Source organism: Primulina eburnea, unplaced genomic scaffold (assembly GCF_022965805.1).
Source record: "Primulina eburnea isolate SZY01 unplaced genomic scaffold, ASM2296580v1 ctg202, whole genome shotgun sequence".
Classification (NCBI taxonomy): domain Eukaryota; kingdom Viridiplantae; phylum Streptophyta; class Magnoliopsida; order Lamiales; family Gesneriaceae; genus Primulina; species Primulina eburnea.
This window is the reverse complement of record NW_027331038.1, coordinates 9,642-153,820: the sequence shown is the minus strand read 5'-3', so window position 1 is coordinate 153,820 and position 144,179 is coordinate 9,642.

Here is a 144,179-nt window from a genome sequence, read left to right as displayed (position 1 = left end):
CCAAGAATAAACAAAACCGAGGACGTGAGCGATAAGAACGCCCAGTACAAAAGTATGAGTATACAGACCTATATGAAATGCACATGCTATGATCATGATACCGGGGTAGTCAAGAAACAGGAATCACAAAAGGATCTCAACAATGCTCAGTCTAGAGGCGCCAAGTGGATAGTGCCGCGCGGTCCAACCTCTGGGTCACTGCATCCACTACAAGACAGACGTGGACCTAAAATGTCCCGGACCACCGAAGCCCTCCCGACCCGTCGGCCACTGTGTACTCTCGGTGTCCATGCGTCCACAAGACAGGGCTGAGCGGCCCCAAGATATAGCTTATCTCGAAAGAGATACAGCTCAACAGTAAAGGCTATCTCGAAGAAGAATACGGCTCAACATGAAATGCAACGTGCAGTAATAAACGTGACATAATAGCATGCATCATATGACATATATCAATGCACCACATAATCATGCAACACATATATGAATGTATACTCAACCAGGATATCTCGGATAGTACTTTCGTACCTCTATCACAGTAATCCTAATCCACTGGAACCACCAGACAACAGGTCTAATCCAAGCCTATTCATCAAGTGAAAACCATCACTAAACTTATCTACCAGACTTAACTAGATAATCCTGAGATAAATACTGATAAAATTCCAAACCTTCGTCCGTCGCTAGCCCGCTGATGCCGCTAGCTCCCAACTAGAGCACAGCTCTGCTACAAGACCAGCAGCTCCCCGCTAGTGCCCAAATCTCGGAACACGACTAGAACCTGTCAGAAACGACTGAAATGCTATGGAATTCTCTGAATTGGCGAGTCAAAATGAGGAAATCCGACCACTATTTATAGGCCATGTTCGGATCCTCCGAACACCACTTCGGAACGTCCGAACGCTACGTGTCCATTGGCTCTTGACAGCTCATGATCGGATCCTCCGATCATACACTTCGGACCGTCCGAACATGCACGTGTCCAGCTGCTCTTGACACCTCATGATCGGATCCACCGAACCTACACTTCGGAACGTCCGAACTCCCACGTGTCGATCAACTCTTGACACCTAATGATCGGATCCACCGAACTCACTTCGGACCTTCCGAACTCTTCGGTGCTTCCGAACCATCTTCGGACCTTCCGATCATGATTAATCACCATTAATCCGTTAATTACCCAATTCGGCATTCGGGCTACTACATTCTCCCCCCCTTAAAAGATTTCGTCCTCGAAATCAGGCTTAGAGAATGAACAAAACGAAATAACAACATCATTACCCTCAAAATCTAAGGGACAACCCATCACTAGACGCTTGGCTAAAACCGAATGACCCATCGGAGTAGAAACAGAAAGAATGACATCTAGAGAAACATGCGGTAACTTATGACGCTTAACAAATCGTCCTGGTCACCCCAACGACCTACACTTCCCTGACTACTCTCATCACCAAAGTGGTCAGCCATTGCTACAACATAGAATAGGGAAACTAGTAAATTGGTCAACGGAATTCCCAAAACAGAAATCTATATCCCAAAATCGTATGCATGCTCTGATACCATAAATGTAGTGACCCGTTCCAGAATCACCTACTAATCAAAAACTAAGCATGCAATTAACCTAATTAACAATAATCAGAGATAACAGCGGAAAAGTCAACAACTATAATGGTTATACAACCCAATCGAAGTCTAGAATAACTCAAAATAAAAATATTCGGTACAACCATATCGAATCAAAACAATACCGCTAAACTAAACCAACCAGATACTCAACGTCCTCCTCCTGCTCCTCCTGAGCTGTCCAACCTGAGGCCTGCCCCGAGGGAATGGGGTGTCCAAGAATAAACAAAACCGAGGACGTGAGCGATAAGAACGCCCAGTACAAAAGTATGAGTATACAGACCTATATGAAATGCACATGCTATGATCATGATACCGGGGTAGTCAAGAAACAGGAATCACAAAAGGATCTCAACAATGCTCAGTCTAGAGGCGCCAAGTGGATAGTGCCGCGCGGTCCAACCTCTGGGTCACTGCATCCACTACAAGACAGACGTGGACCTAAAATGTCCCGGACCACCGAAGCCCTCCCGACCCGTCGGCCACTGTGTACTCTCGGTGTCCATGCGTCCACAAGACAGGGCTGAGCGGCCCCAAGATATAGCTTATCTCGAAAGAGATACAGCTCAACAGTAAAGGCTATCTCGAAGAAGAATACGGCTCAACATGAAATGCAACGTGCAGTAATAAACGTGACATAATAGCATGCATCATATGACATATATCAATGCACCACATAATCATGCAACACATATATGAATGTATACTCAACCAGGATATCTCGGATAGTACTTTCGTACCTCTATCACAGTAATCCTAATCCACTGGAACCACCAGACAACAGGTCTAATCCAAGCCTATTCATCAAGTGAAAACCATCACTAAACTTATCTACCAGACTTAACTAGATAATCCTGAGATAAATACTGATAAAATTCCAAACCTTCGTCCGTCGCTAGCCCGCTGATGCCGCTAGCTCCCAACTAGAGCACAGCTCTGCTACAAGACCAGCAGCTCCCCGCTAGTGCCCAAATCTCGGAACACGACTAGAACCTGTCAGAAACGACTGAAATGCTATGGAATTCTCTGAATTGGCGAGTCAAAATGAGGAAATCCGACCACTATTTATAGGCCATGTTCGGATCCTCCGAACACCACTTCGGAACGTCCGAACGCTACGTGTCCATTGGCTCTTGACAGCTCATGATCGGATCCTCCGATCATACACTTCGGACCGTCCGAACATGCACGTGTCCAGCTGCTCTTGACACCTCATGATCGGATCCACCGAACCTACACTTCGGAACGTCCGAACTCCCACGTGTCGATCAACTCTTGACACCTAATGATCGGATCCACCGAACTCACTTCGGACCTTCCGAACTCTTCGGTGCTTCCGAACCATCTTCGGACCTTCCGATCATGATTAATCACCATTAATCCGTTAATTACCCAATTAATGTAGTAGCCCGAATTCCAAATTGGGTAATTAACGGAGTAATGGTGATTAAGAAGGTTTAATGTGTAATTTTGACCGAGTCATGATCGGACGGACCGAAGATGGTTCGGAAGCACCGAAGAGTTCGTAAGGTCCGAAGTGAGTTCGGTGGATCCGATCATTAGGTGTCAAGAGTTGATCGACACGTGGGAGTTCGGAAGGTCCGAAGTGGGTTCGGTGGATCCGATCATTAGGTGTCAAGAGCAGCTGGACACGTGCATGTTCGGACGGTCCGAAGTGTATGATCGGAGGATCCGATCATGAGCTGTCAAGAGCCAATGGACACGTAGCGTTCGGACGTTCCGAAGTGGTGTTCGGAGGATCCGAACATGGCCTATAAATAGTGGTCGGATTTCCTCATTTTGACTCGCCAATTCAGAGAATTCCATAGCATTTCAGTCGTTTCTGACAGGTTCTAGTCTTGTTCCGAGATTTGGGCACTAGCGGGGAGCTGCTGGTCTTGTAGCAGAGCTGTGCTCTAGTTGGGAGCTAGCGGCATCAGCGGGCTAGCGACGGACGAAGGCTTGGATTAGACCTGTTGTCTGGTGGTTCCAGTGGATTAGGATTACTGTGATAGAGGTACGAAAGTACTATCCGAGATATCCTGGTTGAGTATACATTCTTATATGTGTTGCATGATTATGTGGTGCATTGATATATGTCATATGATGCATGCTATTATGTCACGGTTATTACTGCACGTTGCATTTCATGTTGAGCCGTATTCTTCTTCGAGATAGCCTTTACTGTTGAGCTGTATCTCTTTCGAGATAAGCTATATCTTGGGGCCGCTCAGCCCTGTCTTGTGGACGCATGGACACCGAGAGTACACAGTGGCCGACGGGTCGGGAGGGCTTCGGTGGTCCGGGACATTTTAGGTCCACGTCTGTCTTGTAGTGGATGCAGTGACCCAGAGGTTGGACCGCGCGGCACTATCCACTTGGCGCCTCTAGACTGAGCATTTTGAGATCCTTTGTGATTCCTGTTTCTTGACTACCCCGGTATCATGATCATAGCATGTGCATTTCATATAGGTCTGTATACTCATACTTTTGTACTGGGCGTTCTTATCGCTCACGTCCTCGGTTTTGTTTATTCTTGGACACCCCATTCCCTCGGGGCAGGCCTCAGGTTGGACAGCTCAGGAGGAGCAGGAGGAGGACGTTGAGTATCTGGTTGGTTTAGTTTATCGGTATTGTTTTGATTCGATATGGTTGTATTGGATATTTTATTTTGAGTTATTCTAGACTTAGATTGGGTTGTATAATCGGTATTGTTGTTGACTTTTCCGCTGTTATCTCTGATTATTGTTAATTAGGTTAATTGCATGCTTAGTTTTTGATTAGTAGGTGATTCTGGAACGGGTCACTACATTTATGGTATCAGAGCATGCATACGATTTTGGGATATAGATTTCTGTTTTGGGAATTCCGTTGACCAATTTACTAGTTTCCCTATTCTATGTTGTAGCAATGGCTGACCACTTTGGTGATGAGAGTAGTCAGGGAAGTGTAGGTCGTTGGGGTGACCAGGACGATCGTAGGCGTCATCGTGAACATCGTCATCGTCGGGATGGTCCTAGGCGTTTTGATATGCATCGTTTCATTCAGATGGGGCCTAAGCCTCTAGTTGGTGGAGAGACTCCTGATGATGCTGAGGATTGGATAGAGCGCATGGAGAGTTGTTTCCGTGCATTCCAGTGCACCGAGGAGCAGAAGATAGAGACTCTTAGTTTTCTCCTCGAGGGCCGTGCTCGCAAGTGGTGGCGATCAACTTCTGCGCCGATAGTTCAGTCGCAGGGTAGAGCGACTTGGGTCGATTTCCGTGCAGCGTTCATGCAGCTGTACTTTCCTCCAGCCCTTCGCCAGGCCAAGACGATTGAGCTCCTGAATCTGAAGCAGGGTAGTATGTCTGTTGATGAGTATCAGCAGAAATTCTTCGAGTTGTTACCCTTTGCGCCTCATATCAGTGGCAGTTCTGAAGCCAAGTACGATCATTTCCTTCAGGGCCTTAACCAGGAGATCTTTGATCGAGTCACTGTCTGTGATAATCCTACTTCTTACGATGGGTTGGTGAACCGGTGTCGTCAAGCAGAGATCAGTCTCCAGCGTGGTAGGGCTATTTTTTCTTCTAGACCTTCGCATACTTTGAGCCCTCGACCTCAGTCTTTCAAGAAATCTGGTTCTTCTTCTTCTGGATCTGGATCAAGGTCTAGCGGTGATGTTCGCTTTGGTGAGAAGAAGGATGCTTGTGTGCATTGTGGGAAGAACCATCCATCGGAGCAATGCCGAGTAGCCGCAGGAGCTTGTTTTCAGTGCGGAGAGATGGGTCATATCAAGAAGAATTGTCCTCAACTGCGAGGTGGAGCAGGATCTGGTTCTGGATCCCAGACGACTGTTCAGCAGAGGAGACAGGGTCAGGCAGTGGGTAGTTCGAATCTTCGACCTCGTGCCCAAGGTCAGGTTTTTGCGCTGAACCAGGATCAGCCTGGGATGTAATTGTTATACAGTTGTAATGAAGAATATTTGCAGTGTATTACAATGGTGTTTTATTCTCTTGCCTAGATTTCGAGGACGAAATCGTTTTTAAGGGGGGGAGAATGTAGTAGCCCGAATTCCAAATTGGGTAATTAACGGAGTAATGGTGATTAAGAAGGTTTAATGTGTAATTTTGACCGAGTCATGATCGGACGGACCGAAGATGGTTCGGAAGCACCGAAGAGTTCGTAAGGTCCGAAGTGAGTTCGGTGGATCCGATCATTAGGTGTCAAGAGTTGATCGACACGTGGGAGTTCGGAAGGTCCGAAGTGGGTTCGGTGGATCCGATCATTAGGTGTCAAGAGCAGCTGGACACGTGCATGTTCGGACGGTCCGAAGTGTATGATCGGAGGATCCGATCATGAGCTGTCAAGAGCCAATGGACACGTAGCGTTCGGACGTTCCGAAGTGGTGTTCGGAGGATCCGAACATGGCCTATAAATAGTGGTCGGATTTCCTCATTTTGACTCGCCAATTCAGAGAATTCCATAGCATTTCAGTCGTTTCTGACAGGTTCTAGTCTTGTTCCGAGATTTGGGCACTAGCGGGGAGCTGCTGGTCTTGTAGCAGAGCTGTGCTCTAGTTGGGAGCTAGCGGCATCAGCGGGCTAGCGACGGACGAAGGCTTGGATTAGACCTGTTGTCTGGTGGTTCCAGTGGATTAGGATTACTGTGATAGAGGTACGAAAGTACTATCCGAGATATCCTGGTTGAGTATACATTCTTATATGTGTTGCATGATTATGTGGTGCATTGATATATGTCATATGATGCATGCTATTATGTCACGGTTATTACTGCACGTTGCATTTCATGTTGAGCCGTATTCTTCTTCGAGATAGCCTTTACTGTTGAGCTGTATCTCTTTCGAGATAAGCTATATCTTGGGGCCGCTCAGCCCTGTCTTGTGGACGCATGGACACCGAGAGTACACAGTGGCCGACGGGTCGGGAGGGCTTCGGTGGTCCGGGACATTTTAGGTCCACGTCTGTCTTGTAGTGGATGCAGTGACCCAGAGGTTGGACCGCGCGGCACTATCCACTTGGCGCCTCTAGACTGAGCATTTTGAGATCCTTTGTGATTCCTGTTTCTTGACTACCCCGGTATCATGATCATAGCATGTGCATTTCATATAGGTCTGTATACTCATACTTTTGTACTGGGCGTTCTTATCGCTCACGTCCTCGGTTTTGTTTATTCTTGGACACCCCATTCCCTCGGGGCAGGCCTCAGGTTGGACAGCTCAGGAGGAGCAGGAGGAGGACGTTGAGTATCTGGTTGGTTTAGTTTATCGGTATTGTTTTGATTCGATATGGTTGTATTGGATATTTTATTTTGAGTTATTCTAGACTTAGATTGGGTTGTATAATCGGTATTGTTGTTGACTTTTCCGCTGTTATCTCTGATTATTGTTAATTAGGTTAATTGCATGCTTAGTTTTTGATTAGTAGGTGATTCTGGAACGGGTCACTACATTTCCTCCGATCATGAGCTGTCAAGAGCCGATGGACACGTAAGAGTTCGGACGTTCCGAAGAGGGTTCGGACCGTCCGAACATGCACGTGTCCAGCTGCTCTTGACACCTCATGATCGGATCCACCGAACCCACTTCGGACCTTCCGAACTCCCACGTGTCGATCAACTCTTGACACCTAATGATCGGATCCACCGAACTCACTTCGGACCTTACGAACTCTTCGGTGCTTCCGAACCATCTTCGGTCCGTCCGATCATGACTCGGTCAAAATTACACATTAAACCTTCTTAATCACCATTACTCCGTTAATTACCCAATTTGGAATTCGGGCTACTACATTCTCCCCCCCTTAAAAACGATTTCGTCCTCGAAATCTAGGCAAGAGAATGAACAAAACGAAAATAACAACATCGTTACCCTCAAAATCTAAAGGACAACCCATCACTAGACGCTTGGCTAAAACCGAATGACCCATCGGAGTAGAAATAGAAAGAATGACGTCTAGAGAAACATGCGGTAACTTATGACGCTTAACAAATCGTCCTGGTCACCCCAACGACCTACACTTCCCTGACTACTCTCATCACCAAAGTGGTCAGCCATTGCTACAACAATAGAATAGGGAAACTAGTAAACGGAAATCCCAAAACAGAAATCTATATCCCAAAATCGTACGCATACTCTGATACCATAAATGTAGTGACCCGTTCCAGAATCACCTACTAATCAAGAACTAAGCATGCAATTAACCTAATAAACAATAATCAGAGATAACAGCGGAAAAAGTCAACAACTATACCGATAAACTAAACCAACCAGCTACTCAACGTCCTCCTCCTGCTCCTCCTGAGCTGTCCAACCTGAGGCCTGCCCCGTGGGAATGGGGTGTCCAAGAATAAACAAAACCGAGGACGTGAGCGATAAGAACGCCCAGTACAAAAGTATGAGTATACAGACCTATATGAAATGCACATGCTATGATCATGATACCGGGGTAGTCAAGAAACAGGAGTCACAAAAGGATCTCAACAATGCTCAGTCTAGAGGCGCCAAGTGGATAGTGCCGCGCGGTACACCTCTGGGTCACTGCATCCACTACAAGACAGACGTGGACCTAAAATGTCCCGGACCACCGAAGCCCTCCCGACCCGTCGGCCACTGTGTACTCTCGGTGTCCATGCGTCCACAAGACAGGGCTGAGCGGCCCCAAGATATAGCTTATCTCGAAAGAGATACAGCTCAACAGTAAAGGCTATCTCGAAGAAGATACGGCTCAACATGAAATGCAACGTGCAGTAATAAACGTGACATAATAGCATGCATTATATGACATATATCAATGCATCACATAATCATGCAACACATATAAGAATGTATACTCAACCAGGATATCTCGGATAGTACTTTCGTACCTCTATCACAGTAATCCTAATCCACTGGAACCACCAGACAACAGGTCTAATCCAAGCCTTCGTCCGTCGCTAGCCCGCTGATGCCGCTAGCTCCCAACTAGAGCACAGCTCTGCTACAAGACCAGCAGCTCCCCGCTAGTGCCCAAATCTCGGAACAAGACTAGAACCTGTCAGAAACGACTGAAATGCTATGGAATTCTCTGAATTGGCGAGTCAAAATGAGGAAATCCGACCACTATTTATAGGCCATGTTCGGATCGTCCGAACCCTCTTCGGAACGTCCGAACTCTTACGTGTCCATCGGCTCTTGACAGCTCATGATCGGATCCTCCGATCATACACTTCGGACCGTCCGAACATGCACGTGTCCAGCTGCTCTTGACACCTCATGATCGGATCCACCGAACCCACTTCGGACCTTCCGAACTCCCACGTGTCGATCAACTCTTGACACCTAATGATCGGATCCACCGAACTCACTTCGGACCTTACGAACTCTTCGGTGCTTCCGAACCATCTTCGGTCCGTCCGATCATGACTCGGTCAAAATTACACATTAAACCTTCTTAATCACCATTACTCCGTTAATTACCCAATTTGGAAATGTAGTGACCCGTTCCAGAATCACCTACTAATCAAAAACTAAGCATGCAATTAACCTAATTAACAATAATCAGAGATAACAGCGGAAAAGTCAACAACAATACCGATTATACAACCCAATCTAAGTCTAGAATAACTCAAAATAAAATATCCAATACAACCATATCGAATCAAAACAATACCGATAAACTAAACCAACCAGATACTCAACGTCCTCCTCCTGCTCCTCCTGAGCTGTCCAACCTGAGGCCTGCCCCGAGGGAATGGGGTGTCCAAGAATAAACAAAACCGAGGACGTGAGCGATAAGAACGCCCAGTACAAAAGTATGAGTATACAGACCTATATGAAATGCACATGCTATGATCATGATACCGGGGTAGTCAAGAAACAGGAATCACAAAGGATCTCAAAATGCTCAGTCTAGAGGCGCCAAGTGGATAGTGCCGCGCGGTCCAACCTCTGGGTCACTGCATCCACTACAAGACAGACGTGGACCTAAAATGTCCCGGACCACCGAAGCCCTCCCGACCCGTCGGCCACTGTGTACTCTCGGTGTCCATGCGTCCACAAGACAGGGCTGAGCGGCCCCAAGATATAGCTTATCTCGAAAGAGATACAGCTCAACAGTAAAGGCTATCTCGAAGAAGAATACGGCTCAACATGAAATGCAACGTGCAGTAATAACCGTGACATAATAGCATGCATCATATGACATATATCAATGCACCACATAATCATGCAACACATATAAGAATGTATACTCAACCAGGATATCTCGGATAGTACTTTCGTACCTCTATCACAGTAATCCTAATCCACTGGAACCACCAGACAACAGGTCTAATCCAAGCCTTCGTCCGTCGCTAGCCCGCTGATGCCGCTAGCTCCCAACTAGAGCACAGCTCTGCTACAAGACCAGCAGCTCCCCGCTAGTGCCCAAATCTCGGAACAAGACTAGAACCTGTCAGAAACGACTGAAATGCTATGGAATTCTCTGAATTGGCGAGTCAAAATGAGGAAATCCGACCACTATTTATAGGCCATGTTCGGATCCTCCGAACACCACTTCGGAACGTCCGAACGCTACGTGTCCATTGGCTCTTGACAGCTCATGATCGGATCCTCCGATCATACACTTCGGACCGTCCGAACATGCACGTGTCCAGCTGCTCTTGACACCTAATGATCGGATCCACCGAACCCACTTCGGACCTTCCGAACTCCCACGTGTCGATCAACTCTTGACACCTAATGATCGGATCCACCGAACTCACTTCGGACCTTACGAACTCTTCGGTGCTTCCGAACCATCTTCGGTCCGTCCGATCATGACTCGGTCAAAATTACACATTAAACCTTCTTAATCACCATTACTCCGTTAATTACCCAATTTGGAATTCGGGCTACTACATTCTCCCCCCCTTAAAAACGATTTCGTCCTCGAAATCTAGGCAAGAGAATAAAACACCATTGTAATACACTGCAAATATTCTTCATTACAACTGTATAACAATTACATCCCAGGCTGATCCTGGTTCAGCGCAAAAACCTGACCTTGGGCACGAGGTCGAAGATTCGAACTACCCACTGCCTGACCCTGTCTCCTCTGCTGAACAGTCGTCTGGGATCCAGAACCAGATCCTGCTCCACCTCGCAGTTGAGGACAATTCTTCTTGATATGACCCATCTCTCCGCACTGAAAACAAGCTCCTGCGGCTACTCGGCATTGCTCCGATGGATGGTTCTTCCCACAATGCACACAAGCATCCTTCTTCTCACCAAAGCGAACATCACCGCTAGACCTTGATCCAGATCCAGAAGAAGAAGAACCAGATTTCTTGAAAGACTGAGGTCGAGGGCTCAAAGTATGCGAAGGTCTAGAAGAAAAAATAGCCCTACCACGCTGGAGACTGATCTCTGCTTGACGACACTGGTTCACCAACCCATCGTAAGAAGTAGGATTATCACAGACAGTGACTCGATCAAAGATCTCCTGGTTAAGGCCCTGAAGGAAATGATCGTACTTGGCTTCAGAACTGCCACTGATATGAGGCGCAAAGGGTAACAACTCGAAGAATTTCTGCTGATACTCATCAACAGACATACTACCCTGCTTCAGATTCAGGAGCTCAATCGTCTTGGCCTGGCGAAGGGCTGGAGGAAAGTACAGCTGCATGAACGCTGCACGGAAATCGACCCAAGTCGCTCTACCCTGCGACTGAACTATCGGCGCAGAAGTTGATCGCCACCACTTGCGAGCACGGCCCTCGAGGAGAAAACTAAGAGTCTCTATCTTCTGCTCCTCGGTGCACTGGAATGCACGGAAACAACTCTCCATGCGCTCTATCCAATCCTCAGCATCATCAGGAGTCTCTCCACCAACTAGAGGCTTAGGCCCCATCTGAATGAAACGATGCATATCAAAACGCCTAGGACCATCCCGACGATGACGATGTTCACGATGACGCCTACGATCGTCCTGGTCACCCCAACGACCTACACTTCCCTGACTACTCTCATCACCAAAGTGGTCAGCCATTGCTACAACATAGAATAGGGAAACTAGTAAATTGGTCAACGGAATTCCCAAAACAGAAATCTATATCCCAAAATCGTATGCATGCTCTGATACCATAAATGTAGTGACCCGTTCCAGAATCACCTACTAATCAAAAACTAAGCATGCAATTAACCTAATTAACAATAATCAGAGATAACAGCGGAAAAGTCAACAACAATACCGATTATACAACCCAATCTAAGTCTAGAATAACTCAAAATAAAATATCCAATACAACCATATCGAATCAAAACAATACCGATAAACTAAACCAACCAGATACTCAACGTCCTCCTCCTGCTCCTCCTGAGCTGTCCAACCTGAGGCCTGCCCCGAGGGAATGGGGTGTCCAAGAATAAACAAAACCGAGGACGTGAGCGATAAGAACGCCCAGTACAAAAGTATGAGTATACAGACCTATATGAAATGCACATGCTATGATCATGATACCGGGGTAGTCAAGAAACAGGAATCACAAAGGATCTCAAAATGCTCAGTCTAGAGGCGCCAAGTGGATAGTGCCGCGCGGTCCAACCTCTGGGTCACTGCATCCACTACAAGACAGACGTGGACCTAAAATGTCCCGGACCACCGAAGCCCTCCCGACCCGTCGGCCACTGTGTACTCTCGGTGTCCATGCGTCCACAAGACAGGGCTGAGCGGCCCCAAGATATAGCTTATCTCGAAAGAGATACAGCTCAACAGTAAAGGCTATCTCGAAGAAGAATACGGCTCAACATGAAATGCAACGTGCAGTAATAACCGTGACATAATAGCATGCATCATATGACATATATCAATGCACCACATAATCATGCAACACATATAAGAATGTATACTCAACCAGGATATCTCGGATAGTACTTTCGTACCTCTATCACAGTAATCCTAATCCACTGGAACCACCAGACAACAGGTCTAATCCAAGCCTTCGTCCGTCGCTAGCCCGCTGATGCCGCTAGCTCCCAACTAGAGCACAGCTCTGCTACAAGACCAGCAGCTCCCCGCTAGTGCCCAAATCTCGGAACAAGACTAGAACCTGTCAGAAACGACTGAAATGCTATGGAATTCTCTGAATTGGCGAGTCAAAATGAGGAAATCCGACCACTATTTATAGGCCATGTTCGGATCCTCCGAACACCACTTCGGAACGTCCGAACGCTACGTGTCCATTGGCTCTTGACAGCTCATGATCGGATCCTCCGATCATACACTTCGGACCGTCCGAACATGCACGTGTCCAGCTGCTCTTGACACCTAATGATCGGATCCACCGAACCCACTTCGGACCTTCCGAACTCCCACGTGTCGATCAACTCTTGACACCTAATGATCGGATCCACCGAACTCACTTCGGACCTTACGAACTCTTCGGTGCTTCCGAACCATCTTCGGTCCGTCCGATCATGACTCGGTCAAAATTACACATTAAACCTTCTTAATCACCATTACTCCGTTAATTACCCAATTTGGAATTCGGGCTACTACATTAATGTAGTAGCCCGAATGCCGAATTGGGTAATTAACGGATTAATGGTGATTAATCATGATCGGAAGGTCCGAAGATGGTTCGGAAGCACCGAAGAGTTCGGAAGGTCCGAAGTGAGTTCGGTGGATCCGATCATTAGGTGTCAAGAGTTGATCGACACGTGGGAGTTCGGACGTTCCGAAGTGTAGGTTCGGTGGATCCGATCATGAGGTGTCAAGAGCAGCTGGACACGTGCATGTTCGGACGGTCCGAAGTGTATGATCGGAGGATCCGATCATGAGCTGTCAAGAGCCAATGGACACGTAGCGTTCGGACGTTCCGAAGTGGTGTTCGGAGGATCCGAACATGGCCTATAAATAGTGGTCGGATTTCCTCATTTTGACTCGCCAATTCAGAGAATTCCATAGCATTTCAGTCGTTTCTGACAGGTTCTAGTCGTGTTCCGAGATTTGGGCACTAGCGGGGAGCTGCTGGTCTTGTAGCAGAGCTGTGCTCTAGTTGGGAGCTAGCGGCATCAGCGGGCTAGCGACGGACGAAGGTTTGGAATTTTATCAGTATTTATCTCAGGATTATCTAGTTAAGTCTGGTAGATAAGTTTAGTGATGGTTTTCACTTGATGAATAGGCTTGGATTAGACCTGTTGTCTGGTGGTTCCAGTGGATTAGGATTACTGTGATAGAGGTACGAAAGTACTATCCGAGATATCCTGGTTGAGTATACATTCATATATGTGTTGCATGATTATGTGGTGCATTGATATATGTCATATGATGCATGCTATTATGTCACGTTTATTACTGCACGTTGCATTTCATGTTGAGCCGTATTCTTCTTCGAGATAGCCTTTACTGTTGAGCTGTATCTCTTTCGAGATAAGCTATATCTTGGGGCCGCTCAGCCCTGTCTTGTGGACGCATGGACACCGAGAGTACACAGTGGCCGACGGGTCGGGAGGGCTTCGGTGGTCCGGGACATTTTAGGTCCACGTCTGTCTTGTAGTGGATGCAGTGACCCAGAGGTTGGACCGCGCGGCACTATCCACTTGGCGCCTCTAGACTGAGCATTGTTGAGATCCTTTTGTGATTCCTGTTTCTTGACTACCCCGGTATCATGATCATAGCATGTGCATTTCATATAGGTCTGTATACTCATACTTTTGTACTGGGCGTTCTTATCGCTCACGTCCTCGGTTTTGTTTATTCTTGGACACCCCATTCCCTCGGGGCAGGCCTCAGGTTGGACAGCTCAGGAGGAGCAGGAGGAGGACGTTGAGTATCTGGTTGGTTTAGTTTAGCGGTATTGTTTTGATTCGATATGGTTGTACCGAATATTTTTATTTTGAGTTATTCTAGACTTCGATTGGGTTGTATAACCATTATAGTTGTTGACTTTTCCGCTGTTATCTCTGATTATTGTTAATTAGGTTAATTGCATGCTTAGTTTTTGATTAGTAGGTGATTCTGGAACGGGTCACTACATTTATGGTATCAGAGCATGCATACGATTTTGGGATATAGATTTCTGTTTTGGGAATTCCGTTGACCAATTTACTAGTTTCCCTATTCTATGTTGTAGCAATGGCTGACCACTTTGGTGATGAGAGTAGTCAGGGAAGTGTAGGTCGTTGGGGTGACCAGGACGATTTGTTAAGCGTCATAAGTTACCGCATGTTTCTCTAGATGTCATTCTTTCTGTTTCTACTCCGATGGGTCATTCGGTTTTAGCCAAGCGTCTAGTGATGGGTTGTCCCTTAGATTTTGAGGGTAATGATGTTGTTATTTCGTTTTGTTCATTCTCTAAGCCTGATTTCGAGGACGAAATCTTTTAAGGGGGGGAGAATGTAGTAGCCCGAATGCCGAATTGGGTAATTAACGGATTAATGGTGATTAATCATGATCGGAAGGTCCGAAGATGGTTCGGAAGCACCGAAGAGTTCGGAAGGTCCGAAGTGAGTTCGGTGGATCCGATCATTAGGTGTCAAGAGTTGATCGACACGTGGGAGTTCGGACGTTCCGAAGTGTAGGTTCGGTGGATCTGATCATGAGGTGTCAAGAGCAGCTGGACACGTGCATGTTCGGACGGTCCGAAGTGTATGATCGGAGGATCCGATCATGAGCTGTCAAGAGCCAATGGACACGTAGCGTTCGGACGTTCCGAAGTGGTGTTCGGAGGATCCGAACATGGCCTATAAATAGTGGTCGGATTTCCTCATTTTGACTCGCCAATTCAGAGAATTCCATAGCATTTCAGTCGTTTCTGACAGGTTCTAGTCGTGTTCCGAGATTTGGGCACTAGCGGGGAGCTGCTGGTCTTGTAGCAGAGCTGTGCTCTAGTTGGGAGCTAGCGGCATCAGCGGGCTAGCGACGGACGAAGGTTTGGAATTTTATCAGTATTTATCTCAGGATTATCTAGTTAAGTCTGGTAGATAAGTTTAGTGATGGTTTTCACTTGATGAATAGGCTTGGATTAGACCTGTTGTCTGGTGGTTCCAGTGGATTAGGATTACTGTGATAGAGGTACGAAAGTACTATCCGAGATATCCTGGTTGAGTATACATTCATATATGTGTTGCATGATTATGTGGTGCATTGATATATGTCATATGATGCATGCTATTATGTCACGTTTATTACTGCACGTTGCATTTCATGTTGAGCCGTATTCTTCTTCGAGATAGCCTTTACTGTTGAGCTGTATCTCTTTCGAGATAAGCTATATCTTGGGGCCGCTCAGCCCTGTCTTGTGGACGCATGGACACCGAGAGTACACAGTGGCCGACGGGTCGGGAGGGCTTCGGTGGTCCGGGACATTTTAGGTCCACGTCTGTCTTGTAGTGGATGCAGTGACCCAGAGGTTGGACCGCGCGGCACTATCCACTTGGCGCCTCTAGACTGAGCATTGTTGAGATCCTTTTGTGATTCCTGTTTCTTGACTACCCCGGTATCATGATCATAGCATGTGCATTTCATATAGGTCTGTATACTCATACTTTTGTACTGGGCGTTCTTATCGCTCACGTCCTCGGTTTTGTTTATTCTTGGACACCCCATTCCCTCGGGGCAGGCCTCAGGTTGGACAGCTCAGGAGGAGCAGGAGGAGGACGTTGAGTATCTGGTTGGTTTAGTTTAGCGGTATTGTTTTGATTCGATATGGTTGTACCGAATATTTTTATTTTGAGTTATTCTAGACTTCGATTGGGTTGTATAACCATTATAGTTGTTGACTTTTCCGCTGTTATCTCTGATTATTGTTAATTAGGTTAATTGCATGCTTAGTTTTTGATTAGTAGGTGATTCTGGAATTACTGCACGTTGCATTTCATGTTGAGCCGTATTCTTCTTCGAGATAGCCTTTACTGTTGAGCTGTATCTCTTTCGAGATAAGCTATATCTTGGGGCCGCTCAGCCCTGTCTTGTGGACGCATGGACACCGAGAGTACACAGTGGCCGACGGGTCGGGAGGGCTTCGGTGGTCCGGGACATTTTAGGTCCACGTCTGTCTTGTAGTGGATGCAGTGACCCAGAGGTTGGACCGCGCGGCACTATCCACTTGGCGCCTCTAGACTGAGCATTTTGAGATCCTTTGTGATTCCTGTTTCTTGACTACCCCGGTATCATGATCATAGCATGTGCATTTCATATAGGTCTGTATACTCATACTTTTGTACTGGGCGTTCTTATCGCTCACGTCCTCGGTTTTGTTTATTCTTGGACACCCCATTCCCTCGGGGCAGGCCTCAGGTTGGACAGCTCAGGAGGAGCAGGAGGAGGACGTTGAGTATCTGGTTGGTTTAGTTTATCGGTATTGTTTTGATTCGATATGGTTGTATTGGATATTTTATTTTGAGTTATTCTAGACTTAGATTGGGTTGTATAATCGGTATTGTTGTTGACTTTTCTGCTGTTATCTCTGATTATTGTTAATTAGGTTAATTGCATGCTTAGTTTTTGATTAGTAGGTGATTCTGGAACGGGTCACTACATTTATGGTATCAGAGCATGCATACGATTTTGGGATATAGATTTCTGTTTTGGGAATTCCGTTGACCAATTTACTAGTTTCCCTATTCTATGTTGTAGCAATGGCTGACCACTTTGGTGATGAGAGTAGTCAGGGAAGTGTAGGTCGTTGGGGTGACCAGGACGATCGTAGGCGTCATCGTGAACATCGTCATCGTCGGGATGGTCCTAGGCGTTTTGATATGCATCGTTTCATTCAGATGGGGCCTAAGCCTCTAGTTGGTGGAGAGACTCCTGATGATGCTGAGGATTGGATAGAGCGCATGGAGAGTTGTTTCCGTGCATTCCAGTGCACCGAGGAGCAGAAGATAGAGACTCTTAGTTTTCTCCTCGAGGGCCGTGCTCGCAAGTGGTGGCGATCAACTTCTGCGCCGATAGTTCAGTCGCAGGGTAGAGCGACTTGGGTCGATTTCCGTGCAGCGTTCATGCAGCTGTACTTTCCTCCAGCCCTTCGCCAGGCCAAGACGATTGAGCTCCTGAATCTGAAGCAGGGTAGTATGTCTGTTGATGAGTATCAGCAGAAATTCTTCGAGTTGTTACCCTTTGCGCCTCATATCAGTGGCAGTTCTGAAGCCAAGTACGATCATTTCCTTCAGGGCCTTAACCAGGAGATCTTTGATCGAGTCACTGTCTGTGATAATCCTACTTCTTACGATGGGTTGGTGAACCGGTGTCGTCAAGCAGAGATCAGTCTCCAGCGTGGTAGGGCTATTTTTTCTTCTAGACCTTCGCATACTTTGAGCCCTCGACCTCAGTCTTTCAAGAAATCTGGTTCTTCTTCTTCTGGATCTGGATCAAGGTCTAGCGGTGATGTTCGCTTTGGTGAGAAGAAGGATGCTTGTGTGCATTGTGGGAAGAACCATCCATCGGAGCAATGCCGAGTAGCCGCAGGAGCTTGTTTTCAGTGCGGAGAGATGGGTCATATCAAGAAGAATTGTCCTCAACTGCGAGGTGGAGCAGGATCTGGTTCTGGATCCCAGACGACTGTTCAGCAGAGGAGACAGGGTCAGGCAGTGGGTAGTTCGAATCTTCGACCTCGTGCCCAAGGTCAGGTTTTTGCGCTGAACCAGGATCAGCCTGGGATGTAATTGTTATACAGTTGTAATGAAGAATATTTGCAGTGTATTACAATGGTGTTTTATTCTCTTGCCTAGATTTCGAGGACGAAATCGTTTTTAAGGGGGGGAGAATGTAGTAGCCCGAATTCCAAATTGGGTAATTAACGGAGTAATGGTGATTAAGAAGGTTTAATGTGTAATTTTGACCGAGTCATGATCGGACGGACCGAAGATGGTTCGGAAGCACCGAAGAGTTCGTAAGGTCCGAAGTGAGTTCGGTGGATCCGATCATTAGGTGTCAAGAGTTGATCGACACGTGGGAGTTCGGAAGGTCCGAAGTGGGTTCGGTGGATCCGATCATTAGGTGTCAAGAGCAGCTGGACACGTGCATGTTCGGACGGTCCGAAGTGTATGATCGGAGGATCCGATCATGAGCTGTCAAGAGCCAATGGACACGTAGCGTTCGGACGTTCCGAAGTGGTGTTCGGAGGATCCGAACATGGCCTATAAATAGTGGTCGGATTTCCTCATTTTGACTCGCCAATTCAGAGAATTCCATAGCATTTCAGTCGTTTCTGACAGGTTCTAGTCTTGTTCCGAGATTTGGGCACTAGCGGGGAGCTGCTGGTCTTGTAGCAGAGCTGTGCTCTAGTTGGGAGCTAGCGGCATCAGCGGGCTAGCGACGGACGAAGGCTTGGATTAGACCTGTTGTCTGGTGGTTCCAGTGGATTAGGATTACTGTGATAGAGGTACGAAAGTACTATCCGAGATATCCTGGTTGAGTATACATTCTTATATGTGTTGCATGATTATGTGGTGCATTGATATATGTCATATGATGCATGCTATTATGTCACGGTTATTACTGCACGTTGCATTTCATGTTGAGCCGTATTCTTCTTCGAGATAGCCTTTACTGTTGAGCTGTATCTCTTTCGAGATAAGCTATATCTTGGGGCCGCTCAGCCCTGTCTTGTGGACGCATGGACACCGAGAGTACACAGTGGCCGACGGGTCGGGAGGGCTTCGGTGGTCCGGGACATTTTAGGTCCACGTCTGTCTTGTAGTGGATGCAGTGACCCAGAGGTTGGACCGCGCGGCACTATCCACTTGGCGCCTCTAGACTGAGCATTTTGAGATCCTTTGTGATTCCTGTTTCTTGACTACCCCGGTATCATGATCATAGCATGTGCATTTCATATAGGTCTGTATACTCATACTTTTGTACTGGGCGTTCTTATCGCTCACGTCCTCGGTTTTGTTTATTCTTGGACACCCCATTCCCTCGGGGCAGGCCTCAGGTTGGACAGCTCAGGAGGAGCAGGAGGAGGACGTTGAGTATCTGGTTGGTTTAGTTTATCGGTATTGTTTTGATTCGATATGGTTGTATTGGATATTTTATTTTGAGTTATTCTAGACTTAGATTGGGTTGTATAATCGGTATTGTTGTTGACTTTTCCGCTGTTATCTCTGATTATTGTTAATTAGGTTAATTGCATGCTTAGTTTTTGATTAGTAATGTAGTAGCCCGAATTCCAAATTGGGTAATTAACGGAGTAATGGTGATTAAGAAGGTTTAATGTGTAATTTTGACCGAGTCATGATCGGACGGACCGAAGATGGTTCGGAAGCACCGAAGAGTTCGTAAGGTCCGAAGTGAGTTCGGTGGATCCGATCATTAGGTGTCAAGAGTTGATCGACACGTGGGAGTTCGGAAGGTCCGAAGTGGGTTCGGTGGATCCGATCATTAGGTGTCAAGAGCAGCTGGACACGTGCATGTTCGGACGGTCCGAAGTGTATGATCGGAGGATCCGATCATGAGCTGTCAAGAGCCAATGGACACGTAGCGTTCGGACGTTCCGAAGTGGTGTTCGGAGGATCCGAACATGGCCTATAAATAGTGGTCGGATTTCCTCATTTTGACTCGCCAATTCAGAGAATTCCATAGCATTTCAGTCGTTTCTGACAGGTTCTAGTCTTGTTCCGAGATTTGGGCACTAGCGGGGAGCTGCTGGTCTTGTAGCAGAGCTGTGCTCTAGTTGGGAGCTAGCGGCATCAGCGGGCTAGCGACGGACGAAGGCTTGGATTAGACCTGTTGTCTGGTGGTTCCAGTGGATTAGGATTACTGTGATAGAGGTACGAAAGTACTATCCGAGATATCCTGGTTGAGTATACATTCTTATATGTGTTGCATGATTATGTGGTGCATTGATATATGTCATATGATGCATGCTATTATGTCACGGTTATTACTGTGACCCGTTCCAGAATCACCTACTAATCAAAAACTAAGCATGCAATTAACCTAATCAATTATAATCAGAGATAACAGCGGAAATATGGCCAACAACAATAGTTATACAACCCAATCGAAATCTAGAATAACTCAAAATAAAATATCCAATACAACCATATCGAATCAAAACAATACCGATAAACTAAACCAACCAGCTACTCAACGTCCTCCTCCTGCTCCTCCTGAGCTGTCCAACCTGAGGCCTGCCCCGTGGGAAATGGGGTGTCCAAGAATAAACAAAACCGAGGACGTGAGCGATAAGAACGCCCAGTACAAAAGTATGAGTATACAAACCTATATGAAATGCACATGCTATGATATGATACCAGGGTAGTCAAGAAACAGGAATCACAAAGGATCTCAAAATGCTCAGTCTAGAGGCGCCAAGTGGATAGTGCCGCGCGGTCCAACCTCTGGGTCACTGCATCCACTACAAGACAGACGTGGACCTAAAATGTCCCGGACCACCGAAGCCCTCCCGACCCGTCGGCCACTGTGTACTCTCGGTGTCCATGCGTCCACAAGACAGGGCTGAGCGGCCCCAAGATATAGCTTATCTCGAAAGAGATACAGCTCAACAGTAAAGGCTATCTCGAAGGAGATACGGCTCAACATGATATGCAATATGCATCATAACTCGTGACATAATAGCATGCATCATATGACATATAACAATGCAGCAAATACTCATGCAACACATATAAGAATGTATACTCAACCAGGATATCTCGGATAGTACTTTCGTACCTCTATCACAGCAAGCCTAGCCTTACGCAACACCGCTAATCAAGTCTAGCACAAGCCTACGCATCAAAAGCATACTCAATCAATACTACCATGCTCGACTAGCAAAACCAGTACTCCCTAGTACTACCAAAGGTTTAGGGTTTACCTTCGTCCGTCGACAGCCCTTTGATGTCGATTGCCTTGAAACTCAGGCGCCGCTACGCTACTACTCCTGGCAGCTCTTGGCTATCGCTCGACCAACAACTAACCCTAGAAACCTTCCAAATCCTCTCAACTATGAGGCAAAACTCAAGAAATTGGCAAGTCAAAATGAGGAAATCCGAGCACTATTTATAGGCCATGTTCGGATCCTCCGAACAACACTTCGGAACATAAATGTAGTGACCCGTTCCAGAATCACCTACTAATCAAGAACTAAGCATGCAATTAACCTAATAAACAATAATCAGAGATAACAGCGGAAAAAGTCAACAACTATACCGATAAACTAAACCAACCAGCTACTCAACGTCCTCCTCCTGCTCCTCCTGAGCTGTCCAACCTGAGGCCTGCCCCGTGGGAATGGGGTGTCCAAGAATAAACAAAACCGAGGACGTGAGCGATAAGAACGCCCAGTACAAAAGTATGAGTATACAAACCTATATGAAATGCACATGCTATGATATGATACCAGGGTAGTCAAGAAACAGGAATCACAAAGGATCTCAAAATGCTCAGTCTAGAGGCGCCAAGTGGATAGTGCCGCGCGGTCCAACCTCTGGGTCACTGCATCCACTACAAGACAGACGTGGACCTAAAATGTCCCGGACCACCGAAGCCCTCCCGACCCGTCGGCCACTGTGTACTCTCGGTGTCCATGCGTCCACAAGACAGGGCTGAGCGGCCCCAAGATATAGCTTATCTCGAAAGAGATACAGCTCAACAGTAAAGGCTATCTCGAAGGAGATACGGCTCAACATGATATGCAATATGCATCATAACTCGTGACATAATAGCATGCATCATATGACATATAACAATGCAGCAAATACTCATGCAACACATATAAGAATGTATACTCAACCAGGATATCTCGGATAGTACTTTCGTACCTCTATCACAGCAAGCCTAGCCTTACGCAACACCGCTAATCAAGTCTAGCACAAGCCTACGCATCAAAAGCATACTCAATCAATACTACCATGCTAGACTAGCAAAACTAGCACTCCCTAGTACTACCAAAGGTTTAGGGTTTACCTTCGTCCGTCGCTAGCCCGCTGATGCCGCTAGCTCCCAACTAGAGTACAGCTCTGCTACAAGACCAGCAGCTCCCCGCTAGTGCCCAAATCTCGGAACACGACTAGAACCTGTCAGAAACGACTGAAATGCTATGGAACTCTCTGAATTGGCGAGTCCAAATGAGGAAATCCGACCACTATTTATAGGCCATGTTCGGATCGTCCGAACCCTCTTCGGAACGTCCGAACTCTTACGTGTCCATCGGCTCTTGACAGCTCATGATCGGATCCTCCGATCATACACTTCGGACCGTCCGAACATGCACGTGTCTAGCTGCTCTTGACACCTCATGATCGGATCCACCGAACCCACTTCGGACCTTCCGAACTCCCACGTGTCGATCAACTCTTGACACCTAATGATCGGATCCATAAATGTAGTGACCCGTTCCAGAATCACCTACTAATCAAGAACTAAGCATGCAATCAACCTAATTAACAATAATCAGAGATAACAGCGGAAAAGTCAACAACAATACCGATTATACAACCCAATCTAAGTCTAGAATAACTCAAAATAAAATATCCAATACAACCATATCGAATCAAAACAATACCGATAAACTAAACCAACCAGATACTCAACGTCCTCCTCCTGCTCCTCCTGAGCTGTCCAACCTGAGGCCTGCCCCGAGGGAATGGGGTGTCCAAGAATAAACAAAACCGAGGACGTGAGCGATTAGAACGCCCAGTACAAAAGTATGAGTATACAGACCTATATGAAATGCACATGCTATGATCATGATACCGGGGTAGTCAAGAAACAGGAATCACAAAGGATCTCAAAATGCTCAGTCTAGAGGCGCCAAGTGGATAGTGCCGCGCGGTCCAACCTCTGGGTCACTGCATCCACTACAAGACAGACGTGGACCTAAAATGTCCCGGACCACCGAAGCCCTCCCGACCCGTCGGCCACTGTGTACTCTCGGTGTCCATGCGTCCACAAGACAGGGCTGAGCGGCCCCAAGATATAGCTTATCTCGAAAGAGATACAGCTCAACAGTAAAGGCTATCTCGAAGAAGAATACGGCTCAACATGAAATGCAACGTGCAGTAATAACCGTGACATAATAGCATGCATCATATGACATATATCAATGCACCACATAATCATGCAACACATATAAGAATGTATACTCAACCAGGATATCTCGGATAGTACTTTCGTACCTCTAACACAGCAATCCTAATCCACTGGAACCACTAGACAACAGGTCTAATCCAAGCCTATTCATCAAGTGAAAATCATCACTAAACTTATCTACCAGACTTAACTAGATAATCCTGAGATAAATACTGATAAAATTCCAAACCTTCGTCCGTCGCTAGCCCGCTGATGCCGCTAGCTCCCAACTAGAGCACAGCTCTGCTACAAGACCAGCAGCTCCCCGCTAGTGCCCAAATCTCGGAACAAGACTAGAACCTGTCAGAAACGACTGAAATGCTATGGAATTCTCTGAATTGGCGAGTCAAAATGAGGAAATCCGACCACTATTTATAGGCCATGTTCGGATCCTCCGAACACCACTTCGGAACGTCCGAACGCTACGTGTCCATTGGCTCTTGACAGCTCATGATCGGATCCTCCGATCATACACTTCGGACCGTCCGAACATGCACGTGTCCAGCTGCTCTTGACACCTCATGATCGGATCCACCGAACCTACACTTCGGAACGTCCGAACTCCCACGTGTCGATCAACTCTTGACACCTAATGATCGGATCCACCGAACTCACTTCGGACCTTACGAACTCTTCGGTGCTTCCGAACCATCTTCGGTCCGTCCGATCATGACCATAGCCAAAATTACACCTTAAACCTTCTTAATCACCATTATTCCGTTAATTACCCAATTTGGAATTCGGGCTACTACATGCTCTTGACACCTCATGATCGGATCCACCGAACCCACTTCGGACCTTCCGAACTCCCACGTGTCGATCAACTCTTGACACCTAATGATCGGATCCACCGAACCCACTTCGGACCTTACGAACTCTTCGGTGCTTCCGAACCATCTTCGGTCCGTCCGATCATGACTCGGTCAAAATTACACATTAAACCTTCTTAATCACCAATAATCCGTTAATTACCCAATTTGGGATTCGGGCTACTACATTCTCCCCCCCTTAAAACGATTTCGTCCTCGAAATCTAGGCAAGAGAATGAACAAAACGAAAATAACAACATCGTTACCCTCAAAATCTAAAGGACAACCCATCACTAGACGCTTGGCTAAAACCGAATGACCCATCGGAGTAGAAATAGAAAGAATGACGTCTAGAGAAACATGCGGTAACTTATGACGCTTAACAAATCGTCCTGGTCACCCCAACGACCTACACTTCCCTGACTACTCTCATCACCAAAGTGGTCAGCCATTGCTACAACAATAGAATAGGGAAACTAGTAAACGGAAATCCCAAAACAGAAATCTATATCCCAAAATCGTACGCATGCTCTGATACCATAAATGTAGTGACCCGTTCCAGAATCACCTACTAATCAAGAACTAAGCATGCAATTAACCTAATAAACAATAATCAGAGATAACAGCGGAAAAAGTCAACAACTATACCGATAAACTAAACCAACCAGCTACTCAACGTCCTCCTCCTGCTCCTCCTGAGCTGTCCAACCTGAGGCCTGCCCCGTGGGAATGGGGTGTCCAAGAATAAACAAAACCGAGGACGTGAGCGATAAGAACGCCCAGTACAAAAGTATGAGTATACAGACCTATATGAAATGCACATGCTATGATCATGATACCGGGGTAGTCAAGAAACAGGAGTCACAAAAGGATCTCAACAATGCTCAGTCTAGAGGCGCCAAGTGGATAGTGCCGCGCGGTACACCTCTGGGTCACTGCATCCACTACAAGACAGACGTGGACCTAAAATGTCCCGGACCACCGAAGCCCTCCCGACCCGTCGGCCACTGTGTACTCTCGGTGTCCATGCGTCCACAAGACAGGGCTGAGCGGCCCCAAGATATAGCTTATCTCGAAAGAGATACAGCTCAACAGTAAAGGCTATCTCGAAGAAGATACGGCTCAACATGAAATGCAACGTGCAGTAATAAACGTGACATAATAGCATGCATTATATGACATATATCAATGCATCACATAATCATGCAACACATATAAGAATGTATACTCAACCAGGATATCTCGGATAGTACTTTCGTACCTCTATCACAGCAAGCCTAGCCTTACGCAACACCGCTAATCAGGTCTAGAACAAGCCTACGCATCAAAAGCATACTCAATCAATACTACCATGCTAGACTAGCAAAACTAGCACTCCCTAGTACTACCAAAGGTTTAGGGTTTACCTTCGTCCGTCGCTAGCCCGCTGATGCCGCTAGCTCCCAACTAGAGTACAGCTCTGCTACAAGACCAGCAGCTCCCCGCTAGTGCCCAAATCTCGGAACACGACTAGAACCTGTCAGAAACGACTGAAATGCTATGGAACTCTCTGAATTGGCGAGTCCAAATGAGGAAATCCGACCACTATTTATAGGCCATGTTCGGATCGTCCGAACCCTCTTCGGAACGTCCGAACTCTTACGTGTCCATCGGCTCTTGACAGCTCATGATCGGATCCTCCGATCATACACTTCGGACCGTCCGAACATGCACGTGTCCAGCTGCTCTTGACACCTAGAATGTAGTAGCCCGAATTCCAAATTGGGTAATTAACGGAGTAATGGTGATTAAGAAGGTTTAATGTGTAATTTTGACCGAGTCATGATCGGACGGACCGAAGATGGTTCGGAAGCACCGAAGAGTTCGTAAGGTCCGAAGTGAGTTCGGTGGATCCGATCATTAGGTGTCAAGAGTTGATCGACACGTGGGAGTTCGGAAGGTCCGAAGTGGGTTCGGTGGATCCGATCATTAGGTGTCAAGAGCAGCTGGACACGTGCATGTTCGGACGGTCCGAAGTGTATGATCGGAGGATCCGATCATGAGCTGTCAAGAGCCAATGGACACGTAGCGTTCGGACGTTCCGAAGTGGTGTTCGGAGGATCCGAACATGGCCTATAAATAGTGGTCGGATTTCCTCATTTTGACTCGCCAATTCAGAGAATTCCATAGCATTTCAGTCGTTTCTGACAGGTTCTAGTCTTGTTCCGAGATTTGGGCACTAGCGGGGAGCTGCTGGTCTTGTAGCAGAGCTGTGCTCTAGTTGGGAGCTAGCGGCATCAGCGGGCTAGCGACGGACGAAGGCTTGGATTAGACCTGTTGTCTGGTGGTTCCAGTGGATTAGGATTACTGTGATAGAGGTACGAAAGTACTATCCGAGATATCCTGGTTGAGTATACATTCTTATATGTGTTGCATGATTATGTGGTGCATTGATATATGTCATATGATGCATGCTATTATGTCACGGTTATTACTGCACGTTGCATTTCATGTTGAGCCGTATTCTTCTTCGAGATAGCCTTTACTGTTGAGCTGTATCTCTTTCGAGATAAGCTATATCTTGGGGCCGCTCAGCCCTGTCTTGTGGACGCATGGACACCGAGAGTACACAGTGGCCGACGGGTCGGGAGGGCTTCGGTGGTCCGGGACATTTTAGGTCCACGTCTGTCTTGTAGTGGATGCAGTGACCCAGAGGTTGGACCGCGCGGCACTATCCACTTGGCGCCTCTAGACTGAGCATTTTGAGATCCTTTGTGATTCCTGTTTCTTGACTACCCCGGTATCATGATCATAGCATGTGCATTTCATATAGGTCTGTATACTCATACTTTTGTACTGGGCGTTCTTATCGCTCACGTCCTCGGTTTTGTTTATTCTTGGACACCCCATTCCCTCGGGGCAGGCCTCAGGTTGGACAGCTCAGGAGGAGCAGGAGGAGGACGTTGAGTATCTGGTTGGTTTAGTTTATCGATATTGTTTTGATTCGATATGGTTGTATTGGATATTTTATTTTGAGTTATTCTAGACTTAGATTGGGTTGTATAATCGGTATTGTTGTTGACTTTTCCGCTGTTATCTCTGATTATTGTTAATTAGGTTAATTGCATGCTTAGTTTTTGATTAGTAGGTGATTCTGGAACGGGTCACTACATTTATGGTATCAGAGCATGCATACGATTTTGGGATATAGATTTCTGTTTTGGGAATTCCGTTGACCAATTTACTAGTTTCCCTATTCTATGTTGTAGCAATGGCTGACCACTTTGGTGATGAGAGTAGTCAGGGAAGTGTAGGTCGTTGGGGTGACCAGGACGATCGTAGGCGTCATCGTGAACATCGTCATCGTCGGGATGGTCCTAGGCGTTTTGATATGCATCGTTTCATTCAGATGGGGCCTAAGCCTCTAGTTGGTGGAGAGACTCCTGATGATGCTGAGGATTGGATAGAGCGCATGGAGAGTTGTTTCCGTGCATTCCAGTGCACCGAGGAGCAGAAGATAGAGACTCTTAGTTTTCTCCTCGAGGGCCGTGCTCGCAAGTGGTGGCGGTCAACTTCTGCGCCGATAGTTCAGTCGCAGGGTAGAGCGACTTGGGTCGATTTCCGTGCAGCGTTCATGCAGCTGTACTTTCCTCCAGCCCTTCGCCAGGCCAAGACGATTGAGCTCCTGAATCTGAAGCAGGGTAGTATGTCTGTTGATGAGTATCAGCAGAAATTCTTCGAGTTGTTACCCTTTGCGCCTCATATCAGTGGCAGTTCTGAAGCCAAGTACGATCATTTCCTTCAGGGCCTTAACCAGGAGATCTTTGATCGAGTCACTGTCTGTGATAATCCTACTTCTTACGATGGGTTGGTGAACCGGTGTCGTCAAGCAGAGATCAGTCTCCAGCGTGGTAGGGCTATTTTTTCTTCTAGACCTTCGCATACTTTGAGCCCTCGACCTCAGTCTTTCAAGAAATCTGGTTCTTCTTCTTCTGGATCTGGATCAAGGTCTAGCGGTGATGTTCGCTTTGGTGAGAAGAAGGATGCTTGTGTGCATTGTGGGAAGAACCATCCATCGGAGCAATGCCGAGTAGCCGCAGGAGCTTGTTTTCAGTGCGGAGAGATGGGTCATATCAAGAAGAATTGTCCTCAACTGCGAGGTGGAGCAGGATCTGGTTCTGGATCCCAGACGACTGTTCAGCAGAGGAGACAGGGTCAGGCAGTGGGTAGTTCGAATCTTCGACCTCGTGCCCAAGGTCAGGTTTTTGCGCTGAACCAGGATCAGCCTGGGATGTAATTGTTATACAGTTGTAATGAAGAATATTTGCAGTGTATTACAATGGTGTTTTATTCTCTTGCCTAGATTTCGAGGACGAAATCGTTTTTAAGGGGGGGAGAATGTAGTAGCCCGAATTCCAAATTGGGTAATTAACGGAGTAATGGTGATTAAGAAGGTTTAATGTGTAATTTTGACCGAGTCATGATCGGACGGACCGAAGATGGTTCGGAAGCACCGAAGAGTTCGTAAGGTCCGAAGTGAGTTCGGTGGATCCGATCATTAGGTGTCAAGAGTTGATCGACACGTGGGAGTTCGGAAGGTCCGAAGTGGGTTCGGTGGATCCGATCATTAGGTGTCAAGAGCAGCTGGACACGTGCATGTTCGGACGTTCCGAAGTGGTGTTCGGAGGATCCGAACATGGCCTATAAATAGTGGTCGGATTTCCTCATTTTGACTCGCCAATTCAGAGAATTCCATAGCATTTCAGTCGTTTCTGACAGGTTCTAGTCTTGTTCCGAGATTTGGGCACTAGCGGGGAGCTGCTGGTCTTGTAGCAGAGCTGTGCTCTAGTTGGGAGCTAGCGGCATCAGCGGGCTAGCGACGGACGAAGGCTTGGATTAGACCTGTTGTCTGGTGGTTCCAGTGGATTAGGATTACTGTGATAGAGGTACGAAAGTACTATCCGAGATATCCTGGTTGAGTATACATTCTTATATGTGTTGCATGATTATGTGGTGCATTGATATATGTCATATGATGCATGCTATTATGTCACGGTTATTACTGCACGTTGCATTTCATGTTGAGCCGTATTCTTCTTCGAGATAGCCTTTACTGTTGAGCTGTATCTCTTTCGAGATAAGCTATATCTTGGGGCCGCTCAGCCCTGTCTTGTGGACGCATGGACACCGAGAGTACACAGTGGCCGACGGGTCGGGAGGGCTTCGGTGGTCCGGGACATTTTAGGTCCACGTCTGTCTTGTAGTGGATGCAGTGACCCAGAGGTTGGACCGCGCGGCACTATCCACTTGGCGCCTCTAGACTGAGCATTTTGAGATCCTTTGTGATTCCTGTTTCTTGACTACCCCGGTATCATGATCATAGCATGTGCATTTCATATAGGTCTGTATACTCATACTTTTGTACTGGGCGTTCTTATCGCTCACGTCCTCGGTTTTGTTTATTCTTGGACACCCCATTCCCTCGGGGCAGGCCTCAGGTTGGACAGCTCAGGAGGAGCAGGAGGAGGACGTTGAGTATCTGGTTGGTTTAGTTTATCGGTATTGTTTTGATTCGATATGGTTGTATTGGATATTTTATTTTGAGTTATTCTAGACTTAGATTGGGTTGTATAATCGGTATTGTTGTTGACTTTTCCGCTGTTATCTCTGATTATTGTTAATTAGGTTAATTGCATGCTTAGTTTTTGATTAGTAGGTGATTCTGGAACGGGTCACTACATTTAAATGTAGTAGCCCGAATTCCAAATTGGGTAATTAACGGAGTAATGGTGATTAAGAAGGTTTAATGTGTAATTTTGACCGAGTCATGATCGGACGGACCGAAGATGGTTCGGAAGCACCGAAGAGTTCGTAAGGTCCGAAGTGAGTTCGGTGGATCCGATCATTAGGTGTCAAGAGTTGATCGACACGTGGGAGTTCGGAAGGTCCGAAGTGGGTTCGGTGGATCCGATCATGAGGTGTCAAGAGCAGCTGGACACGTGCAAGTTCGGACGGTCCGAAGTGTATGATCGGAGGATCCGATCATGAGCTGTCAAGAGCCGATGGACACGTAGCGTTCGGACGTTCCGAAGTGGTGTTCGGAGGATCCGAACATGGCCTATAAATAGTGGTCGGATTTCCTCATTTTGACTCGCCAATTCAGAGAATTCCATAGCATTTCAGTCGTTTCTGACAGGTTCTAGTCTTGTTCCGAGATTTGGGCACTAGCGGGGAGCTGCTGGTCTTGTAGCAGAGCTGTGCTCTAGTTGGGAGCTAGCGGCATCAGCGGGCTAGCGACGGACGAAGGTTTGGAATTTTATCAGTATTTATCTCAGGATTATCTAGTTAAGTCTGGTAGATAAGTTTAGTGATGGTTTTCACTTGATGAATAGGCTTGGATTAGACCTGTTGTCTGGTGGTTCCAGTGGATTAGGATTACTGTGATAGAGGTACGAAAGTACTATCCGAGATATCCTGGTTGAGTATACATTCATATATGTGTTGCATGATTATGTGGTGCATTGATATATGTCATATGATGCATGCTATTATGTCACGTTTATTACTGCACGTTGCATTTCATGTTGAGCCGTATTCTTCTTCGAGATAGCCTTTACTGTTGAGCTGTATCTCTTTCGAGATAAGCTATATCTTGGGGCCGCTCAGCCCTGTCTTGTGGACGCATGGACACCGAGAGTACACAGTGGCCGACGGGTCGGGAGGGCTTCGGTGGTCCGGGACATTTTAGGTCCACGTCTGTCTTGTAGTGGATGCAGTGACCCAGAGGTTGGACCGCGCGGCACTATCCACTTGGCGCCTCTAGACTGAGCATTGTTGAGATCCTTTTGTGATTCCTGTTTCTTGACTACCCCCGGTATCATGATCATAGCATGTGCATTTCATATAGGTCTGTATACTCATACTTTTGTACTGGGCGTTCTTATCGCTCACGTCCTCGGTTTTGTTTATTCTTGGACACCCCATTCCCTCGGGGCAGGCCTCAGGTTGGACAGCTCAGGAGGAGCAGGAGGAGGACGTTGAGTATCTGGTTGGTTTAGTTTAGCGGTATTGTTTTGATTCGATATGGTTGTACCGAATATTTTTATTTTGAGTTATTCTAGACTTCGATTGGGTTGTATAACCATTATAGTTGTTGACTTTTCCGCTGTTATCTCTGATTATTGTTAATTAGGTTAATTGCATGCTTAGTTTTTGATTAGTAGGTGATTCTGGAACGGGTCACTACATTTGGGTAATTAACGGAGTAATGGTGATTAAGAAGGTTTAATGTGTAATTTTGACCGAGTCATGATCGGACGGACCGAAGATGGTTCGGAAGCACCGAAGAGTTCGTAAGGTCCGAAGTGAGTTCGGTGGATCCGATCATTAGGTGTCAAGAGTTGATCGACACGTGGGAGTTCGGAAGGTCCGAAGTGGGTTCGGTGGATCCGATCATTAGGTGTCAAGAGCAGCTGGACACGTGCATGTTCGGACGGTCCGAAGTGTATGATCGGAGGATCCGATCATGAGCTGTCAAGAGCCAATGGACACGTAGCGTTCGGACGTTCCGAAGTGGTGTTCGGAGGATCCGAACATGGCCTATAAATAGTGGTCGGATTTCCTCATTTTGACTCGCCAATTCAGAGAATTCCATAGCATTTCAGTCGTTTCTGACAGGTTCTAGTCTTGTTCCGAGATTTGGGCACTAGCGGGGAGCTGCTGGTCTTGTAGCAGAGCTGTGCTCTAGTTGGGAGCTAGCGGCATCAGCGGGCTAGCGACGGACGAAGGCTTGGATTAGACCTGTTGTCTGGTGGTTCCAGTGGATTAGGATTACTGTGATAGAGGTACGAAAGTACTATCCGAGATATCCTGGTTGAGTATACATTCTTATATGTGTTGCATGATTATGTGGTGCATTGATATATGTCATATGATGCATGCTATTATGTCACGGTTATTACTGCACGTTGCATTTCATGTTGAGCCGTATTCTTCTTCGAGATAGCCTTTACTGTTGAGCTGTATCTCTTTCGAGATAAGCTATATCTTGGGGCCGCTCAGCCCTGTCTTGTGGACGCATGGACACCGAGAGTACACAGTGGCCGACGGGTCGGGAGGGCTTCGGTGGTCCGGGACATTTTAGGTCCACGTCTGTCTTGTAGTGGATGCAGTGACCCAGAGGTTGGACCGCGCGGCACTATCCACTTGGCGCCTCTAGACTGAGCATTTTGAGATCCTTTGTGATTCCTGTTTCTTGACTACCCCGGTATCATGATCATAGCATGTGCATTTCATATAGGTCTGTATACTCATACTTTTGTACTGGGCGTTCTTATCGCTCACGTCCTCGGTTTTGTTTATTCTTGGACACCCCATTCCCTCGGGGCAGGCCTCAGGTTGGACAGCTCAGGAGGAGCAGGAGGAGGACGTTGAGTATCTGGTTGGTTTCGAAATCGAAGTCTAGACTAACTCAAAATGAAATATCCAGTACAACCATATCGAATCAAATGGAAAACACTGAAAACTAAACCAACCAGCTACTCAACGTCCTCCTTCTGCTCCTCCTGAGCCATCCAACCTGAGGCCTGCCCCGTGGGAATGGGGTGTCCAAGAATAAACAAAACCGAGGACGTGAGCGATAAGAACGCCCAGTACAAAAGTATGAGTATACAAACCTATATGAAATGCACATGCTATGATATGATACCAGGGTAGTCAAGAAACAGGAATCACAAAGGATCTCAAAATGCTCAGTCTAGAGGCGCCAAGTGGATAGTGCCGCGCGGTCCAACCTCTGGGTCACTGCATCCACTACAAGACAGACGTGGACCTAAAATGTCCCGGACCACCGAAGCCCTCCCGACCCGTCGGCCACTGTGTACTCTCGGTGTCCATGCGTCCACAAGACAGGGCTGAGCGGCCCCAAGATATAGCTTATCTCGAAAGAGATACAGCTCAACAGTAAAGGCTATCTCGAAGGAGATACGGCTCAACATGATATGCAATATGCATCATAACTCGTGACATAATAGCATGCATCATATGACATATAACAATGCAGCAAATACTCATGCAACACATATAAGAATGTATACTCAACCAGGATATCTCGGATAGTACTTTCGTACCTCTATCACAGCAAGCCTAGCCTTACGCAACACCGCTAATCAAGTCTAGCACAAGCCTACGCATCAAAAGCATACTCAATCAGTACTACCATGCTCGACTAGCAAAACCAGTACTCCCTAGTACTACCAAAGGTTTAGGGTTTACCTTCGTCCGTCGACAGCCCTTTGATGTCGATTGCCTTGAAACTCAGGCGCCGCTACGCTACTACTCCTGGCAGCTCTTGGCTATCGCTCGACCAACAACTAACCCTAGAAACCTTCCAAATCCTCTCAACTATGAGGCAAAACTCAAGAAATTGGCAAGTCAAAATGAGGAAATCCGAGCACTATTTATAGGCCATGTTCGGATCCTCCGAACAACACTTCGGAACGTCCGAACGCTACGTGTCCATTGGCTCTTGACAGCTCATGATCGGATCCTCCGATCATACATTTCGGACCGTCCGAACATGCATGGAAAATGACGTGTCGATCAACACTTGACACCTATGATCGGATTCACCGAACTACACTTCGGATCGTCCGAACTCTTCGGTGCTTCCGAACCCTCTTCGGTCCGTCCGATCATGACCATAGCCAAAATTACACCTATGTAGTAGCCCGAATTCCAAATTGGGTAATTAACGGAGTAATGGTGATTAAGAAGGTTTAAGGTGTAATTTTGGCTATGGTCATGATCGGACGGACCGAAGAGGGTTCGGAAGCACCGAAGAGTTCGGACGATCCGAAGTGTAGTTCGGTGAATCCGATCATAGGTGTCAAGTGTTGATCGACACGTCATTTTCCATGCATGTTCGGACGGTCCGAAATGTATGATCGGAGGATCCGATCATGAGCTGTCAAGAGCCAATGGACACGTAGCGTTCGGACGTTCCGAAGTGTTGTTCGGAGGATCCGAACATGGCCTATAAATAGTGCTCGGATTTCCTCATTTTGACTTGCCAATTTCTTGAGTTTTGCCTCATAGTTGAGAGGATTTGGAAGGTTTCTAGGGTTAGTTGTTGGTCGAGCGATAGCCAAGAGCTGCCAGGAGTAGTAGCGTAGCGGCGCCTGAGTTTCAAGGCAATCGACATCAAAGGGCTGTCGACGGACGAAGGTAAACCCTAAACCTTTGGTAGTACTAGGGAGTACTGGTTTTGCTAGTCGAGCATGGTAGTATTGATTGAGTATGCTTTTGATGCGTAGGCTTGTGCTAGACTTGATTAGCGGTGTTGCGTAAGGCTAGGCTTGCTGTGATAGAGGTACGAAAGTACTATCCGAGATATCCTGGTTGAGTATACATTCTTATATGTGTTGCATGAGTATTTGCTGCATTGTTATATGTCATATGATGCATGCTATTATGTCACGAGTTATGATGCATATTGCATATCATGTTGAGCCGTATCTCCTTCGAGATAGCCTTTACTGTTGAGCTGTATCTCTTTCGAGATAAGCTATATCTTGGGGCCGCTCAGCCCTGTCTTGTGGACGCATGGACACCGAGAGTACACAGTGGCCGACGGGTCGGGAGGGCTTCGGTGGTTCGGGACATTTTAGGTCCACGTCTGTCTTGTAGTGGATGCAGTGACCCAGAGGTTGGACCGCGCGGCACTATCCACTTGGCGCCTCTAGACTGAGCATTTTGAGATCCTTTGTGATTCCTGTTTCTTGACTACCCTGGTATCATATCATAGCATGTGCATTTCATATAGGTTTGTATACTCATACTTTTGTACTGGGCGTTCTTATCGCTCATGTCCTCGGTTTTGTTTATTCTTGGACACCCCATTCCCACGGGGCAGGCCTCAGGTTGGATGGCTCAGGAGGAGCAGGAGGAGGACGTTGAGTAGCTGGTTGGTTTAGTTTTCAGTGTTTTCCATTTGATTCGATATGGTTGTACTGGATATTTCATTTTGAGTTAGTCTAGACTTCGATTTCGATTGGGTTGTATAACTATTGTTGTTGGCCATATTTCCGCTGTTATCTCTGATTATAATTGATTAGGTTAATTGCATGCTTAGTTTTTGATTAGTAGGTGATTCTGGAGCCGCGCGGTCCAACCTCTGGGTCACTGCATCCACTACAAGACAGACGTGGACCTAAAATGTCCCGGACCACCGAAGCCCTCCCGACCCGTCGGCCACTGTGTACTCTCGGTGTCCATGCGTCCACAAGACAGGGCTGAGCGGCCCCAAGATATAGCTTATCTCGAAAGAGATACAGCTCAACAGTAAAGGCTATCTCGAAGAAGATACGGCTCAACATGAAATGCAACGTGCAGTAATAAACGTGACATAATAGCATGCATCATATGACATATATCAATGCACCACATAATCATGCAACACATATATGAATGTATACTCAACCAGGATATCTCGGATAGTACTTTCGTACCTCTATCACATCAAGCCTAGCCTTACGCAACACCGCTAATCAGGTCTAGAACAAGCCTACGCATCAAAAGCATACTCAATCAATACTACCATGCTAGACTAGCAAAACTAGCACTCCCTAGTACTACCAAAGGTTTAGGGTTTACCTTCGTCCGTCGCTAGCCCGCTGATGCCGCTAGCTCCCAACTAGAGTACAGCTCTGCTACAAGACCAGCAGCTCCCCGCTAGTGCCCAAATCTCGGAACACGACTAGAACCTGTCAGAAACGACTGAAATGCTATGGAACTCTCTGAATTGGCGAGTCCAAATGAGGAAATCCGACCACTATTTATAGGCCATGTTCGGATCCTCCGAACAACACTTCGGAACGTCCGAACGCTACGTGTCCATTGGCTCTTGACAGCTCATGATCGGATCCTCCGATCATACACTTCGGACCGTCCGAACATGCACGGAAAATGACGTGTCGATCAACACTTGACACCTATGATCGGATTCACCGAACTACACTTCGGATCGTCCGAAGTCTAGAATAACTCAAAATAAAAATATTCGGTACAACCATATCGAATCAAAACAATACCGCTAAACTAAACCAACCAGATACTCAACGTCCTCCTCCTGCTCCTCCTGAGCTGTCCAACCTGAGGCCTGCCCCGAGGGAATGGGGTGTCCAAGAATAAACAAAACCGAGGACGTGAGCGATAAGAACGCCCAGTACAAAAGTATGAGTATACAGACCTATATGAAATGCACATGCTATGATCATGATACCGGGGTAGTCAAGAAACAGGAATCACAAAAGGATCTCAACAATGCTCAGTCTAGAGGCGCCAAGTGGATAGTGCCGCGCGGTCCAACCTCTGGGTCACTGCATCCACTACAAGACAGACGTGGACCTAAAATGTCCCGGACCACCGAAGCCCTCCCGACCCGTCGGCCACTGTGTACTCTCGGTGTCCATGCGTCCACAAGACAGGGCTGAGCGGCCCCAAGATATAGCTTATCTCGAAAGAGATACAGCTCAACAGTAAAGGAACGCCCAGTACAAAAGTATGAGTATACAAACCTATATGAAATGCACATGCTATGATATGATACCAGGGTAGTCAAGAAACAGGAATCACAAAGGATCTCAAAATGCTCAGTCTAGAGGCACCAAGTGGATAGTGCCGCGCGGTCCAACCTCTGGGTCACTGCATCCACTACAAGACAGACGTGGACCTAAAATGTCCCGGACCACCGAAGCCCTCCCGACCCGTCGGCCACTGTGTACTCTCGGTGTCCATGCGTCCACAAGACAGGGCTGAGCGGCCCCAAGATATAGCTTATCTCGAAAGAGATACAGCTCAACAGTAAAGGCTATCTCGAAGGAGATACGGCTCAACATGATATGCAATATGCATCATAACTCGTGACATAATAGCATGCATCATATGACATATAACAATGCAGCAAATACTCATGCAACACATATAAGAATGTATACTCAACCAGGATATCTCGGATAGTACTTTCGTACCTCTATCACAGCAAGCCTAGCCTTACGCAACACCGCTAAACCTTGATCCAGATCCAGAAGAAGAAGAACCAGATTTCTTGAAAGACTGAGGTCGAGGGCTCAAAGTATGCAATTAACCTAATTAACAATAATCAGAGATAACAGCGGAAAAGTCAACAACTATACCGATTATACAACCCAATCTAAGTCTAGAATAACTCAAAATAAAATATCCAATACAACCATATCGAATCAAAACAATACCGCTAAACTAAACCAACCAGATACTCAACGTCCTCCTCCTGCTCCTCCTGAGCTGTCCAACCTGAGGCCTGCCCCGAGGGAATGGGGTGTCCAAGAATAAACAAAACCGAGGACGTGAGCGATAAGAACGCCCAGTACAAAAGTATGAGTATACAGACCTATATGAAATGCACATGCTATGATCATGATACCGGGGTAGTCAAGAAACAGGAATCACAAAAGGATCTCAACAATGCTCAGTCTAGAGGCGCCAAGTGGATAGTGCCGCGCGGTCCAACCTCTGGGTCACTGCATCCACTACAAGACAGACGTGGACCTAAAATGTCCCGGACCACCGAAGCCCTCCCGACCCGTCGGCCACTGTGTACTCTCGGTGTCCATGCGTCCACAAGACAGGGCTGAGCGGCCCCAAGATATAGCTTATCTCGAAAGAGATACAGCTCAACAGTAAAGGCTATCTCGAAGAAGAATACGGCTCAACATGAAATGCAACGTGCAGTAATAAACGTGACATAATAGCATGCATCATATGACATATATCAATGCACCACATAATCATGCAACACATATATGAATGTATACTCAACCAGGATATCTCGGATAGTACTTTCGTACCTCTATCACAGTAATCCTAATCCACTGGAACCACCAGACAACAGGTCTAATCCAAGCCTATTCAACAAGTGAAAACCATCACTAAACTTATCTACCAGACTTAACTAGATAATCCTGAGATAAATACTGATAAAATTCCAAACATTCGTCCGTCGCTAGCCCGCTGATGCCGCTAGCTCCCAACTAGAGCACAGCTCTGCTACAAGACCAGCAGCTCCCCGCTAGTGCCCAAATCTCGGAACACGACTAGAACCTGTCAGAAACGACTGAAATGCTATGGAATTCTCTGAATTGGCGAGTCAAAATGAGGAAATCCGACCACTATTTATAGGCCATGTTCGGATCCTCCGAACACCACTTCGGAACGTCCGAACGCTACGTGTCCATTGGCTCTTGACAGCTCATGATCGGATCCTCCGATCATACACTTCGGACCGTCCGAACATGCACGTGTCCAGCTGCTCTTGACACCTCATGATCGGATCCACCGAACCTACACTTCGGAACGTCCGAACTCCCACGTGTCGATCAACTCTTGACACCTAGTGACCCGTTCCAGAATCACCTACTAATCAAAAACTAAGCATGCAATTAACCTAATTAACAATAATCAGAGATAACAGCGGAAAAGTCAACAACAATACCGATTATACAACCCAATCTAAGTCTAGAATAACTCAAAATAAAATATCCAATACAACCATATCGAATCAAAACAATACCGATAAACTAAACCAACCAGATACTCAACGTCCTCCTCCTGCTCCTCCTGAGCTGTCCAACCTGAGGCCTGCCCCGTGGGAATGGGGTGTCCAAGAATAAACAAAACCGAGGACGTGAGCGATAAGAACGCCCAGTACAAAAGTATGAGTATACAAACCTATATGAAATGCACATGCTATGATATGATACCAGGGTAGTCAAGAAACAGGAATCACAAAGGATCTCAAAATGCTCAGTCTAGAGGCGCCAAGTGGATAGTGCCGCGCGGTCCAACCTCTGGGTCACTGCATCCACTACAAGACAGACGTGGACCTAAAATGTCCCGGACCACCGAAGCCCTCCCGACCCGTCGGCCACTGTGTACTCTCGGTGTCCATGCGTCCACAAGACAGGGCTGAGCGGCCCCAAGATATAGCTTATCTCGAAAGAGATACAGCTCAACAGTAAAGGCTATCTCGAAGGAGATACGGCTCAACATGATATGCAATATGCATCATAACTCGTGACATAATAGCATGCATCATATGACATATAACAATGCAGCAAATACTCATGCAACACATATAAGAATGTATACTCAACCAGGATATCTCGGATAGTACTTTCGTACCTCTATCACAGCAAGCCTAGCCTTACGCAACACCGCTAATCAAGTCTAGCACAAGCCTACGCATCAAAAGCATACTACCCAATCGAAGTCTAGAATAACTCAAAATAAAAATATTCGGTACAACCATATCGAATCAAAACAATACCGCTAAACTAAACCAACCAGATACTCAACGTCCTCCTCCTGCTCCTCCTGAGCTGTCCAACCTGAGGCCTGCCCCGAGGGAATGGGGTGTCCAAGAATAAACAAAACCGAGGACGTGAGCGATAAGAACGCCCAGTACAAAAGTATGAGTATACAGACCTATATGAAATGCACATGCTATGATCATGATACCGGGGTAGTCAAGAAACAGGAATCACAAAAGGATCTCAACAATGCTCAGTCTAGAGGCGCCAAGTGGATAGTGCCGCGCGGTCCAACCTCTGGGTCACTGCATCCACTACAAGACAGACGTGGACCTAAAATGTCCCGGACCACCGAAGCCCTCCCGACCCGTCGGCCACTGTGTACTCTCGGTGTCCATGCGTCCACAAGACAGGGCTGAGCGGCCCCAAGATATAGCTTATCTCGAAAGAGATACAGCTCAACAGTAAAGGCTATCTCGAAGAAGAATACGGCTCAACATGAAATGCAACGTGCAGTAATAAACGTGACATAATAGCATGCATCATATGACATATATCAATGCACCACATAATCATGCAACACATATATGAATGTATACTCAACCAGGATATCTCGGATAGTACTTTCGTACCTCTATCACAGTAATCCTAATCCACTGGAACCACCAGACAACAGGTCTAATCCAAGCCTATTCATCAAGTGAAAACCATCACTAAACTTATCTACCAGACTTAACTAGATAATCCTGAGATAAATACTGATAAAATTCCAAACCTTCGTCCGTCGCTAGCCCGCTGATGCCGCTAGCTCCCAACTAGAGCACAGCTCTGCTACAAGACCAGCAGCTCCCCGCTAGTGCCCAAATCTCGGAACACGACTAGAACCTGTCAGAAACGACTGAAATGCTATGGAATTCTCTGAATTGGCGAGTCAAAATGAGGAAATCCGACCACTATTTATAGGCCATGTTCGGATCCTCCGAACACCACTTCGGAACGTCCGAACGCTACGTGTCCATTGGCTCTTGACAGCTCATGATCGGATCCTCCGATCATACACTTCGGACCGTCCGAACATGCACGTGTCCAGCTGCTCTTGACACCTCATGATCGGATCCACCGAACCTACACTTCGGAACGTCCGAACTCCCACGTGTCGATCAACTCTTGACACCTAATGATCGGATCCACCGAACTCACTTCGGACCTTCCGAACTCTTCGGTGCTTCCGAACCATCTTCGGACCTTCCGATCATGATTAATCACCAATTTACTAGTTTCCCTATTCTATGTTGTAGCAATGGCTGACCACTTTGGTGATGAGAGTAGTCAGGGAAGTGTAGGTCGTTGGGGTGACCAGGACGATCGTAGGCGTCATCGTGAACATCGTCATCGTCGGGATGGTCCTAGGCGTTTTGATATGCATCGTTTCATTCAGATGGGGCCTAAGCCTCTAGTTGGTGGAGAGACTCCTGATGATGCTGAGGATTGGATAGAGCGCATGGAGAGTTGTTTCCGTGCATTCCAGTGCATACGTGGAACACATCATGAATACTTGATAGGTACGGCGGCAACGCAAGTCTGTAAGCTAAATCTCCCACACATTCCAATATCTCGAATGGACCAATAAATCTCGGAGACAGCTTACCCTTGAGACCAAATCTCAAAATCCTGCGAAAAGGCGAAACTCGGAGAAACACCTTCTCACCTGGCTGAAAATGAAGAGGTCGACGTTTTGTGTTCGCATAACTAGCCTGTCGATCCTGAGCAGTCTTAATCCGCTTCTTGATTACTGCAACCTTATCTATAGCCTGCTGGACTAACTCCGGTCCCTCTACCTGTCGTTCCCCGACTTCATCCCAGAATAATGGAGTACGACAACGTCGCCCGTACAACGCCTCAAATGGTGCCATACCAATACTACGATGATAGCTGTTGTTGTACGCGAACTCAATCAAAGGCAAATGATCCTGCCAAGCGGGTCCGAAATCCATAACACAGGCTCGCAACATATCCTCAAGCGTACGGATAGTCCTCTCTGATTGACCGTCAGTCTCCGGATGATAAGCAGTACTCAGACTCAGTGTAGTACCCAACGCTGACTGGAAACTACCCCAAAACCGTGAGGTAAAACGAGGATCTCTGTCACTAACAATACTGACAGGCACTCCATGCAAACGTACAATCTCCTGAATGTACAATCGAGCCATACGATCGAAAGTGAAATCACGATTATACGGCAGAAAATGAGCAGACTTGGTGAGTCGATCCACCACTACCCAGATAGCATCCAGAGCTCTTTTGAGTTGTGCTTTGTATAAGTTTGTGTTTTCAGTTGTAATCATAGTATCAGTTGTATTCAACAACAATTGAGATGTATTAATGATGTTGTTATTTCATTTTGTTCATTCTCTAAGCCTGATTTCGAGGACGAAATCTTTTGAGGGGGGGAGAATGTAGTAGCCCGAATTCCAAATTGGGTAATTAACGGAGTAATGGTGATTAAGAAGGTTTAAGGTGTAATTTTGGCTATGGTCATGATCGGACGGACCGAAGAGGGTTCGGAAGCACCGAAGAGTTCGGACGATCCGAAGTGTAGTTCGGTGAATCCGATCATAGGTGTCAAGTGTTGATCGACACGTCATTTTCCATGCATGTTCGGACGGTCCGAAATGTATGATCGGAGGATCCGATCATGAGCTGTCAAGAGCCAATGGACACGTAGCGTTCGGACGTTCCGAAGTGTTGTTCGGAGGATCCGAACATGGCCTATAAATAGTGCTCGGATTTCCTCATTTTGACTTGCCAATTTCTTGAGTTTTGCCTCATAGTTGAGAGGATTTGGAAGGTTTCTAGGGTTAGTTGTTGGTCGAGCGATAGCCAAGAGCTGCCAGGAGTAGTAGCGTAGCGGCGCCTGAGTTTCAAGGCAATCGACATCAAAGGGCTGTCGACGGACGAAGGTAAACCCTAAACCTTTGGTAGTACTAGGGAGTACTGGTTTTGCTAGTCGAGCATGGTAGTATTGATTGAGTATGCTTTTGATGCGTAGGCTTGTGCTAGACTTGATTAGCGGTGTTGCGTAAGGCTAGGCTTGCTGTGATAGAGGTACGAAAGTACTATCCGAGATATCCTGGTTGAGTATACATTCTTATATGTGTTGCATGAGTATTTGCTGCATTGTTATATGTCATATGATGCATGCTATTATGTCACGAGTTATGATGCATATTGCATATCATGTTGAGCCGTATCTCCTTCGAGATAGCCTTTACTGTTGAGCTGTATCTCTTTCGAGATAAGCTATATCTTGGGGCCGCTCAGCCCTGTCTTGTGGACGCATGGACACCGAGAGTACACAGTGGCCGACGGGTCGGGAGGGCTTCGGTGGTCCGGGACATTTTAGGTCCACGTCTGTCTTGTAGTGGATGCAGTGACCCAGAGGTTGGACCGCGCGGCACTATCCACTTGGCGCCTCTAGACTGAGCATTTTGAGATCCTTTGTGATTCCTGTTTCTTGACTACCCTGGTATCATATCATAGCATGTGCATTACTATTTATAGGCCATGTTCGGATCCTCCGAACAACACTTCGGAACGTCCGAACGCTACGTGTCCATTGGCTCTTGACAGCTCATGATCGGATCCTCCGATCATACATTTCGGACCGTCCGAACATGCATGGAAAATGACGTGTCGATCAACACTTGACACCTATGATCGGATTCACCGAACTACACTTCGGATCGTCCGAACTCTTCGGTGCTTCCGAACCCTCTTCGGTCCGTCCGATCATGACCATAGCCAAAATTACACCTTAAACCTTCTTAATCACCATTACTCCGTTAATTACCCAATTTGGAATTCGGGCTACTACATTCTCCCCCCCTCAAAAGATTTCGTCCTCGAAATCAGGCTTAGAGAATGAACAAAATGAAATAACAACATCATTAATACATCTCAATTGTTGTTGAATACAACTGATACTATGATTACAACTGAAAACACAAACTTATACAAAGCACAACTCAAAAGAGCTCTGGATGCTCCGAACGCATACGACTCTCTAACTCCCAAGTGGCTTCTTCAGTGCCTCGACGCTGCCACTGCACTAAGACAAGAGGAATGATCTTATTCCGCAACACCTTATCTTTGCGATCTAGAATCTGAACTGGTCGCTCCACGTAAGACAAATCCGTATCAAGTTGAACTTCAGATGGATGTAAGATGTGCGACTCATCTGCTACATAACGTCTTAACAAGGATACGTGGAACACATCATGAATACTTGATAGGTACGGCGGCAACGCAAGTCTGTAAGCTAAATCTCCCACACATTCCAATATCTCGAATGGACCAATAAATCTCGGAGACAGCTTACCCTTGAGACCAAATCTCAAAATCCTGCGAAAAGGCGAAACTCGGAGAAACACCTTCTCACCTGGCTGAAAATGAAGAGGTCGACGTTTTGTGTTCGCATAACTAGCCTGTCGATCCTGAGCAGTCTTAATCCGCTTCTTGATTACTGCAACCTTATCTATAGCCTGCTGGACTAACTCCGGTCCCTCTACCTGTCGTTCCCCGACTTCATCCCAGAATAATGGAGTACGACAACGTCGCCCGTACAACGCCTCAAATGGTGCCATACCAATACTACGATGATAGCTGTTGTTGTACGCGAACTCAATCAAAGGCAAATGATCCTGCCAAGCGGGTCCGAAATCCATAACACAGGCTCGCAACATATCCTCAAGCGTACGGATAGTCCTCTCTGATTGACCGTCAGTCTCCGGATGATAAGCAGTACTCAGACTCAGTGTAGTACCCAACGCTGACTGGAAACTACCCCAAAACCGTGAGGTAAAACGAGGATCTCTGTCACTAACAATACTGACAGGCACTCCATGCAAACGTACAATCTCCTGAATGTACAATCGAGCCATACGATCGAAAGTGAAATCACGATTATACGGCAGAAAATGAGCAGACTTGGTGAGTCGATCCACCACTACCCAGATAGCATCGCTGTTCCTCGAAGATAATGGCAAGTGAGTAATGAAATCCATCGTAATATGCTCCCACTTCCATTCTGGAATAGGTAAGTTCAACAACAATCCTCCCGGTCGACGGTGCTCTGTCTTAACCTGTTGGCAAACTAGACACTTGGAGACAAACTGATACACGCTGCGCTTCATCCCTTTCCACCAAAACCGCATCCTCAAGTCTCTATACATCTTGTTGCTTCCTGGATGAACACTTAACTTGCTTCGGTGGTCCGGGACATTTTAGGTCCACGTCTGTCTTGTAGTGGATGCAGTGACCCAGAGGTTGGACCGCGCGGCACTATCCACTTGGCGCCTCTAGACTGAGCATTTTGAGATCCTTTGTGATTCCTGTTTCTTGACTACCCTGGTATCATATCATAGCATGTGCATTTCATATAGGTTTGTATACTCATACTTTTGTTCTGGGCGTTCTTATCGCTCACGTCCTCGGTTTTGTTTATTCTTGGACACCCCATTCCCACGGGGCAGGCCTCAGGTTGGATGGCTCAGGAGGAGCAGGAGGAGGACGTTGAGTAGCTGGTTGGTTTAGTTTTCAGTGTTTTCCATTTGATTCGATATGGTTGTACTGGATATTTCATTTTGAGTTAGTCTAGACTTCGATTTCGATTGGGTTGTATAACTATTGTTGTTGGCCATATTTCCGCTGTTATCTCTGATTATAATTGATTAGGTTAATTGCATGCTTAGTTTTTGATTAGTAGGTGATTCTGGAACGGGTCACTACATTTATGGTATCAGAGCAGAAATTCTTCGAGTTGTTACCCTTTGCGCCTCATATCAGTGGCAGTTCTGAAGCCAAGTACGATCATTTCCTTCAGGGCCTTAACCAGGAGATCTTTGATCGAGTCACTGTCTGTGATAATCCTACTTCTTACGATGGGTTGGTGAACCGGTGTCGTCAAGCAGAGATCAGTCTCCAGCGTGGTAGGGCTATTTTTTCTTCTAGACCTTCGCATACTTTGAGCCCTCGACCTCAGTCTTTCAAGAAATCTGGTTCTTCTTCTTCTGGATCTGGATCAAGGTCTAGCGGTGATGTTCGCTTTGGTGAGAAGAAGGATGCTTGTGTGCATTGTGGGAAGAACCATCCATCGGAGCAATGCCGAGTAGCCGCAGGAGCTTGTTTTCAGTGCGGAGAGATGGGTCATATCAAGAAGAATTGTCCTCAACTGCGAGGTGGAGCAGGATCTGGTTCTGGATCCCAGACGACTGTTCAGCAGAGGAGACAGGGTCAGGCAGTGGGTAGTTCGAATCTTCGACCTCGTGCCCAAGGTCAGGTTTTTGCGCTGAACCAGGATCAGCCTGGGATGTAATTGTTATACAGTTGTAATGAAGAATATTTGCAGTGTATTACAATGGTGTTTTATTCTCTTGCCTAGATTTCGAGGACGAAATCGTTTTTAAGGGGGGGAGAATGTAGTAGCCCGAATTCCAAATTGGGTAATTAACGGAGTAATGGTGATTAAGAAGGTTTAATGTGTAATTTTGACCGAGTCATGATCGGACGGACCGAAGATGGTTCGGAAGCACCGAAGAGTTCGTAAGGTCCGAAGTGAGTTCGGTGGATCCGATCATTAGGTGTCAAGAGTTGATCGACACGTGGGAGTTCGGAAGGTCCGAAGTGGGTTCGGTGGATCCGATCATTAGGTGTCAAGAGCAGCTGGACACGTGCATGTTCGGACGGTCCGAAGTGTATGATCGGAGGATCCGATCATGAGCTGTCAAGAGCCAATGGACACGTAGCGTTCGGACGTTCCGAAGTGGTGTTCGGAGGATCCGAACATGGCCTATAAATAGTGGTCGGATTTCCTCATTTTGACTCGCCAATTCAGAGAATTCCATAGCATTTCAGTCGTTTCTGACAGGTTCTAGTCTTGTTCCGAGATTTGGGCACTAGCGGGGAGCTGCTGGTCTTGTAGCAGAGCTGTGCTCTAGTTGGGAGCTAGCGGCATCAGCGGGCTAGCGACGGACGAAGGCTTGGATTAGACCTGTTGTCTGGTGGTTCCAGTGGATTAGGATTACTGTGATAGAGGTACGAAAGTACTATCCGAGATATCCTGGTTGAGTATACATTCTTATATGTGTTGCATGATTATGTGGTGCATTGATATATGTCATATGATGCATGCTATTATGTCACGGTTATTACTGCACGTTGCATTTCATGTTGAGCCGTATTCTTCTTCGAGATAGCCTTTACTGTTGAGCTGTATCTCTTTCGAGATAAACTATATCTTGGGGCCGCTCAGCCCTGTCTTGTGGACGCATGGACACCGAGAGTACACAGTGGCCGACGGGTCGGGAGGGCTTGAATGTAGTAGCCCGAATTCCAAATTGGGTAATTAACGGAGTAATGGTGATTAAGAAGGTTTAATGTGTAATTTTGACCGAGTCATGATCGGACGGACCGAAGATGGTTCGGAAGCACCGAAGAGTTCGTAAGGTCCGAAGTGGTGTTCGGAGGATCCGAACATGGCCTATAAATAGTGGTCGGATTTCCTCATTTTGACTCGCCAATTCAGAGAATTCCATAGCATTTCAGTCGTTTCTGACAGGTTCTAGTCTTGTTCCGAGATTTGGGCACTAGCGGGGAGCTGCTGGTCTTGTAGCAGAGCTGTGCTCTAGTTGGGAGCTAGCGGCATCAGCGGGCTAGCGACGGACGAAGGCTTGGATTAGACCTGTTGTCTGGTGGTTCCAGTGGATTAGGATTACTGTGATAGAGGTACGAAAGTACTATCCGAGATATCCTGGTTGAGTATACATTCTTATATGTGTTGCATGATTATGTGGTGCATTGATATATGTCATATGATGCATGCTATTATGTCACGGTTATTACTGCACGTTGCATTTCATGTTGAGCCGTATTCTTCTTCGAGATAGCCTTTACTGTTGAGCTGTATCTCTTTCGAGATAAGCTATATCTTGGGGCCGCTCAGCCCTGTCTTGTGGACGCATGGACACCGAGAGTACACAGTGGCCGACGGGTCGGGAGGGCTTCGGTGGTCCGGGACATTTTAGGTCCACGTCTGTCTTGTAGTGGATGCAGTGACCCAGAGGTTGGACCGCGCGGCACTATCCACTTGGCGCCTCTAGACTGAGCATTTTGAGATCCTTTGTGATTCCTGTTTCTTGACTACCCCGGTATCATGATCATAGCATGTGCATTTCATATAGGTCTGTATACTCATACTTTTGTACTGGGCGTTCTTATCGCTCACGTCCTCGGTTTTGTTTATTCTTGGACACCCCATTCCCTCGGGGCAGGCCTCAGGTTGGACAGCTCAGGAGGAGCAGGAGGAGGACGTTGAGTATCTGGTTGGTTTAGTTTATCGGTATTGTTTTGATTCGATATGGTTGTATTGGATATTTTATTTTGAGTTATTCTAGACTTAGATTGGGTTGTATAATCGGTATTGTTGTTGACTTTTCCGCTGTTATCTCTGATTATTGTTAATTAGGTTAATTGCATGCTTAGTTTTTGATTAGTAGGTGATTCTGGAACGGGTCACTACATTTATGGTATCAGAGCATGCATACGATTTTGGGATATAGATTTCTGTTTTGGGAATTCCGTTGACCAATTTACTAGTTTCCCTATTCTATGTTGTAGCAATGGCTGACCACTTTGGTGATGAGAGTAGTCAGGGAAGTGTAGGTCGTTGGGGTGACCAGGACGATCGTAGGCGTCATCGTGAACATCGTCATCGTCGGGATGGTCCTAGGCGTTTTGATATGCATCGTTTCATTCAGATGGGGCCTAAGCCTCTAGTTGGTGGAGAGACTCCTGATGATGCTGAGGATTGGATAGAGCGCATGGAGAGTTGTTTCCGTGCATTCCAGTGCACCGAGGAGCAGAAGATAGAGACTCTTAGTTTTCTCCTCGAGGGCCGTGCTCGCAAGTGGTGGCGATCAACTTCTGCGCCGATAGTTCAGTCGCAGGGTAGAGCGACTTGGGTCGATTTCCGTGCAGCGTTCATGCAGCTGTACTTTCCTCCAGCCCTTCGCCAGGCCAAGACGATTGAGCTCCTGAATCTGAAGCAGGGTAGTATGTCTGTTGATGAGTATCAGCAGAAATTCTTCGAGTTGTTACCCTTTGCGCCTCATATCAGTGGCAGTTCTGAAGCCAAGTACGATCATTTCCTTCAGGGCCTTAACCAGGAGATCTTTGATCGAGTCACTGTCTGTGATAATCCTACTTCTTACGATGGGTTGGTGAACCGGTGTCGTCAAGCAGAGATCAGTCTCCAGCGTGGTAGGGCTATTTTTTCTTCTAGACCTTCGCATACTTTGAGCCCTCGACCTCAGTCTTTCAAGAAATCTGGTTCTTCTTCTTCTGGATCTGGATCAAGGTCTAGCGGTGATGTTCGCTTTGGTGAGAAGAAGGATGCTTGTGTGCATTGTGGGAAGAACCATCCATCGGAGCAATGCCGAGTAGCCGCAGGAGCTTGTTTTCAGTGCGGAGAGATGGGTCATATCAAGAAGAATTGTCCTCAACTGCGAGGTGGAGCAGGATCTGGTTCTGGATCCCAGACGACTGTTCAGCAGAGGAGACAGGGTCAGGCAGTGGGTAGTTCGAATCTTCGACCTCGTGCCCAAGGTCAGGTTTTTGCGCTGAACCAGGATCAGCCTGGGATGTAATTGTTATACAGTTGTAATGAAGAATATTTGCAGTGTATTACAATGGTGTTTTATTCTCTTGCCTAGATTTCGAGGACGAAATCGTTTTTAAGGGGGGGAGAATGTAGTAGCCCGAATTCCAAATTGGGTAATTAACGGAGTAATGGTGATTAAGAAGGTTTAATGTGTAATTTTGACCGAGTCATGATCGGACGGACCGAAGATGGTTCGGAAGCACCGAAGAGTTCGTAAGGTCCGAAGTGAGTTCGGTGGATCCGATCATTAGGTGTCAAGAGTTGATCGACACGTGGGAGTTCGGAAGGTCCGAAGTGGGTTCGGTGGATCCGATCATTAGGTGTCAAGAGCAGCTGGACACGTGCATGTTCGGACGGTCCGAAGTGTATGATCGGAGGATCCGATCATGAGCTGTCAAGAGCCAATGGACACGTAGCGTTCGGACGTTCCGAAGTGGTGTTCGGAGGATCCGAACATGGCCTATAAATAGTGGTCGGATTTCCTCATTTTGACTCGCCAATTCAGAGAATTCCATAGCATTTCAGTCGTTTCTGACAGGTTCTAGTCTTGTTCCGAGATTTGGGCACTAGCGGGGAGCTGCTGGTCTTGTAGCAGAGCTGTGCTCTAGTTGGGAGCTAGCGGCATCAGCGGGCTAGCGACGGACGAAGGCTTGGATTAGACCTGTTGTCTGGTGGTTCCAGTGGATTAGGATTACTGTGATAGAGGTACGAAAGTACTATCCGAGATATCCTGGTTGAGTATACATTCTTATATGTGTTGCATGATTATGTGGTGCATTGATATATGTCATATGATGCATGCTATTATGTCACGGTTATTACTGCACGTTGCATTTCATGTTGAGCCGTATTCTTCTTCGAGATAGCCTTTACTGTTGAGCTGTATCTCTTTCGAGATAAGCTATATCTTGGGGCCGCTCAGCCCTGTCTTGTGGACGCATGGACACCGAGAGTACACAGTGGCCGACGGGTCGGGAGGGCTTCGGTGGTCCGGGACATTTTAGGTCCACGTCTGTCTTGTAGTGGATGCAGTGACCCAGAGGTTGGACCGCGCGGCACTATCCACTTGGCGCCTCTAGACTGAGCATTTTGAGATCCTTTGTGATTCCTGTTTCTTGACTACCCTGGTATCATATCATAGCATGTGCATTTCATATAGGTTTGTATACTCATACTTTTGTACTGGGCGTTCTTATCGCTCATGTCCTCGGTTTTGTTTATTCTTGGACACCCCATTCCCACGGGGCAGGCCTCAGGTTGGATGGCTCAGGAGGAGCAGGAGGAGGACGTTGAGTAGCTGGTTGGTTTAGTTTTCAGTGTTTTCCATTTGATTCGATATGGTTGTACTGGATATTTCATTTTGAGTTAGTCTAGACTTCGATTTCGATTGGGTTGTATAACTATTGTTGTTGGCCATATTTCCGCTGTTATCTCTGATTATAATTGATTAGGTTAATTGCATGCTTAGTTTTTGATTAGTAGGTGATTCTGGAGCCGCGCGGTCCAACCTCTGGGTCACTGCATCCACTACAAGACAGACGTGGACCTAAAATGTCCCGGACCACCGAAGCCCTCCCGACCCGTCGGCCACTGTGTACTCTCGGTGTCCATGCGTCCACAAGACAGGGCTGAGCGGCCCCAAGATATAGCTTATCTCGAAAGAGATACAGCTCAACAGTAAAGGCTATCTCGAAGAAGATACGGCTCAACATGAAATGCAACGTGCAGTAATAAACGTGACATAATAGCATGCATCATATGACATATATCAATGCACCACATAATCATGCAACACATATATGAATGTATACTCAACCAGGATATCTCGGATAGTACTTTCGTACCTCTATCACATCAAGCCTAGCCTTACGCAACACCGCTAATCAGGTCTAGAACAAGCCTACGCATCAAAAGCATACTCAATCAATACTACCATGCTAGACTAGCAAAACTAGCACTCCCTAGTACTACCAAAGGTTTAGGGTTTACCTTCGTCCGTCGCTAGCCCGCTGATGCCGCTAGCTCCCAACTAGAGTACAGCTCTGCTACAAGACCAGCAGCTCCCCGCTAGTGCCCAAATCTCGGAACACGACTAGAACCTGTCAGAAACGACTGAAATGCTATGGAACTCTCTGAATTGGCGAGTCCAAATGAGGAAATCCGACCACTATTTATAGGCCATGTTCGGATCCTCCGAACAACACTTCGGAACGTCCGAACGCTACGTGTCCATTGGCTCTTGACAGCTCATGATCGGATCCTCCGATCATACACTTCGGACCGTCCGAACATGCACGGAAAATGACGTGTCGATCAACACTTGACACCTATGATCGGATTCACCGAACTACACTTCGGATCGTCCGAAGTCTAGAATAACTCAAAATAAAAATATTCGGTACAACCATATCGAATCAAAACAATACCGCTAAACTAAACCAACCAGATACTCAACGTCCTCCTCCTGCTCCTCCTGAGCTGTCCAACCTGAGGCCTGCCCCGAGGGAATGGGGTGTCCAAGAATAAACAAAACCGAGGACGTGAGCGATAAGAACGCCCAGTACAAAAGTATGAGTATACAGACCTATATGAAATGCACATGCTATGATCATGATACCGGGGTAGTCAAGAAACAGGAATCACAAAAGGATCTCAACAATGCTCAGTCTAGAGGCGCCAAGTGGATAGTGCCGCGCGGTCCAACCTCTGGGTCACTGCATCCACTACAAGACAGACGTGGACCTAAAATGTCCCGGACCACCGAAGCCCTCCCGACCCGTCGGCCACTGTGTACTCTCGGTGTCCATGCGTCCACAAGACAGGGCTGAGCGGCCCCAAGATATAGCTTATCTCGAAAGAGATACAGCTCAACAGTAAAGGAACGCCCAGTACAAAAGTATGAGTATACAAACCTATATGAAATGCACATGCTATGATATGATACCAGGGTAGTCAAGAAACAGGAATCACAAAGGATCTCAAAATGCTCAGTCTAGAGGCACCAAGTGGATAGTGCCGCGCGGTCCAACCTCTGGGTCACTGCATCCACTACAAGACAGACGTGGACCTAAAATGTCCCGGACCACCGAAGCCCTCCCGACCCGTCGGCCACTGTGTACTCTCGGTGTCCATGCGTCCACAAGACAGGGCTGAGCGGCCCCAAGATATAGCTTATCTCGAAAGAGATACAGCTCAACAGTAAAGGCTATCTCGAAGGAGATACGGCTCAACATGATATGCAATATGCATCATAACTCGTGACATAATAGCATGCATCATATGACATATAACAATGCAGCAAATACTCATGCAACACATATAAGAATGTATACTCAACCAGGATATCTCGGATAGTACTTTCGTACCTCTATCACAGCAAGCCTAGCCTTACGCAACACCGCTAAACCTTGATCCAGATCCAGAAGAAGAAGAACCAGATTTCTTGAAAGACTGAGGTCGAGGGCTCAAAGTATGCAATTAACCTAATTAACAATAATCAGAGATAACAGCGGAAAAGTCAACAACTATACCGATTATACAACCCAATCTAAGTCTAGAATAACTCAAAATAAAATATCCAATACAACCATATCGAATCAAAACAATACCGCTAAACTAAACCAACCAGATACTCAACGTCCTCCTCCTGCTCCTCCTGAGCTGTCCAACCTGAGGCCTGCCCCGAGGGAATGGGGTGTCCAAGAATAAACAAAACCGAGGACGTGAGCGATAAGAACGCCCAGTACAAAAGTATGAGTATACAGACCTATATGAAATGCACATGCTATGATCATGATACCGGGGTAGTCAAGAAACAGGAATCACAAAAGGATCTCAACAATGCTCAGTCTAGAGGCGCCAAGTGGATAGTGCCGCGCGGTCCAACCTCTGGGTCACTGCATCCACTACAAGACAGACGTGGACCTAAAATGTCCCGGACCACCGAAGCCCTCCCGACCCGTCGGCCACTGTGTACTCTCGGTGTCCATGCGTCCACAAGACAGGGCTGAGCGGCCCCAAGATATAGCTTATCTCGAAAGAGATACAGCTCAACAGTAAAGGCTATCTCGAAGAAGAATACGGCTCAACATGAAATGCAACGTGCAGTAATAAACGTGACATAATAGCATGCATCATATGACATATATCAATGCACCACATAATCATGCAACACATATATGAATGTATACTCAACCAGGATATCTCGGATAGTACTTTCGTACCTCTATCACAGTAATCCTAATCCACTGGAACCACCAGACAACAGGTCTAATCCAAGCCTATTCAACAAGTGAAAACCATCACTAAACTTATCTACCAGACTTAACTAGATAATCCTGAGATAAATACTGATAAAATTCCAAACATTCGTCCGTCGCTAGCCCGCTGATGCCGCTAGCTCCCAACTAGAGCACAGCTCTGCTACAAGACCAGCAGCTCCCCGCTAGTGCCCAAATCTCGGAACACGACTAGAACCTGTCAGAAACGACTGAAATGCTATGGAATTCTCTGAATTGGCGAGTCAAAATGAGGAAATCCGACCACTATTTATAGGCCATGTTCGGATCCTCCGAACACCACTTCGGAACGTCCGAACGCTACGTGTCCATTGGCTCTTGACAGCTCATGATCGGATCCTCCGATCATACACTTCGGACCGTCCGAACATGCACGTGTCCAGCTGCTCTTGACACCTCATGATCGGATCCACCGAACCTACACTTCGGAACGTCCGAACTCCCACGTGTCGATCAACTCTTGACACCTAGTGACCCGTTCCAGAATCACCTACTAATCAAAAACTAAGCATGCAATTAACCTAATTAACAATAATCAGAGATAACAGCGGAAAAGTCAACAACAATACCGATTATACAACCCAATCTAAGTCTAGAATAACTCAAAATAAAATATCCAATACAACCATATCGAATCAAAACAATACCGATAAACTAAACCAACCAGATACTCAACGTCCTCCTCCTGCTCCTCCTGAGCTGTCCAACCTGAGGCCTGCCCCGTGGGAATGGGGTGTCCAAGAATAAACAAAACCGAGGACGTGAGCGATAAGAACGCCCAGTACAAAAGTATGAGTATACAAACCTATATGAAATGCACATGCTATGATATGATACCAGGGTAGTCAAGAAACAGGAATCACAAAGGATCTCAAAATGCTCAGTCTAGAGGCGCCAAGTGGATAGTGCCGCGCGGTCCAACCTCTGGGTCACTGCATCCACTACAAGACAGACGTGGACCTAAAATGTCCCGGACCACCGAAGCCCTCCCGACCCGTCGGCCACTGTGTACTCTCGGTGTCCATGCGTCCACAAGACAGGGCTGAGCGGCCCCAAGATATAGCTTATCTCGAAAGAGATACAGCTCAACAGTAAAGGCTATCTCGAAGGAGATACGGCTCAACATGATATGCAATATGCATCATAACTCGTGACATAATAGCATGCATCATATGACATATAACAATGCAGCAAATACTCATGCAACACATATAAGAATGTATACTCAACCAGGATATCTCGGATAGTACTTTCGTACCTCTATCACAGCAAGCCTAGCCTTACGCAACACCGCTAATCAAGTCTAGCACAAGCCTACGCATCAAAAGCATACTACCCAATCGAAGTCTAGAATAACTCAAAATAAAAATATTCGGTACAACCATATCGAATCAAAACAATACCGCTAAACTAAACCAACCAGATACTCAACGTCCTCCTCCTGCTCCTCCTGAGCTGTCCAACCTGAGGCCTGCCCCGAGGGAATGGGGTGTCCAAGAATAAACAAAACCGAGGACGTGAGCGATAAGAACGCCCAGTACAAAAGTATGAGTATACAGACCTATATGAAATGCACATGCTATGATCATGATACCGGGGTAGTCAAGAAACAGGAATCACAAAAGGATCTCAACAATGCTCAGTCTAGAGGCGCCAAGTGGATAGTGCCGCGCGGTCCAACCTCTGGGTCACTGCATCCACTACAAGACAGACGTGGACCTAAAATGTCCCGGACCACCGAAGCCCTCCCGACCCGTCGGCCACTGTGTACTCTCGGTGTCCATGCGTCCACAAGACAGGGCTGAGCGGCCCCAAGATATAGCTTATCTCGAAAGAGATACAGCTCAACAGTAAAGGCTATCTCGAAGAAGAATACGGCTCAACATGAAATGCAACGTGCAGTAATAAACGTGACATAATAGCATGCATCATATGACATATATCAATGCACCACATAATCATGCAACACATATATGAATGTATACTCAACCAGGATATCTCGGATAGTACTTTCGTACCTCTATCACAGTAATCCTAATCCACTGGAACCACCAGACAACAGGTCTAATCCAAGCCTATTCATCAAGTGAAAACCATCACTAAACTTATCTACCAGACTTAACTAGATAATCCTGAGATAAATACTGATAAAATTCCAAACCTTCGTCCGTCGCTAGCCCGCTGATGCCGCTAGCTCCCAACTAGAGCACAGCTCTGCTACAAGACCAGCAGCTCCCCGCTAGTGCCCAAATCTCGGAACACGACTAGAACCTGTCAGAAACGACTGAAATGCTATGGAATTCTCTGAATTGGCGAGTCAAAATGAGGAAATCCGACCACTATTTATAGGCCATGTTCGGATCCTCCGAACACCACTTCGGAACGTCCGAACGCTACGTGTCCATTGGCTCTTGACAGCTCATGATCGGATCCTCCGATCATACACTTCGGACCGTCCGAACATGCACGTGTCCAGCTGCTCTTGACACCTCATGATCGGATCCACCGAACCTACACTTCGGAACGTCCGAACTCCCACGTGTCGATCAACTCTTGACACCTAATGATCGGATCCACCGAACTCACTTCGGACCTTCCGAACTCTTCGGTGCTTCCGAACCATCTTCGGACCTTCCGATCATGATTAATCACCAATTTACTAGTTTCCCTATTCTATGTTGTAGCAATGGCTGACCACTTTGGTGATGAGAGTAGTCAGGGAAGTGTAGGTCGTTGGGGTGACCAGGACGATCGTAGGCGTCATCGTGAACATCGTCATCGTCGGGATGGTCCTAGGCGTTTTGATATGCATCGTTTCATTCAGATGGGGCCTAAGCCTCTAGTTGGTGGAGAGACTCCTGATGATGCTGAGGATTGGATAGAGCGCATGGAGAGTTGTTTCCGTGCATTCCAGTGCATACGTGGAACACATCATGAATACTTGATAGGTACGGCGGCAACGCAAGTCTGTAAGCTAAATCTCCCACACATTCCAATATCTCGAATGGACCAATAAATCTCGAGACAGCTTACCCTTGAGACCAAATCTCAAAATCCTGCGAAAAGGCGAAACTTCGGAGAAACACCTTCTCACCTGGCTGAAAATGAAGAGGTCGACGTTTTGTGTTCGCATAACTAGCCTGTCGATCCTGACAGTCTTAATCCTCTTTGATTACTGCAACCTTATCTAGTAGCCTGCTGGACTAACTCCGGTTCCCTCTACCTGTCGTTCCCCGACTTCATCCCAGAATAATGGAGTACGACAACGTCGCCCGTACAACAGCCTCAAATGGTGCCATACCAATACTACGATGATAGCTGTTGTTGTACGCGAACTCATCAAAGGCAAATGATCCTGCCAAGCGGGTCCGAAATCCATAACACAGGCTCGCAACATATCCTCAGCGTACGGATAGTCCTCTCTGATTGACCGTCAGTCTCCGGATGATAAGCAGTACTCAGACTCAGTGTAGTACCCAACGCTGACTGGAACCTACCCCCAAAACCGTGAGGTTAAACGAGGATCTCTGTCACTAACAATACTGACAGGCACTCCATGCAAACGTACAATCTCCTGAATGTACAATCGAGCCATACGATCGAAAGTGAAATCACGATTATACGGCAGAAAATGAGCAGACTTGGTGAGTCGATCCCACCACTACCCAGATAGCATCCAGAGCTCTTTGAGTTGTGCTTTGTATAAGTTTGTGTTTTTCAGTTGTAATCATAGTATCAGTTGTATTCAACAACAATTGAGATGTATTAATGATGTTGTTATTTCATTTTGTTCATTCTCTAAGCCTGATTTCGAGGACGAAATCTTTTGAGGGGGGGAGAATGTAGTAGCCCGAATTCCAAATTGGGTAATTAACGGAGTAATGGTGATTAAGAAGGTTTAAGGTGTAATTTTGGCTATGGTCATGATCGGACGGACCGAAGAGGGTTCGGAAGCACCGAAGAGTTCGGACGATCCGAAGTGTAGTTCGGTGAATCCGATCATAGGTGTCAAGTGTTGATCGACACGTCATTTTCCATGCATGTTCGGACGGTCCGAAATGTATGATCGGAGGATCCGATCATGAGCTGTCAAGAGCCAATGGACACGTAGCGTTCGGACGTTCCGAAGTGTTGTTCGGAGGATCCGAACATGGCCTATAAATAGTGCTCGGATTTCCTCATTTTTGACTTGCCAATTTCTTGAGTTTTGCCTCATAGTTGAGAGGATTTGGAAGGTTTTCTAGGGTTAGTTGTTGGTCGAGCGATAGCCAAGAGCTGCCAGGAGTAGTAGCGTAGCGGCGCCTGAGTTTCAAGGCAATCGACATCAAAGGGCTGTCGACGGACGAAGGTAAACCCTAAACCTTTGGTAGTACTAGGGAGTACTGGTTTTGCTAGTCGAGCATGGTAGTATTGATTGAGTATGCTTTTGATGCGTAGGCTTGTGCTAGACTTGATTAGCGGTGTTGCGTAAGGCTAGGCTTGCTGTGATAGAGGTACGAAAGTACTATCCGAGATATCCTGGTTGAGTATACATTCTTATATGTGTTGCATGAGTATTTGCTGCATTGTTATATGTCATATGATGCATGCTATTATGTCACGAGTTATGATGCATATTGCATATCATGTTGAGCCGTATCTCCTTCGAGATAGCCTTTACTGTTGAGCTGTATCTCTTTCGAGATAAGCTATATCTTGGGGCCGCTCAGCCCTGTCTTGTGGACGCATGGACACCGAGAGTACACAGTGGCCGACGGGTCGGGAGGGCTTCGGTGGTCCGGGACATTTTAGGTCCACGTCTGTCTTGTAGTGGATGCAGTGACCCAGAGGTTGGACCGCGCGGCACTATCCACTTGGCGCCTCTAGACTGAGCATTTTGAGATCCTTTGTGATTCCTGTTTCTTGACTACCCTGGTATCATATCATAGCATGTGCATTACTATTTATAGGCCATGTTCGGATCCTCCGAACAACACTTCGGAACGTCCGAACGCTACGTGTCCATTGGCTCTTGACAGCTCATGATCGGATCCTCCGATCATACATTTCGGACCGTCCGAACATGCATGGAAAATGACGTGTCGATCAACACTTGACACCTATGATCGGATTCACCGAACTACACTTCGGATCGTCCGAACTCTTCGGTGCTTCCGAACCCTCTTCGGTCCGTCCGATCATGACCATAGCCAAAATTACACCTTAAACCTTCTTAATCACCATTACTACCCGTTAATTACCCAATTTGGAATTCGGGCTACTACATTCTCCCCCCCTCAAAAGATTTCGTCCTCGAAATCAGGCTTAGAGAATGAACAAAATGAAATAACAACATCATTAATACATCTCAATTGTTGTTGAATACAACTGATACTATGATTACAACTGAAAACACAAACTTATACAAAGCACAACTCAAAAGAGCTCTGGATGCTCCGAACGCATACGACTCTCTAACTCCCAAGTGGCTTCTTCAGTGCCTCGACGCTGCCACTGCACTAAGACAAGAGGAATGATCTTATTCCGCAACACCTTATCTTTGCGATCTAGAATCTGAACTGGTCGCTCCACGTAAGACAAATCCGTATCAAGTTGAACTTCAGATGGATGTAAGATGTGCGACTCATCTGCTACATAACGTCTTAACAAGGATACGTGGAACACATCATGAATACTTGATAGGTACGGCGGCAACGCAAGTCTGTAAGCTAAATCTCCCACACATTCCAATATCTCGAATGGACCAATAAATCTCGGAGACAGCTTACCCTTGAGACCAAATCTCAAAATCCTGCGAAAAGGCGAAACTCGGAGAAACACCTTCTCACCTGGCTGAAAATGAAGAGGTCGACGTTTTGTGTTCGCATAACTAGCCTGTCGATCCTGAGCAGTCTTAATCCGCTTCTTGATTACTGCAACCTTATCTATAGCCTGCTGGACTAACTCCGGTCCCTCTACCTGTCGTTCCCCGACTTCATCCCAGATAATGGAGTACGACAACGTCGCCCGTACAACGCCTCAAATGGTGCCATACCAATACTACGATGATAGCTGTTGTTGTACGCGAACTCAATCAAAGGCAAATGATCCTGCCAAGCGGGTCCGAAATCCATAACACAGGCTCGCAACATATCCTCAAGCGTACGGATAGTCCTCTCTGATTGACCGTCAGTCTCCGGATGATAAGCAGTACTCAGACTCAGTGTAGTACCCAACGCTGACTGGAAACTACCCCAAACCGTGAGGTAAAACGAGGATCTCTGTCACTAACAATACTGACAGGCACTCCATGCAAACGTACAATCTCCTGAATGTACAATCGAGCCATACGATCGAAAGTGAAATCACGATTATACGGCAGAAAATGAGCAGACTTGGTGAGTCGATCCACCACTACCCAGATAGCATCGCTGTTCCTCGAAGATAATGGCAAGTGAGTAATGAAATCCATCGTAATATGCTCCCACTTCCATTCTGGAATAGGTAAGTTCAACAACAATCCTCCCGGTCGACGGTGCTCTGTCTTAACCTGTTGGCAAACTAGACACTTGGAGACAAACTGATACACGCTGCGCTTCATCCCTTCCACCAAACCGCATCCTCAAGTCTCTATACATCTTGTTGCTTCCTGGATGAACACTTAACTTGCTTCGGTGGTCCGGGACATTTAGGTCCACGTCTGTCTTGTAGTGGATGCAGTGACCCAGAGGTTGGACCGCGCGGCACTATCCACTTGGCGCCTCTAGACTGAGCATTTTGAGATCCTTTGTGATTCCTGTTTCTTGACTACCCTGGTATCATATCATAGCATGTGCATTTCATATAGGTTTGTATACTCATACTTTTGTTCTGGGCGTTCTTATCGCTCACGTCCTCGGTTTTGTTTATTCTTGGACACCCCATTCCCACGGGGCAGGCCTCAGGTTGGATGGCTCAGGAGGAGCAGGAGGAGGACGTTGAGTAGCTGGTTGGTTTAGTTTTCAGTGTTTTCCATTTGATTCGATATGGTTGTACTGGATATTTCATTTGAGTTAGTCTAGACTTCGATTTCGATTGGGTTGTATAACTATTGTTGTTGGCCATATTTCCGCTGTTATCTCTGATTATAATTGATTAGGTTAATTGCATGCTTAGTTTTTGATTAGTAGGTGATTCTGGAACGGGTCACTACATTTATGGTATCAGAGCAGAAATTCTTCGAGTTGTTACCCTTTGCGCCTCATATCAGTGGCAGTTCTGAGCCAAGTACGATCATTTCCTTCAGGGCCTTAACCAGGAGATCTTTGATCGAGTCACTGTCTGTGATAATCCTACTTCTTACGATGGGTTGGTGAACCGGTGTCGTCAAGCAGAGATCAGTCTCCAGCGTGGTAGGGCTATTTTTTCTTCTAGACCTTCGCATACTTTGAGCCCTCGACCTCAGTCTTTCAAGAAATCTGGTTCTTCTTCTTCTGGATCTGGATCAAGGTCTAGCGGTGATGTTCGCTTTGGTGAGAAGAAGGATGCTTGTGTGCATTGTGGGAAGAACCATCATCGGAGCAATGCCGAGTAGCCGCAGGAGCTTGTTTTCAGTGCGGAGAGATGGGTCATATCAAGAAGAATGTCCTCAACTGCGAGGTGGAGCAGGATCTGGTTCTGGATCCCAGACGACTGTTCAGCAGAGGAGACAGGGTCAGGCAGTGGTAGTTCGAATCTTCGACCTCGTGCCCAAGGTCAGGTTTTTGCGCTGAACCAGGATCAGCCTGGGATGTAATTGTTATACAGTTGTAATGAAGAATATTTGCAGTGTATTACAATGGTGTTTTATTCTCTTTGCCTAGATTTCGAGGACGAAATCGTTTTAAGGGGGGGGAGAATGTAGTAGCCCGAATTCCAAATTGGGTAATTAACGGAGTAATGGTGATTAAGAAGGTTTAATGTGTAATTTTGACCGAGTCATGATCGGACGACCGAAGATGGTTCGGAAGCACCGAAGAGTTCGTAAGGTCCGAAGTGAGTTCGGTGGATCCGATCATTAGGTGTCAAGAGTTGATCGACACGTGGGAGTTCGGAAGGTCCGAAGTGGGTTCGGTGGATCCGATCATTAGGTGTCAAGAGCAGCTGGACACGTGCATGTTCGGACGGTCCGAAGTGTATGATCGGAGGAATCCGATCATGAGCTGTCAAGAGCCAATGGACACGTAGCGTTCGGACGTTCCGAAGTGGTGTTCGGAGGATCCGAACATGGCCTATAAATAGTGGTCGGATTTCCTCATTTTGACTCGCCAATTCAGAGAATTCCATAGCATTTCAGTCGTTTCTGACAGGTTCTAGTCTTGTTCCGAGATTTGGGCACTAGCGGGGAGCTGCTGGTCTTGTAGCAGAGCTGTGCTCTAGTTGGGAGCTAGCGGCATCAGCGGGCTAGCGACGGACGAAGGCTTGGATTAGACCTGTTGTCTGGTGGTTCCAGTGGATTAGGATTACTGTGATAGAGGTACGAAAGTACTATCCGAGATATCCTGGTTGAGTATACATTCTTATATGTGTTGCATGATTATGTGGTGCATTGATATATGTCATATGATGCATGCTATTATGTCACGGTTATTACTGCACGTTGCATTTCATGTTGAGCCGTATTCTTCTTCGAGATAGCCTTTACTGTTGAGCTGTATCTCTTTCGAGATAAACTATATCTTGGGGCCGCTCAGCCCTGTCTTGTGGACGCATGGACACCGAGAGTACACAGTGGCCGACGGGTCGGGAGGGCTTGAATGTAGTAGCCCGAATTCCAAATTGGGTAATTAACGGAGTAATGGTGATTAAGAAGGTTTAATGTGTAATTTTGACCGAGTCATGATCGGACGGACCGAAGATGGTTCGGAAGCAACCGAAGAGTTCGTAAGGTCCGAAGTGGTGTTCGGAGGATCCGAACATGGCCTATAAATAGTGGTCGGATTTCCTCATTTTGACTCGCCAATTCAGAGAATTCCATAGCATTTCAGTCGTTTCTGACAGGTTCTAGTCTTGTTCCGAGATTTGGGCACTAGCGGGGAGCTGCTGGTCTTGTAGCAGAGCTGTGCTCTAGTTGGGAGCTAGCGGCATCAGCGGGCTAGCGACGGACGAAGGCTTGGATTAGACCTGTTGTCTGGTGGTTCCAGTGGATTAGGATTACTGTGATAGAGGTACGAAAGTACTATCCGAGATATCCTGGTTGAGTATACATTCTTATATGTGTTGCATGATTATGTGGTGCATTGATATATGTCATATGATGCATGCTATTATGTCACGGTTTACTTACTGCACGTTGCATTTCATGTTGAGCCGTATTCTTCTTCGAGATAGCCTTTACTGTTGAGCTGTATCTCTTTCGAGATAAGCTATATCTTGGGGCCGCTCAGCCCTGTCTTGTGGACGCATGGACACCGAGAGTACACAGTGGCCGACGGGTCGGGAGGGCTTCGGTGGTCCGGGACATTTTAGGTCCACGTCTGTCTTGTAGTGGATGCAGTGACCCAGAGGTTGGACCGCGCGGCACTATCCACTTGGCGCCTCTAGACTGAGCATTTTGAGATCCTTTGTGATTCCTGTTTCTTGACTACCCGGTATCATGATCATAGCATGTGCATTTCATATAGGTCTGTATACTCATACTTTTGTACTGGGCGTTCTTATCGCTCACGTCCTCGGTTTTGTTTATTCTTGGACACCCCATTCCCTCGGGGCAGGGCCTCAGGTTGGACAGCTCAGGAGGAGCAGGAGGAGGACGTTGAGTATCTGGTTGGTTTAGTTTATCGGTATTGTTTTGATTCGATATGGTTGTATTGGATATTTTATTTGAGTTATTCTAGACTTAGATTGGGTTGTATAATCGGTATTGTTGTTGACTTTTCCGCTGTTAATCCTCTGATTATTGTTAATTAGGTTAATTGCATGCTTAGTTTTGATTAGTAGGTGATTCTGGAACGGGTCACTACATTTATGGTATCAGAGCATGCATACGATTTTGGGATATAGATTTCTGTTTTGGGAATTCCGTTGACCAATTTACTAGTTTCCCTATTCTATGTTGTAGCAATGGCTGACCACTTTGGTGATGAGAGTAGTCAGGGAAGTGTAGGTCGTGGGGTGACCAGGACGATCGTAGGCGTCATCGTGAACATCGTCATCGTCGGGATGGTCCTAGGCGTTTTGATATGCATCGTTTCATTCAGATGGGGCCTAAGCCTCTAGTTGGTGGAGAGACTCCTGATGATGCTGAGGATTGGATAGAGCGCATGGAGAGTTGTTTCCGTGCATTCCAGTGCACCGAGGAGCAGAAGATAGAGACTCTTAGTTTTCTCCTCGAGGGCCGTGCTCGCAAGTGGTGGCGATCAACTTCTGCGCCGATATTTCAGTCGCAGGGTAGAGCGACTTGGGTCGATTTCCGTGCAGCGTTCATGCAGCTGTACTTTCCTCCAGCCCTTCGCCAGGCCAAGACGATTGAGCTCCTGAATCTGAAGCAGGGTAGTATGTCTGTTGATGAGTATCAGCAGAAATTCTTCGAGTTGTTACCCTTTGCGCCTCATATCAGTGGCAGTTCTGAAGCCAAGTACGATCATTTCCTTCAGGGCCTTAACCAGGAGATCTTTGATCGAGTCACTGTCTGTGATAATCCTACTTCTTACGATGGGTTGGTGAACCGGTGTCGTCAAGCAGAGATCAGTCTCCAGCGTGGTAGGGCTATTTTTCTTCTAGACCTTCGCATACTTTGAGCCCTCGACCTCAGTCTTTCAAGAAATCTGGTTCTTTCTTCTTCTGGATCTGGATCAAGGTCTAGCGGTGATGTTCGCTTTGGTGAGAAGAAGGATGCTTGTGTGCATTGTGGAAGAACCATCCATCGGAGCAATGCCGAGTAGCCGCAGGAGCTTGTTTTCAGTGCGGAGAGATGGGTCATATCAAGAAGAATTGTCCTCACTGCGAGGTGGAGCAGGATCTGGTTCTGGATCCCAGACGACTGTTCAGCAGAGGAGACAGGGTCAGGCAGTGGGTAGTTCGAATCTTCGACCTCGTGCCCAAGGTCAGGTTTTGCGCTGAACCAGGATCAGCCTGGGATGTAATTGTTATACAGTTGTAATGAAGAATATTTGCAGTGTATTACAATGGTGTTTTATTCTCTTGCCTAGATTTCGAGGACGAAATCGTTTTTAAGGGGGGAGAATGTAGTAGCCCGAATTCCAAATTGGGTAATTAACGGAGTAGTAATGGTGATTAAGAAGGTTAATGTGTAATTTTGACCGAGTCATGATCGGACGGACCGAAGATGGTCGGAAGCACCGAAGAGTTCGTAAGGTCCGAAGTGAGTTCGGTGGATCCGATCATTAGGTGTCAAGAGTTGATCGACACGTGGGAGTTCGGAAGGTCCGAAGTGGGTTCGGTGGATCCGATCATTAGGTGTCAAGAGCAGCTGGACACGTGCATGTTCGGACGGTCCGAAGTGTATGATCGGAGGATCCGATCATGAGCTGTCAAGAGCCAATGGACACGTAGCGTTCGGACGTTCCGAAGTGGTGTTCGGAGGATCCGAACATGGCCTATAAATAGTGGTCGGATTTCCTCATTTTGACTCGCCAATCAGAGAATTCCATAGCATTTCAGTCGTTTCTGACAGGTTCTAGTCTTGTTCCGAGATTTGGGCACTAGCGGGGAGCTGCTGGTCTTGTAGCAGAGCTGTGCTCTAGTTGGGAGCTAGCGGCATCAGCGGGCTAGCGACGGACGAAGGCTTGGATTAGACCTGTTGTCTGGTGGTTCCAGTGGATTAGGATTACTGTGATAGAGGTACGAAAGTACTATCCGAGATATCCTGGTTGAGTATACATTCTTATATGTGTTGCATGATTATGTGGTGCATTGATATATGTCATATGATGCATGCTATTATGTCACGGTTATTACTGCACGTTGCATTTCATGTTGAGCCGTATTCTTCTTCGAGATAGCCTTTACTGTTGAGCTGTATCTCTTTCGAGATAAGCTATATCTTGGGGCCGCTCAGCCCTGTCTTGTGGACGCATGGACACCGAGAGTACACAGTGGCCGACGGGTCGGGAGGGCTTCGGTGGTCCGGGACATTTTAGGTCCACGTCTGTCTTGTAGTGGATGCAGTGACCCAGAGGTTGGACCGCGCGGCACTATCCACTTGGCGCCTCTAGACTGAGCATTTTGAGATCCTTTGTGATTCCTGTTTCTTGACTACCCTGGTATCATATCATAGCATGTGCATTTCATATAGGTTTGTATACTCATACTTTTGTACTGGGCGTTCTTATCGCTCATGTCCTCGGTTTTGTTTATTCTTGGACACCCCATTCCCACGGGGCAGGCCTCAGGTTGGATGGCTCAGGAGGAGCAGGAGGAGGACGTTGAGTAGCTGGTTGGTTTAGTTTTCAGTGTTTTCCATTTGATTCGATATGGTTGTACTGGATATTTCATTTTGAGTTAGTCTAGACTTCGATTTCGATTGGGTTGTATAACTATTGTTGTTGGCCATATTTCCGCTGTTATCTCTGATTATAATTGATTAGGTTAATTGCATGCTTAGTTTTTGATTAGTAGGTGATTCTGGAGCCGCGCGGTCCAACCTCTGGGTCACTGCATCCACTACAAGACAGACGTGGACCTAAAATGTCCCGGACCACCGAAGCCCTCCCGACCCGTCGGCACTGTGTACTCTCGGTGTCCCATGCGTCCACAAGACAGGGCTGAGCGGCCCCAAGATATAGCTTATCTCGAAAGAGATACAGCTCAACAGTAAAGGCTATCTCGAAGAAGATACGGCTCAACATGAAATGCAACGTGCAGTAATAAACGTGACATAATAGCATGCATCATATGACATATATCAATGCACCACATAATCATGCAACACATATATGAATGTTATACTCAACCAGGATATCTCGGATAGTACTTTCGTACCTCTATCACATCAAGCCTAGCCTTACGCAACACCGCTAATCAGGTCTAGAACAAGCCTACGCATCAAAAGCATACTCAATCAATACTACCATGCTAGACTAGCAAAACTAGCACTCCCTAGTACTACCAAGGTTTAGGGTTTACCTTCGTCCGTCGCTAGCCCGCTGATGCCGCTAGCTCCCAACTAGAGTACAGCTCTGCTACAAGACCAGCAGCTCCCGCTAGTGCCCAAATCTCGGAACACGACTAGAACCTGTCAGAAACGACTGAAATGCTATGGAACTCTCTGAATTGGCGAGTCCAAATGAGGAAATCCGACCACTATTTATAGGCCATGTTCGGATCCTCCGAACAACACTTCGGAACGTCCGAACGCTACGTGTCCATTGGCTCTTGACAGCTCATGATCGGATCCTCCGATCATACACTTCGGACCGTCCGAACATGCACGGAAAATGACGTGTCGATCAACACTTGACACCTATGATCGGATTCACCGAACTACACTTCGGATCGTCCGAAGTCTAGAATAACTCAAAATAAAAATATTCGGTACAACCATATCGAATCAAAACAATACCGCTAAACTAAACCAACCAGATACTCAACGTCCTCCTCCTGCTCCTCCTGAGCTGTCCAACCTGAGGCCCTGCCCGAGGGAATGGGGTGTCCAAGAATAAACAAAACCGAGGACGTGAGCGATAAGAACGCCCAGTACAAAAGTATGAGTATACAGACCTATATGAAATGCACATGCTATGATCATGATACCGGGGTAGTCAAGAAACAGGAATCACAAAAGGATCTCAACAATGCTCAGTCTAGAGGCGCCAAGTGGATAGTGCCGCGCGGTCCAACCTCTGGGTCACTGCATCCACTACAAGACAGACGTGGACCTAAAATGTCCCGGACCACCGAAGCCCTCCCGACCCGTCGGCCACTGTGTACTCTCGGTGTCCATGCGTCCACAAGACAGGGCTGAGCGGCCCCAAGATATAGCTTATCTCGAAAGAGATACAGCTCAACAGTAAAGGAACGCCCAGTACAAAAGTATGAGTATACAAACCTATATGAAATGCACATGCTATGATATGATACCAGGGTAGTCAAGAAACAGAATCACAAAGGATCTCAAAATGCTCAGTCTAGAGGCACCAAGTGGATAGTGCCGCGCGGTCCAACCTCTGGGTCACTGCATCCACTACAAGACAGACGTGGACCTAAAATGTCCCGGACCACCGAAGCCCTCCCGACCCGTCGGCCACTGTGTACTCTCGGTGTCCATGCGTCCACAAGACAGGGCTGAGCGGCCCCAAGATATAGCTTATCTCGAAAGAGATACAGCTCAACAGTAAAGGCTATCTCGAAGGAGATACGGCTCAACATGATATGCAATATGCATCATAACTCGTGACATAATAGCATGCATCATATGACATATAACAATGCAGCAAATACTCATGCAACACATATAAGAATGTATACTCAACCAGGATATCTCGGATAGTACTTTCGTACCTCTATCACAGCAAGCCTAGCCTTACGCAACACCGCTAAACCTTGATCCAGATCCAGAAGAAGAAGAACCAGATTTCTTGAAAGACTGAGGTCGAGGGCTCAAAGTATGCAATTAACCTAATTAACAATAATCAGAGATAACAGCGGAAAAGTCAACAACTATACCGATTATACAACCCAATCTAAGTCTAGAATAACTCAAAATAAAATATCCAATACAACCATATCGAATCAAAACAATACCGCTAAACTAAACCAACCAGATACTCAACGTCCTCCTCCTGCTCCTCCTGAGCTGTCCAACCTGAGGCCTGCCCCGAGGGAATGGGGTGTCCAAGAATAAACAAAACCGAGGACGTGAGCGATAAGAACGCCCAGTACAAAAGTATGAGTATACAGACCTATATGAAATGCACATGCTATGATCATGATACCGGGGTAGTCAAGAAACAGGAATCACAAAAGGATCTCAACAATGCTCAGTCTAGAGGCGCCAAGTGGATAGTGCCGCGCGGTCCAACCTCTGGGTCACTGCATCCACTACAAGACAGACGTGGACCTAAAATGTCCCGGACCACCGAAGCCCTCCCGACCCGTCGGCCACTGTGTACTCTCGGTGTCCATGCGTCCACAAGACAGGGCTGAGCGGCCCCAAGATATAGCTTATCTCGAAAGAGATACAGCTCAACAGTAAAGGCTATCTCGAAGAAGAATACGGCTCAACATGAAATGCAACGTGCAGTAATAAACGTGACATAATAGCATGCATCATATGACATATATCAATGCACCACATAATCATGCAACACATATATGAATGTATACTCAACCAGGATATCTCGGATAGTACTTTCGTACCTCTATCACAGTAATCCTAATCCACTGGAACCACCAGACAACAGGTCTAATCCAAGCCTATTCAACAAGTGAAAACCATCACTAAACTTATCTACCAGACTTAACTAGATAATCCTGAGATAAATACTGATAAAATTCCAAACATTCGTCCGTCGCTAGCCCGCTGATGCCGCTAGCTCCCAACTAGAGCACAGCTCTGCTACAAGACCAGCAGCTCCCCGCTAGTGCCCAAATCTCGGAACACGACTAGAACCTGTCAGAAACGACTGAAATGCTATGGAATTCTCTGAATTGGCGAGTCAAAATGAGGAAATCCGACCACTATTTATAGGCCATGTTCGGATCCTCCGAACACCACTTCGGAACGTCCGAACGCTACGTGTCCATTGGCTCTTGACAGCTCATGATCGGATCCTCCGATCATACACTTCGGACCGTCCGAACATGCACGTGTCCAGCTGCTCTTGACACCTCATGATCGGATCCACCGAACCTACACTTCGGAACGTCCGAACTCCCACGTGTCGATCAACTCTTGACACCTAGTGACCCGTTCCAGAATCACCTACTAATCAAAAACTAAGCATGCAATTAACCTAATTAACAATAATCAGAGATAACAGCGGAAAAGTCAACAACAATACCGATTATACAACCCAATCTAAGTCTAGAATAACTCAAAATAAAATATCCAATACAACCATATCGAATCAAAACAATACCGATAAACTAAACCAACCAGATACTCAACGTCCTCCTCCTGCTCCTCCTGAGCTGTCCAACCTGAGGCCTGCCCCGTGGGAATGGGGTGTCCAAGAATAAACAAAACCGAGGACGTGAGCGATAAGAACGCCCAGTACAAAAGTATGAGTATACAAACCTATATGAAATGCACATGCTATGATATGATACCAGGGTAGTCAAGAAACAGGAATCACAAAGGATCTCAAAATGCTCAGTCTAGAGGCGCCAAGTGGATAGTGCCGCGCGGTCCAACCTCTGGGTCACTGCATCCACTACAAGACAGACGTGGACCTAAAATGTCCCGGACCACCGAAGCCCTCCCGACCCGTCGGCCACTGTGTACTCTCGGTGTCCATGCGTCCACAAGACAGGGCTGAGCGGCCCCAAGATATAGCTTATCTCGAAAGAGATACAGCTCAACAGTAAAGGCTATCTCGAAGGAGATACGGCTCAACATGATATGCAATATGCATCATAACTCGTGACATAATAGCATGCATCATATGACATATAACAATGCAGCAAATACTCATGCAACACATATAAGAATGTATACTCAACCAGGATATCTCGGATAGTACTTTCGTACCTCTATCACAGCAAGCCTAGCCTTACGCAACACCGCTAATCAAGTCTAGCACAAGCCTACGCATCAAAAGCATACTACCCAATCGAAGTCTAGAATAACTCAAAATAAAAATATTCGGTACAACCATATCGAATCAAAACAATACCGCTAAACTAAACCAACCAGATACTCAACGTCCTCCTCCTGCTCCTCCTGAGCTGTCCAACCTGAGGCCTGCCCCGAGGGAATGGGGTGTCCAAGAATAAACAAAACCGAGGACGTGAGCGATAAGAACGCCCAGTACAAAAGTATGAGTATACAGACCTATATGAAATGCACATGCTATGATCATGATACCGGGGTAGTCAAGAAACAGGAATCACAAAAGGATCTCAACAATGCTCAGTCTAGAGGCGCCAAGTGGATAGTGCCGCGCGGTCCAACCTCTGGGTCACTGCATCCACTACAAGACAGACGTGGACCTAAAATGTCCCGGACCACCGAAGCCCTCCCGACCCGTCGGCCACTGTGTACTCTCGGTGTCCATGCGTCCACAAGACAGGGCTGAGCGGCCCCAAGATATAGCTTATCTCGAAAGAGATACAGCTCAACAGTAAAGGCTATCTCGAAGAAGAATACGGCTCAACATGAAATGCAACGTGCAGTAATAAACGTGACATAATAGCATGCATCATATGACATATATCAATGCACCACATAATCATGCAACACATATATGAATGTATACTCAACCAGGATATCTCGGATAGTACTTTCGTACCTCTATCACAGTAATCCTAATCCACTGGAACCACCAGACAACAGGTCTAATCCAAGCCTATTCATCAAGTGAAAACCATCACTAAACTTATCTACCAGACTTAACTAGATAATCCTGAGATAAATACTGATAAAATTCCAAACCTTCGTCCGTCGCTAGCCCGCTGATGCCGCTAGCTCCCAACTAGAGCACAGCTCTGCTACAAGACCAGCAGCTCCCCGCTAGTGCCCAAATCTCGGAACACGACTAGAACCTGTCAGAAACGACTGAAATGCTATGGAATTCTCTGAATTGGCGAGTCAAAATGAGGAAATCCGACCACTATTTATAGGCCATGTTCGGATCCTCCGAACACCACTTCGGAACGTCCGAACGCTACGTGTCCATTGGCTCTTGACAGCTCATGATCGGATCCTCCGATCATACACTTCGGACCGTCCGAACATGCACGTGTCCAGCTGCTCTTGACACCTCATGATCGGATCCACCGAACCTACACTTCGGAACGTCCGAACTCCCACGTGTCGATCAACTCTTGACACCTAATGATCGGATCCACCGAACTCACTTCGGACCTTCCGAACTCTTCGGTGCTTCCGAACCATCTTCGGACCTTCCGATCATGATTAATCACCAATTTACTAGTTTCCCTATTCTATGTTGTAGCAATGGCTGACCACTTTGGTGATGAGAGTAGTCAGGGAAGTGTAGGTCGTTGGGGTGACCAGGACGATCGTAGGCGTCATCGTGAACATCGTCATCGTCGGGATGGTCCTAGGCGTTTTGATATGCATCGTTTCATTCAGATGGGGCCTAAGCCTCTAGTTGGTGGAGAGACTCCTGATGATGCTGAGGATTGGATAGAGCGCATGGAGAGTTGTTTCCGTGCATTCCAGTGCATACGTGGAACACATCATGAATACTTGATAGGTACGGCGGCAACGCAAGTCTGTAAGCTAAATCTCCCACACATTCCAATATCTCGAATGGACCAATAAATCTCGGAGACAGCTTACCCTTGAGACCAAATCTCAAAATCCTGCGAAAAGGCGAAACTCGGAGAAACACCTTCTCACCTGGCTGAAAATGAAGAGGTCGACGTTTTGTGTTCGCATAACTAGCCTGTCGATCCTGAGCAGTCTTAATCCGCTTCTTGATTACTGCAACCTTATCTATAGCCTGCTGGACTAACTCCGGTCCCTCTACCTGTCGTTCCCCGACTTCATCCCAGAATAATGGAGTACGACAACGTCGCCCGTACAACGCCTCAAATGGTGCCATACCAATACTACGATGATAGCTGTTGTTGTACGCGAACTCAATCAAAGGCAAATGATCCTGCCAAGCGGGTCCGAAATCCATAACACAGGCTCGCAACATATCCTCAAGCGTACGGATAGTCCTCTCTGATTGACCGTCAGTCTCCGGATGATAAGCAGTACTCAGACTCAGTGTAGTACCCAACGCTGACTGGAAACTACCCCAAAACCGTGAGGTAAAACGAGGATCTCTGTCACTAACAATACTGACAGGCACTCCATGCAAACGTACAATCTCCTGAATGTACAATCGAGCCATACGATCGAAAGTGAAATCACGATTATACGGCAGAAAATGAGCAGACTTGGTGAGTCGATCCACCACTACCCAGATAGCATCCAGAGCTCTTTTGAGTTGTGCTTTGTATAAGTTTGTGTTTTCAGTTGTAATCATAGTATCAGTTGTATTCAACAACAATTGAGATGTATTAATGATGTTGTTATTTCATTTTGTTCATTCTCTAAGCCTGATTTCGAGGACGAAATCTTTTGAGGGGGGGAGAATGTAGTAGCCCGAATTCCAAATTGGGTAATTAACGGAGTAATGGTGATTAAGAAGGTTTAAGGTGTAATTTTGGCTATGGTCATGATCGGACGGACCGAAGAGGGTTCGGAAGCACCGAAGAGTTCGGACGATCCGAAGTGTAGTTCGGTGAATCCGATCATAGGTGTCAAGTGTTGATCGACACGTCATTTTCCATGCATGTTCGGACGGTCCGAAATGTATGATCGGAGGATCCGATCATGAGCTGTCAAGAGCCAATGGACACGTAGCGTTCGGACGTTCCGAAGTGTTGTTCGGAGGATCCGAACATGGCCTATAAATAGTGCTCGGATTTCCTCATTTTGACTTGCCAATTTCTTGAGTTTTGCCTCATAGTTGAGAGGATTTGGAAGGTTTCTAGGGTTAGTTGTTGGTCGAGCGATAGCCAAGAGCTGCCAGGAGTAGTAGCGTAGCGGCGCCTGAGTTTCAAGGCAATCGACATCAAAGGGCTGTCGACGGACGAAGGTAAACCCTAAACCTTTGGTAGTACTAGGGAGTACTGGTTTTGCTAGTCGAGCATGGTAGTATTGATTGAGTATGCTTTTGATGCGTAGGCTTGTGCTAGACTTGATTAGCGGTGTTGCGTAAGGCTAGGCTTGCTGTGATAGAGGTACGAAAGTACTATCCGAGATATCCTGGTTGAGTATACATTCTTATATGTGTTGCATGAGTATTTGCTGCATTGTTATATGTCATATGATGCATGCTATTATGTCACGAGTTATGATGCATATTGCATATCATGTTGAGCCGTATCTCCTTCGAGATAGCCTTTACTGTTGAGCTGTATCTCTTTCGAGATAAGCTATATCTTGGGGCCGCTCAGCCCTGTCTTGTGGACGCATGGACACCGAGAGTACACAGTGGCCGACGGGTCGGGAGGGCTTCGGTGGTCCGGGACATTTTAGGTCCACGTCTGTCTTGTAGTGGATGCAGTGACCCAGAGGTTGGACCGCGCGGCACTATCCACTTGGCGCCTCTAGACTGAGCATTTTGAGATCCTTTGTGATTCCTGTTTCTTGACTACCCTGGTATCATATCATAGCATGTGCATTACTATTTATAGGCCATGTTCGGATCCTCCGAACAACACTTCGGAACGTCCGAACGCTACGTGTCCATTGGCTCTTGACAGCTCATGATCGGATCCTCCGATCATACATTTCGGACCGTCCGAACATGCATGGAAAATGACGTGTCGATCAACACTTGACACCTATGATCGGATTCACCGAACTACACTTCGGATCGTCCGAACTCTTCGGTGCTTCCGAACCCTCTTCGGTCCGTCCGATCATGACCATAGCCAAAATTACACCTTAAACCTTCTTAATCACCATTACTTCCGTTAATTACCCAATTTGGAATTCGGGCTACTACATTCTCCCCCCCTCAAAAGATTTCGTCCTCGAAATCAGGCTTAGAGAATGAACAAAATGAAATAACAACATCATTAATACATCTCAATTGTTGTTGAATACAACTGATACTATGATTACAACTGAAAACACAAACTTATACAAAGCACAACTCAAAAGAGCTCTGGATGCTCCGAACGCATACGACTCTCTAACTCCCAAGTGGCTTCTTCAGTGCCTCGACGCTGCCACTGCACTAAGACAAGAGGAATGATCTTATTCCGCAACACCTTATCTTTGCGATCTAGAATCTGAACTGGTCGCTCCACGTAAGACAAATCCGTATCAAGTTGAACTTCAGATGGATGTAAGATGTGCGACTCATCTGCTACATAACGTCTTAACAAGGATACGTGGAACACATCATGAATACTTGATAGGTACGGCGGCAACGCAAGTCTGTAAGCTAAATCTCCCACACATTCCAATATCTCGAATGGACCAATAAATCTCGGAGACAGCTTACCCTTGAGACCAAATCTCAAAATCCTGCGAAAAGGCGAAACTCGGAGAAACACCTTCTCACTGGCTGAAAATGAAGAGGTCGACGTTTTGTGTTCGCATAACTAGCCTGTCGATCCTGAGCAGTCTTAATCCGCTTCTTGATTACTGCAACCTTATCTATAGCCTGCTGGACTAACTCCGGTCCCTCTACCTGTCGTTCCCCGACTTCATCCCAGAATAATGGAGTACGACAACGTCGCCCGTACAACGCCTCAAATGGTGCCATACCAATACTACGATGATAGCTGTTGTTGTACGCGAACTCAATCAAAGGCAAATGATCCTGCCAAGCGGGTCCGAAATCCATAACACAGGCTCGCAACATATCCTCAAGCGTACGGATAGTCCTCTCTGATTGACCGTCAGTCTCCGGATGATAAGCAGTACTCAGACTCAGTGTAGTACCCAACGCTGACTGGAAACTACCCCAAAACCGTGAGGTAAAACGAGGATCTCTGTCACTAACAATACTGACAGGCACTCCATGCAAACGTACAATCTCCTGAATGTACAATCGAGCCATACGATCGAAAGTGAAATCACGATTATACGGCAGAAAATGAGCAGACTTGGTGAGTCGATCCACCACTACCCAGATAGCATCGCTGTTCCTCGAAGATAATGGCAAGTGAGTAATGAAATCCATCGTAATATGCTCCCACTTCCATTCTGGAATAGGTAAGTTCAACAACAATCCTCCCGGTCGACGGTGCTCTGTCTTAACCTGTTGGCAAACTAGACACTTGGAGACAAACTGATACACGCTGCGCTTCATCCCTTTCCACCAAAACCGCATCCTCAAGTCTCTATACATCTTGTTGCTTCCTGGATGAACACTTAACTTGCTTCGGTGGTCCGGGACATTTTAGGTCCACGTCTGTCTTGTAGTGGATGCAGTGACCCAGAGGTTGGACCGCGCGGCACTATCCACTTGGCGCCTCTAGACTGAGCATTTTGAGATCCTTTGTGATTCCTGTTTCTTGACTACCCTGGTATCATATCATAGCATGTGCATTTCATATAGGTTTGTATACTCATACTTTTGTTCTGGGCGTTCTTATCGCTCACGTCCTCGGTTTTGTTTATTCTTGGACACCCCATTCCCACGGGGCAGGCCTCAGGTTGGATGGCTCAGGAGGAGCAGGAGGAGGACGTTGAGTAGCTGGTTGGTTTAGTTTTCAGTGTTTTCCATTTGATTCGATATGGTTGTACTGGATATTTCATTTTGAGTTAGTCTAGACTTCGATTTCGATTGGGTTGTATAACTATTGTTGTTGGCCATATTTCCGCTGTTATCTCTGATTATAATTGATTAGGTTAATTGCATGCTTAGTTTTTGATTAGTAGGTGATTCTGGAACGGGTCACTACATTTATGGTATCAGAGCAGAAATTCTTCGAGTTGTTACCCTTTGCGCCTCATATCAGTGGCAGTTCTGAAGCCAAGTACGATCATTTCCTTCAGGGCCTTAACCAGGAGATCTTTGATCGAGTCACTGTCTGTGATAATCCTACTTCTTACGATGGGTTGGTGAACCGGTGTCGTCAAGCAGAGATCAGTCTCCAGCGTGGTAGGGCTATTTTTTCTTCTAGACCTTCGCATACTTTGAGCCCTCGACCTCAGTCTTTCAAGAAATCTGGTTCTTCTTCTTCTGGATCTGGATCAAGGTCTAGCGGTGATGTTCGCTTTGGTGAGAAGAAGGATGCTTGTGTGCATTGTGGGAAGAACCATCCATCGGAGCAATGCCGAGTAGCCGCAGGAGCTTGTTTTCAGTGCGGAGAGATGGGTCATATCAAGAAGAATTGTCCTCAACTGCGAGGTGGAGCAGGATCTGGTTCTGGATCCCAGACGACTGTTCAGCAGAGGAGACAGGGTCAGGCAGTGGGTAGTTCGAATCTTCGACCTCGTGCCCAAGGTCAGGTTTTTGCGCTGAACCAGGATCAGCCTGGGATGTAATTGTTATACAGTTGTAATGAAGAATATTTGCAGTGTATTACAATGGTGTTTTATTCTCTTGCCTAGATTTCGAGGACGAAATCGTTTTTAAGGGGGGGAGAATGTAGTAGCCCGAATTCCAAATTGGGTAATTAACGGAGTAATGGTGATTAAGAAGGTTTAATGTGTAATTTTGACCGAGTCATGATCGGACGGACCGAAGATGGTTCGGAAGCACCGAAGAGTTCGTAAGGTCCGAAGTGAGTTCGGTGGATCCGATCATTAGGTGTCAAGAGTTGATCGACACGTGGGAGTTCGGAAGGTCCGAAGTGGGTTCGGTGGATCCGATCATTAGGTGTCAAGAGCAGCTGGACACGTGCATGTTCGGACGGTCCGAAGTGTATGATCGGAGGATCCGATCATGAGCTGTCAAGAGCCAATGGACACGTAGCGTTCGGACGTTCCGAAGTGGTGTTCGGAGGATCCGAACATGGCCTATAAATAGTGGTCGGATTTCCTCATTTTGACTCGCCAATTCAGAGAATTCCATAGCATTTCAGTCGTTTCTGACAGGTTCTAGTCTTGTTCCGAGATTTGGGCACTAGCGGGGAGCTGCTGGTCTTGTAGCAGAGCTGTGCTCTAGTTGGGAGCTAGCGGCATCAGCGGGCTAGCGACGGACGAAGGCTTGGATTAGACCTGTTGTCTGGTGGTTCCAGTGGATTAGGATTACTGTGATAGAGGTACGAAAGTACTATCCGAGATATCCTGGTTGAGTATACATTCTTATATGTGTTGCATGATTATGTGGTGCATTGATATATGTCATATGATGCATGCTATTATGTCACGGTTATTACTGCACGTTGCATTTCATGTTGAGCCGTATTCTTCTTCGAGATAGCCTTTACTGTTGAGCTGTATCTCTTTCGAGATAAACTATATCTTGGGGCCGCTCAGCCCTGTCTTGTGGACGCATGGACACCGAGAGTACACAGTGGCCGACGGGTCGGGAGGGCTTGAATGTAGTAGCCCGAATTCCAAATTGGGTAATTAACGGAGTAATGGTGATTAAGAAGGTTTAATGTGTAATTTTGACCGAGTCATGATCGGACGGACCGAAGATGGTTCGGAAGCACCGAAGAGTTCGTAAGGTCCGAAGTGGTGTTCGGAGGATCCGAACATGGCCTATAAATAGTGGTCGGATTTCCTCATTTTGACTCGCCAATTCAGAGAATTCCATAGCATTTCAGTCGTTTCTGACAGGTTCTAGTCTTGTTCCGAGATTTGGGCACTAGCGGGGAGCTGCTGGTCTTGTAGCAGAGCTGTGCTCTAGTTGGGAGCTAGCGGCATCAGCGGGCTAGCGACGGACGAAGGCTTGGATTAGACCTGTTGTCTGGTGGTTCCAGTGGATTAGGATTACTGTGATAGAGGTACGAAAGTACTATCCGAGATATCCTGGTTGAGTATACATTCTTATATGTGTTGCATGATTATGTGGTGCATTGATATATGTCATATGATGCATGCTATTATGTCACGGTTATTACTGCACGTTGCATTTCATGTTGAGCCGTATTCTTCTTCGAGATAGCCTTTACTGTTGAGCTGTATCTCTTTCGAGATAAGCTATATCTTGGGGCCGCTCAGCCCTGTCTTGTGGACGCATGGACACCGAGAGTACACAGTGGCCGACGGGTCGGGAGGGCTTCGGTGGTCCGGGACATTTTAGGTCCACGTCTGTCTTGTAGTGGATGCAGTGACCCAGAGGTTGGACCGCGCGGCACTATCCACTTGGCGCCTCTAGACTGAGCATTTTGAGATCCTTTGTGATTCCTGTTTCTTGACTACCCCGGTATCATGATCATAGCATGTGCATTTCATATAGGTCTGTATACTCATACTTTTGTACTGGGCGTTCTTATCGCTCACGTCCTCGGTTTTGTTTATTCTTGGACACCCCATTCCCTCGGGGCAGGCCTCAGGTTGGACAGCTCAGGAGGAGCAGGAGGAGGACGTTGAGTATCTGGTTGGTTTAGTTTATCGGTATTGTTTTGATTCGATATGGTTGTATTGGATATTTTATTTTGAGTTATTCTAGACTTAGATTGGGTTGTATAATCGGTATTGTTGTTGACTTTTCCGCTGTTATCTCTGATTATTGTTAATTAGGTTAATTGCATGCTTAGTTTTTGATTAGTAGGTGATTCTGGAACGGGTCACTACATTTATGGTATCAGAGCATGCATACGATTTTGGGATATAGATTTCTGTTTTGGGAATTCCGTTGACCAATTTACTAGTTTCCCTATTCTATGTTGTAGCAATGGCTGACCACTTTGGTGATGAGAGTAGTCAGGGAAGTGTAGGTCGTTGGGGTGACCAGGACGATCGTAGGCGTCATCGTGAACATCGTCATCGTCGGGATGGTCCTAGGCGTTTTGATATGCATCGTTTCATTCAGATGGGGCCTAAGCCTCTAGTTGGTGGAGAGACTCCTGATGATGCTGAGGATTGGATAGAGCGCATGGAGAGTTGTTTCCGTGCATTCCAGTGCACCGAGGAGCAGAAGATAGAGACTCTTAGTTTTCTCCTCGAGGGCCGTGCTCGCAAGTGGTGGCGATCAACTTCTGCGCCGATAGTTCAGTCGCAGGGTAGAGCGACTTGGGTCGATTTCCGTGCAGCGTTCATGCAGCTGTACTTTCCTCCAGCCCTTCGCCAGGCCAAGACGATTGAGCTCCTGAATCTGAAGCAGGGTAGTATGTCTGTTGATGAGTATCAGCAGAAATTCTTCGAGTTGTTACCCTTTGCGCCTCATATCAGTGGCAGTTCTGAAGCCAAGTACGATCATTTCCTTCAGGGCCTTAACCAGGAGATCTTTGATCGAGTCACTGTCTGTGATAATCCTACTTCTTACGATGGGTTGGTGAACCGGTGTCGTCAAGCAGAGATCAGTCTCCAGCGTGGTAGGGCTATTTTTTCTTCTAGACCTTCGCATACTTTGAGCCCTCGACCTCAGTCTTTCAAGAAATCTGGTTCTTCTTCTTCTGGATCTGGATCAAGGTCTAGCGGTGATGTTCGCTTTGGTGAGAAGAAGGATGCTTGTGTGCATTGTGGGAAGAACCATCCATCGGAGCAATGCCGAGTAGCCGCAGGAGCTTGTTTTCAGTGCGGAGAGATGGGTCATATCAAGAAGAATTGTCCTCAACTGCGAGGTGGAGCAGGATCTGGTTCTGGATCCCAGACGACTGTTCAGCAGAGGAGACAGGGTCAGGCAGTGGGTAGTTCGAATCTTCGACCTCGTGCCCAAGGTCAGGTTTTTGCGCTGAACCAGGATCAGCCTGGGATGTAATTGTTATACAGTTGTAATGAAGAATATTTGCAGTGTATTACAATGGTGTTTTATTCTCTTGCCTAGATTTCGAGGACGAAATCGTTTTTAAGGGGGGGAGAATGTAGTAGCCCGAATTCCAAATTGGGTAATTAACGGAGTAATGGTGATTAAGAAGGTTTAATGTGTAATTTTGACCGAGTCATGATCGGACGGACCGAAGATGGTTCGGAAGCACCGAAGAGTTCGTAAGGTCCGAAGTGAGTTCGGTGGATCCGATCATTAGGTGTCAAGAGTTGATCGACACGTGGGAGTTCGGAAGGTCCGAAGTGGGTTCGGTGGATCCGATCATTAGGTGTCAAGAGCAGCTGGACACGTGCATGTTCGGACGGTCCGAAGTGTATGATCGGAGGATCCGATCATGAGCTGTCAAGAGCCAATGGACACGTAGCGTTCGGACGTTCCGAAGTGGTGTTCGGAGGATCCGAACATGGCCTATAAATAGTGGTCGGATTTCCTCATTTTGACTCGCCAATTCAGAGAATTCCATAGCATTTCAGTCGTTTCTGACAGGTTCTAGTCTTGTTCCGAGATTTGGGCACTAGCGGGGAGCTGCTGGTCTTGTAGCAGAGCTGTGCTCTAGTTGGGAGCTAGCGGCATCAGCGGGCTAGCGACGGACGAAGGCTTGGATTAGACCTGTTGTCTGGTGGTTCTAGTGGATTAGGATTACTGTGATAGAGGTACGAAAGTACTATCCGAGATATCCTGGTTGAGTATACATTCTTATATGTGTTGCATGATTATGTGGTGCATTGATATATGTCATATGATGCATGCTATTATGTCACGGTTATTACTGCACGTTGCATTTCATGTTGAGCCGTATTCTTCTTCGAGATAGCCTTTACTGTTGAGCTGTATCTCTTTCGAGATAAGCTATATCTTGGGGCCGCTCAGCCCTGTCTTGTGGACGCATGGACACCGAGAGTACACAGTGGCCGACGGGTCGGGAGGGCTTCGGTGGTCCGGGACATTTTAGGTCCACGTCTGTCTTGTAGTGGATGCAGTGACCCAGAGGTTGGACCGCGCGGCACTATCCACTTGGCGCCTCTAGACTGAGCATTTTGAGATCCTTTGTGATTCCTGTTTCTTGACTACCCCGGTATCATGATCATAGCATGTGCATTTCATATAGGTCTGTATACTCATACTTTTGTACTGGGCGTTCTTATCGCTCACGTCCTCGGTTTTGTTTATTCTTGGACACCCCATTCCCTCGGGGCAGGCCTCAGGTTGGACAGCTCAGGAGGAGCAGGAGGAGGACGTTGAGTATCTGGTTGGTTTAGTTTATCGGTATTGTTTTGATTCGATATGGTTGTATTGGATATTTTATTTTGAGTTATTCTAGACGTCCGAAATGTATGATCGGAGGATCCGATCATGAGCTGTCAAGAGCCAATGGACACGTAGCGTTCGGACGTTCCGAAGTGTTGTTCGGAGGATCCGAACATGGCCTATAAATAGTGGTCGGATTTCCTCATTTGGACTCGCCAATTCAGAGAGTTCCATAGCATTTCAGTCGTTTCTGACAGGTTCTAGTCGTGTTCCGAGATTTGGGCACTAGCTTGGACAGCTCAGGAGGAGCAGGAGGAGGACGTTGAGTAGCTGGTTGGTTTAGTTTATCGGTATTGTTTTGATTCGATATGGTTGTATTGGATATTTTATTTTGAGTTATTCTAGACTTCGATTGGGTTGTATAATCGGTATTGTTGTTGACTTTTCCGCTGTTATCTCTGATTATTGATTAGGTTGATTGCATGCTTAGTTCTTGATTAGTAGGTGATTCTGGAACGGGTCACTACATTTATGGTATCAGAGCATGCGTACGATTTTGGGATATAGATTTCTGTTTTGGGATTTCCGTTGACCAATTTACTAAGTTTCCCTATTCTATGTTGTAGCAATGGCTGACCACTTTGGTGACGGGAGTAGTCAGGGGAGTGTAGGTCGATGGGGTGATCAGGACGATAGTAGGCGTCATCGTGACCGTGAACATCGTCATCGTCGGGATGGTCCTAGGCGTTTCGATATGCATCGTTTCATTCAGATGGGGCCTAAGCCTTTAGTTGGTGGAGAGACTCCCGATGATGCTGAGGATTGGTTAGAGCGCATGGAGAGTTGTTTCGTTTTGTTCATCCTCTAAGCTTGATTTCGAGGACGAAATCATTTTTAAGGGGGGGAGAATGTAGTAGCCCGAATTCCAAATTGGGTAATTAACGGAGTAATGGTGATTAAGAAGGTTTAAGGTGTAATTTTGACCGAGTCATGATCGGACGGACCGAAGATGGTTCGGAAGCACCGAAGAGTTCGTAAGGTCCGAAGTGAGTTCGGTGGATCCGATCATTAGGTGTCAAGAGTTGATCGACACGTGGGAGTTCGGAAGGTCCGAAGTGGGTTCGGTGGATCCGATCATGAGGTGTCAAGAGCAGCTGGACACGTGCAAGTTCGGACGGTCCGAAGTGTATGATCGGAGGATCCGATCATGAGCTGTCAAGAGCCGATGGACACGTAGCGTTCGGACGTTCCGAAGTGGTGTTCGGAGGATCCGAACATGGCCTATAAATAGTGGTCGGATTTTCCTCATTTTGACTCGCCAATTCAGAGAATTCCATAGCATTTCAGTCGTTTCTGACAGGTTCTAGTCTTGTTCCGAGATTTGGGCACTAGCGGGGAGCTGCTGGTCTTGTAGCAGAGCTGTGCTCTAGTTGGGAGCTAGCGGCATCAGCGGGCTAGCGACGGACGAAGGTTTGGAATTTTATCAGTATTTATCTCAGGATTATCTAGTCAAGTCTGGTAGATAAGTTTAGTGATGGTTTTCACTTGATGAATAGGCTTGGATTAGACCTGTTGTCTGGTGGTTCCAGTGGATTAGGATTACTGTGATAGAGGTACGAAAGTACTATCCGAGATATCCTGGTTGAGTATACATTCTTATATGTGTTGCATGAGTATTTGCTGCATTGTTATATGTCATATGATGCATGCTATTATGTCACGAGTTATGATGCATATTGCATATCATGTTGAGCCGTATCTCCTTCGAGATAGCCTTTACTGTTGAGCTGTATCTCTTTCGAGATAAGCTATATCTTGGGGCCGCTCAGCCCTGTCTTGTGGACGCATGGACACCGAGAGTACACAGTGGCCGACGGGTCGGGAGGGCTTCGGTGGTCCGGGACATTTTAGGTCCACGTCTGTCTTGTAGTGGATGCAGTGACCCAGAGGTGTACCGCGCGGCACTATCCACTTGGCGCCTCTAGACTGAGCATTTTGAGATCCTTTGTGATTCCTGTTTCTTGACTACCCCGGTATCATGATCATAGCATGTGCATTTCATATAGGTCTGTATACTCATACTTTTGTACTGGGCGTTCTTATCGCTCACGTCCTCGGTTTTGTTTATTCTTGGACACCCCTTTCCCACGGGGCAGGCCTCAGGTTGGACAGCTCAGGAGGAGCAGGAGGAGGACGTTGAGTAGCTGGTTGGTTTAGTTTATCGGTATTGTTTTGATTCGATATGGTTGTATTGGATATTTTATTTTGAGTTATTCTAGACTTCGATTGGGTTGTATAATCGGTATTGTTGTTGACTTTTCCGCTGTTATCTCTGATTATTGATTAGGTTGATTGCATGCTTAGTTCTTGATTAGTAGGTGATTCTGGAACGCCTCCGATCATACACTTCGGACCGTCCGAACATGATTAATCACCATTAATCCGTTAATTACCCAATTCGGCATTCGGGCTACTACATTCTCCCCCCCTTAAAAATGATTTCGTCCTCGAAATCAAGCTTAGAGGATGAACAAAACGAAACAACTCTCCATGCGCTCTAACCAATCCTCAGCATCATCGGGAGTCTCTCCACCAACTAAAGGCTTAGGCCCCATCTGAATGAAACGATGCATATCGAAACGCCTAGGACCATCCCGACGATGACGATGTTCACGGTCACGATGACGCCTACTATCGTCCTGATCACCCCATCGACCTACACTCCCCTGACTACTCCCGTCACCAAAGTGGTCAGCCATTGCTACAACATAGAATAGGGAAACTTAGTAAATTGGTCAACGGAAATCCCAAAACAGAAATCTATATCCCAAAATCGTATGCATGCTCTGATACCATAAATGTAGTGACCCGTTCCAGAATCACCTACTAATCAAGAACTAAGCATGCAATCAACCTAATTAACAATAATCAGAGATAACAGCGGAAAAGTCAACAACAATACCGATTATACAACCCAATCGAAGTCTAGAATAACTCAAAATAAAATATCCAATACAACCATATCGAATCAAAACAATACCGCTAAACTAAACCAACCAGATACTCAACGTCCTCCTCCTGCTCCTCCTGAGCTGTCCAACCTGAGGCCTGCCCCGAGGGAATGGGGTGTCCAAGAATAAACAAAACCGAGGACGTGAGCGATAAGAACGCCCAGTACAAAAGTATGAGTATACAGACCTATATGAAATGCACATGCTATGATCATGATACCGGGGTAGTCAAGAAACAGGAATCACAAAGGATCTCAAAATGCTCAGTCTAGAGGCGCCAAGTGGATAGTGCCGCGCGGTACACCTCTGGGTCACTGCATCCACTACAAGACAGACGTGGACCTAAAATGTCCCGGACCACCGAAGCCCTCCCGACCCGTCGGCCACTGTGTACTCTCGGTGTCCATGCGTCCACAAGACAGGGCTGAGCGGCCCCAAGATATAGCTTATCTCGAAAGAGATACAGCTCAACAGTAAAGGCTATCTCGAAGAAGATACGGCTCAACGTGAAATGCAACGTGCAGTAATAACCGTGACATAATAGCATGCATCATATGACATATATCAATGCACCACATAATCATGCAACACATATAAGAATGTATACTCAACCAGGATATCTCGGATAGTACTTTCGTACCTCTATCACAGTAATCCTAATCCACTGGAACCACCAGACAACAGGTCTAATCCAAGCCTATTCATCAAGTGAAAACCATCACTAAACTTATCTACCAGACTTGACTAGATAATCCTGAGATAAATACTGATAAAATTCCAAACCTTCGTCCGTCGCTAGCCCGCTGATGCCGCTAGCTCCCAACTAGAGCACAGCTCTGCTACAAGACCAGCAGCTCCCCGCTAGTGCCCAAATCTCGGAACACGTAAATGTAGTGACCCGTTCCAGAATCACCTACTAATCAAAAACTAAGCATGCAATTAACCTAATCAATTATAATCAGAGATAACAGCGGAAATATGGCCAACAACAATAGTTATACAACCCAATCGAAATCGAAGTCTAGACTAACTCAAAATGAAATATCCAGTACAACCATATCGAATCAAATGGAAAACACTGAAAACTAAACCAACCAGCTACTCAACGTCCTCCTCCTGCTCCTCCTGAGCCATCCAACCTGAGGCCTGCCCCGTGGGAATGGGGTGTCCAAGAATAAACAAAACCGAGGACGTGAGCGATAAGAACGCCCAGTACAAAAGTATGAGTATACAAACCTATATGAAATGCACATGCTATGATATGATACCAGGGTAGTCAAGAAACAGGAATCACAAAGGATCTCAAAATGCTCAGTCTAGAGGCGCCAAGTGGATAGTGCCGCGCGGTCCAACCTCTGGGTCACTGCATCCACTACAAGACAGACGTGGACCTAAAATGTCCCGGACCACCGAAGCCCTCCCGACCCGTCGGCCACTGTGTACTCTCGGTGTCCATGCGTCCACAAGACAGGGCTGAGCGGCCCCAAGATATAGCTTATCTCGAAAGAGATACAGCTCAACAGTAAAGGCTATCTCAAAGGAGATACGGCTCAACATGATATGCAATATGCATCATAACTCGTGACATAATAGCATGCATCATATGACATATAACAATGCAGCAAATACTCATGCAACACATATAAGAATGTATACTCAACCAGGATATCTCGGATAGTACTTTCGTACCTCTATCACAGCAAGCCTAGCCTTACGCAACACCGCTAATCAAGTCTAGCACAAGCCTACGCATCAAAAGCATACTCAATCAATACTACCATGCTCGACTAGCAAAACCAGTACTCCCTAGTACTACCAAAGGTTTAGGGTTTACCTTCGTCCGTCGACAGCCCTTTGATGTCGATTGCCTTGAAACTCAGGCGCCGCTACGCTACTACTCCTGGCAGCTCTTGGCTATCGCTCGACCAACAACTAACCCTAGAAACCTTCCAAATCCTCTCAACTATGAGGCAAAACTCAAGAAATTGGCAAGTCAAAATGAGGAAATCCGAGCACTATTTATAGGCCATGTTCGGATCCTCTGAACAACACTTCGGAACGTCCGAACGCTACGTGTCCATTGGCTCTTGACAGCTCATGATCGGATCCTCCGATCATACATTTCGGACCGTCCGAACATGCATGGAAAATGACGTGTCGATCAACACTTGACACCTATGATCGGATTCACCGAACTACACTTCGGATCGTCCGAACTCTTCGGTGCTTCCGAACCCTCTTCGGTCCGTCCGATCATGACCATAGCCAAAATTACACCTTAAACCTTCTTAATCACCATTACTCCGTTAATTACCCAATTTGGAATTCGGGCTACTGGAAATATGGCCAACAACAATAGTTATACAACCCAATCGAAATCGAAGTCTAGACTAACTCAAAATGAAATATCCAGTACAACCATATCGAATCAAATGGAAAACACTGAAAACTAAACCAACCAGCTACTCAACGTCCTCCTCCTGCTCCTCCTGAGCCATCCAACCTGAGGCCTGCCCCGTGGGAATGGGGTGTCCAAGAATAAACAAAACCGAGGACGTGAGCGATAAGAACGCCCAGTACAAAAGTATGAGTATACAAACCTATATGAAATGCACATGCTATGATATGATACCAGGGTAGTCAAGAAACAGGAATCACAAAGGATCTCAAAATGCTCAGTCTAGAGGCGCCAAGTGGATAGTGCCGCGCGGTCCAACCTCTGGGTCACTGCATCCACTACAAGACAGACGTGGACCTAAAATGTCCCGGACCACCGAAGCCCTCCCGACCCGTCGGCCACTGTGTACTCTCGGTGTCCATGCGTCCACAAGACAGGGCTGAGCGGCCCCAAGATATAGCTTATCTCGAAAGAGATACAGCTCAACAGTAAAGGCTATCTCGAAGGAGATACGGCTCAACATGATATGCAATATGCATCATAACTCGTGACATAATAGCATGCATCATATGACATATAACAATGCAGCAAATACTCATGCAACACATATAAGAATGTATACTCAACCAGGATATCTCGGATAGTACTTTCGTACCTCTATCACAGCAAGCCTAGCCTTACGCAACACCGCTAATCAAGTCTAGCACAAGCCTACGCATCAAAAGCATACTCAATCAATACTACCATGCTCGACTAGCAAAACCAGTACTCCCTAGTACTACCAAAGGTTTAGGGTTTACCTTCGTCCGTCGACAGCCCTTTGATGTCGATTGCCTTGAAACTCAGGCGCCGCTACGCTACTACTCCTGGCAGCTCTTGGCTATCGCTCGACCAACAACTAACCCTAGAAACCTTCCAAATCCTCTCAACTATGAGGCAAAACTCAAGAAATTGGCAAGTCAAAATGAGGAAATCCGAGCACTATTTATAGGCCATGTTCGGACGGTCCGAAATGTATGATCGGAGGATCCGATCATGAGCTGTCAAGAGCCAATGGACACGTAGCGTTGTAGTGACCCGTTCCAGAATCACCTACTAATCAAAAACTAAGCATGCAATTAACCTAATCAATTATAATCAGAGATAACAGCGGAAATATGGCCAACAACAATAGTTATACAACCCAATCGAAATCGAAGTCTAGACTAACTCAAAATGAAATATCCAGTACAACCATATCGAATCAAAACAATACCGATAAACTAAACCAACCAGCTACTCAACGTCCTCCTCCTGCTCCTCCTGAGCTGTCCAACCTGAGGCCTGCCCCGTGGGAATGGGGTGTCCAAGAATAAACAAAACCGAGGACGTGAGCGATAAGAACGCCCAGTACAAAAGTATGAGTATACAGACCTATATGAAATGCACATGCTATGATCATGATACCGGGGTAGTCAAGAAACAGGAGTCACAAAAGGATCTCAAAATGCTCAGTCTAGAGGCGCCAAGTGGATAGTGCCGCGCGGTCCAACCTCTGGGTCACTGCATCCACTACAAGACAGACGTGGACCTAAAATGTCCCGGACCACCGAAGCCCTCCCGACCCGTCGGCCACTGTGTACTCTCGGTGTCCATGCGTCCACAAGACAGGGCTGAGCGGCCCCAAGATATAGCTTATCTCGAAAGAGATACAGCTCAACAGTAAAGGCTATCTCGAAGGAGATACGGCTCAACATGATATGCAATATGCATCATAACTCGTGACATAATAGCATGCATCATATGACATATAACAATGCAGCAAATACTCATGCAACACATATAAGAATGTATACTCAACCAGGATATCTCGGATAGTACTTTCGTACCTCTATCACAGCAAGCCTAGCCTTACGCAACACCGCTAATCAAGTCTAGCACAAGCCTACGCATCAAAAGCATACTCAATCAATACTACCATGCTCGACTAGCAAAACCAGTACTCCCTAGTACTACCAAAGGTTTAGGGTTTACCTTCGTCCGTCGACAGCCCTTTGATGTCGATTGCCTTGAAACTCAGGCGCCGCTACGCTACTACTCCTGGCAGCTCTTGGCCTATCGCTCGACCAACAACTAACCCTAGAAACCTTCCAAATCCTCTCAACTATGAGGCAAAACTCAAGAAATTGGCAAGTCAAAATGAGGAAATCCGAGCACTATTTATAGGCCATGTTCGGATCCTCCGAACAACACTTCGGAACGTCCGAACGCTACGTGTCCATTGGCTCTTGACAGCTCATGATCGGATCCTCCGATCATACATTTCGGACCGTCGATCATTAGGTGTCAAGAGTTGATCGACACGTGGGAGTTCGGAAGGTCCGAAGTGGGTTCGGTGGATCCGATCATTAGGTGTCAAGAGCAGCTGGACACGTGCATGTTCGGACGGTCCGAAGTGTATGATCGGAGGATCCGATCATGAGCTGTCAAGAGCCAATGGACACGTAGCGTTCGGACGTTCCGAAGTGGTGTTCGGAGGATCCGAACATGGCCTATAAATAGTGCTCGGATTTCCTCATTTTGACTTGCCAATTTCTTGAGTTTTGCCTCATAGTTGAGAGGATTTGGAAGGTTTCTAGGGTTAGTTGTTGGTCGAGCGATAGCCAAGAGCTGCCAGGAGTAGTAGCGTAGCGGCGCCTGAGTTTCAAGGCAATCGACATCAAAGGGCTGTCGACGGACGAAGGTAAACCCTAAACCTTTGGTAGTACTAGGGAGTACTGGTTTTGCTAGTCGAGCATGGTAGTATTGATTGAGTATGCTTTTGATGCGTAGGCTTGTGCTAGACTTGATTAGCGGTGTTGCGTAAGGCTAGGCTTGCTGTGATAGAGGTACGAAAGTACTATCCGAGATATCCTGGTTGAGTATACATTCTTATATGTGTTGCATGAGTATTTGCTGCATTGTTATATGTCATATGATGCATGCTATTATGTCACGAGTTATGATGCATATTGCATATCATGTTGAGCCGTATCTCCTTCGAGATAGCCTTTACTGTTGAGCTGTATCTCTTTCGCGTTCCAGAATCACCTACTAATCAAAAACTAAGCATGCAATTAACCTAATTAACAATAATCAGAGATAACAGCGGAAAAGTCAACAACTATAATGGTTATACAACCCAATCGAAGTCTAGAATAACTCAAAATAAAAATATTCGGTACAACCATATCGAATCAAAACAATACCGCTAAACTAAACCAACCAGATACTCAACGTCCTCCTCCTGCTCCTCCTGAGCTGTCCAACCTGAGGCCTGCCCCGAGGGAATGGGGTGTCCAAGAATAAACAAAACCGAGGACGTGAGCGATAAGAACGCCCAGTACAAAAGTATGAGTATACAGACCTATATGAAATGCACATGCTATGATCATGATACCGGGGTAGTCAAGAAACAGGAATCACAAAAGGATCTCAACAATGCTCAGTCTAGAGGCACCAAGTGGATAGTGCCGCGCGGTCCAACCTCTGGGTCACTGCATCCACTACAAGACAGACGTGGACCTAAAATGTCCCGGACCACCGAAGCCCTCCCGACCCGTCGGCCACTGTGTACTCTCGGTGTCCATGCGTCCACAAGACAGGGCTGAGCGGCCCCAAGATATAGCTTATCTCGAAAGAGATACAGCTCAACAGTAAAGGCTATCTCGAAGAAGAATACGGCTCAACATGAAATGCAACGTGCAGTAATAAACGTGACATAATAGCATGCATCATATGACATATATCAATGCACCACATAATCATGCAACACATATATGAATGTATACTCAACCAGGATATCTCGGATAGTACTTTCGTACCTCTATCACAGTAATCCTAATCCACTGGAACCACCAGACAACAGGTCTAATCCAAGCCTATTCATCAAGTGAAAACCATCACTAAACTTATCTACCAGACTTAACTAGATAATCCTGAGATAAATACTGATAAAATTCCAAACCTTCGTCCGTCGCTAGCCCGCTGATGCCGCTAGCTCCCAACTAGAGCACAGCTCTGCTACAAGACCAGCAGCTCCCCGCTAGTGCCCAAATCTCGGAACACGACTAGAACCTGTCAGAAACGACTGAAATGCTATGGAATTCTCTGAATTGGCGAGTCAAAATGAGGAAATCCGACCACTATTTATAGGCCATGTTCGGATCCTCCGAACACCACTTCGGAACGTCCGAACGCTACGTGTCCATTGGCTCTTGACAGCTCATGATCGGATCCTCCGATCATACACTTCGGACCGTCCGAACATGCACGTGTCCAGCTGCTCTTGACACCTCATGATCGGATCCACCGAACCTACACTTCGGAACGTCCGAACTCCCACGTGTCGATCAACTCTTGACACCTAATGATCGGATCCACCGAACTCACTTCGGACCTTCCGAACTCTTCGGTGCTTCCGAACCATCTTCGGACCTTCCGATCATGATTAATCACCATTAATCCGTTAATTACCCAATTCGGCATTCGGGCTACTACATTCTCCCCCCCTTAAAAGATTTCGTCCTCGAAATCAGGCTTAGAGAATGAACAAAACGAAATAACAACATCATTACCCTCAAAATCTAAGGGACAACCCATCACTAGACGCTTGGCTAAAACCGAATGACCCATCGGAGTAGAAACAGAAAGAATGACATCTAGAGAAACATGCGGTAACTTATGACGCTTAACTCAAAAACTAAGCATGCAATTAACCTAATCAATTATAATCAGAGATAACAGCGGAAAAGTCAACAACAATACCGATTATACAACCCAATTTGGAATTCGGGCTACTACATTCTCCCCCCCTTAAAAACGATTTCGTCCTCGAAATCTAGGCAAGAGAATAAAACACCATTGTAATACACTGCAAATATTCTTCATTACAACTGTATAACAATTACATCCCAGGCTGATCCTGGTTCAGCGCAAAAACCTGACCTTGGGCACGAGGTCGAAGATTCGAACTACCCACTGCCTGACCCTGTCTCCTCTGCTGAACAGTCGTCTGGGATCCAGAACCAGATCCTGCTCCACCTCGCAGTTGAGGACAATTCTTCTTGATATGACCCATCTCTCCGCACTGAAAACAAGCTCCTGCGGCTACTCGGCATTGCTCCGATGGATGGTTCTTCCCACAATGCACACAAGCATCCTTCTTCTCACCAAAGCGAACATCACCGCTAGACCTTGATCCAGATCCAGAAGAAGAAGAACCAGATTTCTTGAAAGACTGAGGTCGAGGGCTCAAAGTATGCGAAGGTCTAGAAGAAAAAATAGCCCTACCACGCTGGAGACTGATCTCTGCTTGACGACACCGGTTCACCAACCCATCGTAAGAAGTAGGATTATCACAGACAGTGACTCGATCAAAGATCTCCTGGTCCGAACTCTTCGGTGCTTCCGAACCCTCTTCGGTCCGTCCGATCATGACCATAGCCAAAATTACACCTTAAACCTTCTTAATCACCATTACTCCGTTAATTACCCAATTTGGAATTTGGTTTTCATTGACGATATCTTGATCTATTCCCACAGTGTGGAAGAGCATGCCCAACACTTGAGGATTGTGTTGCAGATTCTTCGCGAGAAGCAATTGTATGCTAAGCTGAGTAAGTGCGAGTTCTGGATTGATCGTGTGGTATTCCTTGGTCATGTGATTTCCAAGGAAGGAGTTTCTGTGGATCCCAGCAAGATTGAAGCAGTGCTGAATTGGTCACGTCCGACGACGGTGGCTGAGATCCGTAGTTTTCTAGGTCTGGCAGGGTATTATCGTCGCTTCATCGTGAATTTCTCTCAGATAGCCAGACCATTGACGCAACTTACTCGGAGGGATGTTCCATTTGAGTGGTCATCCGAGTGCGAAGATAGTTTCAGAGAGCTTCGTCGACTTCTAGACTTCGATTGGGTTGTATAATCGGTATTGTTGTTGACTTTTCCGCTGTTATCTCTGATTATTGTTAATTAGGTTGATTGCATGCTTAGTTCTTGATTAGTAGGTGATTCTGGAACGGGTCACTCTCTATCACAGTAATCCTAATCCACTGGAACCACCAGACAACAGGTCTAATCCAAGCCTATTCATCAAGTGAAAACCATCACTAAACTTATCTACCAGACTTGACTAGATAATCCTGAGATAAATACTGATAAAATTCCAAACCTTCGTCCGTCGCTAGCCCGCTGATGCCGCTAGCTCCCAACTAGAGCACAGCTCTGCTACAAGACCAGCAGCTCCCCGCTAGTGCCCAAATCTCGGAACAAGACTAGAACCTGTCAGAAACGACTGAAATGCTATGGAATTCTCTGAATTGGCGAGTCAAAATGAGGAAAATCCGACCACTATTTATAGGCCATGTTCGGATCCTCCGAACACCACTTCGGAACGTCCGAACGCTACGTGTCCATCGGCTCTTGACAGCTCATGATCGGATCCTCCGATCATACACTTCGGACCGTCCGAACTTGCACGTGTCCAGCTGCTCTTGACACCTCATGATCGGATCCACCGAACCCACTTCGGACCTTCCGAACTCCCACGTGTCGATCAACTCTTGACACCTAATGATCGGATCCACCGAACTCACTTCGGACCTTACGAACTCTTCGGTGCTTCCGAACCATCTTCGGTCCGTCCGATCATGACCCAAATTGGGTAATTAACGGAGTAATGGTGATTAAGAAGGTTTAAGGTGTAATTTTGGCTATGGTCATGATCGGACGGACCGAAGAGGGTTCGGAAGCACCGAAGAGTTCGGACGATCCGAAGTGTAGTTCGGTGAATCCGATCATAGGTGTCAAGTGTTGATCGACACGTCATTTTCCATGCATGTTCGGACGGTCCGAAATGTATGATCGGAGGATCCGATCATGAGCTGTCAAGAGCCAATGGACACGTAGCGTTCGGACGTTCCGAAGTGTTGTTCGGAGGATCCGAACATGGCCTATAAATAGTGCTCGGATTTCCTCATTTTGACTTGCCAATTTCTTGAGTTTTGCCTCATAGTTGAGAGGATTTGGAAGGTTTCTAGGGTTAGTTGTTGGTCGAGCGATAGCCAAGAGCTGCCAGGAGTAGTAGCGTAGCGGCGCCTGAGTTTCAAGGCAATCGACATCAAAGGGCTGTCGACGGACGAAGGTAAACCCTAAACCTTTGGTAGTACTAGGGAGTACTGGTTTTGCTAGTCGAGCATGGTAGTATTGATTGAGTATGCTTTTGATGCGTAGGCTTGTGCTAGACTTGATTAGCGGTGTTGCGTAAGGCTAGGCTTGCTGTGATAGAGGTACGAAAGTACTATCCGAGATATCCTGGTTGAGTATACATTCTTATATGTGTTGCATGAGTATTTGCTGCATTGTTATATGTCATATGATGCATGCTATTATGTCACGAGTTATGATGCATATTGCATATCATGTTGAGCCGTATCTCCTTCGAGATAGCCTTTACTGTTGAGCTGTATCTCTTTCGAGATAAGCTATATCTTGGGGCCGCTCAGCCCTGTCTTGTGGACGCATGGACACCGAGAGTACACAGTGGCCGACGGGTCGGGAGGGCTTCGGTGGTCCGGGACATTTTAGGTCCACGTCTGTCTTGTAGTGGATGCAGTGACCCAGAGGTTGGACCGCGCGGCACTATCCACTTGGCGCCTCTAGACTGAGCATTTTGAGATCCTTTGTGATTCCTGTTTCTTGACTACCCTGGTATCATATCATAGCATGTGCATTTCATATAGGTTTGTATACTCATACTTTTGTACTGGGCGTTCTTATCGCTCACGTCCTCGGTTTTGTTTATTCTTGGACACCCCATTCCCTACGGGGCAGGCCTCAGGTTGGATGGCTCAGGAGGAGCAGGAGGAGGACGTTGAGTAGCTGGTTGGTTTAGTTTTCAGTGTTTTCCATTTGATTCGATATGGTTGTACTGGATATTTCATTTTGAGTTAGTCTAGACTTCGATTTCGATTGGGTTGTATAACTATTGTTGTTGGCCATATTTCCGCTGTTATCTCTGATTATAATTGATTAGGTTAATTGCATGCTTAGTTTTTGATTAGTAGGTGATTCTGGAACGGGTCACTACATTTATGATCGGAGGATCCGATCATGAGCTGTCAAGAGCCAATGGACACGTAGCGTTCGGACGTTCCGAAGTGGTGTTCGGAGGATCCGAACATGGCCTATAAATAGTGGTCGGATTTCCTCATTTGGACTCGCCAATTCAGAGAATTCCATAGCATTTCAGTCGTTTCTGACAGGTTCTAGTCTTGTTCCGAGATTTGGGCACTAGCGGGGAGCTGCTGGTCTTGTAGCAGAGCTGTGCTCTAGTTGGGAGCTAGCGGCATCAGCGGGCTAGCGACGGACGAAGGCTTGGATTAGACCTGTTGTCTGGTGGTTCCAGTGGATTAGGATTACTGTGATAGAGGTACGAAAGTACTATCCGAGATATCCTGGTTGAGTATACATTCTTATATGTGTTGCATGATTATGTGATGCATTGATATATGTCATATAATGCATGCTATTATGTCACGTTTATTACTGCACGTTGCATTTCATGTTGAGCCGTATTCTTCTTCGAGATAGCCTTTACTGTTGAGCTGTATCTCTTTCGAGATAAGCTATATCTTGGGGCCGCTCAGCCCTGTCTTGTGGACGCATGGACACCGAGAGTACACAGTGGCCGACGGGTCGGGAGGGCTTCGGTGGTCCGGGACATTTTAGGTCCACGTCTGTCTTGTAGTGGATGCAGTGACCCAGAGGTTGGACCGCGCGGCACTATCCACTTGGCGCCTCTAGACTGAGCATTTTGAGATCCTTTGTGATTCCTGTTTCTTGACTACCCCGGTATCATGATCATAGCATGTGCATTTCATATAGGTCTGTATACTCATACTTTTGTACTGGGCGTTCTTATCGCTCACGTCCTCGGTTTTGTTTATTCTTGGACACCCCATTCCCTCGGGGCAGGCCTCAGGTTGGACAGCTCAGGAGGAGCAGGAGGAGGACGTTGAGTATCTGGTTGGTTTAGTTTATCGGTATTGTTTTGATTCGATATGGTTGTATTGGATATTTTATTTTGAGTTATTCTAGACTTAGATTGCGTTGTATAATCGGTATTGTTGTTGACTTTTCCGCTGTTATCTCTGATTATTGTTAATTAGGTTAATTGCATGCTTAGTTTTTGATTAGTAGGTGATTCTGGAACGGGTCACTACATAATAGCATGCATCATATGACATATATCAATGCACCACATAATCATGCAACACATATAAGAATGTATACTCAACCAGGATATCTCGGATAGTACTTTCGTACCTCTATCACAGTAATCCTAATCCACTGGAACCACCAGACAACAGGTCTAATCCAAGCCTTCGTCCGTCGCTAGCCCGCTGATGCCGCTAGCTCCCAACTAGAGCACAGCTCTGCTACAAGACCAGCAGCTCCCCGCTAGTGCCCAAATCTCGGAACAAGACTAGAACCTGTCAGAAACGACTGAAATGCTATGGAATTCTCTGAATTGGCGAGTCAAAATGAGGAAATCCGACCACTATTTATAGGCCATGTTCGGATCCTCCGAACACCACTTCGGAACGTCCGAACGCTACGTGTCCATTGGCTCTTGACAGCTCATGATCGGATCCTCCGATCATACACTTCGGACCGTCCGAACATGCACGTGTCCAGCTGCTCTTGACACCTAATGATCGGATCCACCGAACCCACTTCGGACCTTCCGAACTCCCACGCGTCGATCAACTCTTGACACCTAATGATCGGATCCACCGAACTCACTTCGGACCTTACGAACTCTTCGGTGCTTCCGAACCATCTTCGGTCCGTCCGATCATGACTCGGTCAAAATTACACATTAAACCTTCTTAATCACCATTACTCCGTTAATTACCCAATTTGGAATTCGGGCTACTACATTCTCCCCCCCTTAAAAACGATTTCGTCCTCGAAATCTAGGCAAGAGAATAAAACACCATTGTAATACACTGCAAATATTCTTCATTACAACTGTATAACAATTACATCCCAGGCTGATCCTGGTTCAGCGCAAAAACCTGACCTTGGGCACGAGGTCGAAGATTCGAACTACCCACTGCCTGACCCTGTCTCCTCTGCTGAACAGTCGTCTGGGATCCAGAACCAGATCCTGCTCCACCTCGCAGTTGAGGACAATTCTTCTTGATATGACCCATCTCTCCGCACTGAAAACAAGCTCCTGCGGCTACTCGGCATTGCTCCGATGGATGGTTCTTCCCACAATGCACACAAGCATCCTTCTTCTCACCAAAGCGAACATCACCGCTAGACCTTGATCCAGATCCAGAAGAAGAAGAACCAGATTTCTTGAAAGACTGAGGTCGAGGGCTCAAAGTATGCGAAGGTCTAGAAGAAAAAATAGCCCTACCACGCTGGAGACTGATCTCTGCTTGACGACACCGGTTCACCAACCCATCGTAAGAAGTAGGATTATCACAGACAGTGACTCGATCAAAGATCTCCTGGTTAAGGCCCTGAAGGAAATGATCGTACTTGGCTTCAGAACTGCCACTGATATGAGGCGCAAAGGGTAACAACTCGAAGAATTTCTGCTGATACTCATCAACAGACATACTACCCTGCTTCAGATTCAGGAGCTCAATCGTCTTGGCCTGGCGAAGGGCTGGAGGAAAGTACAGCTGCATGAACGCTGCACGGAAATCGACCCAAGTCGCTCTACCCTGCGACTGAACTATCGGCGCAGAAGTTGCTTCCAGACAGCTGAAATCTCACGAGGAGAAGTATCCCACTCATGATCTGGAATTGGCAGCTATTGTGTTTGCGCTGAAGATTTGGCGTCATTATTTGTACGGTGTTCAGTTTGAAATCTTTACTGATCATAAGAGTCTGAAATATCTGTTCACTCAGGCTGAGTTGAACATGAGGCAACGTCGTTGGATGGATTTGCTGAAGGATTATGATTGCGAGATCAAGTACCATCCAGGTTCTGCGAATCTCACAGCTGATGCGCTTAGTCGCAAGGTGAGAGCCTCTGCACTTCAGACTTGTGCTATGACTAGTGCCATCCAGGATAGTTGCTCGTTGGGGTTTAACTTCAAGCATCGGAAAGGTATGGAGAGCATTCGTGTTGCTACCATTTTATCTGAGCCCAATTTGTTCACTCGGATTCGAGAAGCTCAGATGTCTGATCTCAAGACTCAGAGATTAGCTCGGTTAGTTGGTGGTGATAGTAATTTCCATTATCAGTCCAATGGTCTTCTGTGCTTATCTAATCGGGTTGTAGTACCAGAGGATGACACTTTGAGGGACGAGATATTGTCTCAGGCGCATCGAAGCAAGTTAAGTGTTCATCCAGGAAGCAACAAGATGTATAGAGACTTGAGGATGCGGTTTTGGTGGAAAGGGATGAAGCGCAGCGTGTATCAGTTTGTCTCCAAGTGTCTAGTTTGCCAACAGGTTAAGACAGAGCACCGTCGACCGGGAGGATTGTTGTTGAACTTACCTATTCCAGAATGGAAGTGGGAGCATATTACGATGGATTTCATTACTCACTTGCCATTATCTTCGAGGAACAGCGATGCTATCTGGGTAGTGGTGGATCGACTCACCAAGTCTGCTCATTTTCTGCCGTATAATCGTGATTTCACTTTCGATCGTATGGCTCGATTGTACATTCAGGAGATTGTACGTTTGCATGGAGTGCCTGTCAGTATTGTTAGTGACAGAGATCCTCGTTTTACCTCACGGTTTTGGGGTAGTTTCCAGTCAGCGTTGGGTACTACACTGAGTCTGAGTACTGCTTATCATCCGGAGACTGACGGTCAATCAGAGAGGACTATCCGTACGCTTGAGGATATGTTGCGAGCCTGTGTTATGGATTTCGGACCCGCTTGGCAGGATCATTTGCCTTTGATTGAGTTCGCGTACAACAACAGCTATCATCGTAGTATTGGTATGGCACCATTTGAGGCGTTGTACGGGCGACGTTGTCGTACTCCATTATTCTGGGATGAAGTCGGGGAACGACAGGTAGAGGGACCGGAGTTAGTCCAGCAGGCTATAGATAAGGTTGCAGTAATCAAGAAGCGGATTAAGACTGCTCAGGATCGACAGGCTAGTTATGCGAACACAAAACGTCGACCTCTTCATTTTCAGCCAGGTGAGAAGGTGTTTCTCCGAGTTTCGCCTTTTCGCAGGATTTTGAGATTTGGTCTCAAGGGTAAGCTGTCTCCGAGATTTATTGGTCCATTCGAGATATTGGAATGTGTGGGAGATTTAGCTTACAGACTTGCGTTGCCGCCGTACCTATCAAGTATTCATGATGTGTTCCACGTATCCTTGTTAAGACGTTATGTAGCAGATGAGTCGCACATCTTACATCCATCTGAAGTTCAACTTGATACGGATTTGTCTTACGTGGAGCGACCAGTTCAGATTCTAGATCGCAAAGATAAGGTGTTGCGGAATAAGATCATTCCTCTTGTCTTAGTGCAGTGGCAGCGTCGAGGCACTGAAGAAGCCACTTGGGAGTTAGAGAGTCGTATGCGTTCGGAGCATCCAGAGCTCTTTTGAGTTGTGCTTTGTATAAGTTTGTGTTTTCAGTTGTAATCATAGTATCAGTTGTATTCAACAACAATTGAGATGTATTAATGATGTTGTTATTTCATTTTGTTCATTCTCTAAGCCTGATTTCGAGGACGAAATCTTTTGAGGGGGGGAGAATGTAGTTCGGTGAATCCGATCATAGGTGTCAAGTGTTGATCGACACGTCATTTTCCATGCATGTTCGGACGGTCCGAAATGTATGATCGGAGGATCCGATCATGAGTTGTCAAGAGCCAATGGACACGTAGCGTTCGGACGTTCCGAAGTGTTGTTCGGAGGATCCGAACATGGCCTATAAATAGTGCTCGGATTTCCTCATTTGATACCACCTGTTGTGGGGACCCGGGCTCTAATTCTTTTTCTTGGGATTAAATGGATTGTTATTAAAAACGTGGGTCAAATTTTTGCTTTTTACATTACATCTAATGTAAACAAACCAGCATGAGTTCTTTATTTAAATACAACATACAAACATCAAATACATGTATTGTTCTGTATGTTTTCCCTAACCAGTAATAAAGGACAGTACATAATAAAAGACGACTACTGGTCCATCTGCTACGCCCGAGATCTCCACGCTAACACGATCATCTCTGTCTCGACCCAAATCCTGCCCCACCTGTTGTTATGCACACATACAGACATAACAACAGCCGGAAAACCGGTGAGAACACATCCCAGTATAAACATGTGAACATGCATATAAATACTATAAAACATGAAACATGCTGATATGAATGTCATTCATATAAAATCATGAAATGCGAGCCTAATCATGTCTAGATGCGACTCGACTAAAACTCTAGGGATCCCGGTGTGAATAAGACGATCTATCACCTACCCTCCCAATCGGGGTGACGGTACGTCTTATTCCTAGACTTCGGCCTGATCTGTATCCACGTCTACAATAGGGGGGTGATCTTCCCCTAAGCTGGGATAGAACCGAACGTCTAGAAGTCTGCCTGATCTCCAGACTGTCCTATCTTAATGCATGAATACAAAATCTGTAAACAAGCATAATCATCTAATGCAATGTAACATGATCTGTAAACAAAGCATAATAAGAATTGAATACAAGTTCTAATAATCATCTAATGCAATGTAACATGATCTGTAAACAAAGCATAGCGAGATTTGCATACAAGATCTATAAACAAATCTATAATAATACCTATATCAAGATATAAACAATAAAACTCGTATGTGATTTTGGTTGGGAAACTCAAATGTGATCTCATTTGAGTCGTGATTCCCCAAAACAAAGCATGTAGTATACCTTTCGTCGTAGAATTGCTGTTACAGTCGTGAAGATGAATCTGCAATAGAAATGACTCTTAACACTTCTACTTCTACTGAGAGCTCGTAGGAATGACTCTAAACTGAGACCTCGCGTCTCTATTTATAGACAATGATCGGAAGATCCGATCCACTTCGGACGCTCCGATCTGACACACTTCGGACGCTCCGAACTCACTTCGGACGTTCCGAATCCTGCATGTCTTCCACGTCTCTAGCCAACTGTCTCGGATGATCCGAACTACGATCGGTCGATCCGAACTCTGCATGCCATCCATGTGTCCAGCCACCTGGCTCGGACGCTCCGAACGCCGATCGGACGATCCGAACGCATCGGACGATCCGATCCTGGTTCGGTCCTTCTGGTCTCACCGAAATATAAATAATCCAACATTCTCGATATCGGTCAATCTAATCTCAATAGATATCATTTCTTATTTCTTATGGTTATGTACAATCTTCACAACATATCTATGAATTCGTACATGTCAATCATTGCTCTGGGCATTACATTTCTCCCCCTCTAAGACAGAAGTTCGTCCTCGAACTGAAGTAACCATACAAAGTATCTAAAACAGTTTGATAATCTAAAACTGAATACATACTCATATCATATAAATAACTCGGGGTGTTTCTGCCTCATGTTTTCTTCCGTTTCCCACGTCGCTTCCTCAATGCCATGTCGACTCCACTGAACTTTCACAAGTGGAATGGTCTTCGTTCTGAGCTGTTTGTCCTTTCGATCAAGAATCTGTATCGGTCGTTCTATATAGCTCAAGGTTTGATCAAGTTCAGCTTCGTTCGGTTGAATAACATGAGAAACATCTGGCATATATCTGCGTAACATTGATATATGAAATACGTCATGTATTCCGGATAAAGAAGGAGGAAGAGCAAGTCGATAAGCTCGATCGCCAATCTTTTCAAGAATCTCGTACGGACCAATGTATCGAGGAGATAGCTTCCCACGTTTGCCAAATCGCACAACGCCTCTAAAAGGAGAAATTTTCAAGAATACCCTATCTCCTACCTCAAATACTAACGGTCTACGTCTGATATTGGCGTACTTTGCTTGCCTATTCTGTGCTGTCTTCATTCTTTTCTGAATAACCTTTACCTTCTCAATCATGTCACGAATCATATCTGGCCCAAGTTCTGGTACTTCTGAAACATCATCCCAATATAGCGGAGATCTGCACCTCTTGCCATACAAAGCTTCAAACGGTGCCATCTCAATGCTTGTTTGATAGCTATTATTGTACGAGAATTCGCAAAGAGGTAGGGAATCTTGCCAACTAATGCCAAAATCTAGCACGACGGCTCTCAACATATCCTCTAATGTCTGGATAGTCCGTTCTGACTGTCCGTCTGTCTGAGGATGGTAAGCAGTACTCAGGTGTAATGTCGTACCTAAGGCCTGCTGTAAACTGTGCCAGAAGTGAGAAGTGAATCGTGGATCACGATCTGATACGATGGACTTCGGCACTCCATGTAATCTGACTACCTCTCGAATATAAATCTCCGCCATCTGATCCTGTCTATACGTCATTTTGTATGGAATGAAGCACGCAGATTTGGTCAGTCTGTCAATAATGACCCAAATCGCATCGCAGCCTCTGGATGATCGAGGTAACTTCGTCACAAAATCCATGGAAATGTGGTCCCATTTCCATTCTGGAATAGATAAACTCTGAAGTAAACCCCCCGGCTTCTTCCTCTCGGCCTTCACCTGTTGGCAGTTCAAGCATTTAGACACAAATTCGGCAATGTCTGACTTCATTTGCTTCCACCAGAACTGTGTCTTCAAGTCATTGTACATCTTTCTGCCACCAGGATTGATGCTGAACCGACTACAATGTGCCTTCGTCAGAATCTGCTGTCTCAAATCTGCAACATCTGGCACAACTAGACGGTTATTCACGTACAACACATGATCTCGTACCTGATATTCTGATACATGCCCTGATCTGACCATTTGGATTGATCTTTGCACATTCTGATCAGTTCTTTGTGCTTCCTTAATCCTCATAATCAAATTGGGCTCAACTTGGATCGTAAAAAGTCGTAGTGGCTTACTATCTGTATCAAATTCTAATCCAGATGTACAGCAATTTTCAACTAACTTGTTAACACCTATCGTCGATAGGGACAATGAACATACCTTACGACTCAAGGCATCTGCTGCTGCATTTGACTTACCTGGATAATATTTGATTTCACAGTCAAAGTCTTTCAGAAGATCTAGCCATCTACGTTGCCTCATATTCAATTCTGATTGAGAAAATAGGTACTTTAAGCTCTTGTGATCGGAAAAGATCTCAAATTTCTCGCCATAGAGATAATGACGCCAAATCTTTAATGCAAACACGATAGCCGCCAATTCAAGATCATGAATGGGGTATCGAACTTCATGTGGCTTCAATTGTCTCGAGGCGTATGCGATCACATGACCTCGCTGCATAAGGACACATCCCAAACCTCTATGAGAAGCATCACAATATACAACAAAATCACCTGTACCTGAAGGTATCGTCAATACTCTGATACCATAAATGTAGTGACCCGTTCCAGAATCACCTACTAATCAAAAACTAAGCATGCAATTAACCTAATTAACAATAATCAGAGATAACAGCGGAAAAGTCAACAACTATAATGGTTATACAACCCAATCGAAGTCTAGAATAACTCAAAATAAAAATATTCGGTACAACCATATCGAATCAAAACAATACCGCTAAACTAAACCAACCAGATACTCAACGTCCTCCTCCTGCTCCTCCTGAGCTGTCCAACCTGAGGCCTGCCCCGAGGGAATGGGGTGTCCAAGAATAAACAAAACCGAGGACGTGAGCGATAAGAACGCCCAGTACAAAAGTATGAGTATACAGACCTATATGAAATGCACATGCTATGATCATGATACCGGGGTAGTCAAGAAACAGGAGTCACAAAAGGATCTCAACAATGCTCAGTCTAGAGGCGCCAAGTGGATAGTGCCGCGCGGTACACCTCTGGGTCACTGCATCCACTACAAGACAGACGTGGACCTAAAATGTCCCGGACCACCGAAGCCCTCCCGACCCGTCGGCCACTGTGTACTCTCGGTGTCCATGCGTCCACAAGACAGGGCTGAGCGGCCCCAAGATATAGCTTATCTCGAAAGAGATACAGCTCAACAGTAAAGGCTATCTCGAAGAAGATACGGCTCAACATGAAATGCAACGTGCAGTAATAAACGTGACATAATAGCATGCATTATATGACATATATCAATGCATCACATAATCATGCAACACATATAAGAATGTATACTCAACCAGGATATCTCGGATAGTACTTTCGTACCTCTATCACAGTAATCCTAATCCACTGGAACCACCAGACAACAGGTCTAATCCAAGCCTATTCATCAAGTGAAAACCATCACTAAACTTATCTACCAGACTTAACTAGATAATCCTGAGATAAATACTGATAAAATTCCAAACCTTCGTCCGTCGCTAGCCCGCTGATGCCGCTAGCTCCCGACTAGAGCACAGCTCTGCTACAAGACCAGCAGCTCCCCGCTAGTGCCCAAATCTCGGAACACGACTAGAACCTGTCAGAAACGACTGAAATGCTATGGAATTCTCTGAATTGGCGAGTCAAAATGAGGAAATCCGACCACTATTTATAGGCCATGTTCGGATCCTCCGAACACCACTTCGGAACGTCCGAACGCTACGTGTCCATTGGCTCTTGACAGCTCATGATCGGATCCTCCGATCATACACTTCGGACCGTCCGAACATGCACGTGTCCAGCTGCTCTTGACACCTCATGATCGGATCCACCGAACCTACACTTCGGAACGTCCGAACTCCCACGTGTCGATCAACTCTTGACACCTAATGATCGGATCCACCGAACTCACTTCGGAAATGTAGTGACCCGTTCCAGAATCACCTACTAATCAAGAACTAAGCATGCAATTAACCTAATAAACAATAATCAGAGATAACAGCGGAAAAGTCAACAACAATACCGATTATACAACCCAATCTAAGTCTAGAATAACTCAAAATAAAATATCCAATACAACCATATCGAATCAAAACAATACCGATAAACTAAACCAACCAGATACTCAACGTCCTCCTCCTGCTCCTCCTGAGCTGTCCAACCTGAGGCCTGCCCCGAGGGAATGGGGTGTCCAAGAATAAACAAAACCGAGGACGTGAGCGATAAGAACGCCCAGTACAAAAGTATGAGTATACAGACCTATATGAAATGCACATGCTATGATCATGATACCGGGGTAGTCAAGAAACAGGAATCACAAAGGATCTCAAAATGCTCAGTCTAGAGGCGCCAAGTGGATAGTGCCGCGCGGTCCAACCTCTGGGTCACTGCATCCACTACAAGACAGACGTGGACCTAAAATGTCCCGGACCACCGAAGCCCTCCCGACCCGTCGGCCACTGTGTACTCTCGGTGTCCATGCGTCCACAAGACAGGGCTGAGCGGCCCCAAGATATAGCTTATCTCGAAAGAGATACAGCTCAACAGTAAAGGCTATCTCGAAGAAGAATACGGCTCAACATGAAATGCAACGTGCAGTAATAAACGTGACATAATAGCATGCATTATATGACATATATCAATGCATCACATAATCATGCAACACATATAAGAATGTATACTCAACCAGGATATCTCGGATAGTACTTTCGTACCTCTATCACAGTAATCCTAATCCACTGGAACCACCAGACAACAGGTCTAATCCAAGCCTTCGTCCGTCGCTAGCCCGCTGATGCCGCTAGCTCCCAACTAGAGCACAGCTCTGCTACAAGACCAGCAGCTCCCCGCTAGTGCCCAAATCTCGGAACAAGACTAGAACCTGTCAGAAACGACTGAAATGCTATGGAATTCTCTGAATTGGCGAGTCCAAATGAGGAAATCCGACCACTATTTATAGGCCATGTTCGGATCCTCCGAACACCACTTCGGAACGTCCGAACACTACGTGTCCATTGGCTCTTGACAGCTCATGATCGGATCCTCCGATCATACACTTCGGACCGTCCGAACATGCACGTGTCCAGCTGCTCTTGACACCTAATGATCGGATCCACCGAACCCACTTCGGACCTTCCGAACTCCCACGTGTCGATCAACTCTTGACACCTAATGATCGGATCCACCGAACTCACTTCGGACCTTACGAACTCTTCGGTGCTTCCGAACCATCTTCGGTCCGTCCGATCATGACTCGGTCAAAATTACACATTAAACCTTCTTAATCACCATTACTCCGTTAATTACCCAATTTGGAATTCGGGCTACTACATATTATGTCACGGTAATTAACAATAATCAGAGATAACAGCGGAAAAGTCAACAACTATAATGGTTATACAACCCAATCGAAGTCTAGAATAACTCAAAATAAAAATATTCGGTACAACCATATCGAATCAAAACAATACCGCTAAACTAAACCAACCAGATACTCAACGTCCTCCTCCTGCTCCTCCTGAGCTGTCCAACCTGAGGCCTGCCCCGAGGGAATGGGGTGTCCAAGAATAAACAAAACCGAGGACGTGAGCGATAAGAACGCCCAGTACAAAAGTATGAGTATACAGACCTATATGAAATGCACATGCTATGATCATGATACCGGGGTAGTCAAGAAACAGGAATCACAAAAGGATCTCAACAATGCTCAGTCTAGAGGCGCCAAGTGGATAGTGCCGCGCGGTCCAACCTCTGGGTCACTGCATCCACTACAAGACAGACGTGGACCTAAAATGTCCCGGACCACCGAAGCCCTCCCGACCCGTCGGCCACTGTGTACTCTCGGTGTCCATGCGTCCACAAGACAGGGCTGAGCGGCCCCAAGATATAGCTTATCTCGAAAGAGATACAGCTCAACAGTAAAGGCTATCTCGAAGAAGAATACGGCTCAACATGAAATGCAACGTGCAGTAATAAACGTGACATAATAGCATGCATCATATGACATATATCAATGCACCACATAATCATGCAACACATATATGAATGTATACTCAACCAGGATATCTCGGATAGTACTTTCGTACCTCTATCACAGTAATCCTAATCCACTGGAACCACCAGACAACAGGTCTAATCCAAGCCTATTCATCAAGTGAAAACCATCACTAAACTTATCTACCAGACTTAACTAGATAATCCTGAGATAAATACTGATAAAATTCCAAACCTTCGTCCGTCGCTAGCCCGCTGATGCCGCTAGCTCCCAACTAGAGCACAGCTCTGCTACAAGACCAGGAGCTCCCCGCTAGTGCCCAAATCTCGGAACACGACTAGAACCTGTCAGAAACGACTGAAATGCTATGGAATTCTCTGAATTGGCGAGTCAAAATGAGGAAATCCGACCACTATTTATAGGCCATGTTCGGATCCTCCGAACACCACTTCGGAACGTCCGAACGCTACGTGTCCATTGGCTCTTGACAGCTCATGATCGGATCCTCCGATCATACACTTCGGACCGTCCGAACATGCACGTGTCCAGCTGCTCTTGACACCTCATGATCGGATCCACCGAACCTACACTTCGGAACGTCCGAACTCCCACGTGTCGATCAACTCTTGACACCTAATGATCGGATCCACCGAACTCACTTCGGACCTTCCGAACTCTTCGGTGCTTCCGAACCATCTTCGGACCTTCCGATCATGATTAATCACCATTAATCCGTTAATTACCCAATTCGGCATTCGGGCTACTACATTCTCCCCCCCTTAAAAGATTTCGTCCTCGAAATCAGGCTTAGAGAATGAACAAAACGAAATAACAACATCATTACCCTCAAAATCTAAGGGACAACCCATCACTAGACGCTTGGCTAAAACCGAATGACCCATCGGAGTAGAAACAGAAAGAATGACATCTAGAGAAACATGCGGTAACTTATGACGCTTAACAAATCGTCCTGGTCACCCCAACGACCTACACTTCCCTGACTACTCTCATCACCAAAGTGGTCAGCCATTGCTACAACATAGAATAGGGAAACTAGTAAATTGGTCAACGGAATTCCCAAAACAGAAATCTATTCCCAAAATCGTATGCATGCTCTGATACCATAAATGTAGTGACCCGTGGGAGTTCGGAAGGTCCGAAGTGGGTTCGGTGGATCCGATCATTAGGTGTCAAGAGCAGCTGGACACGTGCATGTTCGGACGGTCCGAAGTGTATGATCGGAGGATCCGATCATGAGCTGTCAAGAGCCAATGGACACGTAGCGTTCGGACGTTCCGAAGTGGTGTTCGGAGGATCCGAACATGGCCTATAAATAGTGGTCGGATTTCCTCATTTTGACTCGCCAATTCAGAGAATTCCATAGCATTTCAGTCGTTTCTGACAGGTTCTAGTCTTGTTCCGAGATTTGGGCACTAGCGGGGAGCTGCTGGTCTTGTAGCAGAGCTGTGCTCTAGTTGGGAGCTAGCGGCATCAGCGGGCTAGCGACGGACGAAGGCTTGGATTAGACCTGTTGTCTGGTGGTTCCAGTGGATTAGGATTACTGTGATAGAGGTACGAAAGTACTATCCGAGATATCCTGGTTGAGTATACATTCTTATATGTGTTGCATGATTATGTGGTGCATTGATATATGTCATATGATGCATGCTATTATGTCACGGTTATTACTGCACGTTGCATTTCATGTTGAGCCGTATTCTTCTTCGAGATAGCCTTTACTGTTGAGCTGTATCTCTTTCGAGATAAGCTATATCTTGGGGCCGCTCAGCCCTGTCTTGTGGACGCATGGACACCGAGAGTACACAGTGGCCGACGGGTCGGGAGGGCTTCGGTGGTCCGGGACATTTTAGGTCCACGTCTGTCTTGTAGTGGATGCAGTGACCCAGAGGTTGGACCGCGCGGCACTATCCACTTGGCGCCTCTAGACTGAGCATTTTGAGATCCTTTGTGATTCCTGTTTCTTGACTACCCCGGTATCATGATCATAGCATGTGCATTTCATATAGGTCTGTATACTCATACTTTTGTACTGGGCGTTCTTATCGCTCACGTCCTCGGTTTTGTTTATTCTTGGACACCCCATTCCCTCGGGGCAGGCCTCAGGTTGGACAGCTCAGGAGGAGCAGGAGGAGGACGTTGAGTATCTGGTTGGTTTAGTTTATCGGTATTGTTTTGATTCGATATGGTTGTATTGGATATTTTATTTTGAGTTATTCTAGACTTAGATTGGGTTGTATAATCGGTATTGTTGTTGACTTTTCCGCTGTTATCTCTGATTATTGTTAATTAGGTTAATTGCATGCTTAGTTTTTGATTAGTAGGTGATTCTGGAACGGGTCACTACATTTATGGTATCAGAGCATGCATACGATTTTGGGATATAGATTTCTGTTTTGGGAATTCCGTTGACCAATTTACTAGTTTCCCTATTCTATGTTGTAGCAATGGCTGACCACTTTGGTGATGAGAGTAGTCAGGGAAGTGTAGGTCGTTGGGGTGACCAGGACGATCGTAGGCGTCATCGTGAACATCGTCATCGTCGGGATGGTCCTAGGCGTTTTGATATGCATCGTTTCATTCAGATGGGGCCTAAGCCTCTAGTTGGTGGAGAGACTCCTGATGATGCTGAGGATTGGATAGAGCGCATGGAGAGTTGTTTCCGTGCATTCCAGTGCACCGAGGAGCAGAAGATAGAGACTCTTAGTTTTCTCCTCGAGGGCCGTGCTCGCAAGTGGTGGCGATCAATTTCTGCGCCGATAGTTCAGTCGCAGGGTAGAGCGACTTGGGTCGATTTCCGTGCAGCGTTCATGCAGCTGTACTTTCCTCCAGCCCTTCGCCAGGCCAAGACGATTGAGCTCCTGAATCTGAAGCAGGGTAGTATGTCTGTTGATGAGTATCAGCAGAAATTCTTCGAGTTGTTACCCTTTGCGCCTCATATCAGTGGCAGTTCTGAAGCCAAGTACGATCATTTCCTTCAGGGCCTTAACCAGGAGATCTTTGATCGAGTCACTGTCTGTGATAATCCTACTTCTTACGATGGGTTGGTGAACCGGTGTCGTCAAGCAGAGATCAGTCTCCAGCGTGGTAGGGCTATTTTTTCTTCTAGACCTTCGCATACTTTGAGCCCTCGACCTCAGTCTTTCAAGAAATCTGGTTCTTCTTCTTCTGGATCTGGATCAAGGTCTAGCGGTGATGTTCGCTTTGGTGAGAAGAAGGATGCTTGTGTGCATTGTGGGAAGAACCATCCATCGGAGCAATGCCGAGTAGCCGCAGGAGCTTGTTTTCAGTGCGGAGAGATGGGTCATATCAAGAAGAATTGTCCTCAACTGCGAGGTGGAGCAGGATCTGGTTCTGGATCCCAGACGACTGTTCAGCAGAGGAGACAGGGTCAGGCAGTGGGTAGTTCGAATCTTCGACCTCGTGCCCAAGGTCAGGTTTTTGCGCTGAACCAGGATCAGCCTGGGATGTAATTGTTATACAGTTGTAATGAAGAATATTTGCAGTGTATTACAATGGTGTTTTATTCTCTTGCCTAGATTTCGAGGACGAAATCGTTTTTAAGGGGGGGAGAATGTAGTAGCCCGAATTCCAAATTGGGTAATTAACGGAGTAATGGTGATTAAGAAGGTTTAATGTGTAATTTTGACCGAGTCATGATCGGACGGACCGAAGATGGTTCGGAAGCACCGAAGAGTTCGTAAGGTCCGAAGTGAGTTCGGTGGATCCGATCATTAGGTGTCAAGAGTTGATCGACACGTGGGAGTTCGGAAGGTCCGAAGTGGGTTCGGTGGATCCGATCATTAGGTGTCAAGAGCAGCTGGACACGTGCATGTTCGGACGGTCCGAAGTGTATGATCGGAGGATCCGATCATGAGCTGTCAAGAGCCAATGGACACGTAGCGTTCGGACGTTCCGAAGTGGTGTTCGGAGGATCCGAACATGGCCTATAAATAGTGGTCGGATTTCCTCATTTTGACTCGCCAATTCAGAGAATTCCATAGCATTTCAGTCGTTTCTGACAGGTTCTAGTCGTGTTCCGAGATTTGGGCACTAGCGGGGAGCTGCTGGTCTTGTAGCAGAGCTGTGCTCTAGTTGGGAGCTAGCGGCATCAGCGGGCTAGCGACGGACGAAGGTTTGGAATTTTATCAGTATTTATCTCAGGATTATCTAGTTAAGTCTGGTAGATAAGTTTAGTGATGGTTTTCACTTGATGAATAGGCTTGGATTAGACCTGTTGTCTGGTGGTTCCAGTGGATTAGGATTACTGTGATAGAGGTACGAAAGTACTATCCGAGATATCCTGGTTGAGTATACATTCATATATGTGTTGCATGATTATGTGGTGCATTGATATATGTCATATGATGCATGCTATTATGTCACGTTTATTACTGCACGTTGCATTTCATGTTGAGCCGTATTCTTCTTCGAGATAGCCTTTACTGTTGAGCTGTATCTCTTTCGAGATAAGCTATATCTTGGGGCCGCTCAGCCCTGTCTTGTGGACGCATGGACACCGAGAGTACACAGTGGCCGACGGGTCGGGAGGGCTTCGGTGGTCCGGGACATTTTAGGTCCACGTCTGTCTTGTAGTGGATGCAGTGACCCAGAGGTTGGACCGCGCGGCACTATCCACTTGGCGCCTCTAGACTGAGCATTGTTGAGATCCTTTTGTGATTCCTGTTTCTTGACTACCCCGGTATCATGATCATAGCATGTGCATTTCATATAGGTCTGTATACTCATACTTTTGTACTGGGCGTTCTTATCGCTCACGTCCTCGGTTTTGTTTATTCTTGGACACCCCATTCCCTCGGGGCAGGCCTCAGGTTGGACAGCTCAGGAGGAGCAGGAGGAGGACGTTGAGTATCTGGTTGGTTTAGTTTAGCGGTATTGTTTTGATTCGATATGGTTGTACCGAATATTTTTATTTTGAGTTATTCTAGACTTCGATTGGGTTGTATAACCATTATAGTTGTTGACTTTTCCGCTGTTATCTCTGATTATTGTTAATTAGGTTAATTGCATGCTTAGTTTTTGATAAATGTAGTGACCCGTTCCAGAATCACCTACTAATCAAAAACTAAGCATGCAATTAACCTAATTAACAATAATCAGAGATAACAGCGGAAAAGTCAACAACAATACCGATTATACAACCCAATCTAAGTCTAGAATAACTCAAAATAAAATATCCAATACAACCATATCGAATCAAAACAATACCGATAAACTAAACCAACCAGATACTCAACGTCCTCCTCCTGCTCCTCCTGAGCTGTCCAACCTGAGGCCTGCCCCGAGGGAATGGGGTGTCCAAGAATAAACAAAACCGAGGACGTGAGCGATAAGAACGCCCAGTACAAAAGTATGAGTATACAGACCTATATGAAATGCACATGCTATGATCATGATACCGGGGTAGTCAAGAAACAGGAATCACAAAGGATCTCAAAATGCTCAGTCTAGAGGCGCCAAGTGGATAGTGCCGCGCGGTCCAACCTCTGGGTCACTGCATCCACTACAAGACAGACGTGGACCTAAAATGTCCCGGACCACCGAAGCCCTCCCGACCCGTCGGCCACTGTGTACTCTCGGTGTCCATGCGTCCACAAGACAGGGCTGAGCGGCCCCAAGATATAGCTTATCTCGAAAGAGATACAGCTCAACAGTAAAGGCTATCTCGAAGAAGAATACGGCTCAACATGAAATGCAACGTGCAGTAATAACCGTGACATAATAGCATGCATCATATGACATATATCAATGCACCACATAATCATGCAACACATATAAGAATGTATACTCAACCAGGATATCTCGGATAGTACTTTCGTACCTCTATCACAGTAATCCTAATCCACTGGAACCACCAGACAACAGGTCTAATCCAAGCCTTCGTCCGTCGCTAGCCCGCTGATGCCGCTAGCTCCCAACTAGAGCACAGCTCTGCTACAAGACCAGCAGCTCCCCGCTAGTGCCCAAATCTCGGAACAAGACTAGAACCTGTCAGAAACGACTGAAATGCTATGGAATTCTCTGAATTGGCGAGTCAAAATGAGGAAATCCGACCACTATTTATAGGCCATGTTCGGATCCTCCGAACACCACTTCGGAACGTCCGAACGCTACGTGTCCATTGGCTCTTGACAGCTCATGATCGGATCCTCCGATCATACACTTCGGACCGTCCGAACATGCACGTGTCCAGCTGCTCTTGACACCTAATGATCGGATCCACCGAACCCACTTCGGACCTTCCGAACTCCCACGTGTCGATCAACTCTTGACACCTAATGATCGGATCCACCGAACTCACTTCGGACCTTACGAACTCTTCGGTGCTTCCGAACCATCTTCGGTCCGTCCGATCATGACTCGGTCAAAATTACACATTAAACCTTCTTAATCACCATTACTCCGTTAATTACCCAATTTGGAATTCGGGCTACTACATTCTCCCCCCCTTAAAAACGATTTCGTCCTCGAAATCTAGGCAAGAGAATAAAACACCATTGTAATACACTGCAAATATTCTTCATTACAACTGTATAACAATTACATCCCAGGCTGATCCTGGTTCAGCGCAAAAACCTGACCTTGGGCACGAGGTCGAAGATTCGAACTACCCACTGCCTGACCCTGTCTCCTCTGCTGAACAGTCGTCTGGGATCCAGAACCAGATCCTGCTCCACCTCGCAGTTGAGGACAATTCTTCTTGATATGACCCATCTCTCCGCACTGAAAACAAGCTCCTGCGGCTACTCGGCATTGCTCCGATGGATGGTTCTTCCCACAATGCACACAAGCATCCTTCTTCTCACCAAAGCGAACATCACCGCTAGACCTTGATCCAGATCCAGAAGAAGAAGAACCAGATTTCTTGAAAGACTGAGGTCGAGGGCTCAAAGTATGCGAAGGTCTAGAAGAAAAAATAGCCCTACCACGCTGGAGACTGATCTCTGCTTGACGACACCGGTTCACCAACCCATCGTAAGAAGTAGGATTATCACAGACAGTGACTCGATCAAAGATCTCCTGGTTAAGGCCCTGAAGGAAATGATCGTACTTGGCTTCAGAACTGCCACTGATATGAGGCGCAAAGGGTAACAACTCGAAGAATTTCTGCTGATACTCATCAACAGACATACTACCCTGCTTCAGATTCAGGAGCTCAATCGTCTTGGCCTGGCGAAGGGCTGGAGGAAAGTACAGCTGCATGAACGCTGCACGGAAATCGACCCAAGTCGCTCTACCCTGCGACTGAACTATCGGCGCAGAAGTTGATCGCCACCACTTGCGAGCACGGCCCTCGAGGAGAAAACTAAGAGTCTCTATCTTCTGCTCCTCGGTGCACTGGAATGCACGGAAACAACTCTCCATGCGCTCTATCCAATCCTCAGCATCATCAGGAGTCTCTCCACCAACTAGAGGCTTAGGCCCCATCTGAATGAAACGATGCATATCAAAACGCCTAGGACCATCCCGACGATGACGATGTTCACGATGACGCCTACGATCGTCCTGGTCACCCCAACGACCTACACTTCCCTGACTACTCTCATCACCAAAGTGGTCAGCCATTGCTACAACATAGAATAGGGAAACTAGTAAATTGGTCAACGGAATTCCCAAAACAGAAATCTATATCCCAAAATCGTATGCATGCTCTGATACCATAAATGTAGTGACCCGTTCCAGAATCACCTACTAATCAAAAACTAAGCATGCAATTAACCTAATTAACAATAATCAGAGATAACAGCGGAAAAGTCAACAACAATACCGATTATACAACCCAATCTAAGTCTAGAATAACTCAAAATAAAATATCCAATACAACCATATCGAATCAAAACAATACCGATAAACTAAACCAACCAGATACTCAACGTCCTCCTCCTGCTCCTCCTGAGCTGTCCAACCTGAGGCCTGCCCCGAGGGAATGGGGTGTCCAAGAATAAACAAAACCGAGGACGTGAGCGATAAGAACGCCCAGTACAAAAGTATGAGTATACAGACCTATATGAAATGCACATGCTATGATCATGATACCGGGGTAGTCAAGAAACAGGAATCACAAAGGATCTCAAAATGCTCAGTCTAGAGGCGCCAAGTGGATAGTGCCGCGCGGTCCAACCTCTGGGTCACTGCATCCACTACAAGACAGACGTGGACCTAAAATGTCCCGGACCACCGAAGCCCTCCCGACCCGTCGGCCACTGTGTACTCTCGGTGTCCATGCGTCCACAAGACAGGGCTGAGCGGCCCCAAGATATAGCTTATCTCGAAAGAGATACAGCTCAACAGTAAAGGCTATCTCGAAGAAGAATACGGCTCAACATGAAATGCAACGTGCAGTAATAACCGTGACATAATAGCATGCATCATATGACATATATCAATGCACCACATAATCATGCAACACATATAAGAATGTATACTCAACCAGGATATCTCGGATAGTACTTTCGTACCTCTATCACAGTAATCCTAATCCACTGGAACCACCAGACAACAGGTCTAATCCAAGCCTTCGTCCGTCGCTAGCCCGCTGATGCCGCTAGCTCCCAACTAGAGCACAGCTCTGCTACAAGACCAGCAGCTCCCCGCTAGTGCCCAAATCTCGGAACAAGACTAGAACCTGTCAGAAACGACTGAAATGCTATGGAATTCTCTGAATTGGCGAGTCAAAATGAGGAAATCCGACCACTATTTATAGGCCATGTTCGGATCCTCCGAACACCACTTCGGAACGTCCGAACGCTACGTGTCCATTGGCTCTTGACAGCTCATGATCGGATCCTCCGATCATACACTTCGGACCGTCCGAACATGCACGTGTCCAGCTGCTCTTGACACCTAATGATCGGATCCACCGAACCCACTTCGGACCTTCCGAACTCCCACGTGTCGATCAACTCTTGACACCTAATGATCGGATCCACCGAACTCACTTCGGACCTTACGAACTCTTCGGTGCTTCCGAACCATCTTCGGTCCGTCCGATCATGACTCGGTCAAAATTACACATTAAACCTTCTTAATCACCATTACTCCGTTAATTACCCAATTTGGAATTCGGGCTACTACCTTATTAAGAAGGTTTAATGTGTAATTTTGACCGAGTCATGATCGGACGGACCGAAGATGGTTCGGAAGCACCGAAGAGTTCGTAAGGTCCGAAGTGAGTTCGGTGGATCCGATCATTAGGTGTCAAGAGTTGATCGACACGTGGGAGTTCGGAAGGTCCGAAGTGGGTTCGGTGGATCCGATCATTAGGTGTCAAGAGCAGCTGGACACGTGCATGTTCGGACGGTCCGAAGTGTATGATCGGAGGATCCGATCATGAGCTGTCAAGAGCCAATGGACACGTAGCGTTCGGACGTTCCGAAGTGGTGTTCGGAGGATCCGAACATGGCCTATAAATAGTGGTCGGATTTCCTCATTTTGACTCGCCAATTCAGAGAATTCCATAGCATTTCAGTCGTTTCTGACAGGTTCTAGTCTTGTTCCGAGATTTGGGCACTAGCGGGGAGCTGCTGGTCTTGTAGCAGAGCTGTGCTCTAGTTGGGAGCTAGCGGCATCAGCGGGCTAGCGACGGACGAAGGCTTGGATTAGACCTGTTGTCTGGTGGTTCCAGTGGATTAGGATTACTGTGATAGAGGTACGAAAGTACTATCCGAGATATCCTGGTTGAGTATACATTCTTATATGTGTTGCATGATTATGTGGTGCATTGATATATGTCATATGATGCATGCTATTATGTCACGGTTATTACTGCACGTTGCATTTCATGTTGAGCCGTATTCTTCTTCGAGATAGCCTTTACTGTTGAGCTGTATCTCTTTCGAGATAAGCTATATCTTGGGGCCGCTCAGCCCTGTCTTGTGGACGCATGGACACCGAGAGTACACAGTGGCCGACGGGTCGGGAGGGCTTCGGTGGTCCGGGACATTTTAGGTCCACGTCTGTCTTGTAGTGGATGCAGTGACCCAGAGGTTGGACCGCGCGGCACTATCCACTTGGCGCCTCTAGACTGAGCATTTTGAGATCCTTTGTGATTCCTGTTTCTTGACTACCCCGGTATCATGATCATAGCATGTGCATTTCATATAGGTCTGTATACTCATACTTTTGTACTGGGCGTTCTTATCGCTCACGTCCTCGGTTTTGTTTATTCTTGGACACCCCATTCCCTCGGGGCAGGCCTCAGGTTGGACAGCTCAGGAGGAGCAGGAGGAGGACGTTGAGTATCTGGTTGGTTTAGTTTATCGGTATTGTTTTGATTCGATATGGTTGTATTGGATATTTTATTTTGAGTTATTCTAGACTTAGATTGGGTTGTATAATCGGTATTGTTGTTGACTTTTCCGCTGTTATCTCTGATTATTGTTAATTAGGTTAATTGCATGCTTAGTTTTTGATTAGTAGGTGATTCTGGAACGGGTCACTACATTTATGGTATCAGAGCATGCATACGATTTTGGGATATAGATTTCTGTTTTGGGAATTCCGTTGACCAATTTACTAGTTTCCCTATTCTATGTTGTAGCAATGGCTGACCACTTTGGTGATGAGAGTAGTCAGGGAAGTGTAGGTCGTTGGGGTGACCAGGACGATCGTAGGCGTCATCGTGAACATCGTCATCGTCGGGATGGTCCTAGGCGTTTTGATATGCATCGTTTCATTCAGATGGGGCCTAAGCCTCTAGTTGGTGGAGAGACTCCTGATGATGCTGAGGATTGGATAGAGCGCATGGAGAGTTGTTTCCGTGCATTCCAGTGCACCGAGGAGCAGAAGATAGAGACTCTTAGTTTTCTCCTCGAGGGCCGTGCTCGCAAGTGGTGGCGATCAACTTCTGCGCCGATAGTTCAGTCGCAGGGTAGAGCGACTTGGGTCGATTTCCGTGCAGCGTTCATGCAGCTGTACTTTCCTCCAGCCCTTCGCCAGGCCAAGACGATTGAGCTCCTGAATCTGAAGCAGGGTAGTATGTCTGTTGATGAGTATCAGCAGAAATTCTTCGAGTTGTTACCCTTTGCGCCTCATATCAGTGGCAGTTCTGAAGCCAAGTACGATCATTTCCTTCAGGGCCTTAACCAGGAGATCTTTGATCGAGTCACTGTCTGTGATAATCCTACTTCTTACGATGGGTTGGTGAACCGGTGTCGTCAAGCAGAGATCAGTCTCCAGCGTGGTAGGGCTATTTTTTCTTCTAGACCTTCGCATACTTTGAGCCCTCGACCTCAGTCTTTCAAGAAATCTGGTTCTTCTTCTTCTGGATCTGGATCAAGGTCTAGCGGTGATGTTCGCTTTGGTGAGAAGAAGGATGCTTGTGTGCATTGTGGGAAGAACCATCCATCGGAGCAATGCCGAGTAGCCGCAGGAGCTTGTTTTCAGTGCGGAGAGATGGGTCATATCAAGAAGAATTGTCCTCAACTGCGAGGTGGAGCAGGATCTGGTTCTGGATCCCAGACGACTGTTCAGCAGAGGAGACAGGGTCAGGCAGTGGGTAGTTCGAATCTTCGACCTCGTGCCCAAGGTCAGGTTTTTGCGCTGAACCAGGATCAGCCTGGGATGTAATTGTTATACAGTTGTAATGAAGAATATTTGCAGTGTATTACAATGGTGTTTTATTCTCTTGCCTAGATTTCGAGGACGAAATCGTTTTTAAGGGGGGGAGAATGTAGTAGCCCGAATTCCAAATTGGGTAATTAACGGAGTAATGGTGATTAAGAAGGTTTAATGTGTAATTTTGACCGAGTCATGATCGGACGGACCGAAGATGGTTCGGAAGCACCGAAGAGTTCGTAAGGTCCGAAGTGAGTTCGGTGGATCCGATCATTAGGTGTCAAGAGTTGATCGACACGTGGGAGTTCGGAAGGTCCGAAGTGGGTTCGGTGGATCCGATCATTAGGTGTCAAGAGCAGCTGGACACGTGCATGTTCGGATCCACCGAACCCACTTCGGACCTTCCGAACTCCCACGTGTCGATCAACTCTTGACACCTAATGATCGGATCCACCGAACTCACTTCGGACCTTACGAACTCTTCGGTGCTTCCGAACCATCTTCGGTCCGTCCGATCATGACTCGGTCAAAATTACACATTAAACCTTCTTAATCACCATTACTCCGTTAATTACCCAATTTGGAATTCGGGCTACTACATTCTCCCCCCCTTAAAAACGATTTCGTCCTCGAAATCTAGGCAAGAGAATAAAACACCATTGTAATACACTGCAAATATTCTTCATTACAACTGTATAACAATTACATCCCAGGCTGATCCTGGTTCAAAACAATACCGATAAACTAAACCAACCAGCTACTCAACGTCCTCCTCCTGCTCCTCCTGAGCTGTCCAACCTGAGGCCTGCCCCGTGGGAAAGGGGTGTCCAAGAATAAACAAAACCGAGGACGTGAGCGATAAGAACGCCCAGTACAAAAGTATGAGTATACAGACCTATATGAAATGCACATGCTATGATCATGATACCGGGGTAGTCAAGAAACAGGAATCACAAAGGATCTCAAAATGCTCAGTCTAGAGGCGCCAAGTGGATAGTGCCGCGCGGTACACCTCTGGGTCACTGCATCCACTACAAGACAGACGTGGACCTAAAATGTCCCGGACCACCGAAGCCCTCCCGACCCGTCGGCCACTGTGTACTCTCGGTGTCCATGCGTCCACAAGACAGGGCTGAGCGGCCCCAAGATATAGCTTATCTCGAAAGAGATACAGCTCAACAGTAAAGGCTATCTCGAAGAAGATACGGCTCAACGTGAAATGCAACGTGCAGTAATAACCGTGACATAATAGCATGCATCATATGACATATATCAATGCACCACATAATCATGCAACACATATAAGAATGTATACTCAACCAGGATATCTCGGATAGTACTTTCGTACCTCTATCACAGTAATCCTAATCCACTGGAACCACCAGACAACAGGTCTAATCCAAGCCTATTCATCAAGTGAAAACCATCACTAAACTTATCTACCAGACTTGACTAGATAATCCTGAGATAAATACTGATAAAATTCCAAACCTTCGTCCGTCGCTAGCCCGCTGATGCCGCTAGCTCCCAACTAGAGCACAGCTCTGCTACAAGACCAGCAGCTCCCCGCTAGTGCCCAAATCTCGGAACAAGACTAGAACCTGTCAGAAACGACTGAAATGCTATGGAATTCTCTGAATTGGCGAGTCAAAATGAGGAAAATCCGACCACTATTTATAGGCCATGTTCGGATCCTCCGAACACCACTTCGGAACGTCCGAACGCTACGTGTCCATCGGCTCTTGACAGCTCATGATCGGATCCTCCGATCATACACTTCGGACCGTCCGAACTTGCACGTGTCCAGCTGCTCTTGACACCTCATGATCGGATCCACCGAACCCACTTCGGACCTTCCGAACTCCCACGTGTCGATCAACTCTTGACACCTAATGATCGGATCCACCGAACTCACTTCGGACCTTACGAACTCTTCGGTGCTTCCGAACCATCTTCGGTCCGTCCGATCATGACTCGGTCAAAATTACACATTAAACCTTCTTAATCACCATTACTCCGTTAATTACCCAATTTGGAATTCGGGCTACTACATTCTCCCCCCCTTAAAAATGATTTCGTCCTCGAAATCAAGCTTAGAGGATGAACAAAACGAAACAACTCTCCATGCGCTCTAACCAATCCTCAGCATCATCGGGAGTCTCTCCACCAACTAAAGGCTTAGGCCCCATCTGAATGAAACGATGCATATCGAAACGCCTAGGACCATCCCGACGATGACGATGTTCACGGTCACGATGACGCCTACTATCGTCCTGATCACCCCATCGACCTACACTCCCCTGACTACTCCCGTCACCAAAGTGGTCAGCCATTGCTACAACATAGAATAGGGAAACTTAGTAAATTGGTCAACGGAAATCCCAAAACAGAAATCTATATCCCAAAATCGTACGCATGCTCTGATACCATAAATGTAGTGACCCGTTCCAGAATCACCTACTAATCAAGAACTAAGCATGCAATCAACCTAATTAACAATAATCAGAGATAACAGCGGAAAAGTCAACAACAATACCGATTATACAACCCAATCGAAGTCTAGAATAACTCAAAATAAAATATCCAATACAACCATATCGAATCAAAACAATACCGATAAACTAAACCAACCAGCTACTCAACGTCCTCCTCCTGCTCCTCCTGAGCTGTCCAACCTGAGGCCTGCCCCGTGGGAAAGGGGTGTCCAAGAATAAACAAAACCGAGGACGTGAGCGATAAGAACGCCCAGTACAAAAGTATGAGTATACAGACCTATATGAAATGCACATGCTATGATCATGATACCGGGGTAGTCAAGAAACAGGAATCACAAAGGATCTCAAAATGCTCAGTCTAGAGGCGCCAAGTGGATAGTGCCGCGCGGTACACCTCTGGGTCACTGCATCCACTACAAGACAGACGTGGACCTAAAATGTCCCGGACCACCGAAGCCCTCCCGACCCGTCGGCCACTGTGTACTCTCGGTGTCCATGCGTCCACAAGACAGGGCTGAGCGGCCCCAAGATATAGCTTATCTCGAAAGAGATACAGCTCAACAGTAAAGGCTATCTCGAAGAAGATACGGCTCAACGTGAAATGCAACGTGCAGTAATAACCGTGACATAATAGCATGCATCATATGACATATATCAATGCACCACATAATCATGCAACACATATAAGAATGTATACTCAACCAGGATATCTCGGATAGTACTTTCGTACCTCTATCACAGTAATCCTAATCCACTGGAACCACCAGACAACAGGTCTAATCCAAGCCTATTCATCAAGTGAAAACCATCACTAAACTTATCTACCAGACTTGACTAGATAATCCTGAGATAAATACTGATAAAATTCCAAACCTTCGTCCGTCGCTAGCCCGCTGATGCCGCTAGCTCCCAACTAGAGCACAGCTCTGCTACAAGACCAGCAGCTCCCCGCTAGTGCCCAAATCTCGGAACAAGACTAGAACCTGTCAGAAACGACTGAAATGCTATGGAATTCTCTGAATTGGCGAGTCAAAATGAGGAAAATCCGACCACTATTTATAGGCCATGTTCGGATCCTCCGAACACCACTTCGGAACGTCCGAACGCTACGTGTCCATCGGCTCTTGACAGCTCATGATCGGATCCTCCGATCATACACTTCGGACCGTCCGAACTTGCACGTGTCCAGCTGCTCTTGACACCTCATGATCGGATCCACCGAACCCACTTCGGACCTTCCGAACTCCCACGTGTCGATCAACTCTTGACACCTAATGATCGGATCCACCGAACTCACTTCGGACCTTACGAACTCTTCGGTGCTTCCGAACCATCTTCGGTCCGTCCGATCATGACTCGGTCAAAATTACACATTAAACCTTCTTAATCACCATTACTCCGTTAATTACCCAATTTGGAATTCGGGCTACTACATTATAAATGTAGTGACCCGTTCCAGAATCACCTACTAATCAAAAACTAAGCATGCAATTAACCTAATTAACAATAATCAGAGATAACAGCGGAAAAGTCAACAACTATAATGGTTATACAACCCAATCGAAGTCTAGAATAACTCAAAATAAAAATATTCGGTACAACCATATCGAATCAAAACAATACCGCTAAACTAAACCAACCAGATACTCAACGTCCTCCTCCTGCTCCTCCTGAGCTGTCCAACCTGAGGCCTGCCCCGAGGGAATGGGGTGTCCAAGAATAAACAAAACCGAGGACGTGAGCGATAAGAACGCCCAGTACAAAAGTATGAGTATACAGACCTATATGAAATGCACATGCTATGATCATGATACCGGGGTAGTCAAGAAACAGGAATCACAAAAGGATCTCAACAATGCTCAGTCTAGAGGCGCCAAGTGGATAGTGCCGCGCGGTCCAACCTCTGGGTCACTGCATCCACTACAAGACAGACGTGGACCTAAAATGTCCCGGACCACCGAAGCCCTCCCGACCCGTCGGCCACTGTGTACTCTCGGTGTCCATGCGTCCACAAGACAGGGCTGAGCGGCCCCAAGATATAGCTTATCTCGAAAGAGATACAGCTCAACAGTAAAGGCTATCTCGAAGAAGAATACGGCTCAACATGAAATGCAACGTGCAGTAATAAACGTGACATAATAGCATGCATCATATGACATATATCAATGCACCACATAATCATGCAACACATATATGAATGTATACTCAACCAGGATATCTCGGATAGTACTTTCGTACCTCTATCACAGTAATCCTAATCCACTGGAACCACCAGACAACAGGTCTAATCCAAGCCTATTCATCAAGTGAAAACCATCACTAAACTTATCTACCAGACTTAACTAGATAATCCTGAGATAAATACTGATAAAATTCCAAACCTTCGTCCGTCGCTAGCCCGCTGATGCCGCTAGCTCCCAACTAGAGCACAGCTCTGCTACAAGACCAGCAGCTCCCCGCTAGTGCCCAAATCTCGGAACACGACTAGAACCTGTCAGAAACGACTGAAATGCTATGGAATTCTCTGAATTGGCGAGTCAAAATGAGGAAATCCGACCACTATTTATAGGCCATGTTCGGATCCTCCGAACACCACTTCGGAACGTCCGAACGCTACGTGTCCATTGGCTCTTGACAGCTCATGATCGGATCCTCCGATCATACACTTCGGACCGTCCGAACATGCACGTGTCCAGCTGCTCTTGACACCTCATGATCGGATCCACCGAACCTACACTTCGGAACGTCCGAACTCCCACGTGTCGATCAACTCTTGACACCTAATGATCGGATCCACCGAACTCACTTCGGACCTTCCGAACTCTTCGGTGCTTCCGAACCATCTTCGGACCTTCCGATAATGATTAATCACCATTAATCCGTTAATTACCCAATTCGGCATTCGGGCTACTACATTCTCCCCCCCTTAAAAGATTTCGTCCTCGAAATCAGGCTTAGAGAATGAACAAAACGAAATAACAACATCATTACCCTCAAAATCTAAGGGACAACCCATCACTAGACGCTTGGCTAAAACCGAATGACCCATCGGAGTAGAAACAGAAAGAATGACATCTAGAGAAACATGCGGTAACTTATGACGCTTAACAAATCGTCCTGGTCACCCCAACGACCTACACTTCCCTGACTACTCTCATCACCAAAGTGGTCAGCCATTGCTACAACATAGAATAGGGAAACTAGTAAATTGGTCAACGGAATTCCCAAAACAGAAATCTATATCCCAAAATCGTATGCATGCTCTGATACCATAAATGTAGTGACCCGTTCCAGAATCACCTACTAATCAAAAACTAAGCATGCAATTAACCTAATTAACAATAATCAGAGATAACAGCGGAAAAGTCAACAACTATAATGGTTATACAACCCAATCGAAGTCTAGAATAACTCAAAATAAAAATATTCGGTACAACCATATCGAATCAAAACAATACCGCTAAACTAAACCAACCAGATACTCAACGTCCTCCTCCTGCTCCTCCTGAGCTGTCCAACCTGAGGCCTGCCCCGAGGGAATGGGGTGTCCAAGAATAAACAAAACCGAGGACGTGAGCGATAAGAACGCCCAGTACAAAAGTATGAGTATACAGACCTATATGAAATGCACATGCTATGATCATGATACCGGGGTAGTCAAGAAACAGGAATCACAAAAGGATCTCAACAATGCTCAGTCTAGAGGCGCCAAGTGGATAGTGCCGCGCGGTCCAACCTCTGGGTCACTGCATCCACTACAAGACAGACGTGGACCTAAAATGTCCCGGACCACCGAAGCCCTCCCGACCCGTCGGCCACTGTGTACTCTCGGTGTCCATGCGTCCACAAGACAGGGCTGAGCGGCCCAAGATATAGCTTATCTCGAAAGAGATACAGCTCAACAGTAAAGGCTATCTCGAAGAAGAATACGGCTCAACATGAAATGCAACGTGCAGTAATAAACGTGACATAATAGCATGCATCATATGACATATATCAATGCACCACATAATCATGCAACACATATATGAATGTATACTCAACCAGGATATCTCGGATAGTACTTTCGTACCTCTATCACAGTAATCCTAATCCACTGGAACCACCAGACAACAGGTCTAATCCAAGCCTATTCATCAAGTGAAAACCATCACTAAACTTATCTACCAGACTTAACTAGATAATCCTGAGATAAATACTGATAAAATTCCAAACCTTCGTCCGTCGCTAGCCCGCTGATGCCGCTAGCTCCCAACTAGAGCACAGCTCTGCTACAAGACCAGCAGCTCCCCGCTAGTGCCCAAATCTCGGAACACGACTAGAACCTGTCAGAAACGACTGAAATGCTATGGAATTCTCTGAATTGGCGAGTCAAAATGAGGAAATCCGACCACTATTTATAGGCCATGTTCGGATCCTCCGAACACCACTTCGGAACGTCCGAACGCTACGTGTCCATTGGCTCTTGACAGCTCATGATCGGATCCTCCGATCATACACTTCGGACCGTCCGAACATGCACGTGTCCAGCTGCTCTTGACACCTCATGATCGGATCCACCGAACCTACACTTCGGAACGTCCGAACTCCCACGTGTCGATCAACTCTTGACACCTAATGATCGGATCCACCGAACTCACTTCGGACCTTCCGAACTCTTCGGTGCTTCCGAACCATCTTCGGACCTTCCGATCATGATTAATCACCATTAATCCGTTAATTACCCAATTCGGCATTCGGGCTACTACATTAATGTAGTAGCCCGAATCCCAAATTGGGTAATTAACGGATTATTGGTGATTAAGAAGGTTTAATGTGTAATTTTGACCGAGTCATGATCGGACGGACCGAAGATGGTTCGGAAGCACCGAAGAGTTCGTAAGGTCCGAAGTGGGTTCGGTGGATCCGATCATGAGGTGTCAAGAGCAGCTGGACACGTAAGAGTTCGGACGTTCCGAAGAGGGTTCGGACGATCCGAACATGGCCTATAAATAGTGGTCGGATTTCCTCATTTGGACTCGCCAATTCAGAGAGTTCCATAGCATTTCAGTCGTTTCTGACAGGTTCTAGTCGTGTTCCGAGATTTGGGCACTAGCGGGGAGCTGCTGGTCTTGTAGCAGAGCTGTACTCTAGTTGGGAGCTAGCGGCATCAGCGGGCTAGCGACGGACGAAGGTAAACCCTAAACCTTTGGTAGTACTAGGGAGTGCTAGTTTTGCTAGTCTAGCATGGTAGTATTGATTGAGTATGCTTTTGATGCGTAGGCTTGTTCTAGACCTGATTAGCGGTGTTGCGTAAGGCTAGGCTTGCTGTGATAGAGGTACGAAAGTACTATCCGAGATATCCTGGTTGAGTATACATTCTTATATGTGTTGCATGATTATGTGATGCATTGATATATGTCATATAATGCATGCTATTATGTCACGTTTATTACTGCACGTTGCATTTCATGTTGAGCCGTATCTTCTTCGAGATAGCCTTTACTGTTGAGCTGTATCTCTTTCGAGATAAGCTATATCTTGGGGCCGCTCAGCCCTGTCTTGTGGACGCATGGACACCGAGAGTACACAGTGGCCGACGGGTCGGGAGGGCTTCGGTGGTCCGGGACATTTTAGGTCCACGTCTGTCTTGTAGTGGATGCAGTGACCCAGAGGTGTACCGCGCGGCACTATCCACTTGGCGCCTCTAGACTGAGCATTGTTGAGATCCTTTTGTGACTCCTGTTTCTTGACTACCCCGGTATCATGATCATAGCATGTGCATTTCATATAGGTCTGTATACTCATACTTTTGTACTGGGCGTTCTTATCGCTCACGTCCTCGGTTTTGTTTATTCTTGGACACCCCATTCCCACGGGGCAGGCCTCAGGTTGGACAGCTCAGGAGGAGCAGGAGGAGGACGTTGAGTAGCTGGTTGGTTTAGTTTATCGGTATAGTTGTTGACTTTTTCCGCTGTTATCTCTGATTATTGTTTATTAGGTTAATTGCATGCTTAGTTCTTGATTAGTAGGTGATTCTGGAACGGGTCACTACATTTATGGTATCAGAGCATGCGTACGATTTTGGGATATAGATTTCTGTTTTGGGATTTCCGTTTACTAGTTTCCCTATTCTATTGTTGTAGCAATGGCTGACCACTTTGGTGATGAGAGTAGTCAGGGAAGTGTAGGTCGTTGGGGTGACCAGGACGATTTGTTAAGCGTCATAAGTTACCGCATGTTTCTCTAGACGTCATTCTTTCTATTTCTACTCCGATGGGTCATTCGGTTTTAGCCAAGCGTCTAGTGATGGGTTGTCCTTTAGATTTTGAGGGTAACGATGTTGTTATTTTCGTTTTGTTCATTCTCTTGCCTAGATTTCGAGGACGAAATCGTTTTAAGGGGGGGAGAATGTAGTAGCCCGAATCCCAAATTGGGTAATTAACGGATTATTGGTGATTAAGAAGGTTTAATGTGTAATTTTGACCGAGTCATGATCGGACGGACCGAAGATGGTTCGGAAGCACCGAAGAGTTCGTAAGGTCCGAAGTGGGTTCGGTGGATCCGATCATGAGGTGTCAAGAGCAGCTGGACACGTAAGAGTTCGGACGTTCCGAAGAGGGTTCGGACGATCCGAACATGGCCTATAAATAGTGGTCGGATTTCCTCATTTGGACTCGCCAATTCAGAGAGTTCCATAGCATTTCAGTCGTTTCTGACAGGTTCTAGTCGTGTTCCGAGATTTGGGCACTAGCGGGGAGCTGCTGGTCTTGTAGCAGAGCTGTACTCTAGTTGGGAGCTAGCGGCATCAGCGGGCTAGCGACGGACGAAGGTAAACCCTAAACCTTTGGTAGTACTAGGGAGTGCTAGTTTTGCTAGTCTAGCATGGTAGTATTGATTGAGTATGCTTTTGATGCGTAGGCTTGTTCTAGACCTGATTAGCGGTGTTGCATAAGGCTAGGCTTGCTGTGATAGAGGTACGAAAGTACTATCCGAGATATCCTGGTTGAGTATACATTCTTATATGTGTTGCATGATTATGTGATGCATTGATATATGTCATATAATGCATGCTATTATGTCACGTTTATTACTGCACGTTGCATTTCATGTTGAGCCGTATCTTCTTCGAGATAGCCTTTACTGTTGAGCTGTATCTCTTTCGAGATAAGCTATATCTTGGGGCCGCTCAGCCCTGTCTTGTGGACGCATGGACACCGAGAGTACACAGTGGCCGACGGGTCGGGAGGGCTTCGGTGGTCCGGGACATTTTAGGTCCACGTCTGTCTTGTAGTGGATGCAATGACCCAGAGGTGTACCGCGCGGCACTATCCACTTGGCGCCTCTAGACTGAGCATTGTTGAGATCCTTTTGTGACTCCTGTTTCTTGACTACCCCGGTATCATGATCATAGCATGTGCATTTCATATAGGTCTGTATACTCATACTTTTGTACTGGGCGTTCTTATCGCTCACGTCCTCGGTTTTGTTTATTCTTGGACACCCCATTCCCACGGGGCAGGCCTCAGGTTGGACAGCTCAGGAGGAGCAGGAGGAGGACGTTGAGTAGCTGGTTGGTTTAGTTTATCGGCTCTGAAAGCCTGTCGTGCTTTAGAGTCGGGCGGGGAAGGCTACCTCATCTATGCGATTGATTCATCCACAGGTAGTGTTGGTCTAGAGGATATTCCAGTGGTTTGTGAATTTCCTGATGTTTTCCCAGATGAGATTCCTGGTTTTCCTCCGGTTAGAGAGGTGGAATTTGGCATAGATTTAATGCCAGGGACTGCACCTATTTCTCGTGCCCCCTATCGTCTTGCTCCGTCAGAGATGAGAGAGCTGAAGCAGCAATTGCAGGATCTTCTTGATAAGGGTTATATTCGCCCGAGTGTTTCGCCTTGGGGAGCTCCAGTCTTGTTTGTCAAGAAGAAGGATGGATCGATGCGGTTGTGCATTGATTATCGCCAGCTGAATCGGGTGACGATAAAAAACAAGTACCCTTTACCCCGTATTGATGACTTGTTCGATCAGCTTCAGGGTACTTCTGTTTACTCCAAGATCGACTTGCGATCGGGTTATCATCAGATGAGAGTCAGAGATGATGATATTTCCAAGACTGCATTTCGTACTCGTTATGGGCATTACGAGTTTCTAGTTATGCCATTTGGATTGACGAATGCGCCAGCGGTGTTCATGGATCTGATGAACCGAGTCTTCCAAGATTTTCTGGATCAGTTTGTGGTGGTTTTCATTGACGATATCTTGATCTATTCCCACAGTGTGGAAGAGCATGCCCAACACTTGAGGATTGTGTTGCAGATTCTTCGCGAGAAGCAATTGTATGCTAAGCTGAGTAAGTGCGAGTTCTGGATTGATCGTGTGGTATTCCTTGGTCATGTGATTTCCAAGGAAGGAGTTTCTGTGGATCCCAGCAAGATTGAAGCAGTGCTGAATTGGTCACGTCCGACGACGGTGGCTGAGATCCGTAGTTTTCTAGGTCTGGCAGGGTATTATCGTCGCTTCATCGTGAATTTCTCTCAGATAGCCAGACCATTGACGCAACTTACTCGGAGGGATGTTCCATTTGAGTGGTCATCCGAGTGCGAAGATAGTTTCAGAGAGCTTCGTCGACTTCTGACTTCTGCACCTGTTTTGGCGTTACCGTCAGGATCTGATGGTTTCAGTGTTTACACCGATGCCTCCACTCAAGGCTTAGGGTGTGTGTTGACGCAAAACGGTCATGTGATTGCTTATGCTTCCAGACAGCTGAAATCTCACGAGGAGAAGTATCCCACTCATGATCTGGAATTGGCAGCTATTGTGTTTGCGCTGAAGATTTGGCGTCATTATTTGTACGGTGTTCAGTTTGAAATCTTTACTGATCATAAGAGTCTGAAATATCTGTTCACTCAGGCTGAGTTGAACATGAGGCAACGTCGTTGGATGGATTTGCTGAAGGATTATGATTGCGAGATCAAGTACCATCCAGGTTCTGCGAATCTCACAGCTGATGCGCTTAGTCGCAAGGTGAGAGCCTCTGCACTTCAGACTTATGCTATGACTAGTGCCATCCAGGATAGTTGCTCGTTGGGGTTTAACTTCAAGCATCGGAAAGGTATGGAGAGCATTCGTGTTGCTACCATTTTATCTGAGCCCAATTTGTTCACTCGGATTCGAGAAGCTCAGATGTCTGATCTCAAGACTCAGAGATTAGCTCGGTTAGTTGGTGGTGATAGTAATTTCCATTATCAGTCCAATGGTCTTCTGTGCTTATCTAATCGGGTTGTAGTACCAGAGGATGACACTTTGAGGGACGAGATATTGTCTCAGGCGCATCGAAGCAAGTTAAGTGTTCATCCAGGAAGCAACAAGATGTATAGAGACTTGAGGATGCGGTTTTGGTGGAAAGGGATGAAGCGCAGCGTGTATCAGTTTGTCTCCAAGTGTCTAGTTTGCCAACAGGTTAAGACAAAGCACCGTCGACCGGGAGGATTGTTGTTGAACTTACCTATTCCAGAATGGAAGTGGGAGCATATTACGATGGATTTCATTACTCACTTGCCATTATCTTCGAGGAACAGCGATGCTATCTGGGTAGTGGTGGATCGACTCACCAAGTCTGCTCATTTTCTGCCGTATAATCGTGATTTCACTTTCGATCGTATGGCTCGATTGTACATTCAGGAGATTGTACGTTTGCATGGAGTGCCTGTCAGTATTGTTAGTGACAGAGATCCTCGTTTTACCTCACGGTTTTGGGGTAGTTTCCAGTCAGCGTTGGGTACTACACTGAGTCTGAGTACTGCTTATCATCCGGAGACTGACGGTCAATCAGAGAGGACTATCCGTACGCTTGAGGATATGTTGCGAGCCTGTGTTATGGATTTCGGACCCGCTTGGCAGGATCATTTGCCTTTGATTGAGTTCGCGTACAACAACAGCTATCATCGTAGTATTGGTATGGCACCATTTGAGGCGTTGTACGGGCGACGTTGTCGTACTCCATTATTCTGGGATGAAGTCGGGGAACGACAGGTAGAGGGACCGGAGTTAGTCCAGCAGGCTATAGATAAGGTTGCAGTAATCAAGAAGCGGATTAAGACTGCTCAGGATCGACAGGCTAGTTATGCGAACACAAAACGTCGACCTCTTCATTTTCAGCCAGGTGAGAAGGTGTTTCTCCGAGTTTCGCCTTTTCGCAGGATTTTGAGATTTGGTCTCAAGGGTAAGCTGTCTCCGAGATTTATTGGTCCATTCGAGATATTGGAATGTGTGGGAGATTTAGCTTACAGACTTGCGTTGCCGCCGTACCTATCAAGTATTCATGATGTGTTCCACGTATCCTTGTTAAGACGTTATGTAGCAGATGAGTCGCACATCTTACATCCATCTGAAGTTCAACTTGATACGGATTTGTCTTACGTGGAGCGACCAGTTCAGATTCTAGATCGCAAAGATAAGGTGTTGCGGAATAAGATCATTCCTCTTGTCTTAGTGCAGTGGCAGCGTCGAGGCACTGAAGAAGCCACTTGGGAGTTAGAGAGTCGTATGCGTTCGGAGCATCCAGAGCTCTTTTGAGTTGTGCTTTGTATAAGTTTGTGTTTTCAGTTGTAATCATAGTATCAGTTGTATTCAACAACAATTGAGATGTATTAATGATGTTGTTATTTCATTTTGTTCATTCTCTAAGCCTGATTTCGAGGACGAAATCTTTTGAGGGGGGGAGAATGTAGTAGCCCGAATTCCAAATTGGGTAATTAACGGAGTAATGGTGATTAAGAAGGTTTAAGGTGTAATTTTGGCTATGGTCATGATCGGACGGACCGAAGAGGGTTCGGAAGCACCGAAGAGTTCGGACGATCCGAAGTGTAGTTCGGTGAATCCGATCATAGGTGTCAAGTGTTGATCGACACGTCATTTTCCATGCATGTTCGGACGGTCCGAAATGTATGATCGGAGGATCCGATCATGAGCTGTCAAGAGCCAATGGACACGTAGCGTTCGGACGTTCCGAAGTGTTGTTCGGAGGATCCGAACATGGCCTATAAATAGTGCTCGGATTTCCTCATTTTGACTTGCCAATTTCTTGAGTTTTGCCTCATAGTTGAGAGGATTTGGAAGGTTTCTAGGGTTAGTTGTTGGTCGAGCGATAGCCAAGAGCTGCCAGGAGTAGTAGCGTAGCGGCGCCTGAGTTTCAAGGCAATCGACATCAAAGGGCTGTCGACGGACGAAGGTAAACCCTAAACCTTTGGTAGTACTAGGGAGTACTGGTTTTGCTAGTCGAGCATGGTAGTATTGATTGAGTATGCTTTTGATGCGTAGGCTTGTGCTAGACTTGATTAGCGGTGTTGCGTAAGGCTAGGCTTGCTGTGATAGAGGTACGAAAGTACTATCCGAGATATCCTGGTTGAGTATACATTCTTATATGTGTTGCATGAGTATTTGCTGCATTGTTATATGTCATATGATGCATGCTATTATGTCACGAGTTATGATGCATATTGCATATCATGTTGAGCCGTATCTCCTTCGAGATAGCCTTTACTGTTGAGCTGTATCTCTTTCGAGATAAGCTATATCTTGGGGCCGCTCAGCCCTGTCTTGTGGACGCATGGACACCGAGAGTACACAGTGGCCGACGGGTCGGGAGGGCTTCGGTGGTCCGGGACATTTTAGGTCCACGTCTGTCTTGTAGTGGATGCAGTGACCCAGAGGTTGGACCGCGCGGCACTATCCACTTGGCGCCTCTAGACTGAGCATTTTGAGATCCTTTGTGATTCCTGTTTCTTGACTACCCTGGTATCATATCATAGCATGTGCATTTCATATAGGTTTGTATACTCATACTTTTGTACTGGGCGTTCTTATCGCTCACGTCCTCGGTTTTGTTTATTCTTGGACACCCCATTCCCACGGGCCAAATGTAGTGACCCGTTCCAGAATCACCTACTAATCAAAAACTAAGCATGCAATTAACCTAATTAACAATAATCAGAGATAACAGCGGAAAAGTCAACAACTATAATGGTTATACAACCCAATCGAAGTCTAGAATAACTCAAAATAAAAATATTCGGTACAACCATATCGAATCAAAACAATACCGCTAAACTAAACCAACCAGATACTCAACGTCCTCCTCCTGCTCCTCCTGAGCTGTCCAACCTGAGGCCTGCCCCGAGGGAATGGGGTGTCCAAGAATAAACAAAACCGAGGACGTGAGCGATAAGAACGCCCAGTACAAAAGTATGAGTATACAGACCTATATGAAATGCACATGCTATGATCATGATACCGGGGTAGTCAAGAAACAGGAATCACAAAAGGATCTCAACAATGCTCAGTCTAGAGGCGCCAAGTGGATAGTGCCGCGCGGTCCAACCTCTGGGTCACTGCATCCACTACAAGACAGACGTGGACCTAAAATGTCCCGGACCACCGAAGCCCTCCCGACCCGTCGGCCACTGTGTACTCTCGGTGTCCATGCGTCCACAAGACAGGGCTGAGCGGCCCCAAGATATAGCTTATCTCGAAAGAGATACAGCTCAACAGTAAAGGCTATCTCGAAGAAGAATACGGCTCAACATGAAATGCAACGTGCAGTAATAACCGTGACATAATAGCATGCATCATATGACATATATCAATGCACCACATAATCATGCAACACATATAAGAATGTATACTCAACCAGGATATCTCGGATAGTACTTTCGTACCTCTATCACAGTAATCCTAATCCACTGGAACCACCAGACAACAGGTCTAATCCAAGCCTATTCATCAAGTGAAAACCATCACTAAACTTATCTACCAGACTTAACTAGATAATCCTGAGATAAATACTGATAAAATTCCAAACCTTCGTCCGTCGCTAGCCCGCTGATGCCGCTAGCTCCCAACTAGAGCACAGCTCTGCTACAAGACCAGCAGCTCCCCGCTAGTGCCCAAATCTCGGAACACGACTAGAACCTGTCAGAAACGACTGAAATGCTATGGAATTCTCTGAATTGGCGAGTCAAAATGAGGAAATCCGACCACTATTTATAGGCCATGTTCGGATCCTCCGAACACCACTTCGGAACGTCCGAACGCTACGTGTCCATTGGCTCTTGACAGCTCATGATCGGATCCTCCGATCATACACTTCGGACCGTCCGAACATGCACGTGTCCAGCTGCTCTTGACACCTCATGATCGGATCCACCGAACCTACACTTCGGAACGTCCGAACTCCCACGTGTCGATCAACTCTTGACACCTAATGATCGGATCCACCGAACTCACTTCGGACCTTCCGAACTCTTCGGTGCTTCCGAACCATCTTCGGACCTTCCGATCATGATTAATCACCATTAATCCGTTAATTACCCAATTCGGCATTCGGGCTACTACATAAATGTAGTGACCCGTTCCAGAATCACCTACTAGTTGAGAACTAAGCATGCAACTAACTTAATTAATAATAATCAGAGATAACAGCGGAAAATACCAACAAATGATAGTTATACAACCCAATCGAAATCCAGAACAACTCAAAATATATTCGGTACAACCATATCGAAATAGAATAGTACTGAAAACTAAACCAACCAGATACTCACTGTCCTCCTCCTGCTCTTCCCGAGCTGTCCAACCTGAGGCCTGCCCCGAGGGAATGGGGTGTCCAAGATAAACAAAAACCGAGGACGTGAGCGATAAGAACGCCCAGTACAAAAGCATGAGTATACAAACCTATATGAAATGCACATGCTATGATATGATACCAGGGTAGTCAAGAAACAGGAGTCACAAAAGATCTCAAAATGCTCAGTCTAGAGGCGCCAAGTGGATAGTGCCGCGCGGTCCAACCTCTGGGTCACTGCATCCACTGCAAGAACAGACGTGGACCTAAAATGTCCCGGATCACCGAAGCCCTCCCGACCCGTCGGCCACTGTGTACTCTCGGTGTCCATGCGTCCACAAGACAAGACAGGGCTGAGCGGCCCCACAAGATATATAGCTTATCTCGAAAGAGATACAGCTCAACAGTAAAGGCTATCTCGAAGAAGATACGGCTCAACATGAAATGCAACGTGCAGTAATAAACGTGACATAATAGCATGCATCATATGACATATATCAATGCACCACATAATCATGCAATACATATAAGAATGTATACTCGACCAGGATATCTCGGATAGTACTTTCGTACCTCTATTACAGCAAGCCTAGCCTTACGCAGCACCGCTAGTCAGGTCTAGAACAAGCCTACGCATCAAAAGCACCCAATGAACAATACTACCATGCTCAACTAGCAAAACCAGTACTCCCTAGTACTACCAAAGGTTTAGGGTTTACCTTCGTCCGTCGACAGTCCTTTGATGTCGATTGCCTCGTAACTCAGGCGTCGCTACACTACCAATCCTGGCAGCTCTTGGCTATCGCTCGACCGGCAACTAACCCTAGAAACCTTCCAAATCTCTCAAATATGAGACACAACTCAAGGATTGTCAATACAAAATGAGGAAATCCGAGCACTATTTATAGGCTATGTTCGGATCCACCGAACTTACTTCGGAACTTCCGAACTCCTACGTGTCCATCAGCTCTTGACACCTCACGATCGGATCCACCGAACCTACACTTCGGAACGTCCGAACTCCCACGTGTCCATCAGCTCTTGACACCTCATGATCGGATCCACCGAACCTACACTTCGGAACGTCCGAACTCCCACGTGTCGATCAACTCTTGACACCTAATGATCGGATCCACCGAACCCACTTCGGAACGTCCGAACTCTTCGGTGCTACCGAACCATCTTCGGTCCGTCCGATCATGACCACGGTCAAAATTACACATTAAACCTTCTTAATCACCATTAATCCGTTAATTACCCAATCTGGAATTCGGGCTACTACATTCTCCCCCCCTTAAAACGATTTCGTCCTCGAAATCAAGTTTAGAGGATGAACAAAACGAAAATAACAACATCGTTACCCTCAAAATCTAAGGGACAACCCATCACTAGACGCTTAGCTAACACCGAATGACCCATCGGAGTAGAAACGGAAAGAATGACATCAAGAGAAACATACAGTAACTTATGACGCTTAACAAATCGTGCAGAAATGAATGAATGCGATGCTCCGGTATCAATAAGAACAAAAGCAGGAAAACCGCATAAACGAAAAGTACCTGCTATGACTCTCTCAGTCATCTGCAGCCTGATCCTGGTTCAGCGCAAATACCTGACCTTGGGCACGAGGTCGAAGATTCGAACTACCCACTGCCTGACCCTGCCTCCTCTGCTGAACAGTCGTCTGTGATCCGGAACCAGATCCTGCTCCACCTCGCAACTGAGGACAATACTTCTTAATATGCCCCATCTCTCCGCACTGAAAACAAGCTCCCGCGACTGATCGGCATTGCTCCGAGGGATGGTTCTTTCCACAATGCACACAAGCATCCTTCTTATCACCAAAGCGGAAAACACCGCTAGACCGTGATCCAGATCCAGAAGAAGAAGAACCAGATTTCTTGAACGACTGAGACCTAGGGCTCAAAGTACTCGGAGGTCTGGAAGAAAAAATAGCCCTACCACGCTGGAGACTGATCTCTGCCTGGCGACACCGGTTCACTAACCCATCGTAAGAAGTAGGATTATCACAGACAGTGACTCGATCAAAGATCTCCTGGTTAAGACCCTGGAGGAAATGGTCATACTTGGTCTCAGAACTGCCACTGATATGAGGAGCGAAGGGTAACAACTCGAAGAATTTCTGCTGATACTCATCAACAGACATACTCCCCTGCTTAAGGTTCAGGAGCTCAATCGTCTTGGCCTGGCGAAGGGCTGGAGGAAAATACAGCTGCATGAAAGCTGCACGGAAATCGGCCCAAGTCGCTCTACCCTGCGACTGGACTATCGGCGCAGAAGTCGATCGCCACCACTTGCGAGCACGGCCCTCGAGGAGAAAACTAAGAGTCTCTATCTTCTGCTCCTCGGTGCACTGGAATGCACGGAAACAACTCTCCATGCGCTCTATCCAATCCTCAGCATCATCCAGGAAGCAACAAGATGTATAGAGACTTGAGGATGCGGTTTTGGTGGAAAGGGATGAAGCGCAGCGTGTATCAGTTTGTCTCCAAGTGTCTAGTTTGCCAACAGGTTAAGACAGAGCACCGTCGACCGGGAGGATTGTTGTTGAACTTACCTATTCCAGAATGGAAGTGGGAGCATATTACGATGGATTTCATTACTCACTTGCCATTATCTTCGAGGAACAGCGATGCTATCTGGGTAGTGGTGGATCGACTCACCAAGTCTGCTCATTTTCTGCCGTATAATCGTGATTTCACTTTCGATCGTATGGCTCGATTGTACATTCAGGAGATTGTACGTTTGCATGGAGTGCCTGTCAGTATTGTTAGTGACAGAGATCCTCATTTTACCTCACGGTTTTGGGGTAGTTTCCAGTCAGCGTTGGGTACTACACTGAGTCTGAGTACTGCTTATCATCCGGAGACTGACGGTCAATCAGAGAGGACTATCCGTACGCTTGAGGATATGTTGCGAGCCTGTGTTATGGATTTCGGACCCGCTTGGCAGGATCATTTGCCTTTGATTGAGTTCGCGTACAACAACAGCTATCATCGTAGTATTGGTATGGCACCATTTGAGGCGTTGTACGGGCGACGTTGTCGTACTCCATTATTCTGGGATGAAGTCGGGGAACGACAGGTAGAGGGACCGGAGTTAGTCCAGCAGGCTATAGATAAGGTTGCAGTAATCAAGAAGCGGATTAAGACTGCTCAGGATCGACAGGCTAGTTATGCGAACACAAAACGTCGACCTCTTCATTTTCAGCCAGGTGAGAAGGTGTTTCTCCGAGTTTCGCCTTTTCGCAGGATTTTGAGATTTGGTCTCAAGGGTAAGCTGTCTCCGAGATTTATTGGTCCATTCGAGATATTGGAATGTGTGGGAGATTTAGCTTACAGACTTGCGTTGCCGCCGTACCTATCAAGTATTCATGATGTGTTCCACGTATCCTTGTTAAGACGTTATGTAGCAGATGAGTCGCACATCTTACATCCATCTGAAGTTCAACTTGATACGGATTTGTCTTACGTGGAGCGACCAGTTCAGATTCTAGATCGCAAAGATAAGGTGTTGCGGAATAAGATCATTCCTCTTGTCTTAGTGCAGTGGCAGCGTCGAGGCACTGAAGAAGCCACTTGGGAGTTAGAGAGTCGTATGCGTTCGGAGCATCCAGAGCTCTTTTGAGTTGTGCTTTGTATAAGTTTGTGTTTTCAGTTGTAATCATAGTATCAGTTGTATTCAACAACAATTGAGATGTATTAATGATGTTGTTATTTCATTTTGTTCATTCTCTAAGCCTGATTTCGAGGACGAAATCTTTTGAGGGGGGGAGAATGTAGTAGCCCGAATTCCGAATTGGGTAATTAACGGAGTAATGGTGATTAAGAAGGTTTAAGGTGTAATTTTGGCTATGGTCATGATCGGACGGACCGAAGAGGGTTCGGAAGCACCGAAGAGTTCGGACGATCCGAAGTGTAGTTCGGTGAATCCGATCATAGGTGTCAAGTGTTGATCGACACGTCATTTTCCATGCATGTTCGGACGGTCCGAAATGTATGATCGGAGGATCCGATCATGAGCTGTCAAGAGCCAATGGACACGTAGCGTTCGGACGTTCCGAAGTGTTGTTCGGAGGATCCGAACATGGCCTATAAATAGTGCTCGGATTTCCTCATTTTGACTTGCCAATTTCTTGAGTTTTGCCTCATAGTTGAGAGGATTTGGAAGGTTTCTAGGGTTAGTTGTTGGTCGAGCGATAGCCAAGAGCTGCCAGGAGTAGTAGCGTAGCGGCGCCTGAGTTTCAAGGCAATCGACATCAAAGGGCTGTCGACGGACGAAGGTAAACCCTAAACCTTTGGTAGTACTAGGGAGTACTGGTTTTGCTAGTCGAGCATGGTAGTATTGATTGAGTATGCTTTTGATGCGTAGGCTTGTGCTAGACTTGATTAGCGGTGTTGCGTAAGGCTAGGCTTGCTGTGATAGAGGTACGAAAGTACTATCCGAGATATCCTGGTTGAGTATACATTCTTATATGTGTTGCATGAGTATTTGCTGCATTGTTATATGTCATATGATGCATGCTATTATGTCACGAGTTATGATGCATATTGCATATCATGTTGAGCCGTATCTCCTTCGAGATAGCCTTTACTGTTGAGCTGTATCTCTTTCGAGATAAGCTATATCTTGGGGCCGCTCAGCCCTGTCTTGTGGACGCATGGACACCGAGAGTACACAGTGGCCTACGGGTCGGGAGGGCTTCGGTGGTCCGGGACATTTTAGGTCCACGTCTGTCTTGTAGTGGATGCAGTGACCCAGAGGTTGGACCGCGCGGCACTATCCACTTGGCGCCTCTAGACTGAGCATTTTGAGATCCTTTGTGATTCCTGTTTCTTGACTACCCTGGTATCATATCATAGCATGTGCATTTCATATAGGTTTGTATACTCATACTTTTGTACTGGGCGTTCTTATCGCTCACGTCCTCGGTTTTGTTTATTCTTGGACACCCCATTCCCACGGGGCAGGCCTCAGGTTGGATGGCTCAGGAGGAGCAGGAGGAGGACGTTGAGTAGCTGGTTTGTTTAGTTTTCAGTGTTTTCCATTTGATTCGATATGGTTGTACTGGATATTTCATTTTGAGTTAGTCTAGACTTCGATTTCGATTGGGTTGTATAACTATTGTTGTTGGCCATATTTCCGCTGTTATCTCTGATTATAATTGATTAGGTTAATTGCATGCTTAGTTTTTGATTAGTAGGTGATTCTGGAACGGGTCACTAGGTGTCAAGAGTTGATCGACACGTGGGAGTTCGGACGTTCCGAAGTGTAGGTTCGGTGGATCCGATCATGAGGTGTCAAGAGCAGCTGGACACGTGCATGTTCGGACGGTCCGAAGTGTATGATCGGAGGATCCGATCATGAGCTGTCAAGAGCCAATGGACACGTAGCGTTCGGACGTTCCGAAGTGGTGTTCGGAGGATCCGAACATGGCCTATAAATAGTGGTCGGATTTCCTCATTTTGACTCGCCAATTCAGAGAATTCCATAGCATTTCAGTCGTTTCTGACAGGTTCTAGTCGTGTTCCGAGATTTGGGCACTAGCGGGGAGCTGCTGGTCTTGTAGCAGAGCTGTGCTCTAGTTGGGAGCTAGCGGCATCAGCGGGCTAGCGACGGACGAAGGTTTGGAATTTTATCAGTATTTATCTCAGGATTATCTAGTTAAGTCTGGTAGATAAGTTTAGTGATGGTTTTCACTTGATGAATAGGCTTGGATTAGACCTGTTGTCTGGTGGTTCCAGTGGATTAGGATTACTGTGATAGAGGTACGAAAGTACTATCCGAGATATCCTGGTTGAGTATACATTCATATATGTGTTGCATGATTATGTGGTGCATTGATATATGTCATATGATGCATGCTATTATGTCACGTTTATTACTGCACGTTGCATTTCATGTTGAGCCGTATTCTTCTTCGAGATAGCCTTTACTGTTGAGCTGTATCTCTTTCGAGATAAGCTATATCTTGGGGCCGCTCAGCCCTGTCTTGTGGACGCATGGACACCGAGAGTACACAGTGGCCGACGGGTCGGGAGGGCTTCGGTGGTCCGGGACATTTTAGGTCCACGTCTGTCTTGTAGTGGATGCAGTGACCCAGAGGTTGGACCGCGCGGCACTATCCACTTGGCGCCTCTAGACTGAGCATTGTTGAGATCCTTTTGTGATTCCTGTTTCTTGACTACCCCGGTATCATGATCATAGCATGTGCATTTCATATAGGTCTGTATACTCATACTTTTGTACTGGGCGTTCTTATCGCTCACGTCCTCGGTTTTGTTTATTCTTGGACACCCCATTCCCTCGGGGCAGGCCTCAGGTTGGACAGCTCAGGAGGAGCAGGAGGAGGACGTTGAGTATCTGGTTGGTTTAGTTTAGCGGTATTGTTTTGATTCGATATGGTTGTACCGAATATTTTTATTTTGAGTTATTCTAGACTTCGGACGATCCGAAGTGTAGTTCGGTGAATCCGATCATAGGTGTCAAGTGTTGATCGACACGTCATTTTCCGTGCATGTTCGGACGGTCCGAAATGTATGATCGGAGGATCCGATCATGAGCTGTCAAGAGCCAATGGACACGTAGCGTTCGGACGTTCCGAAGTGTTGTTCGGAGGATCCGAACATGGCCTATAAATAGTGCTCGGATTTCCTCATTTTGACTTGCCAATTTCTTGAGTTTTGCCTCATAGTTGAGAGGATTTGGAAGGTTTCTAGGGTTAGTTGTTGGTCGAGCGATAGCCAAGAGCTGCCAGGAGTAGTAGCGTAGCGGCGCCTGAGTTTCAAGGCAATCGACATCAAAGGGCTGTCGACGGACGAAGGTAAACCCTAAACCTTTGGTAGTACTAGGGAGTACTGGTTTTGCTAGTCGAGCATGGTAGTATTGATTGAGTATGCTTTTGATGCGTAGGCTTGTGCTAGACTTGATTAGCGGTGTTGCGTAAGGCTAGGCTTGCTGTGATAGAGGTACGAAAGTACTATCCGAGATATCCTGGTTGAGTATACATTCTTATATGTGTTGCATGAGTATTTGCTGCATTGTTATATGTCATATGATGCATGCTATTATGTCACGAGTTATGATGCATATTGCATATCATGTTGAGCCGTATCTCCTTCGAGATAGCCTTTACTGTTGAGCTGTATCTCTTTCGAGATAAGCTATATCTTGGGGCCGCTCAGCCCTGTCTTGTGGACGCATGGACACCGAGAGTACACAGTGGCCGACGGGTCGGGAGGGCTTCGGTGGTCCGGGACATTTTAGGTCCACGTCTGTCTTGTAGTGGATGCAGTGACCCAGAGGTTGGACCGCGCGGCACTATCCACTTGGCGCCTCTAGACTGAGCATTTTGAGATCCTTTGTGATTCCTGTTTCTTGACTACCCTGGTATCATATCATAGCATGTGCATTTCATATAGGTTTGTATACTCATACTTTTGTTCTGGGCGTTCTTATCGCTCACGTCCTCGGTTTTGTTTATTCTTGGACACCCCATTCCCACGGGGCAGGCCTCAGGTTGGATGGCTCAGGAGGAGCAGGAGGAGGACGTTGAGTAGCTGGTTGGTTTAGTTTTCAGTGTTTTCCATTTGATTCGATATGGTTGTACTGGATATTTCATTTTGAGTTAGTCTAGACTTCGATTTCGATTGGGTTGTATAACTATTGTTGTTGGCCATATTTCCGCTGTTATCTCTGATTATAATTGATTAGGTTAATTGCATGCTTAGTTTTTGATTAGTAGGTGATTCTGGAACGGGTCACTACATTTATGGTATCAGAGCAGAAATTCTTCGAGTTGTTACCCTTTGCGCCTCATATCAGTGGCAGTTCTGAAGCCAAGTACGATCATTTCCTTCAGGGCCTTAACCAGGAGATCTTTGATCGAGTCACTGTCTGTGATAATCCTACTTCTTACGATGGGTTGGTGAACCGGTGTCGTCAAGCAGAGATCAGTCTCCAGCGTGGTAGGGCTATTTTTTCTTCTAGACCTTCGCATACTTTGAGCCCTCGACCTCAGTCTTTCAAGAAATCTGGTTCTTCTTCTTCTGGATCTGGATCAAGGTCTAGCGGTGATGTTCGCTTTGGTGAGAAGAAGGATGCTTGTGTGCATTGTGGGAAGAACCATCCATCGGAGCAATGCCGAGTAGCCGCAGGAGCTTGTTTTCAGTGCGGAGAGATGGGTCATATCAAGAAGAATTGTCCTCAACTGCGAGGTGGAGCAGGATCTGGTTCTGGATCCCAGACGACTGTTCAGCAGAGGAGACAGGGTCAGGCAGTGGGTAGTTCGAATCTTCGACCTCGTGCCCAAGGTCAGGTTTTTGCGCTGAACCAGGATCAGCCTGGGATGTAATTGTTATACAGTTGTAATGAAGAATATTTGCAGTGTATTACAATGGTGTTTTATTCTCTTGCCTAGATTTCGAGGACGAAATCGTTTTTAAGGGGGGGAGAATGTAGTAGCCCGAATTCCAAATTGGGTAATTAACGGAGTAATGGTGATTAAGAAGGTTTAATGTGTAATTTTGACCGAGTCATGATCGGACGGACCGAAGATGGTTCGGAAGCACCGAAGAGTTCGTAAGGTCCGAAGTGAGTTCGGTGGATCCGATCATTAGGTGTCAAGAGTTGATCGACACGTGGGAGTTCGGAAGGTCCGAAGTGGGTTCGGTGGATCCGATCATTAGGTGTCAAGAGCAGCTGGACACGTGCATGTTCGGACGGTCCGAAGTGTATGATCGGAGGATCCGATCATGAGCTGTCAAGAGCCAATGGACACGTAGCGTTCGGACGTTCCGAAGTGGTGTTCGGAGGATCCGAACATGGCCTATAAATAGTGGTCGGATTTCCTCATTTTGACTCGCCAATTCAGAGAATTCCATAGCATTTCAGTCGTTTCTGACAGGTTCTAGTCTTGTTCCGAGATTTGGGCACTAGCGGGGAGCTGCTGGTCTTGTAGCAGAGCTGTGCTCTAGTTGGGAGCTAGCGGCATCAGCGGGCTAGCGACGGACGAAGGCTTGGATTAGACCTGTTGTCTGGTGGTTCCAGTGGATTAGGATTACTGTGATAGAGGTACGAAAGTACTATCCGAGATATCCTGGTTGAGTATACATTCTTATATGTGTTGCATGATTATGTGGTGCATTGATATATGTCATATGATGCATGCTATTATGTCACGGTTATTACTGCACGTTGCATTTCATGTTGAGCCGTATTCTTCTTCGAGATAGCCTTTACTGTTGAGCTGTATCTCTTTCGAGATAAGCTATATCTTGGGGCCGCTCAGCCCTGTCTTGTGGACGCATGGACACCGAGAGTACACAGTGGCCGACGGGTCGGGAGGGCTTCGGTGGTCCGGGACATTTTAGGTCCACGTCTGTCTTGTAGTGGATGCAGTGACCCAGAGGTTGGACCGCGCGGCACTATCCACTTGGCGCCTCTAGACTGAGCATTTTGAGATCCTTTGTGATTCCTGTTTCTTGACTACCCCGGTATCATGATCATAGCATGTGCATTTCATAT